The sequence below is a fragment of the Loxodonta africana genome, chromosome 10 (assembly GCF_030014295.1).
Source record: "Loxodonta africana isolate mLoxAfr1 chromosome 10, mLoxAfr1.hap2, whole genome shotgun sequence".
Classification (NCBI taxonomy): Eukaryota; Metazoa; Chordata; class Mammalia; order Proboscidea; family Elephantidae; genus Loxodonta; species Loxodonta africana.
Genome location: NC_087351.1, coordinates 110464557 through 110608735, shown reverse-complemented (window position 1 = coordinate 110608735; position 144179 = coordinate 110464557). Strand labels below are relative to the sequence as shown.

The 144179-nt window shown below is 45.0% G+C and overlaps 1 protein-coding gene across 10 annotated transcripts; it reads left to right on the top strand.

The window, feature by feature from the left end:
• The first annotated feature begins 51189 nt into the window (after positions 1 to 51189).
• WDR20 (WD repeat domain 20) lies at positions 51190 to 138595 on the top strand. Of its 10 annotated transcripts, none has more exons than XR_010323229.1 (5): positions 51329 to 51485; positions 116756 to 116807; positions 119124 to 119306; positions 131487 to 134679; positions 136916 to 137013. XR_010323229.1 is itself a non-coding variant. In XM_010588831.3 (5 exons), exons 1-5 carry the CDS (start codon positions 51439 to 51441, stop codon positions 137090 to 137092), a joined length of 1719 nt encoding a protein of 572 aa, XP_010587133.2. In that variant the 5' UTR covers positions 51329 to 51438; the 3' UTR covers positions 137093 to 138585. The 10 variants fall into 10 exon arrangements, 7 of the variants coding, with proteins under 7 accessions (XP_010587135.1, XP_064149024.1, XP_010587134.2 ...); XM_010588831.3 differs by having other exon boundaries at positions 131487 to 132746; positions 136916 to 138585; XM_023546552.2 differs by lacking the exon at positions 116756 to 116807 and having other exon boundaries at positions 51195 to 51485; positions 131487 to 132746; positions 136919 to 138583.
• Positions 138596 to 144179: the final 5584 nt, after the last annotated feature.

The following is a 144179-nucleotide window of genomic DNA, read 5'->3' as shown; positions in this document are numbered from 1 at the left end:
TTTGTTGTTATTGTAAATTGTTATTGACTTCTGATATTTAATTCCACTATGGTCAAGAAACAAACTTTGTGCGATTTGAACTCTCTTAACTTTATTGGGACTCATTTTATGGCCCAGAATATGGGCTATCTTGGTAAATGTTCTGTATACAAAATAATTATGCTGAAGGAAAGATACCAGTCATTTATAGAAAACTCTCGAAAATGCAAACTATAGTGACAAAAAGCAGACCAGTGGCTACTTTAGGGTGGGGGCAAGCAGGAGCAGGAGGGCAGGATGACAAAGGGGCAGGAGGAAACTTTTGGAGGTGATGTTATGTTCTCTACCTTGATTGTGCTGATGGTTTTGTGGGTATACACGTACGTCACAACATGTTAAATTGTACTTAAACACTTGCAGTTTATTGCATGTCAGTTATATCTCATAAAGCGGTTTTTTGTGTGTGTGTGTGTTTTAAGTTGATGTCGTTTAGCACAACCCTTGGAGAATGTTGGAGAAATGTTCAGAACCAAGGTACAATTTCATGGGAACATGCAGTGGTTCGTACTTTGCAAAGGAGAATCAGTCATTGGCGTCAGTTAAAACCCAGGTCTGGAGCCCAGCTATGGGTCCCGGCCCTGCCACCCCCTGGTTGTGTGGCCTTAAGCAAGCTGCACAACCTCTTTGTACTTTGATCTTCTCATCTCTAAAGTAGGCATGGTAAGGGTAAGAGTGTGGGGACCTGGCCCATCCTGAGTGCTGAGGAGGGACGCTGCCTTCTGTTGGGGAGAACAGGAGAAAGGGTGGCCTACACCTGCAGCCGAGGCTGCTGGGCAGCCACTGGACCATCTGAGCTTGCGCCCATCATTTGGTCTTGCAGGAGGCCAGGGAGTGATGAGCGGACACCCAGAACATTCACTGGCACAACTTCTACATTTACAGTTTAAGGACACTGATTACATGCCATGCCACCATTATTGCTATCCTTTTTCAAAATATTCCACCACCATTAACAAAAACTCAGTGCCCTAAACAAAAACTCTTTCTTCTCCCCCATAATCTTTGGTCCCCAGATATTTGCTTATTTCACGTAAGTGAGATCATATAGTATTTGTCCTTTTGTGACTGACTTATTTTGCTCAGCATGTTTTCAAGGTTCATCCATGATGTGGCCTGGGGACTTTGTTTTTCTTTATGGCTGCATCACTGGTCATTTCGATAACAAAAATATGGTGTCTTACTGTTGGCTAGCAATGTTTACTTCTTACCTATTTGCTGAAAGCCCACGTTTAGCCCAGGGAGGCAGCAAGGCCTCTGGTGGAGACGGCGTGGAAGCAGAGCCACACAAATGCGTGATGTGTAAACTAGTGGGGCTGGGAGAGGTGCTGCCTGATGGTCCCTGGGGGCTTCACTGGGGGCTGGGGGAAGGTGGGTGTTAACTGCCATCAGGGAGGGTCCCCAAGGCTTGTGACTCAATCTAGAAGGAACACCAGGAGTTGGCCAGGGGAGAGCAAGGAGGCCAGAGGTGGAAATACAAATCGAAGCTGGGGAATTCCTTCAGGGTGATGAGGATAGAACCCATGTGGGGGTAAGGAGGGCAGCCTGAGCTGAAGCAAGAAGTGGGCTGGGCCACCTCGCAGTGCTGTGGCAGGGGGCTGAGATGTGGCCGCCAAGGGTCAGCCCTGTGTCTACTCTGCCGCCCTGTGGATAGAGGACAAGGACAGGCCCAGAGACCTGAGGAGGCTGCCTCGTAGAGGTGGGGGTGGAGGAAGGGCCAACTCAGCAGGCGCCAAGGAGAGGGGGGTACAGGACAGCCCACCATCGTGTGCAGAAAGTGTCCAGAAGAGGAGGCTGAACCCACCAAATTGGAACCCCTTGGCCCCAAGGAAGCAATTAACCTTTGGCGCCATCTACTGGCCAGTTAGTTGGACTTTTTTGGGGCCTCCAATAGGAAATGGCTTTGATGTTTAGGAATTTCATTGTCTCTTCATTTACTGCGAAGGAACTAGAGAATTAGGAAAATGACAATTAGGAAAGTGAGCTCTAGTCTAGATCACCGTCATTTTTATCTCGCCCTGAGAAGTTCGTGGTAAAGCTCCTTCCAGTCGTTCACTGAGGAGGAGGAAAGCTGTCGCTGTCAGTAACCAGAGAGAGAACCCTTTCCTTGCCCACTGCCACTGAGTCAGTTCTGACTCATAGCGGCCCTATTTATAGGTATAGGACAGAGTAGAACTGCCCCATCGGGTTTCCAAGGCTGTCATCTTGACGGAAGCAGACCGCTCCATCTTTCTCCACCGGCTGGTATGTGTGAACTGCCAACTTTTCAGTTAGTAGTTGAGCGCTTAACCACTGTGCCCCCAGGGCTCCTTAGAGAACAGGAGGCAATTTTTTGAAATTAAACATATATTTTTTTATATGGAGTTTACTGAAGAAAGACTGGAGAGTAAAAAAGAAGCAAAAATTTGAATGCCGCCGAGTCTCAGGATGGAGAGGGCCAGGGGGGTGTCCAGCCCCCCCCGCACTGGCTCCTCAGCCTGAGGATCACTTTTGGGAGGTGGCAACGAGGCCACCCACTGCTGCTCACCTCTCTGTCCTGGCCAACACAAGAGCAGAGCCCCTTAGGCTGAGGCCCACCCTCATGATGCAGTCTCTTGTCTGGCCTGTGAAAGAGCAGGCTCGGCTCACCTCACAGTTACCCAGAGGAGCTGTTTATCCTCAGAGACCTCCCGGGCGTGGGTGGGTCAGAAACTGGAACTGGAGGAGGAATCAGCAGATGGCATGTCCCTGGGGGCATCCCTAGGTGTTACAAATGGTTCCTGAGCTTGGCTACTAACCAAAAGGTTGGAAGCTGAAGTCCACACAGTGGTACCTTGGAAGAAAGGCCCGGTGATCTATTTGAAAACCCTATGTAGCACAGTTCTACTGCGACATACATGGGGTCGCTGTGAGTTGGAGTCAACTTGATGGCAACTGGTTGGTTATATCTCTGGCTGGTCCAGGAGCAACAATTCCTTTCTTTCTGCCCTGAGCCAGGGGTCACTTACCTGGCAGGACACTACCCATGTGACCACTTGACCAGGTGGTGGCACCTTGGCATAGCCACCTTGCCATGAGCGGGGTGTCATTTTTGGCATTGGCTCCTGTAGGATCTTGGGCTGGGCTGGCTCTACCAGGCCCTCTATAACCTCTCACCTCCAAACCCTGCAGGAAAGGGCCCTCCCCTTCACCCCCAGCATTCTGCTATTTCATAGCTGTGAGCCTTTCCCCTCCTAGTCCTGCCTGGGAAACTCCTGCTCCGCCCTGAAGAGTAGCTCAGCATTGCCCTTCAGGACTGCCTGCCCTGCCCCAGTTCTGTCCTTGGATGAATGAGGAGTGCTTCAGGGATGACAGGCTGTCTGACGTTTGGGGCCAGGCACTTCTCTCTAAGCCTTGATTTCCTCATCTGTAAAATGGGGATTCCCCCACATGTCTCTCAGTTTGTCGTACTGTGGGGGCTTGGGTGTTGCTGTGATCCTGGAAGCTATGCCACTAGGATTCAGATACCAGCAGGGTCACCCATGGAGGACAGGTTTCAGCTGAGCTTCCAGACTAAGACAGACTAGGAAGAAGGACCCGGCAGTCTACTTCTGGAAAGCATTAGCCCGTGAAAACCTTACGAATAGCAGCTGAACATTGTCTGATATAGTGCTGGAAGATGAGCCCCCCCCAGGTTGGCAGGCGCTCAAAAGATGACCGCGGAAGAGCTGCCTCCTCAGAGTAGAGTCGACCTTAATGACGTGGATGGAGTAAAGCTTTCGGGACCTTCATTTGCTGATGTGGCACGACTCAAAATGAGAAGAAACACCTGCAAACATCCATTAATAATCCGAACATGGAATGTACGAACTATGAATCTAGGAAAATTGGAAATCATCAAAAATGAAATGGAACACATAAACATTGATATCCTAGGCATTAGTGAGCTGAAATGGACTGGTATTGGCCATTTTGAATTGGACAATCATATAGTCTACTACGCTGGGAATGACAACTCGAAGAGGAATGGTGTTGCATTCATCGTCAACAAGAAGGTTTCAAGATCTATCCTGAAGTACAACGCTGTCAGTGATAGGATAATATCCATACGCCTACAAGGAAGACCAGTTAATACGACTATTATTCAAATTTACGCACCAATCACTAGGGCCAAAGATGAAGAAATAGAAGATTTTTATCAGCTGCTGCAGTCTGAAATTGATCGAATGGGCAATCAAGATGCATTGATGATTACTGGCGATTGGAATGTGAAAGTTGGAAACAAAGAAGAAGGATCAGTAGCTGGAAAATATGGCCTTGGTGATAGAAACAATGCCAGAGACCAAATGATAGAATTTTGCAAGACCAACGACGACTTCATTGCAAATACCTTCCTTCACCAACATAAACAGTGACTATACACATGGACCTCGCCAGATGGAACACACAGAAATCAAATTGACTACATCTGTGGAAAGAGACGATGGAAAAGCTCAATATCATCAGTCAGAACAAGGCCAGGGGCTGACTGTGGAACAGACCATTAATTGCTCATATGCAAGTTCAAGCTGAAACTGAAGAAAATCAGACCAAGTCCACGAGAGCCAAAATATGACCTTGAGTATATCCCGCCTGAATTTAGAAACCATCTCAAGAATAGATTTGACGCATTGAACACTAGTGACTGAAGACCAGATGAGTTGTGGAATGACATCAAGGACATCATCCATGAAGAAAGCAAGAGGTCACTGAAAAGACAGGAAAGAAAGAAAAGACCAAGGGGGATGTCAGAGGAGACTCTGAAACTTGCTCTTGAGTGTCGAGCAGCTAAAGCAAAAGGAAGAATTCAGGAAGTAAAAGAACTGGACAGAAGATTCCAAAGAGTCTCTCGAGAAGACAAAATAAAGTATTATAATGACATGTGCTGCAAAGATCTGGAGATGGAAAACCAAAAGGGAAGAACATGCTTGGCGTTTCTCACGCTGAAAGAACTGAAGAAAAAATTCAAGCCTCAAGTTGCAACAGTGAAGGATTCCATTGGGAAAATATTAAATGATGCAGGAAGCATCAAAGAAGATGGAAGGAATACACAGTCATTATACCAAAAAGAATTAGTCAATATTCAACCATTTCAAGAGGTGGCATATGATCAGGAACCGATGGTACTGAAGGAAGAAGTCCAAGCTGCTCTGAAGGCATTGGCGAAAAACAAGGCTCCAGGAATTGATGGAATATCAATTGAGATGTTTCAACAAACAGATGCAGCGCTGGAGGTGCGCACTCGTCTATGCCAAGAAACATGGAAGACAGCTTCCTGGCCAACTGATTGGAAGAGATCCATATTTATGCCTATTCCCAAGAAAGGTGATCCAACTGAATGTGGAAATTATAGAACAATATCATTAATATCACACGCAAGCAAAATTCTGCTGAAGATCATTCAAAAACGGCTGCAGCAGTATATTGACAGGGAACTGCCAGAAATTCAGGCCGGCTTCAGAAGAGGACGTGGAACCAGGGATATCATTGCTGATGTCGGATGGATCCTGGTTGAAAGCAGAGAATACCAGAAGGATGTTTACCTGTGTTTTATTGACTATGCAAAGGCATTCGACTGTGTGGATCATAACAAACTATGGATAACACTGTGAAGAATGGGAATTCCAGGATACTTAATTGTACTCATGAGGAGCCTTTACATAGATCAAGAGGTGTGTGTCAGGGTTGTATCCTTTCACCATACCTATTCAATCTGTATGCTGAACAAATAATATGAGAAGCTGGACTATATGAAGAAGAACGGGGCATCAAGATTGGAGGAAGACTCATTAACAACCTGCGTTATGCAGATGATACAACCTTGCTTGCTGAAAGTGAAGAGGACTTGATGCACTTACTAATGAAGATCAAAGACCACAGCCTTCAGTATGGATTACACCTCAACATAAAACAAAAATCCTCACAACTGGACCAAAGAGCAACATCATGATAAACCAAGAAAAGATTAAAGTTGTCAAGGATTTCATTTTACTTGGATCCACAATCAACACCCATGGAAGCAGCAGTCAAGAAATCAAAAGACACATTGCATTGGGTAAATCTGCTGCAAAGGACCTCTTCACAGTGTTGAAGAGCAAAGATGTCACCCTGAAGACTAAGGTGCGCCTGACCTTAGCCACGGTATTTTCAATCGCATCATACGCATGTGAAAGCTGGACAATGAATAAGGAAAACCGAAGAAGAGTTGGCGCCTTTGAATTGTGGTGTTGGCGAAGAATATTGAATATACCACGGACTGCCAAAAGAACAAACAAATCTGTCTTAGGAGAAGTACAACCAGAATGCTCCTTAGAAGCAAGGATGGCGAGACTGCATCTTACATACTTTGGACATGTTGTCAGGAGGGATCAGTCCCTGGAGAAGGACATCATGCTTGGCAGAGTACAGGGTCAGGGGAAAAGAGGAAGACCCTCAACGAGGTGGATTGACACAGTGGCTGCAACAATGAGCTCAAGCATAACAACGATTGTGAGGATGGCTCAGGACCGGGCAGTGCTTCATTCTGTTGTGCATAGGGTCGCTATGAGTCAGAACCGACTCGACAGCACCTAACAACAACAACAACAAAAAATGGTGATTGGAAGGGGGCAGCTATGCCAAGTGATCTTGTAAAGCCCCTTCCAGCTCTGTCATAATGTGGTCCTCAGTCCTTGCACTCGAGAACAGATTGCCTAATGTAGACATGAATTATTAAATAGCACTGAGCAGTGACTGAGTGACTGGAAACTTCCACGCGTCGCAAACACACTATACTACCTTCTCCCGAGTTAGGGCAGACAGGCATTAAGCAAATGTTTTACTTAACTAATTGTTGTTGTTGTTGTTAGGTATCGTCAAGTCGGTTCTTATAGCGACCCTATGCACAACAGAACGAAACACTGCCGGGTCCTGAGCCATCCTTACGATCGTTGTTATGCTTGAGCTCATTGTTGCAGCCTCTGTGTCAATCCACCTCGTTGAGGGTCTTCCTCTTTTCCGCTGACCCTGTACTCTGCTAAGCATCATGTCCTTCTCCAAGGACTCATGCCTCCTAACAACATGTCCAAAGTACCTAAGACGCAGTCTCGCAACCCTTGCTTCTAAGGAGCATTCTGGTTGTACTTGAAGAATTTGACGCCTTTGAATTGTGGTGTTGGCGAAGAATATTGAATATACCATGGACTGCCAAAAGAATGAACAAATCTGTCTTAGAAGAAGTACAGCCTAACTAATCATGTCCTCATTAATGTGTTGTGGCAAATCATAAGGCTGAGTTCATAGTCCAAGTTGATACTGGATTTATAATGAGAACCAATTTTAATTTCTGAGCTAATTCACAGTGTGGCATTCTGAGCAGCACTGTAACAGCTGATAGTATGTGGCCTATAAACTCAAAACCCTCTCAACTTTGTATTTCACTTAAAAAGGAAGAAAAGTGAATACACCCCACACAAATTTCAGCCAACATTCAGCCCTGCTACCCAGATGAAAACAACGAACTAATTAAACCTGACAGATGTATGGAGAGGTTGGAGAGGAAGGACATGCTATACAAAACACAGTGGTTTTTATTCTTCCGGATGAGAAGCTGGACACTTCCGGTTTAATTCTGTTCCCCACGTGATCGCCTCCCTGCGCCCACTGCCCAGTGCTGGTTCCCAGCCTCTCCCTCGTTTTTCACAGGGATCTTGGGGGGTTCATGTCATTAATGGTATCTCTTCTCCATAATGTGATGATTTAAAAATTTCCCCTTTAAAACACAGCAGTTGGCAAGCCTCCCAAGACTTTTGGAGGGAGGAGCGTCGGAGTGACAGCTAATTCTCCCCGGATGTGTGTCTATCAGCTGAACATCTTTACCTCCTGTGATGGATTTCAATTACAAAATATTCTCTGCATACAAAGGAATATATATCGTATTTACAATGAGTCCTGGTGGTACAACGGTTCAGCGTTCGACTGCTAACCAAAAGGTTGGCAGTTTGAACTCACCCAGTGGCTCCGTGGGAGAAAGAGCTGGCAATCTGCTCCCATAGAGATTACAGCCAAGAAGACCCTATGGGGCAGTTCTACTTTGTCACAAGGGATCACTATGAGTCAGAATTGACTTGATGGCACTCAACAACAACAATGTAAATGATAGAATTAGCACCTAGGCACTGACCACCCTCATAAGAAATAGACCATTACCGGTAACGTTGAGGTGCACTCTGTTTTATCTCACAGCTGATTCTTGTTATTTGCGGTAGTTCTACAAAGTCACTGTGAACATTGAGTTAGTGAAAACGGAGCCACTGCTCCCAGGGGAAATGCAGGGTTAGGTTTCTGGGAGCCTCTAGTCACAACATGTTTATCAGCTGATCAAGACATAACCCTGTTTTATGTGTGCTTCTGTTTAAAGACACCTTACTTAATATATATTTCTTACAAATAATTATACACAGTACAGTAGTTCTTTATAAGATACTATTCGAGAAGGGTTTAACATTTCCTGACCTTGGGTAATATGACTAAGTTTCTTTGCCTTTCAACCTCACAACAATGCTGTCCGCTGCACATTTTTTCTATTGGATGTCATCTCATGAATCCACCAATTTAGCCCCTTTTCCGTCTTTTCCAGTAGCTTTGTCACACACTGTAGATGTTACTTTGGAAACCCTGGTGGCGTAGCGGTTAAGTGCTACAGCTGCTAAGCACAGGGTCAGCAGCTCAAGTCTACCAGGCGCTCCTTGAAAACTCAAGGGGCAGTTCTACTCTGTCCTATAGGGTCGCTAGGGGTAGGAAGCGACTGTACTGCAACGGGTTTGGTTTTTGTTTTTTTTTAATAGCTGTTGCTTTAGCCCTTTCCGGAGCAGCCTGATGTACAGACCGGTGAATGTCCTCTTCCTTTTTCTGGATGCCTCATGTTGTCGATTCCTTAAAACTGAACTCACTGCCAACACCGCTATAACTCACGCCTGAACGAAGCTTGTCTAACACGCGCATTTTCTCCGGAAGGCACATCGACAGCCTTCTCATGCCTGGGGACACCAGCCGGCACTTCAGTACTACAATTGGGGGCCGTTTTAAACAGCGAAACCAACAACAAAGACACAAAAATGCAAAAAATGTGGTGCTCAGTGGCCTACAAGAAGGACCAAAAGGCAGAGCGTTGCCTTTCCGACCTCAGCTGGGAGTGCACATGTCGGGTGACTCAAATTTTTGGCCACTTTACGTGTGTCTGTGAACCACTGCAAAAGTATCATAAATGTTAGTTTTGGAGTTGCACATATATATTAGTGAGCAGGGAATCCCCAAACGAGCATCTATGCAGATATGCGTACGCGCCTGTTGTTGTCCTTAGCTGCCGTTGAGTCGGTTCCAACTCAGTGACCCCATGTACCACAGAACAAAACACTGCCGTGTCCTCTGCCATGCTCACAAGCATTGTTATGCTCGAGCTCATTGTTGCAGCCACTGTGTCGATCCACTTCATTGAGGGTCTTCCTCTTTTCCGCTGACCTTCTATTTTACGGAGCATGATGTCCTTCTCCAGGGACTGATCCCTCCTGACAACATGTCCAGAGCATGTGAGACGCAGTTGTGCCATCCTTACTTCTAAGGAGCATTCTGGTTGTACATCTTCCAGACAGATCTGTTTGTTCCTTTGGCAGTCCAGGGTATATTCGATATTATTAGCCAGCACCACAGTTCAAAGGTGTCAGTTCTTCAGTCTTCCTTATTCATTGTCCAGCTTTCACATGCATGTGAGGAGACTGAAAACACCATGGATTGGCCAGGCGCAACTTAGTCTTCAAGGTGACGTCTTTGCTTTTCATGTATGCCCCTAAAAGATGTATATTTGAACTTAAATAAATGGTATCACATGTATTCTGTGACTTCGTAATTTACTTTTTTATTTTGGCTCAGTGATATTTGTGAAATTTATTCATACTGATTTGTATAACTGTAATTTATTCCTTTTCCCTACTGTATAATATTCTACTACATTACATGACTATAACTTTTCTTTTAAATCCATTCTCCTGTTGGTAAACTTTTGGCTTATTTCTAGACTTTTGCTGTTATAAACAGTGTTGCTGTAGCTGTCCTAGAAACTAGTTTCACTGGGTATAACACTTCAGTTTTAGCAGATGCAGCCAAGTTGTCTTCAAATTGGTGCTATCAGTTGACATTCCCAGCAGGGATTGAGTCCCGGTGGCTCCCCATTGTCACTGACGCTTGGCATTGTCATATTAAAATTTTTTTTTTTTTTTGCCAACTCAGTGAGAGTGAAGTGGTAGCTCATTGTGATTTTAATTCCAATTTCCTTGATTAGTATCCATATCTTTTCATGTCTTCACTGGTCATGGGTTGGAATCTCCACTCCATTTCTAGGTTGTTTGATCCTGAGAGATTATATAACCTCTGTGTGCCTCAGTTCCCTCATCTGTCACATTCCTCTGGAGAAACTGACCAGTTTGAGAGACCGACAGGCTCTGACACTGGGGAGAGTCCTCCAGTGAAATTTCTGGGACCTTGCACACAAATCACAACACTTCCAGTCAGTATTTTGGCACCTCACTCTTTTCCTCATTCAACAAATTGCCACGAGCTGGACATTGCTCTGGCTGGGGGCTGTGGGCACAGAGATGATCATAGAACAGCCAGCTACTGCTTCTCTGCTTCCCAGTGCTCACGTCTCTTCCTGCTGTTTTCTCCTCCCTCACCCCTTTGCTTTCGTGGCCACATGATATATCCATATAGACTCTTCATTGTCATAATGGTGGGGGTCTGGAAACAGCAGAGAAGAATACAAATATAGCACCTGCTGTGTTTAACTAGAGGCCAGAGAGGCACCAAGGTGCCAGGTCCAATTGACGGTGAGACATTATTTACCTTCTGTGTGCCTCAGTTTTCTCATCTGTAAAATTCCTCTGGAGAAACTGACCGACTTGAGAGATCTACAGACTCTAACGCTGAGGGATCCTCCCATGAAACTGCTGAGTTTCCAAGGCACCAAGTTCGATTTAAGGAGTCCCTGGGTGGTTCAAACTGTTAATGTGCTCGGCTGCTAATTGAAAGGCTGAAGGTTCAAGTCCACCTAGAGGTGCCTCAGAAGAAAAGTCTGGCTATCTACTTCTGAAAAAAATCAGCCATTGAAAACCCCACAGAGCACAGCTGTACTCTGACACACATGGGACTGAACTCTATGGCAAGCGTTTTTTTTTTTTTTTTTTTTTTCTTTTCCTTTTTTTAAACAGGTAAGTCTGATTCTGTCCCTCCATTGCTTAACCCCTCCCATGGCTCACCTTGACCTTAGGGTCAAGTCCAAACTCCTCAGCACAGCCTGCCCAGCCACTACTCATTTTTCCATAATCATCTCTTGCCGCTCCCACTCTACTAAGATCCAATCACTCCAAACTCCGGCCCCCTCCCACACGCTCCCTCCTGCCTGTGTCCTTTCACACTTTTCCTTAGGCTCTTCCCCACCATGAGCAGGTGCTCAAGTGTGTCTCACAAGCCACCTCTTCTGGGAGCCCAGGGAATCCTATTGCCTTCCCCTCTCATCTCCCACGGCACATTTTCATACACACGCCATAGCCTGGGTTGTGGCTGTCACATGTGCTCCTGCTCCCTCCCAGGACGCCCGGCCCCTTGGGTAGTGCTTGGGACCATAGTGAGTCCCCAGGAGATGTTAGTGCAACGAATGAAGACTGGCAGGCAGGGGATGAGCAATAAAGATGACAACACAGCTCTACCATTTTGTGGACCCTCACCAATGGCTGGTTGGATGGCCAGCTCAGTTAGAAATGTTTAGGATCATGATCTTCAGCCTTAGTCCACCTGTCATTACCACAAACAATCAAGTGGCTGTCAGTCCTCCCAGGGCTCCCTCCCTGTGCCACATGCCATCTGCATTCCAATGACTCATGCCGGATCTAGAAACATATGTCTGTCTGACACCTGGGAACACTTGGGCCTTTTTTTGGTACCAGTGAACAAGCGCTCTGCTGGGAACACAAACACAGTCTTCTGGGCTTCCAAACCAAATGGCAAGACGTGAGATTATCTGTTGGGGAAGGTAAGGCAGACCGCAGTAAGGTGCCAGAATGTCCCATGTGTGAGCAAGAAAAGTGTCTCAAGTCAAACACCACCACCACCATGACCTCCACCACCATCATCAATTCTACCACCACCACTACCATCTCCATCATCACCACCACCATCATCATCTCTACCACCACTGCTACCACCTTCACCATCAGAATCATCACCATCATCACCACCACCACCACCATCATCTCTACCACCACTACTACCATCCCCATCACCACCACCACCATCATCACCACCACCACCAATGGGGCCTTTGGTGGGCAGGATGGAAGCAGTGGAAAAGCCTACCAGTGGACTGTGGCCAGCAAGTCACCAAGATACAAACTGGCAACAGAAAGAATAACCTGGGCTTGAAGGAAGGGGTAAAAGCTCCATGGGCAGGGACTCCTTAGTTAGGCAGAAATGCATTTGACACACAGGTACGGAGCACCTGCTCTGTGCTAGGCCCTGTGGAGCACAGGGTGAACACGAACCTGCCCAGGGAGTGTATGCCCAGCTTCCTTAGACTTTCCCTGTACGTGTCATCGAGCCTCTGGTGGTGCAAACAGGTTGTGCTTGACTACTAACCTAAAAGTTGGTGTGAATTCACCCAGTGGCACCACAGTGATCTGCTTCCGTTAAGATTACAGCCAAGAAAACCCTATGGAGCAGTTCTACTTTGTAACATATGGGGTCGCCATGAACCAGAATTGGCTTAATGGCAATTTTTTTTTTTTTTTCTACCTGTCAAGGAGCCCCTGGCGGTGGCTACTAACCGAAAGGTTGGAGGCTCAAGTCCACGCAGAGACACCTCAGAAGAAAGGCCTGTTGACTTTCCAAAAAATCAGCCACTGAAAACCCTATGGAGCACAGTTCTACTCGGATACACATGAGGTCACTATGAATTGGAGTACACTTGAAGGCAACAGTTTTTCTTTAAACTGGCACCTGTCTAATGTGTTAAAACATGTGATATGCTCTCTTGCTGCTTGGAAAGTCAACTTGAGAAAGTGAACATGGATCCAAAAGGTGGACAGAGTCAGAGTCAAAGCAGGTGCTGAGAAATGTGGCATGTCTGCAGTGGTCGGGTCTCTCTCCTGGATGGGGCTGGAGGACCAGCAGCAAACTCTTGGACCTAATTCTTATTCTCCCAGGCTCGTAGCCGACTTGCGTTCTGATGCTGCAGCTGTCTCCGGAAGGGTTGCCTGCAGGTTCTCAAGTTCCAGTGGTTCTAAAGTTAGTGGTTAAGGGGGACCTGAGAACAGTCAAAATCCCCCTTGAAGAGTCCTCGGGAAGGCGGCTCTCTGGCGCTGGCAGGCTGCTTCGTTGTAGGGATGCAGAAAGGGGTTTTCTCCAACTTGGAACTCGTGTTGGCTCATCTCTGAGCACCAGATGGTTAGCTCGATTTGGGGAGCCACGTTGTATGACGACCCTGACTCTTTACTCATTGGCACAGCCGATCTCACCCCTCTCGCCCTCCCACCAGGGCACGTGGGCACGGTGGCTGAGGTCACTGCATTGTGAAATTGCTGTGTGTGTCTGTGTGGACAGTTAGCTCCATGTATAACAGATGTGTGTCCTGTCAGAAACAAGCTTGCCGCCTCTGCACTGAAGGACCTGAAGCCACACCCCTGGATTCGCTCAGGCTCTGTCACTTGTCTTGTGAGAACTTGTCCTCATCGACGAAACTGGGATAATAATATCGACTTCCTGTGGTTATTTTGGGGATGAAATGAAACATACGTCCCCCTGGCCGGAGTGGAAAACCGCCTGGTGGGGGGCGGGGCACGGGGCCTATCTGGGAGCAGGAAAGGAAGGCAGGGCCTCTGCTCTGGGGGTGCAAGGCAGGTGCGGAGGAAGGGCTGGCTCCTGGCACAGCGAGCGGCTGTGGGTCACGCCTGGAGACTGACGGCATGTGCAGGGGCAAAGAGATGGTTGGGGCCCCAGGGAGTGGGTGGGGTGTGTGGCGGAGCCCTGGTGGGGAAGGGCCCCTCACGCCCCAAGGACTCGCTGCTGGCGAGGGCCTGCCTGGCAGCCCTGAGCTGCTCCAGTGTTTCCAGCACGCTGTGCCCCTCTTCCACGATAGCCTTGGCAAAGAGGGCCCAGCCCGCCCTCCAACCTCACAGCCATTAGGGTTGCAGTGGCTGCAGAGAGGCCGCGGAGGAGGAAATGAGGCCTGCAAGAAGAGCAGCCTGGAAGACGGAGTCACCGACCAGAGTGCGGACTACCATTTCTGCCTGCCCAGCGTTATTCCTCCCCGTTCTTACAGTGTCAGCATTTCTGTTCCTTTGCTCCATGCTCCTTACCAGCCCCAACCTTGTGGCTCTGGGGGTGACCAATCACAGTACCTCATCCCCCTTACAGGGGTGGACACACGTCCAAGCGGAGCCAATCGCAGTGCTGCATCCCCCGGACACGGGATCGGTTCAGAAGAGGCCAGGCTGAAATTGGACCAATCCGAGTCCTTCCCTGGGGTTTTTCTATAGCGGAAGAGCTTGCTTTCCTCTTCAGGTTCGAGGTATTAAATGTACTAAAGTTGTCAATGTGGAGCTGCTAAGGCCATGCATCCGATGTCCATGATGCTACTAAGAGAATCAGAGAGGAGAGATGGACTGTGAAGAGCTTTCAAGATCTAGCGGCACTGAAGCCAAGCTCCTCCCTGTGTTTCCTGTGGTTTGGCCTTGGGAGCCAATAATCCTTTTTTATTTAGGCTATTATGTTGGGTCCCTGTTGCTTTCGGCCAAAGGCGCTCAAGTGTCCACCATGTAAGCATCTTCAGCGTTTCAGAAAAAACATTTTTTTCGGGGGAGGGTAGAAATCTCAAAATTAATATGAGTTTCATAAGTAGAAATCGGAGTGTCTTACAAATCGAAGAGATGGAACCTTATTCACTAGTCGGGCAGGACCCCTGGGTCACATAAGAAAAGAACCTGATTATGAATCGGGGGTGTTGGTGGTCAGTGGTAGGAACCTCACCTTCCATGTGGAGACCCACGGTTGATTCCTGGCCAGTGCTCCTCACGCACAGCCGCTATTCTTCCGGTGGAGGCTTGTGTGCTGCTTTGATGCTGAACGGGTATCAGCAGAGCTGCCAGACTAAGGCAGACTAGGAAGAAAGCCTGGTGATCTACTTTTGAAAAATCAGCCGAGGAAAACTCTATGGGTCACAATGGTCTGCTCCAAAACCGATCATGGGGATGGCATAAGACTGGGCAGTATTTTGTTCTGTTGTGCATGGGGTCGCCATGAGTTGGGGGCTGGCTCAACGGCAGCTAACAGCAACAACAAATGTTATTTACATTCAGTGGCAGACACTGTTGGTTACCTATTCAGTCTTTTCCAACAGATGCCTCCCCTAATACCTCCCACCATGAAGGCTGGAAAGCTGGTAAAAACAGTGCTTGCTTTCCCAGCTCTAAAGCAAGTCAAATGGGCCACGTGACCCAGTGCTGGCCAACGGAACATAGCAGAGGTCTGCTGCTGGTGGAGGGGGTGAAGGAAGGGCATGCCAGATGGAGGGGGTAATGGAGAGAAGCAGTGTGGTGGGGAGAGCTTGCTTCTAGAGCAAAGCTGGGAGGCATAGCACTGTGACAGGGGAGGGCTGGCTAGGGAGGCAGGGCACAGATCTGGGGGGGCCTGGTGCCTTAGGCTGGGTTCTCTAGAGAAGCAAAATCAATGAAGCATATATTTATATCTATATATATAGAGATGGATAGATAGAGTTTTATCTCAAGGAAATGGCTCATGCGGTTGTAGAGGCTGGCAAATCCTAAGTTCTTGGGTGAGGTGTCAAGCTGGAGGTTTTTCCTCACTCATGTAGCTGCAGTGAGGAAACAGGTAGTAGGCTGCTGGCTCACAGGCTGCGGAGGCCAACAAATCACAAGATCAACAGGCAATACGGCAGGTCGCTGACTCCAGTCCCAAGAACCAGAAGTCAGATGATGACGAGCCAGATGCAGAATCCAGAGCAAGCAAAAACCAGTAAGCTTTGCCGGTACGTCTGTATATATTAGATGCAAGGCACACCCCTGAGGAAACTCCCCTTATAACTGATTGGCTGATCACATCAGATCACGTCATGAAGTTGATTACATTATATCACAAGATGGAGGATGACTATGTTATTACGTAACTGCCAAATTACATCATTACGTAACTGCCAAACCACTGAGAATCATGGCCCGGCCAAGATGACACACAACCTTAACCATCACATCTGGTCTTGGAAGTGGGGAGTGTGGCCTCTAGCCTAGAGAAGACAATAGAAGGCAAAGGAAGCCATTCTGAGATTTGTGTTTTAGGTGGGTGGTGTTCGGGTTTGAGGGTCACAAGCCTGACACAGAGAGGCAATTAGAAAGCTGCTGCAATGGCCCAGGCAGAGAGCACAAGAGATCTGGAGTCTTAGTGGCAATACGTTTACAGCACATCTGTGCATTGGTGATGTCAGAGCCTGGTTTCTGCGTGGTTCCTTATACAGAAGCTGTTATGGATTACATTGTATTCCCTCCAAAAATATGTGTTGATGCTCTAACCCTAGTACTTGTGAATATGACCCTGTGTAGAAATAGAGTTTTCTTTTGTTATGTTGATGAGGTCATACCAGAGGAGGGTGGGTCCTAAACCTAATCGCCTCTGGGTGATGTCTTATAAAAAGAGCAGAATAGACACAGACACACACACAGGGGGAAGACAGATCCATATGAAGATCGCTTACAAGCCAAGCAATGCCAAGGAATGCTCGGGGTTACCAACAAAGGAAGATTTACCACTTGAACCAATGCCCTGATTTGGACTTCTGCCCTCCCAAACTGTGAGACAATAAGCTCCTGTTCTTTAAAGCTACCCACTTGTGGTATTTGTGTTACAGCAGCACTAGGGAAGTGAGACAGAATTAGACTTCTCGATCAATGATTTTTGACCTCTAGAAGCATCTGCCCACAAAACTCATTTGCCCCTGGAAGCTTTTTTTCATAGGTATGGATATCAAAATTCATTTTTTTCTTCCAAATTTTATTTATTTTATTGTTGTTGTTGAGAATATACACAGCAAAACACACCAATTCAGCAGTTTCTGCATGTACAATTTAGTGACATTGATTACATTCTTCCAGTCGTGCAACCATTCTCACCCTCTTTTTCTGAGTTGTTCCTTCCTCATTAACATAAGCTCAATGACCCCTAAGGCCCCTATCTAATCTTTTGAGTTGCTATTGTCAATTTGATTCTATTAAAAAAAAAAAAAAATGCCATCGAGTCAATTCTGACTTATAACGACCCTACAGGACAGAGCAGAACTGCCCCACAGAGCTTCCAAGGAGTGCCTGGTGGATTTGAACTGCCAACCTTTTGGTTAGCAGCCGTAGTACTTAACTACTACACCACCAGGGTTTTCTTAATCCTATATAGATAGTTCTTAAAAGAGCATAATGCTCAAGGCAGACCTGTTTTACTAGTTAAGCTAAACTATTGTTCAGTTTTAAGAAGACTTTGGGGGATATTTTTGTTTTAAGGTTTAAAGATTATATATAGCAATAGTTTCAGGGGTTTCATCCACCTTCAACGGCTCCAGAAAGTCTAGAATCCATGAGAATTTGAAATTCTGTTCTGCATTCTCCCCCTTTTGATCAGGACGCTTCTATGGAATCTTTGATCAAAATGTTCAGTAATGACAGCTGGGCACCATCCAGTTCTTCTGGTCTCATTGAAGAGGGGGCAGTTGTTCATGGAGGCAATTAGCCACACGTTCCATATCCTCCTTCTATTCCTGACTCTTTCCTCTGTTGCTCCAGGTGAATAGAGACCAACTGTTGTGCCTTGGATGGCTGCTTGCAAGCTTTTAAGACCCTGGGCACTACACAATGAAATAGGAGGAGAACAGAAGCACTAAACATGTTATTAGGCCTGTTAACTGGGATGTCCCATGAAACTTGACCCCAAACCACCAAACCAAGGAACCAAATCCCATGAGGTGTTTGGTTGTACATAAGCAGCCTCAGCAGCTACCTTTTTTTTTTTTTTTTTGGTCATTGTTGTAAATATATCTATCACACAGTTTTGCTGATTCAACTTTTTATAGGTGTACAAGTTATTAACAGCAATTACAATAATCAGCTGTGCAATTCTACCCTTAATCAATGCCATTCTTCCGTCACTATTAACCCCTCTTTTCCCTCTCCCTTCCACCCCTGGTTAAAAAAAAAAAAATCCTGTTGAGTCAATTCCAACTCATAGCAACGCTATAGGACAGAGTAGAACTGCCCTGTAGAGTTTCCAAGGAGCTCCTGGTGGATTCAAATGGCCTACCTTTCGGTTAGCAGCCATAGCTCTTAACCACTACTCCACCAAGGTTTCCCCACCCCTGGTAACCACTAATAACCTTTGTTCTCTATATATTTGCCTTTTCTTGTCTTTTTATATAAGTGAGGTCATACAATATTTGTCCTTTTATTGGCTTATTTCACTCAGCATAATGTCTTCAAGCTCCACCCATACTGTAGCATCTATCAAGACTTCATTTCTCCTACTGGTCGAGTAGTATTCCATTGTTTGTATGTACCACATTTTGTTTATCCACTCATCTGTTGATGGGCGTTTAGGTTGTTTCCACCTTTTGGTTATTGTTACTAGTGCTGCAATGAACATTGGTGTACAAGTCTCTTTTTGAGTCTATATTTTGAAGCCTTTTGGGTGTATATCTAGGAGTGAAATTGCTGGGTCATATGGTAGTTCTATTTTTAGTTTTTTGCGGAACCACCACACTGTTTTCTACAATGGCTGTACCATTTTGCATTTTCACCAGCAATGGTAAGGTTTCCAGTTTCTCCACATCCTCGTCAACATTTGTTTATTTATTTATTTTAATGTTAGCAGTTCCAGCGGGAGTGTAATGGTATCTCACTGTGGTTTGGGTTTGCATCATTCTGATGGCTAATGATGCTAAGCATCATTTCATGTGTTTGGTGGCCATTTGAATGTCCTCTTTGGTGAAGATTCACTTTGTGTGTGTGTGTTCCAATAAAACTTTATTTATAAGACCCGCTCCCCATTCTAAGTGAACAGCAGGAAGAGATTCTCTCCCTTGCCGTCCATCTATCTTTCTCTTCCCCTCCCCCTTTCTCATTTTGCTGAATTCTTACCACTCAGAAGATTCACTTTTGATTTTATTAGCTTTTGACTTTCAGGAAGCAGGAAAGTGCCACCATTTAATCAAGGACCTTTTCTTTTTTCCTGTCAGCTAGTATCAAGTAGGAAGGTTCTTTAAAAAGAAACTCTGAATATACAACCACGGATGATCATGAGACGCGAAGATGAGAAGAGAAAGGGGGGTAGTAGAAACCAGAGCCGATCCAAGCTCTCTGCTGAGCTAAGTGTTTGAGAAGATGGACAAAAAATATAGATGAAGGAAAACAGAAGTCAGAGATGGACCCTGAAAAATGACACAATCCTGAAAAATACTGTCAGGAAGGCTGCACTGTGGTTTGCCAGAAATTCTAAAGAAAACAAAAGAGGTCTTTAAAGTTATTCTTGGAGCAGGGAGAACAAAAAATGGATAGATCTGCTGCTTAGGAGATGCAACAAACTTGAGGATACTGAGAGGAGGCAGAAATGCTCAGCTTCATAGAAGAGCTTCTGTGACGTCTAACGACTTCAGGAGAGCATATGCTGGCTTCTTCTGACATGCTCGCCATGTTCAGAGGCTGGAAAGCACACTGCTGCTGTGGTGGGGTGGGGAGCGGTGAATCATTCCACATGCTCATGTTTCCATGTGGGAGGGCTTCTTTACCAACTATAGGAACGAAGGGATCCTTCACCTTAAATTATCACAAACTGGGTGGCTTGAAACAACAGACTTATTCTCTCATAGTTCTGGAGGCCAGAAGTCTGAAATCAAGGCGTCCACAGGACTTCACTCGCCTCCCCCCACCCCCTATCCTGGGAGGCTCCAGGGAAGAATCTTCCTGTAGAAAAAGCATGGCGGAGGTGTGTGACCTCCCCTAACTTCACAAGGGGGAAGAGAAACAAGAGCAACAAACCGAGGCTGATTCCTACGAAGCGGAGGTCAGGCATGCCACCACCCTCCAACCTTTTTACCAATTCTGACACCAGCTGTCCACGCCTTGGCACTCTCTACTTCTCCTCTGGGTTCGATAATTCATTGCAATGGCCACACAGAACATACTCATGTGGTTTATTAGGGAAGTAACAAGTTACAATTCAGGATGCAGATCTTCAATCAGGACAGCCTCTTCTCAGCCGTGCCCATAGGTAGACCTCTCTCTGGCCCATGGCCCCTCAGCGCTGCCTCTGCTGTGCAAGTGTTACAAAGCTCTTTAGGTCTGCCAATAAGTGCCAGGAGGTACCCCACTTCACCAGTAGGCCTTGGCCCTAAAGCACTCAGTTCTCTCACTCTGTGGGCTGGGAAGCTCACTGAGCTATCTCCTGTTTCTGCTGCCTCTGCTGCCGCCATTTCTCTGCTGCTGTTGCCTGCTGCCTTGCCATCTCCAGTGTTACAGCTCTCTCTCTGTCTCCTGGGTCTAGAAGGGTCTCAGCACAGGGATCCCAGGTCCAAAGTACATGCTCCATTCCTGTCTCTTCTTCTTGGTGGTAGTCAGGTCCCTCTCTGCTCTGGGATTGGCTCTCTTTTAAGCCTAGTGGGATGGCAAAACTGACTAATCCCTTCATTAGGGTTCCATGCACCTTATTTGCATCATTAGCAAACTGTCCAATTCCCTTGGTGGGCCACAAGCACTTTATTTGCATAGTCCCACCCAATCATTGTGTGGGAATCACAAAGGCTATGGCTAGAAGGGCCATATTAAGTAATCTACTGCATTGCATTTCCCTTGCCTTTTCCAGAAGGAGCCCTGGCTCCAGGAAGGGCCATTGTGGCACAGTGGTTAAGTGCTCAGCTGCTAACCAAAAGGTCAGTGGTTTGAACCCACCAGCTGCTCTGCAGGAGAAAGGTATAGCAGTCTGCTTCCGTAAAGATTACAGCCTTGGAAACCCTATGTGGCAGTTTTACCCCGTCCTATGGGTCACTATGAGTCAGAATTGATTTGACAGCAATGAGTTTGATTTTTTTTTTTTTTTTTGATTTGGTGGCTCTAGCATTCCTTAGCTTGTAGCAGCATCATTCCACTCTCTGCATCTGTCTTCACATGGCCCTTTCCTCTGTGTCTATGTGCCTAAGGACACTTGTCATTGGGTTTAGGGCCCACCCAGTTAATCCAGGATGATCTCATGTCAAGATCTTTATTGTAATTACATCTCCAGAGACCCTTTTTGCAAATAAGGTCACATCCCCAGGTTCTGGGGTTTGATGCTAGGACATGGGCATATCTTTTTTTGCGGCCCCCAATCAAACCATTACAGAATCGTAAACCACTTTCAGAATCTGATGAGAGTTACTGGGCCCTGAATTGGGTCAGGTTCCCGGAAGCAGAGCCTGAGACAGGGATTCTTGTACAAGTGAATCACTAAGAGAGTGCTCTCAGGAGACAGGAAGCGAGAAAAGCAGGAGAAGGCAGGGGAAAAAGCTAAGCAAGCATGGCAGCTAGGGATCCCACTAGCCACCCTGGAGCATGAGCTGCGTTATAGAACAGTTACCACCTTGAAGCAAGGGGGCTGGCCTTTGTGGCCCCACATCCGTCAGTCTACCCTTGGTGGGGAGCAGTATAGCCTCTCTGGCTAGGTGGCTCCCTTTTGGCCACAGAAAATTCATCAAATAAGGGGGCAGCAGTGAGCGTTCAGTCAATATTCACAGCAGCTGGTCAAAGGGATTTGGTTAAGGTACCCACAGCATCCACTACAGACTCTATCTAGAAAATGGTCCATAGGCACTCAGACACACACGCACACAACGCTCAATTTTGGAGATTTCACAGATTAATTCAAAGGGGGTGTGAGCAAGTCCCTTTGGCCACTGACATACAACTCTTTTCTTACCCAGTTTATCAGCTGAGAAGCAGACAGCTCAATCTCCACCAGTCCAACTCTTGTGTCTCTCATTCTGAACTCAGAGACAATATTTACTAAACCTCCTAGGACTCTAAACCCTCTCATAACAGACAGTGCTGCTCCAAGTGTGATCTGCAGGCTGCCAACTCACAAACTATAGCCTGTCTGCAAAAAGATAAGGAGCTTCTTTCATTGATACAGCCTGCTACCAACAATAATCATCTGCTGAACTAAAGAGTGTGCATAGTGATGAAGATGATTTACATCCGGGAGCAAGTCCCCATCTCCCTGCAGACGGGCACTCTGAGCACCACTGACGTAAGAAACTGCCGAGGAACCCGGGACAGCTGAAGCCAGAGGGAGACTAAGGAGAAAGGTGGGAGGGGCCCTGCTGGTGCAATGGTTAGGCACTCAGCTGCTAATTGAAAGGTCAGCCACTCAAACTGACCAGCTGCTCCGTGGGAAAAAAGACCTGGCAATCAGCTTCTGTAAAGATTACAGTCTAGGAAACCCTAGTGGGCAGTTCTACTCTGTCACATGCAGTTGCTATGAGTTGGAATCGACTCAATGGCACCCAACAACTTGAAGGGCTCTCATCTGAAATGGGGAGGTCAGAACAATAAGCACAAGTTAAAAAGGGGCAACATCGGACTCAAAATAAAGTACTGGTAACATTTATCAATGGGCAAGTGCTCAGAGCCATTATCTGTGCCTGCATTGCCAGTTTGGGTCCTGTGCCTTTGTGAGGTGGACCAGGGCAACCAAGAGTCAGTGACCTGGGGAAGCAATATCTGCTTGAGAACAGAGCAAGAGATCCGTGTGGACAAAAAAGAGAATTGAAAAGGAGAGAGGCTGGAGAAGAAGTTCTGTGGCCTGGGTGTAGGAGGGTGTTCTCGATTGGGAGTCGAGACTGGGAGTTGGCGTGTTTTGGGGAGTAGCTGCCATTCGCGGGGGGTAGATATTAACCAGAGGTAGATCTACCATGAAGCTAATCATGCATAAGCTTCAGGGTCCCTCACTAACATGGGACCAACTCACTTGCATGGACCCTTTGGAAGGTTCTGACCACGTGCTCACATAGTCATGTTGTTTAAAACTTGAACAATTAAGTGATGTAACCACAAATGTTTAAGACCACTGTCTCTGTACTATTTCCACTGTCACCTTTCCTCTTTTGGGCAGCTACATTTAGTTTGGGTTAGTGGGACAGGTTGACATGGCTCAGTCACTTCTCTGTGTAGTGAAGGTGTCGCGAGCTTGCTTAGTGAGTCAAAGGTGCAGGACCAGAGTTTCAAGGAGATGTCCGTGTGTCTGATGTGCCTGGCAACAGAAGTATGTGTGCAGCAGGGGAAAAGCAGGGTCTTGAGTGCGTGAAGCCAGGAGTGGGTTGGTGGAAAATTCTTCCAATGAGCAGAGAGTTAAATGTAAATGGAAGATTGGTTCTCATCAGTGCCTAGCCAAGACAAGGGTCTGTCAGGAAGATACTCAGTGATGCGGTGTATATAATTATGAACACATCATGTACTCTTTCTTTTGTGAGAAAAATTATGTGCAAAGAATCCACCAGAATTCTTGTGCCTGTGCATGAACCAGTAGTAAGACCACAAACAGCAAATACATCCAAGTGTGAGGTCACATGCTTTTTACACCCCAACCTACTGGAGTGCAAATTGGCATGTCTGGTGTATCTTGGAAACCCTGGTGGCGTAGTGGTTAAGTGCTATGGCTGCTAACTAAACGGTCGGCAGTTCGAATCCACCAGGCGCTCCTTGGAAACTCTATGGCGCGGTTCTACTCTGTCCTATAGAGTCGCTATGAGTTAGAATTGACTCGACGGCACTGGGTTTGCTTTGGTTTTTGGTTTGGTGTATCTTATCCTGATGAAGCCTGGCATGCAGAATTGCCCCCGAAGCAGCAAAACAGTCGCAGAAACAAGTGTTCCTGCAACAAAGCTCCGCACGTTTTTGCCAGCAACTCAATGAAAGTAGGATAAGAGCAATTTGATTCATGTGGCACAACCTAGCACTGGAGCAGTTTAAAACTCATTTGAACTGTTCTTTTGTATGTCTTAGTTTCAGATTGTGTATTCTTGCTGAATGATTGCTCAAACTAAAATTCAAATATGATGAAAAGGAGGTAACCTGGCGGAAGCAAAAAACATACACTGGAAGAAAGACGATGGGCAGAAAGTTCAACACATTAACAATTATCATTATATCGCAATGGAAACTAAAAATTCTTATGGCCAAAATCATGAAGATAAGGAAAAAAATCATGACGACCAAGAACAACAGACAACGGGAATGATGGTAGTAGAGATAAAGAAGATATGAGAATCAGGACACCCCCAGCCAGGAAACAAAAAAGCAGAATGAAGATGAAAGTGATAATAGAGAAAAACACAAGTTTGTGCATTCGCCAGGCACACACGAAAGCCAGAAGCAGCTTCGTTTTGATGAATTTGTTGACTTTGATAAATACCATACCCTTTCATTATGGCGTGTTACAATGCACAATCATAAATTTAAATTAGGCCAAATATATTTTTTAATTTCTAAAAGCTCTTCTTCTTTACTCCTAGGTTTTCGATCTGAGCAATTATGTGGGCAGTGGTGCTGCCATTTATGGAGATGCAGAGAGCTGGGGAAGAATTCTTTTTGGGGTCAAAAATCAAGAGGTTCTGTTTTTATACTTGGAAAAGGAACTGGTGGCATTATTGAATTATAGGTCGTTCATACACTGCTTACTAGTCTGTCAAACGGTGCACTAGTTTGCTTTGCATTTCAGTCTGTTGTACTATATTACTGTCTTACACCCCCACGTGGAAGACAGGGGGACGCACTGAGCAGATCCCCCTTCAAGGAAGGACTAACTGCCCAGATGCAAGGAGTGGGGAGAGAATGGCAGTCGGCCTCCAGCTGTTTCCTCCTTCAGAGTTCATCTCAGCTTTCAAGATGAAGCCATTTTCTTCAGGGGCAACTCCCAGCCGTGACTGACAAGGCATGGTGGCCAGGGGCACTCTGGGTCCCCAGCTATTTTCCCGGAGCTCCCTGATAGGCTGGGAGAGAGACTTTGCCAGGTCTGCCGTGATGATCTGCCTGCCTCCCTTTTCTCTTCACAGGTGTTATTCCTCAATAAGCCTTTTTGCACAACTAACTCTAAACATCCACTTCCTGGAGAAACCAACCAATGATACTGTCTATGAGAGAACAAAATACCTTTCAGTGTTCAGCTCTATGCCGTGTTTTATTAAGATCACATGAAAGGTTAACTTGGGGTGATGTATCAGTCAGATGTTGACACAATATTGCTGTATAACAACAATCAAGGAAGCTCAGTGGCATATGACAATCAACATTCATTTTTTGCCCACGCATATGACAGCCGCTGGGGCAGCTCTGCTTCAGGCTGTAGGTTGACAGGGCCAATCTGCCCCATTTGTCTCGTTCTGGGCCCAGGCTGAAGTTACCAGGGGGAACCTCTTTTCATGTCAGACTACCAGAGCTTAGGAGGACAAGCCCAACTTCCCATGCACAAGCCCATCTCTGCTGCCACCATCTTCACCAGCACTGACCAAAGCAAGTTGCATAGTCAAGCCCCAAATCAAGGGGCAAGGAAGAAAACTTTGAGCACCTCGAGGCCACGGCAGAAGGCTTGGATGTGTACCACCACTACAGAGAACTGATGCTTCATCTATTACAGGTGGGCTGGCATAGTACTTGTCGTAAACACAGAGTCAGCTCATACATCCATTCTGTAAGATTGTTAATACTTACCTGCAGGGTTTTCTCTGGGTTTAAGGCACAAATATGGTTATCTGACTAACTGAAGATTTCTGGGGGTGTCCTGAAGATGATTCAGGTTAAAATGTTTTCTAGATATGCAAAAGCAAAATCTAATATTACTCTATTACCAGTGTCATATAAAAGTTGAGAGTATTTCTTAGTTCATTGAACTCTGAATGACATTTTTGGTGGAATATATACTGATTCTGTCTTGCCGTTAAGCAGCTGTCTCAGGATATTGATGAGCATTCTTCTAATTGAAGATCTGATCTATGTGTAGTAGAAAAAATGTAGACCTCTAAACTCTCATCTTCTAATGTTTCAAGTATGATCTGTACACAAATTGCAAACACCTATCTTGAACTTTTGTTTTCCAAATAAATGAGAATATAAAATTTTCAGAAATTGCTATTGCTTTTATAGTTATCACAATCTAAAATTAATTTTTGAATTAATTTTTCACAGTAATATACACAGTTAAAAAAAAGTCAAATAGTTCCGAAAAGCTTATAATGAAAAATAGCAGACCCCTGCTCCACTTCTCCTCTTTCCTCTACCCTGCTACACAGAGGCAACCATTTTCAACTCTTCTAGCAGTTTCCAGATAATAGGCATATATGGCTGTCTGAGTTCTCTAGTGCTGCTATAACAGAAATACCACAAGTGGATGGGTTCAACAAACAGATATTTACTCTCTCACAGTTTAGGAGGCTAGAAGTTCAAATTCAGGGCATCAGCTCCAAGGCTTTCTTTCTCTGTCAGCTCTGGAGGAAGGTTCTTGTCATCAATCTTCTCCTGGTCTAGGAGCTTTTCTGTGCAGGGACCCTGGGTCCAAAGAATGTGCTTTTCTCCTGGCTCTTGTTTTTTGGTGGTATGAAGTACCCCTGTCTCTCTGCTCGCTTTTCTCTTTTGTATCTCAAGAGATTGACTCAAGATACAACCTAATCTTGTAGATTGTATTCTGACTCATTAACATAACTGCCTTTAACCCTGCCTCATTATCCTCATAGAGGCAGGATTTATAACACATAGGAAAATCACATCAGATGACAAAATGGTGGACAATCACACAATACTGGGAATCATGGCCTAGCCAAATTGACTCGTATTTCTGGGAGACAAAATTCAATCCATGTTCTTGTTGTTGTTGTTAGGTGCTGTTGAGTTGGTTCTGACTCATAGCGACCCTGTGTTCAGCAGAACAAAACACCGCCTGATCCTTTGCCTTCCCCACGGCCATTGTTACGCTTAAGCCCATGGTCACAGCCACTGTGTCAATCCATCTTGTAGAGGGCCTTCCTCTTTTTCACTGACCCTCTACTTTACCAAGCATGATGTCCTTCTCCAGGGACTGATCCCTCCTGATAACAAGTCCAAAGTATGTGAGACATAATCTCGCCATCTTTGCTTCTAAGGAACATTCTGGTTATGCTTCTTCCAAGACAGATTTGTTTGTACTTTTGGCAGTCTATGGCATATTAAATACTTGCCAACACCATAATTCAAAGGCATCAGTTCTTCTCTGGTCTTCTTTATGCATTGTCCAGCTTTCACATGCATATGAGGTGAATCAAAACACCATGGCCTGGGTCAGGTACACTGTCTCAAGCTGGGCTCTCTAGAGAAGCAAAACCAGTAAAGCGTATAAATATATATATACAGAGAGAGAGAGAGAGATTTATATCAAGGAAATGGCTCAAGTGGTTGTAGAGCTGTAATGTCCCAAGTCCGTAGGTCAGGATAGAGGCTTCTCCTGATGCATGTAGCCACAGGGGCTAGCGAACCCAAGATCGGCAGGTCCGAGAACAGGGCTGTTGTTCACAGGCTACGAAGATTGACAAATTCCAAAGATTGACAGGCAAGATCACAGGTAAGCTGTTAGCTCAAATCCCAAGAACCGGAGGTCAGATGAGCAGGAGTCAGCTGCAGGATTCAGGACAAGTAAAAGCCCACAAGCCTTGCCAGAGTATCCCCTTATAGTCAATGCAGGCCACACATCCAAGGAAACTCCCTTTCAACTGACTGGTTACTCACAGCAGATCCCATCATGGAGGTTATCACATAATATCAAATCTTATCATGGAAGTAATCACACCATCGTATGACTAGCAAACCACTAAGAATCATGGCTTAGCCAAGTTGACACACAACCTTAACCATATACGCACCTTAGTCTTCAATGTAACATCTTTGCTTTTTAACACTTTAAAGAGGTCTTTTGCAGCAGATTTGCCCAATGCAATGTGTCTTTTGATTTCCTGACTCCTGCTTTCATGGGTGTTGATTGTGGATCCAAGTAAAATGAAATCCTTGACCACTTCAATCTTTTCTCCATTTATCATGATGTTGCTCATTGGTCCAGTTGTGAGGATTTTTGTTTTCTTTATGTTGCGGTGTAATCCATCCTGAAGGCTGCGGTCTTTGATCTTCATTAGTAAGTGCTTCAAGTCCTCTTCACTTTCAGCAAGCAAGGTTATATCATCTGTATAAAGCAGGTTGTTAATGAGTCTTCCTCCAATTCTGATGCCCCGTTCTTCTTCATATAGTCCAGCTTCTCGGATTATTTGCTCAGCATACAGATTATCATGGATTGAATTGTGTCCCCCCAAAATATGTGTTAACTTGATTAGGCTATGATTTCCAGTATTGTGGTTGTCCTCCATTTTATGATTTTCCTAAGTGTTATAAATCATAATCTCTGCTTGTGGTTAAAGAGGATTAGGGTGGGATGTAACACCCTTGCTCAGGTCACATCCCTGATCCAATGTAAAGGAGTTTCCCTGGGGTGTGACCTGCACCACCCTTTATCTTATAAGAGATACAAGGAAACGGAAGCAAGCAGAGAGTTGGGGACCTCATATCATCAAGAAGGAAGCACCAGGAGCATAGCACATCCTTTGGAGCTGGGGTCCCTGTGCGAAGAAGCTAGTCCAGGGGAGGATTGGTGACAAGGACCTTCCTCCAGAGCTGACAGAGATAACCTACACCTGGAGGTGATGTCCTGAATTTGAGCTTCTAGCCTACTAAAAACAAAACCCAGTGCTGTCGAGTCGATTCCGACTCTTAGGATCTAGCGATGAGTCTAGCCTACTAGACTGTGAGAAAATAAATTTCTCTTTGTTAAAGCCATCCACTTGTGGTATTTCTGTTATAGCAGCACTGGATAACTAACACACAGATTGAATAAGTATGGTGAAAGGATACAATCCTGATGCACTCCTTTTCTGACTGTGAACCACGAAGAATGCCCTTGTTCTGTTCAAAAAGTGCCTCTTGATCTATGTACAGGCTTCTTGTAAGCACAATTAGGTGTTCTGGAATTCCCATTCTTCACAATGTTATCCATAATCTGTTATGATTCACACAGTCGAATGCCTTTGCATAGTCGATAATTCAACCCATAACAATGACTAATTTTCAAATTACCAATATATTGACTTCCTGTTACGACAGATGAAGATTTAACTCTCTTTTACCACCACCAGCCCCTGCTTCTGCTTCTCCATCCTCTCATTATGGTTTATCATAAATTGATCGAATCAGTGGTCAGCATTTACATTACTAGGGATATATAAGAATTGTTCAATGATGAGCCAAGAATTGTACAATTATATTTTCTTTTTCCCCAACTTTTATTCTGAGAGTTAATAACTACCTTATATTTATACTTGCATTATTATTCCTAAAGTCTCCAACAGATCTGTCAAATGCCTATCAATATTTTCAGAACATTTCAACGCAGTAGATCATCTATCGAGCCCTTGAAGCTCCTCTTCCAGCCTTGCATCCTTCTGCTAACCCAGGCCTGCTGTACATCCTGGGGAGTCATTTCATTTCTCTCTTTGGTTAGAATCCTGGTTTCCTGGATCCCCCATTCTTCTCCTTTTTGATTTAGCACCTGGTTTTGTGGAACTGCATTCTCTAGGGAACATGACAAGCACTAGACAGATGCTGGCGGGTCTGTCAGAGAGCACAGCTGTTCTGGAGAGCCATCTGGCAGTGTCAGTCATGTGAAGAGTACATGGACCCTCTGACCCAGTGATCCTGTTCCTGGGCACAAAGCCGAGGAGAGTTCTCACATGGGTACACAAGAATGTGATGTTGGGTAACTGTGGTGTGTTTGTGTATGTGTGTGTAGGAAGCCTCGGCCTTCTGTAGGTAATTTTATACGCTATCGCTTTGCTGAATTAATAGTAGTTTATAAGTTGATTCTCCTGGGTTTTCTAAATACTTGATCATACCATAAACAAATAGCAAGTTTTACTTCCTCTTTTCTAATTTTTGTATGTCTAGTTTTTTTCTTTTGTCTGCTTGCCTTGGCTGATACCTTCAGCACAATGCTAAAGATTAATGGTGACAGTGGGAATTCTTGTCTTCTCCTGACTTTAGTGAAAAACAAAAGAAAACAAAACTCCAAACCTGCTGCCATTGAGTTGATTCCGACTTACAGCAACCCTATAGGACAGAGGGTTTCCAAGGCTGTAATTCTTTTCTCAATCTTTATGGAAGCAGACTGCCACATCTTTCTCTCAAGGAGTGGCTGCTCGGTTTGAACCGCTGACCTTTCAGTTAGCCTAGAGCTTAACTACTGCACCACCAGGGCTTCTGACTTTAGTGTCCGTTGCCATTGAGTCGATTCTGACTCATACCAATCCCATAGGACAGAGTAGAGCTGCCCTATAGGGTTGGCTGGTAGATTCAAACTGCCAGCTTTCTGGTTATCAGCCGTAGCTCTTGACCACTGTGCCACCAGGGCTCCCTGACTTTAGCAGGGCTATGGAAATTACATCTCATTTATTTTAATTTTGGGTATTTTTTAAATCTTTATATTGAGGTATAATTTGCATAAACTGCTCAAATCTTAAGTGTGGAGCTTGATAAAGTTTTACATATGTACACACCAGTTTGAGATATAGAATTTTTCCAGCACCCCAGAAGGCTCCCCATGTCCCCTCCCAATCAATATCCCCCTCAAAGGTCACCAGTATTCTTATACCAATGATTACTTTTGTCTGTTTTGAACCTCATGTAAATGGAATTATACAATATGTACCCTTGTGCCTGCTATTTCATGTAACATTATGTCTGTGAGTCCACCCATACTGCTGTGTGTAGCTGTACTTATTTGGTGTTGCTATGGTAGTATTCCACAGAAGTGTATGACTATACCTCAACCCATTTAACCATTCTACCGCTGATAGACACTTGGGGTGTTTCCAGCTTGGGGGTATTATAAATAAAGTGGTTATGAACATTCTTATACACATCTTTTGATGAACATAAATAAGGTCCCTAGGTGGTACAGACAGGAGCCCTGGTGACACAGTGGTTAAAGTGCTCTGCTGCTAACTGAAAGGTTGGTGGCTCAAACCTACCAGCTGCTGCTCCACAGGAGAAAGATGTGGCAGTCTGCTTCCATGAAGACTGACAGCCTTGGAAACCCTATGAGGCAGTTCTACTCTGTCCTATAGGGTCACTATGAATTGGAATTGACTCAGTGGTAATGGGTTTGGTAATGGGTTAGGTGGTGCAAATGGTTTGCACTCAACTGCTATCCTAAAGGTTGGCAGTTCGAACTCACCCAATGGTACTGCAGAAGAAAAGGCCTGGTAATCTGTTTCTGTTAAGATTACAGCCAAGAAAATCCCATGGAGTAGTTCTACTCGATAACACATGGGGTTGCCATGAGTCAGAACTGGCTTGATGGCAACTAACGACAATACTAATTGCAGTTAGATATAAACCCCGGAGTGGAACTGTTAGGTCATAGGGAATATGTATGTTTAGTCCGTATATAAGCTTAGTTTTATTAGATATTGCTGAAAGTGACTATACCAATGTACACTTCCAATTGGTCCATTTCCTAACCAACACTTGGTTTTTCAGTCCTTTATATTTGAGGGACTCTGGTGGAAGTACAGGAATATCACTGTGGTTTTAATTTCCATTTCCCTGTTGAGTAACGGCATTGAGCACATTTTCATATCATTACTGTCCATTTGGATGTTATCTTTTGTGAAGTGTCTATTTAAGCCTTTTGCCCATTTGAACTTAGGTGGTCTTTTTCTTATTGATTTGCTCTGTGCGTTTTAAAATTTCATAGATTATATAAAATCATACTCCAAAAAATTTACATCAATTTACACTCTAACCAAAATTTGTGAAAATACTAGTTTCACCACACTCTCCACTATTGGATATTATCAAATTTTTCAATGTTTGCCAATATGACAAGGGTCAAATGATATTTCATTATTCTTATTTAATTGTTGTTATATCTTTAACTTTCTTTTTAAATTGAGAAACGATTCATAGATGCAGGTATGTTGTTGTTCTTGGGTGCCGTTGAGTCAATTCCGAGTCATAGCGACCCCATGTGACAGAACAGAACTTCCTCACAGGGTTCTCTAAGCTGTAATCTTTACAAAAGTAGGATGCCAAGTCTTGGGCAGAGCCGCTGGGTAGGTTTTAACTGTCAACCTTTTGATTAGCACCAGAGTGTTTAATCATTGTGTCACCAGGGCTCCTTCATACAGGTATATCTGTTGCTGTTGAGTCGATTCCGACTCATAGTGACCCTATACGACAGAGTGGAACTGCCCCATAGAGTTTCCGGGGATGGGCTGTTGGATTTGAACTGCCGACCTTTTGGTTAGCAGCCGTAGCACTTAACCACTATACCACCAGGGTTTCCCATACAGGTATATATACATAAAATATATATACGTTTGATTAAAAGAACAGAATAAAACCAATGCCAGTATGTCCATCACTCAGGTTAAGAAACAGAACATCATCAGCATCTTAGAAGCCCCCGTGGGCCTCTCCCCGAGGTAGCTATCATCCTGTCTTCTGTGTTACTGTTCTTTACTAGTTAGGATAGGGGATGAAGTGCTGTAATGAAGATATTCAACACTGCATTAAGAAATAGAGGAATTAACATTATTTTTTTATGAGTAGGGTGTTCCATTAAAAAGCCATCTATAAGACACCCAAAGGTCAACAATTACGGTAAACCAAAGATGAGAAGACAAGGGGGCAGAGAGTCTGGAGGACTCGAAATGGAACCACCGGAATGCAATTAAAGAGAATATGCTGACACTGTGGAAAACAGACCTAACGTCACTGAATGGTTTGTGTGGGGAAAACTGGCGGATGGAAACCTAATCGGCTGTGCAAGCATTCACTGAAAACACAATAAAATATTATTAAAAAAGAAAAGAAATTGTAGAAACAGAGTCGAAGGTGGGGTGTGACTGCAAAGGGGTGGCAAGAGGGAATTCCCTGGGGTGCTGGAATTGTTCCGCATCTTGTTAGTGGTAGTGGTTACAAGGATCTATTCATGTGTTGAAACTTTAGGACCATATACCAGAAAAAATGAATTTTACTGTGTGTAAGTTAAAAAAATAATAAATTGCTACCCCCCCCCCCAAAAAAAAAGAAATAGAGACATTTACTCCTCTCTCATACGCCAATCCTGATACGAACAGTCCAGGTTGGTGGGGCAACTCTTACTCCACGTGGTCATTCAGGGAATCTGATCCTTTATGTCTTTGTTTTCCACTGTCACCTAGGGCCCTTTTGCCATCTCTGTGGTTGAAGTTGTGTCACTGGCACTTCTGGGTGCTAGCCAGCAGGAATGGGAAAGCAATAATGGGAGTGGCACCCCAAAGCTTCAGATCCGCACCCGGAAGTGGCACATCACTTCTATTCAGGCTCCATAAGCAAGACCTAGTCACGTGGCTACACTTAACTTGGGTGGGGGTGGGGGAGGTGAGAAAGGCAGTCCATCTGGACAACCATATGCCTGGTTACAACTCTGTTACTATTGAACAAGGGGAGAATGGGTTTTGGTAGACTAGAACCATGACACAGTTGGCAGTGTCCACCACACAATTCCTTGCTTTCCTTTGTGGTTTTACCACCTTGGTGTCTATCTCTCAACAGTATCTTTCAGTAAAACCAAAACAAAACACAAAAAACCAAGTGGCAAGTACATGCCTAGCTCTGTAAGAACAGCGAAATACTGCCACTCTCCAAGGGAAGACTTCCAGGAAAATATAAACTAAACAGAGGTGCTAGGTCGTCATCTGGCTTCAGCTTCCCTAATTGTTTATAAGAGCCCCTCCTGGGTAAGGTCAGTGGGCAAGTGTGTAGAAAAGAGTTAACATAGCAGGCCTCAGACTACTATTCTTAGAAAGGTCTGCTTGCGAGGTCCTTGGCTGCTGTCTTAGTTTCTTAGTGCTGCAATAACAGAAATACCACAAATGGATGGCTTTAACAAACAGGAATTTATTTTCTTATAGTTTAGGAGGCTAGAAGTCTGAATTCAGGGCACTGGCTCAAGGGGAAGGTTTTCTCTTTTCAGCTTTTGTTCCTTGGTTGCTTGGCAATCTTCATGTGGTGTGGAATCTATCTTCCCTCATTTCTGCTTGCTCACTTCTGTAGCTAAACTGCTCCTTTTATACCTCAGAAGTGATTGGCCTAAGACACATCCTACACTAATAACGCCTCATTAATATAACAAAGAAGACCTTATTCACAAATGGGATTACATTCACAGGTATTAAAACCCATTGCCATGGAGTCAATTCTAACTCGTGGTGACCCTGTAGGATAGTGTTTCCGAGACTAATCTTTTACAGAAGCAGATTGCAACATCTTTCTCCCACGGAGCCAGTGGTGGGTTCGAACTGTCAACCTTTCAGCTAGCAGCTGAGCGCTTAAGCACTGTGCCACGAGGGCCTTCCACAGGTACAGGGGATAGGATTTACAACACATATTTTTGGCATCTGGGAATTTGGGGTTTCAACGGGGTTCCTGCCATTCCCTAAATGATGAGAGTGACTCAATGTGCCTAAACTGTGCAAACAATATGGCTTGTGCTGAGCACCTACTTTCCTTCTGGGAGTCTGGAATTTTGGGACATTCTAGATAGAAGGTATCTATAAAAAAATTTTTTTTTTTTTTTTTTTTTTTATGTGACTGGCCTCTAATAAATACCTTGAGTGCTGAGTCTCTAACAAGCTCTCCCGGAAGAAAACACTTGACATGCACTGTCACAATTCCATGCTGGAGAAATGAGTGCATTCCATGTGACTCCACCGGGAGAGGATTCTTGGAAGCTCATGCTAGGCTTCCTCTGGACATTGTCTCATTGCCTCTTCCCTTAGCTAATTTTGCTTTGTATCCTTTCACTGTAATAAACCTTAGCTGTGAGTCCTCCTAGCGTATCCCTGAACTTGGAGGTGGTCTTGGGGATCCCCACAGCAAGGTTCTGAAAGTGCCCTGGGGAACACAGGGGTCACCACAGCTGGAGCATTTGGCTGGACTGCAGTGTGGGTTCGGAATGGTGTCAGGATGAGTTGGACTTGCTGTATTTTCTGCTTCTAAGTTCATCTTGGCCTATCTCCAGCTTTGAGGAGTAGGTCAGAGCAGAGTATTTCTATACAGTGAAATGAATGTCCACAGCTAATCCAGGGTATGAAGGAGCAGCACAAGCCTCATCAGCACACGGTCCTCAAGAGCTAAGTAAGATTACCCTGGCCCGTCATATTCTCCACACACACACACAAACCTTCTCTAATTTTTGCACAGAAAGTAAAGGTTTGGGTGAGGGAAGGTTCTGGGAACCTGGTGGGGAGAGAAGGCTGGGGATCCCAGCATTCAGTATGCACCTGTTCACTTAACCCCCATGTCCAAGATAATACTCATGACCTCAATTTGACCTAGTATCTCCTGTACAGACTTCATTTTGCCTCCTCCTGAGAATAAATGTTCCGACTTCTGGTGGGATGAAGGAAGGGATCTAGGAATCTAATCGTTTCTCAACTTTTACCCATTCCTCCTTATTTTAGCCTTTCCTTCACCCCTAATTCCAACCTTCTCTGTTACTGCCAGTTCCTGAGACTTTTGAGGATTCCGTTTATAAGTCTGGTGAGCTTTCAGCTTTCCACTCTGTTGGCTTCAGACTGGGTTTTCTCAGATCTCCTGCTGGTTCCCGTTTGTCCATCGTCTATCCAACTTTCAAAATTTTGTTACTGTTGTCTCTTCTTCTGTTTTCCCCACCATTGTTTTACATCTTCTTAAAGACTCTTGTATTGTACTTAAGCAAAGTTTCAGGAGGAGTGCAATTAGATGCACGTTCAATACCTCTTAACTCAGAATCACCTTGATGTTTTAATTTGCATTTCTTTGTAAAGTTCAGCATCTTTACATATTGGCTTTATTTCTATTTTTGTGAACTGCCTATGTCCTTTGGCCATATTTATATCAGGTTGTTTATTTACTTATAAGAACTCTCTGTATATTAAGGAGATTAGTCCTTTGTCATATATGCTACATTTTTTTCCTCAAGTGGAGTCATGGATTGAATTTTGTCCCCCCAAAATATGTGTCAACTTGGGTAGGCCATGGTTCCCAGTATTGTGTGGTTGTCCTCCATTTTGTGATCTAATTACCCTCCATTTTGTGATGTGTTGTAAATCCTAACCTCTACATGTTAATGAGGCAGCGTCAATGTGGGTTGTCTTGAGTCACAGCCTTACTCAAGACATGCCCTTTATCTTACAAGAGATAAAAGGGGAGAGACGTGAGCAGAGAGGGACCTCACTACCACCAAGAAAAAAGAGCTGGGAGTGGAGTGTGTCCTTTGGACCAGGGTCCCCATGCTGAGAACCTCCTAGTCCTAGGAGAAGATTGATGCCAAGACACATGGAGATCTCCAAGGAACGCCAGGCCCACAGATGTTGAAAAGGAGACAACGACCTTCCCCCAGAGCTGACAGACAGAAAGCCTCCCTCTAGAGCTTGCACCCTGAATTCAAACTTCTAGCCTCCTAAACTATGAGAAAATAAGCTTCTGTTTGTTAAACCCGTCCACTTGTGGTATTTCTGTTATAGCAGCACTAGACAACTAAGACAGGTAGTCAATTGTTTTGTTTTTTGATATTAAAAAAAATTATGTGCTATATAGTTTCAGATTTTTATGCAGTTTCCTCAGTAGTTTTCTCTCGTGGCTTCTGGGATTTATAACATGGTTAGAAGGTCTTTCTTACTTCAAGATGATAAATACTTTTACTATGTTTATTTCAATTATTTAATAGTTTACATTTAAATCTTTGATCTTTCTGGAAATATCTTTGTGGGTAAAGAGTGGGGCTGGGATTATTTTCTTTCCAGATAATTAGCCAGTTTTTGCAACATCATTTGTTAAATAATCTTTATTCCCACTGATTTGAAATCATTGTCCATTAAAAAAAAAAAAAAAATTTCCTACCTATTAGCTCAAGTTGAAGAGGAGGAGAGGTTGAATAAAAACCAAATGCTCGTGAAACTTTTTGGCAATTCTTATAAAAGGTTATTTAATTAAAAAGCCAAAAATAGAATGGGGATTTTCTGTGGATTTCTCTTAACCATTCTCTCTCCCTGTATATCTAGGTTTACCCACAGTATGTATGGTAAGGTGCCCTGGTGGCACAGTGGTTAAGAGCTAAAGCTGCTAACCAAAAGGTCGGCAGTTCGAATTCATCAGCTGCTCCTTGGAAACCTTATGGGCAGTTCCACTCTGCCCTATAGGGTTGCTATGAGTCAAAATCAACTAGGAGGCAATGGGTTTGTTTGTTTTTATGCATGGAAAGCTGTAAAGAAAGAGATGAAAGGAAACTATTAACTAAAACATATGCATGCCAAAAATAAATGCTTTAATTACTAAGCCCAGCTTGATATCTCTAGAGATTTAGTGGTATTTATAAGAAACGACAACAAAATTACTAAATTAGGGCTGGGTAGGGGACTGCCAACTCAGAGTTTAACTTAAAATCAATGAGTAGTAAGTTAACATACAAAGATAAAATTTCCATTTATTGGGAAAACCAAACTAAAATATGTATAGGTTCAATATTATCATTCATGGTATTAGTGTTGTAAAAATTATAATAGCTGCAATTAGGAACATGAGGGAGAGTAAAATAAATAATTAAAAAAAAATTTTTTTCATACCAGCGATGATCGAGTTGGTTCTAACTCATGGCAATCCCTGGCGTGTCAGAGTGGAACTATGTACCACAGGGTTTTCTTTTTTTTTTTTTGGTGGAAACTGCAAACATTTTATTGAATTTTTCATTTCTGCTATTGAGGGCTCTTTTTTTTTGTAATTTTTTTTATCGTGCTTTAAGTGAAAGTTTACAAATCAAGTCAGTCTCTCACACAAAAACTTATAGACACCTTGCCACATGCTCCCAATTACTCTCCCCCTAATGAGACAGCCTGCTCCCTCCCTCCACTTTCTCTTTTCACGTCCTTTTCGCCAGCTTCTAACCCCCTCCACCCTCTCATCTCCCCTCCAGGCAGGAGATGCCAACATAGTCTCAAGTGTCCACCTGATCCAAGAAGCTCACTCCTCACCAGCCTCCCTCTCCATCCCATTGTCCAGTCCAATCCCTGTCTGAAAAGTTGGCTTCAGGAATGGTTCCTGTCCTGGGCCAACAGAAGGTCTGGGGACCCTGACTGCCGGGGTCCTTCTAGTCTCAGTCAGAACATTAAGTTTGGTCTTTTTATGAGAATTTGGGGTCTGCATCCCACTGGTCTCCTGCTCCCTCAGGGGTTCTCTGTTGTGTTCCCTATCAGGGCAGTCATTGGTTGTGGCCGGGCACCATCTAGTTCTTCTGGTCTCAGGCCATTCCAGTCTCTGGTTCATGTGGCCCTTTCTGTCTCTTGGGCTGGTAGTTACCTTGGTATTCTACATTCTCTTTGCTTCAGGTGGTTGGAGACCAATTGATGCATTTAGATGGCCGCTTGCTAGCATTTAAGACCCCAGATGCCACTCTCCAAAGTGGGATGCAGAATGTTTTCTTAATAGATTTTATTTTGCCAATTGACTTAGATGTCCCCTGAAGCCATCCCCAAACCCCTGCCCCTGCTTTGCTGAACTTCAAAGCATTCAGTTTATTCAGGAAACTGCTTTTGGTTTAGTCCAGTTGTGTTGACCTCCCCTGTATTGAGTGTTGTCCTTCCCTTCACCTAAAGTAGGTCTTATCTACTATCTAATCAGTAAATAACGCTCTTCTACCCTTCCTCCCTCCCCCCTCGCGTAACGACAGAAGAATGTGTTCTTCTCAGTTTAAACTATTTCTCAAGATCTTATAATAGTGGTCTTATACAATATTTGTCCTTTTGCAACTGACTAATTTCACTCAGCATAATGCCTTCCAGGTTCCTCCATGTTATAAAATGCTTCACAGATTCGTCACTGTTCTTTATCAATGCGTAGTATTCCATTGTATGAATATACCATAATTTATTTATCCATTCATACGCTGATGGACACCTTGGTTGCTTCCATCTTTTCACTATTGTAAACAGTGCTGCAATAAACATGGGTGTGCATATATCTGTTCGTGTAAAGGCTCTTATTTTGACTATCAGTTTTATAACCTGTTATCCTACTATACTGTCTTATTGTTTAAGTTTTTCAGTTGATTCTCTTAGGTTTCCCTAAGAGAATATAATCATATCTCTGCTGTTGCTAGTTATTGTCAACTGGATTCTGAGTAATGGTAACCCCATGGTGCAGAGTAGATTGCTCCATAGGGTTTTCAAGGCTGTGACCTTTTGGAAGCAGACGACCAGACCTGTCTTCTGAGGTGCCTCTGAGTGAATTTAAGCCACCAACTTTTCAGGCGGTCAATCGCTTAACCATTAGTGCCACCTAGGGACTCCAATCACATCTATAAATAATGATAATTTTATTTTGAAATTTTGCCTATTGTACTGGTTAGCCCTTCCAACACAATAATGGGATCATGAGTATAACTCAGGTCTTTTTTTACCTTAAATTTAATGTTCTTTTTTGGGTACATATTCAGTCCACCCCGTCTGTCAGTTTGTCATACTGTGGTGGCTTTCATGTTGCTGTGATGCTAAAAGCTATGCCACGGGTATTTTAAGTGCCAGCGGGGTCACCCATGGTAGACAGGTTTCAGCTGAGCTTCCAGACTACGACAGACTAGAAGAAGGACCTGGCGGTCTACTTCTGAAAAAATTAGCCAGTGAAAACCTCATGAACAGCACTAGAACATTGTCTGATACAGCGCCAGAAACGTAGCACGGCAGGGTTTGCTCTTCTCTGCCAAGAACTATGGAGGACAACTGCCTGGCCAACTGATTGGAAGAGATCCATGCTTGTGCCCATTCCAAAGAAAGGAGATCCAACAGGATGTGAAAATCATCGAACAATATCATTAATATCACACAGAGGTAAAATTTTGCTGAAGATCATTCAAAAGAGGTTGTAACAGTAGCTCGACAGGGAACTGCCAGAAAGTCAAGTCAGATTCAGAAGAGGAGTTGGAACCAGGGATATCACTGCGATGGCTGAAAGCAGAGGTTACCAGACAGATGTTTACCTGTGTTTTATTGACTATGCAAAGGCATTCGACTGTGTGGATCATAACAAATTATGGATAACATTGCAAAGAATGGGAATTCCAGAACACTTTATTGTACTCATGAGAAACCTGAACATGGACCAAGAGGCAGTCGTTCAAACAGAACAAGGTGATGCTGTGTGGTTTAAAGTCAAGAAAGGTGTGCGTCAGGGTTGTATCTTTTCACCATACCTATTCAACCTGTATGCTGAGCAAATAATCTGAGAAGGTGGACTATTTGAAGACGAATGCAGCATCAGAATTGGAGACTCATTAACAACCTGTGACATGCAGATGACACAATCTTGCTTGCTAAAAGTGAAGAGGATTTGAAGCACTTACTGACGAAGATCAATGACTACAGCCTTCAGTATAGATTACACCTCAATATAAAGAAAACCAAAATCCTCACAACTAGACCAAATAAAAATATTATGATAAACTGAGAAAAGACTGAAGTTGTCAAGGATTTCATTTTACTTGGATCCACCATCAACAACCATGGAAGCGGCAGTCAAGAAATCAAATGGTGCATTGCACTGGACAAATCTGCTGCAAAAGACCTCTTTAAAGTGTTAAAAAGCAAAAATGTCACTTTAAGGACTAAAGCCCGCCCGACCCAAGCCATGGTGTTTTCAATTGCCTGATACACATGTGATAGCTGGATGATGAATAAGGAAGACCGAAGAAGAATTGATGCCTTTGAATTATGGTGTTGGCAAAGAATACTGAATACACCATGAACTGTCAGGAGAATGAACAAGTCTGTCTTGGAAGAAGTACAGCCAGAATGCTCCTTAGAAGCAAGGATGGAGAGACTTTGTCCCACGTACTTTGGACATGTTATCAGGAGGGACCAGTCCCCAGAGAAGGACATCATGCTTGGTAGAGTAGAAGGTCAGGGAAAAAGAGGAAGACCCTCAATGAGATGGATTGACACAGTGGCTGCAACAATTAGCTCAAGCATAACAATGACTGTGAGGATGGCACAGGACCAGGCAATGTTTTGTTCTGCTGTACACAGGGTAGCTATGAGTTGGAACCAACTCGACAGCACCTAACAATAACATTCAATCCACTAAACAGCTATTGGGCATCAATTATCTATAAAGCATTGTTCTAGGTAAGAAAAGACATGGTAAAAAGAAAAAAAAAAACTGCTCAGTGTCCAAATTCATAATCTTTTCTTATTTCAATAAACACATCTAGAACCACAATAAATGTCCAGTTGAAAATGCTTATATTATTAGAACCTCTCTAGCAAATTCAATATTTTTATCCTATTGAAATATCACCTATAGAAAGATTATTCTCTAAGGACAGTGTTTTGGTTTGATTTGTTTTTGTTGTTTGTGGGGAGGAAAGTGGAATGAGGTGAGGCTAAGAGAGTGAGTGAACAATGGTTATGCTAAATAGACATTTACCTGAAAGTCAAACAAGTGGCTGACCCCACAGAAGACGCCAGAAGAGCTATCTGAAAGCACAAGTAATGTGCCTCTAAAGCAGAGTTTAACCTCAGGGGTAAGGTATGAAAGAGGAAAGCATGAATGAGCATGTTTTCAAGTACACGAAATGCAATCTTGTAGCTGACAAATCCAGTGAGATGAGACATCGATGTTATAATAAAGTGTTAACATAAGGTGCTAGAAGTCAGAGAGTGTTTCTTAAAGGAGGTGAGCTATTCATTTGGTAAATGTGTGTTGAGTACGTATTGAATGTCAGGACCCAACCTAGTCACAAAATGCTGAACAAAAAAGGGCAGAATTGCCATTCTTAAAGATCTTACAGTCCATTGGGTGAGATGCATGTTATTTAAGTAAACATACAAATATACAAGTATAATGTATATATTACCAGGAATTGTTCTAAGTGCTATGAGCGAAATAACAATGCTACAAAGATCAAAGACCACAGCCTTCAGTATGGGTTACACCTCAACATAAAGAAAACAAAAATCCTCACAACTGGACCAATGAGCAACATCATGATAAACGGAGAAAAGATTGAAGTTGTCAAGGATTTCATTTTACTTGGGTCCACAATCAATATTCATGGAAGGAGCAGTCAGGAAATCAAACAACCTATTGCACTGGGAAAATCTGCTGCAAAAGTCCTCTTTAAAGTGTTAAAAAGCAAAGATGTCACTTTGAGGACTAAGGTACGCGTGACCCAAGCCATGATTTTTTCTATTGCCTGCTATGCATGCGAAAGCTGGACAATGAATAAGAGAGACCAGAAAAGAACTGATGGCTTTCAATTATGGTGCTGGTGAAGAATATTGAATATACTGTGGACTGTCAGAAGAATGAACAAGTCTGTCTGGGAAGAAGTACAGCCAGAATGCTCCTTAGAAGCAAGGATGGTGAGACTTTGTCCCACATACTTTGGACATGTTATCAGGAGAGACCAGTCCCTGGAGAAGGACATCATGCTTGGTAAGGCAGAGGGTCAGGAAAACAGAGGAAGACCCTCAATGAGATAGACTGACACAGTGGCTGCAACAATGGACTCAAACACAGCCACGATTGTGACGATGGTGCAGGACGGGGCAGTGTCTTGTTCTGTTGTACATAGGGTCACTGTGAGTCGGAAGTGACTCGATGGCACCTAACAACAACAACATGAGAAAATAATACAGTGGTATAAATCAGATTTGAGGTGTTAGGGAAAGCCTCTCTGAGAGAGTAGCCTTAGCTAAAACCTAAGGCATGAACAGGCACAGTAAAGAGTGTATCAGGCAGAGGAAATTTTTAAGACTTAAAAGATGAGGCAGTATTCTATCTCATCCAACGACCAGAAGGGGGAAAGGGAATCTAGTTTATGCAAAGGCACGAAACACAGGTGTGACCGGTATGAGGAACTACAAGTACCAGAGCTCAGTCAGGAACCATGAGGCAAGGCAAACACCAGGAAGAGGGAAAGGAAAACAGGCAAAAATACGAGGAAGATGGAAGAGGAATAACCAAGAAACTCAATTCGGTATGTGCTGAACGTTTATTACATGCTAGCAATATACTAAAAACAAAGCAAAACAAAACAACCTGTTGTCATTAAGTTGATTCCGACTCCTAGCGACCCTACAGGACAGAGTAGAACTGCCCCATAGTGTTGCCAAGGAGCAGCTGGTGGATTCCAACTGCCGACCTACTGGTTAGCAGCCGAGCTTTAAGCACTAGGGGATGCCTACAACTTGAAAGAGTAAAAATAATGGCTCCTCTTCTCAATAAACTCATAGTCCAACTGGGTAGATAAGAGAAACATTCTCCTTCTAAGACAGTGCTGCAGAGACTATGCTTTACCCCATCTTAGACTAGATCCATCTAGTATCATAAATTGTATGTTTATTTTCTCAACCTAAAATGAAATTTTAAATGAACAAATTATTACATCTTACTGTCAAAAGTCCCCCAACTCCCACCTCACAGCAGCCCATGGTGGAAGTCATGTAGCTTTACTGGCTGCTTCTCAACGGCCCAGTGACGCTGACGAGGGCCTTAGAGAGTAACCAAGTACCTCCAATCGCATGTAAGCAACATGTTAATGTCTTCTTCACATATCGCATGCATACCAGCTCTTTTTGCAACCCCCTTTTTTCTTTCTTGTTTAAGTATCTTCGATATAAAAAGTTAGACATTGTTATTTAGGTTATTAAGCTTGAATATCTCTAAAAAGATAAAACCCACAATGTTTACTGGGCTGCTTGGATAAGTTGTCATTTTATCTCTAACTGGAGGAGCTTCACAATTAAAAACAAAGCTAGCACAAGTTTGAGCCACAAAAAGAAAGATGTCCTATTTGGGGGTTTAGTTTTAAGGTACTCTAAATAATAACTCAACTGGTTCTGTGTCTGTGAGTGACAGAACGTCAGAGTCTTACGACAACTGATTCTCTTATTCCTACATTGTTTCCTTCGTTAACATGACTTGGAACTGGCATTTCAGTCTCATCCCTAGAGATGAAAACATTAGCACATGTGAAATTATATTTCTGAGGGAGGTGGGAGACAGCTGTGGGTCTTTTAAGGCAGGGAAGACAGGGGGCAGGAGGGAGTGGGCAATAGGTAGAGGTGTTGTTTTTAATTGGAGAAAGTTCCGTTCAACAACCACCAGCACCATTGCCAAGCCCTCAGGCAGAAGTGACCACGGTTCCTGTGTGCCGCTGGCATTCTGTGCTCAGCATGTTTACACTGCACAGAAGGAGGCAATGGAGTGTGGGAGTCTCCGCAGGAGACAGGGTGAATCACTGCCAGAGCAGGGTGCCCTAGAGGAGACAGGTGGGCCTTACTACAAGAGCCGGGTGAAGAGAGTTTTGAAAAGAGATACTTTTTTGATCCTAGAAGAAAAGAGTAAGAATGGGTTCAGACAGAGATAAGAACGCAGGTGTAACTGGTGGAGGGTGAGGGAGGTTCAAGCCTTGTAGCAGAGGTCCCCAAACTTTCCTGGTTCTCAGCACCTATTGTCTCAGTAATTTTGTTAAAGGAAACACCCAAGAGTTCCATTTATTAAGTTCAAATAACCTATTTATGTCCTAACAATTTAGTAGATGTTTAAAAAATACATTGGGCACCGTACAGGATTTGCTCTCATTTTAATTTTTTTTAATAGACATACCATACAATTCACCGTTTTTAAAGTATACGATTCAATGGTTTTTAGTATACTGAGTTGCGCAACCATTACTACAATTAATTTCGGAACATTTTCATCAATCTGAAAGGAAACCTAGTACCTATTAGCAGTCACTCCCCATTCTTTTTTCCTGCTCTGCCATTTCTGGACAACCACTAATCTATTTTCTATCTCCATAGATTTGCCTATTCCAGGCATTTCACATAGATGGGATCATACAATATGTAGCACTTTGTGTCTTGCCTTCTTTCACTTGGCATAACATTCTCAAGGTTCATCTATGTTGTAGCATAATCAGAACTTCGTTCCTTTCTATGGATAGACCACATTGTGTTTATCCATGCATCAGTTGACGGACGTTTGGATTGTTTCCGCTTTTTCGCTGTTGTGAATAATGCTGCTAAGAACACTCATGCCCATGTTTTTGTGTGGACATCTCCTGGAAATACCTAGGAGTGGAATTCTTTAGGTAGGAGTATCTTTATGTTGAAGCTTGAGAAACTGCCAGACTGCTTTTCAAAGCAATGGCACCACTTTACATTTCCCCCAGCAGCAGTATCAGCTTTGGAATTTCTCCACATCTTTGACAACACTTTTTGTTATCTGTTGTTTTCATTCTAGCCATCCTGGTGGGTGTGAAGTGGTATCTCATTGAAATTTTGATTTGCATTTCCTGATGGCTAATGATGTTGAGCATCTTTTCACGTGCTTATTGGCCATTTGTATATCTTCTTGGAAAAATATCTATTCATATCCTTTGCCTATTTTTTAATTGGGTTGTCTTTTTGAGTTGTAAGAGTTCTTTATTCTAGATACAAATCCCTTATCAGATACATGATGTGCAAATATTTTCTCCCATTCTGTGAGTTGACTTTTCTAGTTTTGACTTGAAAAAGAAAAAAAATCTCTGAATTTTTTAAGTACACGTTTGGTCCACTTAAATTGCTGTTCTTTCCCTTTTTTAATGTATAGTTTTAAAATGAGTATATTTCATTATATTACTCCTAGATTTTTCTCCTTTGAGAAGACTTGAATTTAAATTTTGTTTCTGCTAATTCCTAGCTCTAGGGTAATAACTTGGGCAAGTCATTTCATTACTCTGACCTTTAGGTTTCTCATTTGTAAAAAGGGGATAATAGTTCCTACCTTATAAGGTTGTGTATGTATAAGCACTTAACACGATGCCCAGTATAGAGAAGGTGCTCACTAAATGTGATATATTTGAAGACTTTAAAAGATTTTTAAAAAGCAATTATATTTCAAGATATATGTGATACTAAGTACTGTATCTTCTTAAGGTTATTTAAGAAAGAATAAAATGCTTTGTACTCTAATGACTGCCCTGACAGGGAACAACAGAGAGCCCCGGAGGGAGCAGGAGAGCAGTGGGATGCAGACCTCAGATTTTCATAAAAAGACCAAACTTAATGTTCTGACTGAGACTAGAAGGACCCCGGCGGTCAGGGTCCCCAAACCTTCTGTTGGCCCAGGACAGGAACCATTCCCGAAGCCAACTCTTCAGACACAGATTGGACTGGACAATGGGTTGGAGAGGGATGTTGGTGAGGAGTGAGCTTCTTGGATCAGGTGGACACTTGAGACTATGTTGGCATTTCCTGCCTGGAGGGGAGATGAGAGGGCAGAAGGGGTTAGAAGCTGGCAAAATGGACATGAAAAGAAAGAGTGGAGGGAGAGAGCAGGCTGTCTCATTGGGTGAGAGTAATTGGGAGTATGTAGCAAGGTGTATATAAGTTTTTGTGTAAGAGGCTGACTTGATTTGTAAACTTTTACTTAAAGCACGATAAAAATTATTAAAAAAAAACGCTTTGTACAAAATCAATTTATATTTAAAAATATATCAAAATTTAGTAATCCTGACAGTATGTGTCATTTTTAACATTCTGCAAATTTAAGGCAGGAAGTCGGAGTGCTGTATTAAGGACACTGTATTATGTGACGTTGTTTTCAAGTGCTATAAAGGTCTTACAAGGAAGTACTGAGTTACGCTGTAATAATAGGTATGTCCAACAAGATAAATCTGAGATTGGTTACTTTACATAGTGTGTCAGTGAAGATTTCAAATGTGATTCCTAAAGACACCCCTCTCTGTTGTTTCTCTTTGTGAGGCCACTGCAGCAAAAACTTATTTTCCTTCGTTTAAAAAAAGAACATGCTTTTGAGCATCTTAATGGATTAATGTCTGAATGTGAAACACAATGATAAACAGCCTACAGTGAATATTCTATAAGTTTTTTAAGTTGCAAAAACAAAACAAAAACAAAACACTCATGACTTCTCTCCAGACGTTATTATTCAACTGCCTCCTGGACATCTGAACGCCTAAAAGACATCTCACACCCAACATGCTCAAAACTGAACTCCTAATCTTCCTTTCGAAAGTTGCTCCTCCCCAGCTGTCTCCATCTGGGTCAATGACCTTTCCATCCTCCAGCTGCTCATGTCTACCTTGGAGTCATTCTTAACGTCTCCATTTTTCCCACAAGCCACATCTGATCTGCTGGGAAATTCTACCGACTTTACCTTCAGAATATATCCAGGATTCTCTATCTTCGCTTAATCTCAACTGCTAGCACCCCTAGACCTAGCCATTTATCACCTTTGGTCTGTATTACTGGATCCTAAGTGGCCCCTGCCTTCTACTCTTGACTCTTTAAAGTCTATTCTCAAATCGGCAAACTGAGATTCTTAAACACTGCAATGGCTTCCTGGCTCACTCTGTTCCAGCTACACTGGTCTTCATGTTAGGCACACTCTTGCCTTGGGGGCCTCTACTATAGCTTTTTCCTCTGTTTTGTCTGCTCTTTCCCCAGACCTTTCCATGGTCCACTCTCTCACCTCTTCAAGTCTTTGCTGAAATGTCACTGTCTCAATGAATCTTACCTTGACCACCATATCTGAAACTGTAAACCACACAACACACCCCAATCCCTCTTACCCTAAACTGTTTCTTTTTCCTAGTACTAATCACCATACACTATTTATTTTTGCTATTGTTTATCCTCCATCTTCTCTGTGTAAGAATGTAAGCTCCATGGGCTAGAGATCTTTGTTTACTGATGCATCTCAAAGGTTAGGACAGTGAGGCACACTGTAAGCACTCAAATAAATATTTGAGGATACAAGTAATTTTAATAAGGTCTCTTTTAAACTTGAGTGTGCTTACAATCTGGTTGAAAGGCAGCATATATGTTTTAAAAGATAAATATCAATATATACAATTAGCATATGCTAATAAACACCAAAAGAACATTTTATAATATTATAAATGATATGTGAAAACTCAGAAGAGTACAACAGAAGTTTAGAGAGGTGATTCTTAGTTATTGGCAAAGGTGGTCACCTCTATGAAAATTTGATGAAAGCTGTAGACTCTGTTGATACAAAGAAACATGTACATAAAATTCTGAATATCATTGCAGGGGGTTCAAACACTCCCTGAAACCAGTCATGGACTCTGAATTAAGAATTGTTTTCAACACCAAAGGCATGGGAAAGGCTTGGTGAATATGGAGCTTAAACTAATTCTTGAAGAACAGGGTTTGAAGAAGAGTAAAGGAGAGGGAACCAGGCAAGGGAAATAGCTAAGGGCAACCACAGTACAGTTTGGTTGGAATACAGAATTTATGTGATAGGGAAGGAACAGGCTGAGAACTGCCTGGAATCTGATTTAAATCCTGAGGATATCGCAAGACACTGAAAGTTCTTGGGCAAGTGAATTGAATGCCTAAAGCAATGTTTTAAGAAAATTAATTTGGTAGTTGTTCATAGGAGTAAAGTTGAGAGAAAAAGTGAAATTAGGGAAATCATTTGCGATACCTATAATTATAGTGGTTCAAGTTTGGCGAAATGTGAACTGATAAGGTTTAGAGATTAATGAGGTTGAAGCTAAGACGATAACTCGGTGGATGAGAGTCAGCACAAAGCGGATTCTTAGAAGGCGGAGATCAAGTAGATCCCTGCTTTCCCACTCCTCCACGATTGCTGATACCAGCCGCCCCAATGGCACTCTCTCTCAGCCCCTAGCCATCTGGAGCTAGGTCAGAGCTCACAAGCTAAAAAGACAGCACCCTTGGCTTCGTTAATTCGCTGGAATAACTCACAGAAGATGTTATACTTACAACTACCGGTTTTATTATAGTAAAAAGATATAAACCATCAGGATCACCATAAGGAAGAGACGCAGGTGAGTAAGGTTCCCACCGTGGAGCTGCCGCATTTCAGACAGAAGGCCTCACCTGCCTCAGAGCCTTAGAGCTCCAGGCTTTTATTGGCTAGTCCTGCAGGTTAGGCCAAATCCGGACGCCTGAGGCTAGTTGATACTTGCCTCCAGGTGAGTCTTTTCTGGCCTGGCCAGCCCCCACTCGTCAGCACAAATTCTCCGGTATGGCCTGGAAATCCCAACTAAGGCCTCCCAATGACTCCAAGGAGTGGCTGATGGATTTGAACGGCCGACCTTTTGGTTAGCAGCTGAGCTCTTAACCACTGTATTTTAGGGATCTACTAATTAAGTAAGGACTTTACCCTAGTGCTTTTTTGCCAACATGCACAAAGGCTACAGGGTGTGTCAAGTGCATTATTACATCACTGGCAGTTTCCACTGGCATATACTTGCTTTGTAATACATGTTTATGATTTAGACTCCCCTTGAGTGGAAACCCTGGTGGTGTAGCGGTTAAGAGCTGCAGCGCTAACCAAAAGGTTGGCAGTTTGAATCCACCAGGCACTCCTTGGAAACTCTGTGGGGCAGTTCTACTCTGCCCTATAGGGTCACTATGAGTCGGAATCAACTCCACAGCAATAGGTTTTGGGTTTTTCCTTTAGAACTTACCTCCCCTGACTTTTTTTTGTGACCCTCCATATATGATTTGAACTTCAAGGAATAGTTCATTCTTGGTGTAACAAATGTTGACTTTTCTCCACATGGGAATTCCATCAGAATGTTACTGTTAGTTTTGCAGCTTTCCTATTGGAATGCAACATGCCAAGAAACCCAGGTATAAAATGGTGATTGTTTAATCTTCCTTTAACACATATGCGTGTCCTTACACATCTAAACCTAATACATGCATCCAACTATGGCTAGGGGTCGCCTAATAAACAATTTCACAGGACCCACTCAAGCCTTTTTAGAAATCAGTGACCTCATTTTTATTAAGAGCTCTTAATAAATTATCACGCAAGATAAGTGAATCTTGCATAGATTCAGACTCTTGTTCCCAAAACCATTCCCCGCCCTCCCCTCCTTTTCGCTGAACAATGCCTGCTGAAGGCGAACTAGATGGAAACAGAAGTGCCAACATGACCTACCAAAACCCACGGCCCTGCAGTCGATTCCGACTCAGGGCGACCCCATGAGTGCAGAATAGAGCTGCTCTATAGGATTCTCAAGGCTGTGACCTTCAGGAAGCAGATCGCCAGACCTGTCTTCCGAGGCTCCTCTGGGTGGGAACTCCCAACCGTTTGGTCCTGGGATGTGTTAATAGTTTGCACCCTCTCCTCCCCTTAATCATAGCCAGTGCTCATTATAGATAGGAATTAAGATATTTGACTTGCAAATCCATCATGCTGTACGTATATGCTCCCCCCTCCCCACTTACACATGCACACACACACACACACACACACAAAAAGACAGTGAAGCTAAAACCGAAATCTTTCGGTACCTTCTCAGAAACGGACTCAAGCAGTTGCAGAGGGGCTTTTGGCTCGAGGCTTCCGGGGGGCGGGTGGGCGGGCCCGGGAGAAGTGAAGCCGCCCCCTCCCACATCGGGGCGCTCCCACACCCCTCCCTAAGCAGAACACTTCGGGATCTGCTCCCCTCAGGTAGCCCCCGCGCCGACGCCGAGTCGGGCTGCAGCAAGGCGGCTCCCTCTCAGCTCCTCGGGGTGCGACCCCTCACCGCAGGGCCGGAGGCAGCTGCGGGAGACGGAGCTTCAGGCTCACCTCAGCATTCCGGCCCGGCGCAGCCTGCCCTCACCTCTTTCCTGTACTCGTACCGCGCAGCGGCGGGGGAGCGACTAGCCAGCCCACGGCCACCACCCGGCCTCACCTGGGCAGCGGCGCCCCGCCCGGCGGTCGCGCCGGGGGCGGAGCCTGTGGACGCCGGCGGCGCCCAGAGCGCCAGGTGAGCACGCCTGCGCAGTCGGACCGTAAACAAGCCCGCCCCTTCCCCTCGGCGCGGCTCCGCGGGGCCGGCTCGCGGGTGGGAGGGGCTAAGAGGAAGAGGCGGGGGGAAGCGCGAGAGCCGATGACGGCGCCTGCGCGGTGGGCGTGATCCGGGCACTTAGGGCAGGATGAACGCTGCTTTCCAAGATGGCGACGGAGGGAGGAGGGAAGGAGATGAACGAGATTAAGACTCAATTCACCACCCGGGAAGGTCTGTACAAGCTGCTGCCGCATTCGGAGTACAGCCGGCCCAACCGGGTGCCCTTCAACTCGCAGGGATCCAACCCTGTCCGGGTCTCCTTCGTAAACCTCAACGACCAGTCTGGCAACGGCGACCGCCTCTGCTTCAATGTGGGCCGGGAGCTCTACTTCTATATCTACAAGGGGGTCCGCAAGGTACCGACCCGGGCGTCACCAGGGTCCGCCAACGGCGTGGGCAGAGGCCGGGAGCAGGGCGGTGACAGCGGGAGCCGGGGTGACCGATAGGGGTGGCCGTCGCTCTTACTTTCGAGTGGGCCGGTAACTCCTCTGGGGTGTTCCTGAGGAAAGGGGGTTCGGGAGTGGGGAGGGTGGTGGCCGCGGTTTTCCGAAGGGTTGGGGGCGGTGGAGAGGGTCCGTGGGCTGCGGGGCTCCGGCTAGGAGACCCCAGAAGGAGCGGGCTGCCTCTCCTCCGGCTGGGTCCGTCAGACTCTGACATGGCCAGGGAGCGGGCCTGCGAGTCCCCGGAAGAGGTAGGGTGGCCGCCTCGTCTGCCCTGAGTGCCTCGCCTCCCGGCAGGGCTGGAAGTCGCCCTGGATTAGGGAATAGGGGCGCAGGGCGGCTTGGGAAGGTCTGTAAGGCCGAACCGGGGCTGGGAAGCGAGGACCGAGACTAGGTCAGAAGGGTCCTGCTGCCCATGAAGGGCTACTCCACCTGCTGCCGCACTGACACTTCCTAGGAGCCCCTCCTTCTGGTCCAAAAACACCCGAGGGAGGACGGCTGTCACTGTCTCCGCCGAGGGGAGCTGCTCCTGAGCGATTGTTAAAGGGCCTCGTCTTGCCACTTACAGTAGGGGGAGGACTGAATACTACAGTTGGGAGGTCGAAATGATGTTTTCGACGAACTTCGCTGGTTCAGAGGGGCTCCGTGTGAGCGTGCCCAAGTTAATCTAGTCCAACAAGTCAGACTCTGTCCCAAACAGGGAGGGATATGCTTTAAAAGCTACTTTACAAGAGCCATCCTTCTTGGCGGGCGACCTGGCGGTAATTCTGTGAAGCATGTAATCATCCTTTAAAAATATCCCTGTAAAAGCAGCAACTTATTGGAGCTTTTCTCTCATTGGCTACATAATTGTGTTCTCATTGAGGACGACTTACTTTGAGATTGTGGTTTTTGATTTGTTTCTGGGAAGAGAGAGGAAATTAATGCACCCTCAGCGTCCTAACATGGGAAAAGGTGGTAAAAATTAATTTACAAATGTTCGGTCAGTGTGAAGATAAATTGTGCATCCTGAAGAGTGAACATTCCCTAGGACTTGATATATCCAGGTCCAGTACAGTGTTTTTGCTTGGGAATAAGAACTAGGAAAGTGACAATGCTATCGAATTGTAGCAAGTTGTCTCATTCGTTCAAGGTGAAGCTTTTTTTTTTTTTTTTAGCCTTTGTGATAATAAGTGTACTTCTGTGTTTGGGATATGCTGTTAGAAGTTACTGAAAGCAAATCCCTTGACTCCCCCCCGCCCACCTTTGGAATTGGGACAGTGTGAAATAGTAGTCCAGGAGCTGAAACTTTTTACTCCTAGTCCCAACTATGTCACTGATTTACTTGTTGGGTGACCTTGGACAAGTTATTCAGCTTCTAATTGCACTTCTATAAAAAGAGAATATTGCAATGCATATGTTTTAATTAATAATATATTAACTGTAATGAACTTTTAAGATCCTGAAGCACTAGGTAGATGCAGAACATAGTTAAACTAAGCATAAAGAGTAACTGTCAAACAGGAAGCTGCTGTCTTGATATTGATACTAGGACTGGAAGGATCAGCTTTTTCCCTGGAAATAAGGTCAGCATTTTAAGTTACTGAAATTTATATAAAAATACAAAATGCTAAAAAAAACTAAATTCACTGACAGTAGCAATTACTAATGGAGACACTTTTTTTTTTTTAAAGTTTTCTTTGAAAGATTATTTCTGAAGCATTCTAATGGCAAACCCTTTTGGCCCTGGCTTGCATCATAAAAGCTGGGCTCTTGCCTGGAAGCATCCATACAAAAACAAAACAAAACCAAACAACCCCATTGCTGTCCAGATGATGCTAACTCATAGTTCCATCTCATAGTCCAACTCATAGTTCTGACTCATAGCGACCCTATAGGACAGAGTAGAACTGCCCCACAAGGTTTCCAAGGAGTGGCTGGTGGATTCAAACTGCCGTCCTTTTGGCTAGCAGCCTAAGCTCTTAACCATTGTGCCACCAGAGCTCCATCCATACAATAGTGCTCTCTTTCAGTGGACACTTTATCCGCTAAAAGAGCTTTTCAAAACTGCACCAAAAAATTATTTTAAACAAGACAAATCTTAAGCATGTAAATTGCCTTTACCTGCATAATTTATTTGAACACTTTAACTTTTTTGGTAGATTTTTGTTTTTGATGTGGTGATAACTTTGGAGAGACATTTGTATTAGATGGCAGACATTTCAAATCTAGACATTGTAATTTTTTTGTTTTTCATGAATGAGTTAGCATTTATTTGTTATTTCTGAATAGAAGTGATTGTTTTCGTGTCTCTTTATTTTCCGATTTTGAAATACAGCAAATAATTTATTCTTAATCAGAATACCAAGATTTATTTTTGGCTTTAGGAGTTATAAATCTGTTTTGGAAAGTTAGTTATTTTGACTTTTGTCTTCCATTTTTTTCTTTTAGGAACATAAAGTTTTACAATAATTATTCAGGTCATTCAGAAGTTCTAATTGGATGAATAAATTCAACTTAAATCTTCATGTAAAATAAGTGGAAAGTAGGTCTTTAAAATTTTTTTTTAAATCATGAACTGTGTGCTGCCATTCCTGAGAGGAAGAAAGCTCTGCTGGGAGAATGGAGTGATGAGAAAGTAGTCTAAAATCTAAGCAGAGGGGTGTAATGTTGGCCTGTTTTAAACATTTGCACATCAGTTTCTAGAGCTGGAAGGGACCTTAGTGCTTTTGTAGCTCCACCTCCTAAGAGAAAACCAAGACTAGAGAGGTGATGTCAAACTGTGTTACAGTTGTTTCTCACGGCAAGGAAAATGAAGCCCAGCTGACTCTAAAGATCTGTCTTAGTGAGAAGAGCATGGTTACACCTTTTGATCACAAGGATGGATATCATACATTGCAGGCATTTTAAAGTTTACCCCAGCATTTTGCTATATAGTGTCACATTTAATCCTTATAGCAATCCTGTAAGGTAGATGAAAGCATCTTTTCACAAGCCAGGAAGTTCGGAATGGGATTTCTTGTATGAGGAGATGTAGTTTGTGAATTTATTTTGCTTAAATAAAGATAGCATGGACGTTGGTTTAATTCCAACACTAATCATTTCAGTAAAGATTTGCGTGACTAATAGGAGTTATACTAGGCAAAACGATGTGGGATATTCAAAGATGCATAAAACCTTGCCTGCCCCTTTCCACAAAGAACTTTCACTTTATTAACTTTCAGACATCTTCGTAGCATACTTTGCTTTCCCTTTTTCTCACCTGGAAAGAGATTGTTTTAAGATAAAGATGCCAGAGATAGCTGGGCTTATTTGACCAACTCATATTATGGAGACCTGTTTTTACATAAATGTGAATGGCCTTCATTCAGATCTCAGTGTAAACATCACTTCCTCAGCAAATCCTTCTTTGAATTCTCTGGCTAGATCAGTTTTCCCCTATTACATGTTCTTGAAGCATCCCCACTTCACTTTCCTAGCATTTTTCTTAATTTGTAATTCTCTGTGCGACTATCTGATTATCTCCTCTATAAACAAAGCTCCCTCCGAATAGGGACCACGTGTTTCCTGCTCTTGCTGCGTCCCCAGTGCACAGCAGTGTCCAGCATAGAGTTGGCCCTTACAGTGTATTTGTTGAGAGATGGAGTTAAGGGCCTGTCCATGTCCACTTGTGTCATACTTTAGAGAGATCTTCAGAAGCAGTTCAATTTTGGGCTTCAAAGTAACGGGTATTTTTAGTAACTCACATCTTTTTAAAGATATTTCAAACTGTTGTTACTAGGTGACAAATTTAGCTTTCTTTCAATTGGGAAATCGTGTAGCAAGAGACAGTGAAGTAATGGAAAGTAATAGGATTACTTTTGATCTAATTCTGTCATGTACTGACAAACAACTTTTAAAAACGTTACTCAGAATTACTTGTATTCAAGCCCAGGAAGCTTACCTTTTTCCCCCATTCTAAGATTCCAGGCCACAAATGTATGGCCCAGAGATGCTATTGAAGCAATTGTAGAATTAGATGGCTTCTAAGGCCTTTTCAAATCTTAAGGTTGTATAATTCTCTGCTAAATAATATTTTTATGAAAGTAAATTTATTTTTCTACTCAGGAGGTGTCTTCATGTCTTGGATTCGTTGCCTGCTTCTTAAATGGTAACTGAGGGGGGTAGGATGTGTTGTGAAAGCAAGTTGAAAACATTGTGATTCCAGGTCTTTATACTAGAAAAAGCTTTGTACTCACCATCCTGGGATGAAACTGGGGCCAAAAGAGTCCATTGAGGACAGCTAGAATATTTTTAGAGCAGAGTTTTACCGGGATGGTAATGGGTTGACTTGGGAAGGAATGAGCATTCCATTACTTGAAGTATTCTCTTTTTCAAAAACCACAGGATTACCTGTTGGTGACACTGAAGGAATTTCTGGTTTGCGTGGGAGGGTGAACTAGATAGAAACCTTTTAAAGGCATTAAATATTGGACTGCTCTGGAGAAGGTCATGTTCACATCCTCCTCTCCATTTGTAATGCTCACATCTCCCTTCTTCCCGTTTATAATTTAGAAAGAGGCTTACAAGTCTATCAGATTTACTTTGAGAAATTTTGTACTTAATTTAGTAGGGGACATATGGGAATGCTGAATGAGTGGAAACCTGTATTTCTTTTCCATTAAGGGCTACTTACTTATGGACTTCTGAAATATTGATAAGATTTTGTTGACTATAGAATCTTTTCTACTGAGGGGAAAATGTTTTACTTGATCACTTAAAGCAGGCTTGAGACAGTTTCATATGGCACCTTGGTTTTCTTGACCTTGAAGAAGAGGGTGGTGATGAGATTTTGAGCAATGGCCAGAGGCTCCCAGAGTATATCAGTAACACACCTTTGAAATCCGTGAGGTAGTCATGAATGTCATTCTTTCAGCAAGTATTTTACGGAGTGGGCCTGCCAAGTACAAGGCACTGTTGTAGATGCTGGGAGTAGACAAGGTCCCTGTCCTCCAGAAACTTGTCAACTCTATTTATTATCGTTGAGTTAATCTAGTGACTTAAGTGGTATTTATTATGTTTTAGTAGAAAACTTGGGCAAGAATCAAAACATAGTTAGGATTTTGTCACTGACTGGTTTGGCTATATGCCTAAAGAACCTTATTTTAAAAAGAAATGTGGTGGTTTTTATAGTCTGATATTTGATGTCTTAGGAAATAATTTTATTTATATTTCAGTGAGGCTAGTTTGTGCAAAAATATTAAATGTGATCCTATTTGGTTATCCAGTAGAGAGCATTAAAAATAGAAATAGCTTTAATTGGGTGGGCATTCCCAGTTTTAATTTTCAAGACATTTAGAATTGTCTAAGGATATCAGTGACAAGTTACCTTATTTTCTGAACATTTGGCATATACTTTTTATAAGAGTACAAGGTATGTCTTGTTTTTTGAAAAATAGCCCTCGTTCATCAAGTGTGTGTTGACGACATGTTACATACAAGGTACTGCTGTCTTGTGGAGGATGTTGTTGTTAGTTGCTGTCGAGTGCATTCTCACTCATGGCAATCCCATGTATGCAGAGTTGAACTGCTCCGTAGTGTTTTCAAGGCTGTGTCCTTTTGGAAGCAGATAGCCAGGCCTTCCTTCTGAGGTGCCTCTGGGTGGGTTTGAACCATCAAGCTTTCAGCTAGTAGTCCGGTGCTTAACCATTTGTGCCACACTGAGATTTCTTCGTGGATAATATGAAGGTGAAGTAGGACATACTACCTTTGCCCGAAAAGTTTGTATTCTTGTACTGAGGACTCATATATAAAGTAGAAAGCGTGTACTTTGTTAGTGGCATAGGCAATACAAGTGAGAAAAAAAAAAAAAAGTTGAGTGGATTCTGACTCATGGCAACCTCTTTTGTTTTGGAGTAGAACTGTGCTCCGTCGTGTTTCCAATGGCTGATTTTTTTAAAGTAGATAATCAGGTCTTCTGAAGCGCCTCTGGGTGGCCTCAAACCGGCAGTCTCTTGGTTAGCAGCTGAGCACCGTAACCGTTTGCACCCACCATTGACTCCTCAATACCAGTATCAGGAGGAAGTAAGGAGTGAAGGTGAAGTGGAGAAGTATTTCTCTGCCCAGCAGGAGAAGAATACTGGGTTGGGTTTCAGATAGTTGATTTGCCCTAAAATGTTGGGTACAGATCATATTTTTGTAAATTTTAAGACTTGTTGCTTTGTATTTCTAATTTTGGTAATGCTTTATCTTCATTTCTGATCTTCATTTGGCAGTTGCTCTTACCTTCTCTGCCAAAATTGGTGATTGGTAAAATTGAGTAATATTTTGCAATATACATTGTCAGTTCTATTTTGTAGATATGGATTTTCTTAAAGGAGGGTGCACGGTACTAAAAACATGCCAGAAGAGTCTCTGCTACCCTTCACCTTGTTTTGTAGCAGTAGGAAAATGTGCTTGGAACTGTAGATTTTTAGAAGGAAAAAACAAGAACAATTCATTAGGAAGGAATTGATGAGGTGTTTATATTAAAAAACTTGAGAATCATTCAAGAGGAGGGAATATTGTAACATTTTCTCAATTAACCACATTGTGGCTTATCCCCATGACCGGAAGCTGTTTTTCCTTTTGTTGGTTCACAACTAGATCACTGTTCTACTATGCTTTTTTATTTCTCCCCTGCTACAGAGAAACTGGTAGAGGTGATCATTCTCTTTGTTTAAGACGTTGGTTGATCTCTGCTTCAGAGGCACTGTGTTGTCCTCAAGTTTCATTCAGTAACTACTTGAGTGGTTCTTGTGTGAAAAACAGTATATAAGACTTTGAGAAATCAAAGAAGTATGACACATAGACCTTGACCTTGAGAAGGTTATCATCTAACCAAGGAGACAAGAAACTCAGACACTCCTTTACTCTGTGAAGATTTATTGAGTGCCTGTGCTAAATCGTTGTTGAGACAGAGTGTCTGCCATCCAGGAGTTCACAGTCCAGTGGAATAATAAATGGCTTATTTATTCAGCTAACATTTATCGGGCCTGTGGACCCAAAGACAAAGAAGACATAGTTCCTGGCCTAACATGCTTACAATCTAGAGGTGAGGTGGGCAAGTAAATCAACAACGGTAGGACAGCTCATAAAAACCAGTCACAATTGAGTGCTGCCTGTTAGGTGCTGTGTACGATTGTGAAAAGGTAAATGCATAGCTCTCAACAGTTTACAAGGCCTTTTCATTTTCTCCTCAAAACAATCTTTTGGGGGGACATTTTCATTTGACAGAGAGCTTGGAATATGCTAACAGGTACTCAGGGAATATGGCATAGCCGGGTGTGACTCCAAGGCCACCAGCTGGGCCTTCTATGCAGGGTTTGTGTCAGCAGTGAAGTGCAAGCACCGAGGCCTGCCATCCTGATGTCATTCCAGAGAATAGGAGATGGCAGGCCGGACAGTAGTTAGGAAATATTTCATAGAAAAGACATTACTCAGGTACTCCAGTGCTTTCTCTTAGATGTAGGGAAATGAGCTGCACATCCCTGGTAGAATTGAAGAGGGAGATAGCAAGGTATAATAGACCATGTCATAATAATGGCCAGTGTTTACTAACTGGGCATCGTGCTAAGTGTTTTCATGCATGATGTAATTTAATCCGTGAAAATGAATACTGCTAATATCCCCATTTTATAGGTGAGAAAACTGAGGTTTATAGAGATTGAATTATTTGCATAAGGTCATAAAACTAGCATGCAGCTGTCCTGGGGTTTGAATCCAGGTCTGTTTGACCTTAGAGCTAGAGCACTTAACCAGTAAATTAGTCTGCACAGGACTAGGAGTCTCAATGGGAGCTCTGGTCTGTATTAGACCGGAACTTAGTAGTTCATTCTGTGCCCTCCTTAAAAAAAACTAGTTGCCATCAAGTTGATCCCAGCTCATGGTGATCCCACGTGTGTCAGAGTAGAAGTGTGCTCCATAGGGTTTTCCGTGGCCGAATTGAAAGTAGATCACCAGGCCTTTCTTCCGTAGTGCCTCTGGGTGGAACTGCCAGCCTGTTGGTCAGCAGCTGAATGCGTTAACCATTTGCACCACACAGGTACTCCGTGCTCTCCTTGTTGGTGTTGTGTGCTGTGGAGTCAGTTTCAACTTACAGCAACACTTGAAGACAGAGCAGAACTGCCGCATAGGGTTTCCAAGCCTGTGATCTTTACGGAAGCAGACCGCCACATTTGTTTCCTGCAGAGTGGCTGGTAGGTTCGAACCACTGACCTGTTGGTAGCCGAGTGCTTAACCGCTGTGACACCAGGGCTCTTATGCCCTTCTTCCCAAAAAAAAAAAAAAAGGCCAAACCCACTGCCGTTGAGTCAATGCCGACTGAGCAACCCCTTTATACTAGCTGTTTCCTCTGCCAGCGATGCTTACCTCCTTTATTTTAACGTTTGGTTTTAGGTCGGAACTTAAATGACATGCCCTCCAAGAGGCTTCTCTTGACCGTCAATTCAAAGGAGCTATCAGTCATTCTCAATAAAAAATCCTCTGTGAAATAGTCATCACTGGCATTTTTCATCTTTACTCATGCGTTTACAGCCAGTCTCTCCCACACTCCTTGTTGAACATAAGCTTCCTGAGAGTAAGGCCTTCCTGTCTGCTGTCTCAGTGGAGTCCCAGCTCAGCACTTAGAACGGTGCTCGGCACATCGTAGGCGGTGAAATATTTACTTGTTGGGTGAACGCATCCTGTGCTGCCTTTCTGTTTCTGTAGCGTTCTTTATTATCAGCGAGAATGAGAACTTCACGGTTTATGAAACATTTACATGGAGCTTCTCATTTGAGCTTTTTGGGGCTAAGGCCAGACACTCGTTATCGTTACTGTTCCTACTTCATCAAAGTGGGCTTGAGAGACCAGTGATAATAATTGGTAGGACTGGAATTTAGTACCCAGGACTTGTGACTCTTTGTCCAGTATTCTGTTTTAACTTGAAGCAGCCACCCCAGTAGCTCTCAGAATTGACTGGCTCATGTTTGGAGTTTTTTTAGCAGTTGCATTTGCTACATGGAGGCGTATGTTGCCCTTTGTAGGACCTTGAGCAAGTTGCTTAACCCCTCAGAGCCTTAGTTTTGCTTTTTGTAAATAGCTATGAGAGACTATCTGTCCTGACTACTTAACTTTTTTAGGATTAAGTGAGATAATTACGTAAAAGCTCTTTTAAAAAAATGGCAAAAAAAACTTGTTGCCATCAAGTCGATTCCGACTCATAGTGACTCTATAGGACAGAATAGAACTGCCCGTAGGGTTTCCAGGGAGCACCTGGTGGATTCAGACTGCCGACTCTTGGTTAGCAACCAAGCATTTAACAGCTGCGCTACTGAGGTACCATACAAATGTAAGATTTTTTTTTTTTAATAATTAGGGCAAGGAGACACCAAAGGAGCCTTGGTGGCGTGGTAGTTAAGCGCTCGGCTGCTAATCAAAAGATCAGCTGTTCAAACCCACCAGATGTGGCAGCCTGCTTCTGTAAAGATTACAGCCGTGGAAACTCCATGGGACAGTTCTACTCTTGTCCTGTAGGGCTGCTATGAATGGGAATCGACTGGATGGCAGTGGGTTTAAGGAGATACCAAAGGCTGGAATGGGCTCAGATCATTCCAGTATCTCTCACTTCTTGTGACTTGCTCTTGGAGCCCTTCTAGGGGGAGGTGAGGAGCTGGGTAGGGATGAGGAAAGCCGAGCACACCTTAGAGACCAGAGGGAGGTTACATACATGGAGGTTACCAGGAGAGCAATGTGGTGATTTGAAATGGGAGAAGAGACTCTGGGGAGAAAGGAGAGCAGGCGCAGGGATCTCAGCCTTGCCCAACCTCTGTAGGAGCTGTGTCGATGGCAACTGCGATTTTAGACATTGTTCACTTCATAGGGCTTCTCAACCGGGTGGGAGAAATACACTTTTATTTTTACTAACCTTGAACTGAAATTCATCATGTCCTTTCAATTATGATACAGGCAACAAATCACAGTAGTAACAGAACCTGTGACTTTATCACCAGTGAAAATCACAGACGTTTTCATACCACATGGTTGTTGAAGCTAATTCAGATATCATTTACACACAGTGCTACTTTCAGATTACAGTACTTAGTGGATCTGCCACTAGATCTTGTTACTGAATGTGTAGTAAAGAAACTTCTTTAAATCCTGAGGGGGGAAAATTTGTATAGTGTAACTTTATTTCAATAAAATTGGTTTCTTTTGTAATCATATGTGTCTGAAGATGTTCTTGTGAGAAGGAGTCCGCAGTGCAGAAGTTTAAGCGCCCTGATTTGGATGATGAGCCTTGGTTTACTTAGTATCTTCTGTGTGGTTGACTGGCAGGATGGGCGACCGGTTTCTCATGTCATGTTAAGTGAAACTTTTTAGTTAGCTCTGTGAAGAGGTCTCTGGTACCTGCAGTGGGTTTTCACTCAGTTAATTATCTAGAATTCTGAGTTGCCCGTGCCATGTGCTGCTTTTTCTTCCTGATCATTCTTTTCCCCTCCTGCCTTAACTAGAGGGGGGAATCCAGGAGCTGCTTCACAGGGTAGAGTGTGTTCCATTTGGTTCAGAGAGTAGGTGATTACAACGTAGTATTTGTCTCAGTTGTGATGGGAACACTGAGAGGCTTTAACAAGGTGACATTTGAACTGAATTCGAATGGGTGGGTGACTGAGGGGGGAAGGGATTCTAGACCAAGAGAACTAGAAGCCTAAGGCCTAAGGATGTGGCATTTGATGGCTCCTCCTCAGAGTGATGAGCTGCACTGTGGGGGCTGAAGCTTGTGCATGGCTTGGGAAGATAGGATTCTCTTCCCTTGTGGCGATCCTTTAAACGTTGGCTATATCCTAGCCTCTTTTAGAACTCTTAGTATGATTAAAAAGATTTCTTTAATATATTTTCTTTCCTTTGGTACTACTTCTGAGGTAATGTACCTCCCAAGCCACGCAGATTAGTGTATTATCCACCTTAAGGACTCGTGTCATAAGGTTGTATCCCTACACTTCCCCGCGTTTCTCAGTCATTTTAGCTCCTGCCTCACCCTTACTCTCCAGTGTTACTCCTGTCTTACTCGGTCATATCACTGTACAAGTAGCTGACATCTCCAGTATGCTGGTGTCTCAGATTTTTAAGCTTTCTCCACCCTGACTCAGCAGCCCCTTACCCATAGCCACACCTTAGATCTTGTCGTTACCAATGAGTGCAACCCTGCCATTATCTCCACTTTACACATCGTGTGTTCTGACCATCCCTTCTGATCTTTCTAGCTCACACTCTCGTACCCTGGCTTCATCTTTGAACCCACTGGAACTTCCACCTCACTGATCTTACCATCTTTTCCCTGTCCCTAATGTTCTCGATGCCTTCTTTTTCTTCCTTACTCAGCTTGAATTCTGTGGTTAAACATCTAACCGCTCCGGCACACACCCTCTGCCCACTGCATGTCTGTACCTCTACAGCCTCCTATAGTTGGGGAATGGCACAACCGTGCTGACGGGCCTTCTGTTACACCCATGGCCATGAACCTGCAGGGGTCACGTGGCGCTCACTCACCTCCACTCCCAGTGACAGTTTTACACCTTTCCCCTCAAACTTTCAACACCTCCTTTCCAGTCCTTATTCTTAGCTGATAACCTTACTTTTTATTTCGCCAAGCAAATTAAAGCAATCAGAAGAGAACTACAAATTCCTGTTCTTACATCTACCCAGCTCCCAGCGTGTGCTAGCGTACTCTGCCTTCCTTCCCCCTTTCTTAAGGATGTACTCGCTGTGCTTCTGTGTGAGGCCGCCTCCTCCACGTGCCCGCCAAATCCCATCTCATGTTGCCTAATCAGTGTTCTCCCCGTCTCCTATACCGTCAGCTTTTCTCTCCATACTAGATCATTCCATCGGCATACAAACATGTTATTTCTCCTTAAAAAGGGCAAGGACGAACCCTCTTTCTGGCACTTCTCAGCTAGATTTTAGAGTAGAGCTCTTCTAGGTGGGTCTGAGTTGTGGAGACCCTCAAAGTGTGGTCCACAGACCAGCGTCATCAGGACCTTTACCTGGGAGTGGGCTCGAAGTGCAGGACATCGGCCCCACCCAGACTTACTGGGTCAAAACTGCTTTCTGCGCGGACCCCAGGTAACGTAGGCACACTAAGGTATGAGAGAGCCTTCTCCAGTTCTGCTTTCCTGCCTCTTCAAACTTTACCGAGGGAAATGACTGTACCTTCCTGCCATCTGCTTCACACGTACAACTCAATGATTTTTAGTAAATTTACCGGATTGTGCAACTGTCACCACAATCCAGTTTTAGAACAGGAGGGCTTGTTTTTTAAATTTAACTGTGTGTTTTAATTATGTGAAACATTTATGGGGCTCTACCATCAGAGCTATGAAACAAGGCTATATTTAGAGAGGTCTGGCTTCCATTTCGGCCCTCCGCCCTGCTCAGCTCTCTTCCTCTCCCTGTGACCAAAAACCAGTTGCCGTCGAGTGGATTCCGACACACGCGACACCATGTGTGTCATTTTATTCATTTTTGGCTCATCCTTCCATCGTTGTAAGCACAGGATGACATTGGAGCAGAGACTTGAAGGAATTGAGGGAGCGTAGTGTATATGGGGTTTTGTATCTTTTTTTCCTGCTTAGTAAAATGTATTGGAGATCTTTCCATATTAGCAAATAGAGTGCCTCTTTACTCCTTCTTGTGATTGCTTTACACTCCATGTACTCTGTGTTGTGAATGTACCAGGATTTCTTTAGATGACTCTTGGTTGTATATATATATTTTATCGTCACACGTAATGCTGCAGTGAGTAACCTTGCATTATTACTTTAGATGGAAGCAGGCTTATCTGTAGGATAAGTTTCCAGAGGAGATACTGCTGGGCCGAAGGGTAAATGCCTTGTTTTTTGGATAGCTGTTGCCACATTCTGCCACTTGTCTGTCAGTTTGACATACTGTGGTGACTTGCCTGTTGCTGTGATGCTGGACGCTATGCCATCAATATTTCAGAGACCATCAGGGTCACCCATGGTAGGCAGGTTTCAGTGGAGCTTTCAGACTAAGACAGACTAGGAAGAAGGGCGTGACTGTTTCTAAAAACAACTGACCAGTGAAAACCATTGTATGATATAGTGCCGGAAGATGAGCCCCTTGGGTTGGGCTCAGACATAGCAACAATTGCGAGGATGGTGCAGGCCTAGGTAGTGCTTCGTTCTGTTTTGCGAGGGTCACCATGAGTCAGAACCGACTCGGCAGCACCTGACAGCATTGCTGCATTGGCCTCCACAGGAGTTGTGCTGGTTTGTTCTCCCACGTAGCTGAGAGCGCCTGTTCCACCACACCCTCACCAACAGAAGGTGCCGCCCGACTTGGCATTTCATCTGATGGGTGAGAAATGAGTGTAATTTTTGTTCGTTTTTTTCTTGTGATGAGTGAGGTTGAGCATCTTTCTGTATATGTAAGAGCCAAGTGTATTTCTTATCTGTGAATTGTCTGTTTTATATCCCTCGCCCATGTTTCTATCGGGTTTTTGGTGTCTTAATTTCTAGGAGCCTTTTATGTATTGGAAACCCTGGTGGCATAGTGGTTAAGTGCTGTGGCTGTTAACCAAGAGGTCAGCAGTTCGAATCCGCCAGGCGCTCTTTGGAAACTCTATGGGCAGTTCTACCTGTCCTGTAGGGTTGCTATGAGTCGGAATTGACTTGACGGCAGCAGGTTTGGTTCTTACATATTAGGGAGATTAGCCCTTTGTGATACATATGAGTTGTAGATTTTTTTCTTCCCAGTTTGTCATTTGTCTTCTGATTTTGCTTACGATGTATACATGTGTTAGTTTTTGTTTTTGCCATAAAGAATTTCCACATTTTTGGAGTTAAACTCACAATTTTTCTTATAACTTCTGGATTTTGAGCCACATCTTTATTATTTAAATACTAACCAGTTGCCATTTCTCCAAGATTTAAATGAGGGAAAAGATAAACGTTTTAATATTCGGAAGTTAGATTTAGCAGAACTGTTTGGGAAGTAAGAGGTGAACATTGGAATGTGCTGTAAAAGGTGTTGGTGGACTGTGGTTCATTACTGGTTTTTAGAGTTTAGCGTATCCTAGTATATTATGATGTTAGGGATGTTTTGTTTTGCAGGTAACAGGAAACCCAACTTAAGCTTAAACTTTAAAGGGGATTTATTGCCTTCTACAGCTGAAAATTCTAGCGGTAAAATGGGCTTCAGGCATGGTTTGATTGGGGCTCCAGCTCTGATTTGCTGAAATTGACTTGGTTCTGCCTTCCGCTGTGTGTCATCCTGTCTTGGGTGGCAAAACGATAGTAGAACTTCTAGGTTTCACATCTCTGTACTGCATGGACCAGAGAGAGAGCCAGTACCCAGAATGAAACTGAGTGCTCTTCTAGTTACTTTTTCAGAATAAGGAAGCCTGTTTCACAGAAGCCCCGCCAGCAAACCTCCTCTTTTGACTCAGTTGTTTCAGATTGGAATACCTGCTCATTCTTAGGGCCAAGGGGATACGCACTGGTTGACTGATTCACTGGTTCACATGTTTTGCAAGGGAGCGGCATTATCCCATATCTTCATTTGCTGTAGAGCTGGGGTGAGAATAGATACCAGAAGAGAATAGATTTATAGATGGATCCTGGGTAGGCAACTAAGAGATGCAAACTACGTTGAGGGTCTTACATTGGCTTAGGTTTTGGAGATCCAGATGTAATAGACATGCTTCCTTTCCTCGAGAGCGGAGCTCATGGTGAGGAGATGAGCCTGTGAAGCAGGGATTACAGCACACTGTCGTTGGCACATTGGTTGAGCGCGGCTTCGCCTGTGCTGTACGTTTGCATGGTTTAGAAACCTATCTTTTGCTCTTGCTGTTTGGCTGCTATGAATGTCTTTCCACCTTTTCATACAATGTTGTGGTATTTTTGTTTGGAATTTCTGTCTGCCTCACTGGAGTATGAATTGTGAGGGCAGAAACCATATCGTTTGTAACTACGCTATATCCACCACTTTGTCTATACATAATAAGCGCATTGTCTTTGTCAGATGAATGAATTGGTTGAGGTTATAGCCCTCCAGCACTAGACTGGGTAAATTAGACAATCTTTTAAAATCCTTTTCCCAAGCCAGATATGGTCAGTGTTAGTTACTGAAGCTCACAGATAATGCTTCTAGCCCCTTTTGCATTGGTTGAGAGGCCCTTAGAATTAGCCAGAGCCTCCAGTCTTGTGCTGATAGAATTCCTCTGCATTGGCCAGGTCTAGTGTCTTGGTTGCCTGGAGCTAGCTTTGTTTGGAAACTACATCTTCCTCATCCTGGTGCTCCCTTCCAGAAGAAAGCGGCTTTTCTACTGTCCCTTCTTTCTTCTTTCCACTGAATTATAGGAATTGCACAACTCCTTGCATTATTCTTTGTTTTCTCTGGATTCTGGAATAGGTGTACCTGTAGTTAGCAAGACTGATGGCAGTATTATCTCAGATAATTCAGTAATGGTGGGTGCTGTGTACAGAGCTTTCCTGATGCCACATGTGATGGTTAAGATTGTGTATGCACTTGGCTGGGCCATGATTCTTAGCGGTCTCACAGTGATGTCATCATGCAGTTTGGCAGTTATGTAATGATGTAGTCATCCTCCATTTTGTGATCTGATGTGATCATCCTCCGTTTTATGGTCTGATGTAAGCAGCCAATCAGTTGAAAAGGGAGTTTTCTTGGGGTTGTGGCCTGCCTCCAGCTTGTAAGTGGATGTTCCAGCAAGGCTCAAGCTGGCTTTGGATCCTGCATCTAGCTCATTGCCATCCGACTTCCAGTTGTTGGGACTTGAGCTGGCAGCCTGCTGTCTGACCCGATTTGCCAGTTTCCACAGCCTTGTCAGCCAGCAACCTGCCGATCCTGGGATTTGCCTGCTTCTGCAGTCCCATGGTGCAGCAGCTTGTCGTCTGACCTGCACATTCTGGGATTCGCTAACTCCCGCAGCCCCGTAGGCCAGTAGCCTGTTTTCTGATCTGCCAGTTTGGGATTTGTCAGTCCTGTGACCGTGTGAGTCAGGAGAAGCTTCCAGCCTGATGCCTGACCCACGGATTTGGGACTTGGCAGCCTCCACAGTCATGTGAACCATTTCCTTCAGATAAATCTTTTTATACTTACACGTATGTATATATACACACACGTATATGCACACACATGCTTCACTGGTTTTGCTTCTCTGAAGAATCTAAGATACCACACTAGTTTAAGTTTCCCAGAGAGCTCAGAGCAAAGGACAGGTTGAGCTAGACAGGCTTCCCAGAGACTACAGCTGGTAGACTGCAAAGTGTAACACTTAACCAGAGTGAGGCCTGTATGCCTTTCCCCCTGGCACCTCTTTGGAACCTCTGCTTAGACTCATGTTGCCTTTCTCTTTCTTCCTTCCAGTCATATACTGACTTCCGCCCACCACCGCTCATTGCAGACTCTGGCATCTTACTCAACAGTCTTCCTTTCCACTTTAGTTCCTGCCATCATCCGGGGTGTCTCATACCCATTGTATGACCCATCAAGCCCCTTGGCTCCTCAGTTTCTTGGCTTCCATGGCTGCGCTCAGTGACTCCTCTAGTCCAGCTCTGCGACCCTTTCCCATCGTCACACTCCTGTTGTTAGCTGAAATGGCTTTGGCTCCATGATCACAAATGCAAATAGAAGGTTTTTTTTTTTTTTATCCTTCTACTCCAATATGACCTTGGCATCCACTGTTAATCTCCCCAGGAATATTTCATTGGTGAAATCCATTGGATACCCTTTGGGCCACAGTTGCCTTGATCTCTCAGCAGCGTTGGATACAGTTGACCATCTTCCCTTTATTGAAACACTCCTTGTCTTGACATTTTAACTCTAATTTTCTTTCTACTTTCTGAACCACATCTCTCTGACTATTCACTACTTCGCCTCCTTTGCCAGTTCCTTCTATTCACTCTTTAAATACTGGATTTCCTTAATGACTCAGTCCTGGTCTTTTCTCTCTCATTTTAAATCTCTATCTTAAGTTATATTTCCCTTTTATTCCTAAAATTTGTTTATGCCTTTTCTCCCTCTTCCACCCTCCAAGGAAAAAAGTATTTATTGCAGTAAATTAATCCAGTGGATATGCCTGTGGAAGCACAAATCAGTTGATTGGGACAATTAAAGCTTCTGCCACATTGGCCATGTGCTCCAGCCAAGCTCCATTTCTTCATTGTCAGCTCTAGATCTTTTATCTTGCGAGTGACTTTTGCCAGGTTCTTCTGCTGCTCCTGTTGCCTTCTGCTCCTTGGACCTCTGTCTCCAATCATCGATCTGGCCATCTTGGGTTGGAACTGTGGCATTCGCCCTCCTCTGCAGAGTGTGACCTGACTAGAGGCTCTCTGGCGCTGTCATGTTCCTGCTGCTGCTTAGTCAGCTGCTGGACTCAGTCACCAACTGGAGTTTCACCCCTCATTCATATTTTTACTTTTTCTTGAACAGACCTGGAAGAGTTTGTCAGTTGAGAATTTTTTTTCCCAAAGAATCAGCTATTGTTTTTTTTTGTTTTTGTTAATCTGTTATCCTAACTTCCTTTCTCCTTTCTTTAGGTTTACTTTGCTCTCTTTCTAGCTTACTGAATTGCAAACATAAGTTTTCAGCCTTTCTTGCTTTTCAGTGATGTGTTTTGATGTTGTTAGCTGCCGTCAAGCTGGCGCCCAACCCATGGCGGCCTCATGCACAACGAAACGAAATGCTGCCCAGCCCTGCACCATCCCTATAACAGAAATACCGCAAGTGGGTGGCTTTAAGAAACAGAAGTTTATTCTCTCACAGTCTAGGAGTCTAGAAGTCCGAATTCAGGATGCCAGCTCCAGGGGAAGGCTTTCTCTGTTGGCTCTGGAGGAAGGGCCTTATTATCAATCTTCCACTAGTCCAGTTGCTTCTCAGAGCAGGGATCCCGGGTCCAAAGGATACGCTATGCTCCTGATGTTTCTTTCTTTGGTGATATGAGATCCTCCTGTCTCTTTGCTCGCTTTTCTCTTTATATCTCAAAAAAGATTGATTTCAGATGCAACCTAATCTTGTAGATTGAGTCCTGACTCAACATAACTGCTGCTAAGCCCGACTCATTAGCATCATACAGGTAGGATTTATAACACATAGGAGAATCACATCAGATGATAAAATGGTGGACAGTGACACAATACTGGGAAAATTGGACGAGTCAAGTTGACATGCATTTTTGGGGGACACAGTTCATAACAGCGACCTTTTGTACAACAGAACAAAACACTGCCCAGTTGTGCACCATCCTCACAGTCATTGCTATGCTTGAGCCTAGTGTTGTAGCCACTGTGTCAATCCATTTAGTTGAGGGTCTTCCTCTTTTTTGCTGACCCTCTGTTTTACCAAGCTTGATGTCCTTCTCCAGGGACTGGTCGCTCTTAATAACATGTCCAAGGAGCATTCTGGCTGTACTTTTTCCAAGACACATTTGTTTATTCTTCCGGCAGTCCATGGTATAGTTAGTATTCTTCGCCAACACCACAGTGTAAATACTTCAATGTTTCTTTGGTCTTCCTTATTCGTCGTCCAGCTTTAACATGCATATGAAGCAGTTGAGAATATCATGGTTTAAATCAGGTGAGGAAACCTTGGTGTCATAGTGGTTAAGAGCTATGGCTACTAACCAACAAAAGGTTGATAGTTCGAATCCGCCAGGTGCTCCTTGGAACCGTGTGGGGCAGTTCTCCCCTGCCCTATAGGATCGCTATGGGTTGGAATCCACTCGACAGCAATGGGTTTGGTTTGATTTTGGTGGATCAGGTGCACCTTAGTTCTCAAAGTGACGTCTTTGCTTTTTAACACTTTAAAAAGATCTTTTGCAGCACATTTGCCCAGGGCAGTTCGTCATTTGATTTATCACTGCTGCTTCTGTGGTCATTGTGGATCCAAGTAAAATGAAATTCTTGACAACTTCAGTCTTTTCTCCATTTTTCATGAGGTTGCTTTTTGGTCTAGTTGTGAGGATTTTTGTTTTATGCTGAGGTGTAATCCATACTGAAGGCTGTAGTTTTGGTCTTCATCAGTAAGTGCTTCAAGTCCTCTTTACCTTTAGCAGAAAAGGTTGTGTCATGTGCATATCGTAGGTTGTTAACGAATCTCCAATCCTGATGCCGTATTCTTCTTCATATAATCCAACTTCTTGGATTATTTGCTCAGCATACAGATTGAATAAGTGTGATGGAAGGATACAGCCCTGATACACACCTTTCCTGATTTTAAGCCACGCAGTATCTCTTTGTTCTATTTGAACAACTGCCTCTTGGTCTTTGTACAGGTTCTGCATGACCACAATTAACTATTCTGGGGTTCCCATTCTTCGTAGTATCGTCTGTAATTTGTTATGATCCACACAATCAAATGCTTTTGCATAGTCAGTTAAAACATGGGTAAACACCTTTATGGTATTCTCTGCTTTCAGCCAAGATCCATCTGACATCAGCAGTGATATCCCTTGTTCCATGTCCTCTTCTGAATCTGCTTTGAATTTCTGACAGTTCCCTGTTTGTGTACTGCTGCAGCTGTTTTTTAAATTATTTTTAGCAAAACTCCACTTGTCAGTGTGATATTAAAGATATTGTTTGATAACTTCCTCATTCTGTTGGATCACCTTTCTTTGGAATGAGCAAAAATATGAATCTCTATCTCTTCCAGTCGGTTGGGCAGGTAGCTGTCTTCCAAATTTCTTGGCACAGATGAGTGAATGTTTCCAGTGTAACATCCATTTGCTGATCTCAGCTGGTATTCTGTCAATTCCTGGAGCATTGTTTTTTGCCAGTGCCTTCAGTGCAGCTTGGATTTCTTCCTTCCATAGCATCAGTACTTAATCATATGCTACCTTCTGAAATGGTTGAACATTAACTAATTCTTTTTGGTATAGCGACTCTGTATATTCCTTCTATCTGCTTTTGATGCTTCCTGTGTCTTTCAGTATTTTGCCCATGAAATCCTTCAGTATTATAACCCTAGGCTTGAATTTCTTCTTAAGTTCTTTCGGTTTGAGGAATGCTGAGCGTGTTCTTCCCTTTTGGTTTTCTAACTCCAGGTGTTTGCACATGTCATTATGATACACTTCGTCTCTTTGAGCCACCCTTTGCAATCTTCTGTTCATCTCTTTTACTTCATCATTTCTTCCTCTTGCTTTAGCTACTCTACATTCAAGAGCAATTTTTGAGTCTCTTCTGACGTCCGTTTTGGTCTTGTCTTTCTTTCCTGTCTTTTTAATGACCTTTTGCTTTTTTCATGTTTGGTGTCATTGATCTCATCCCACAACTCAGCTGGTCTTTGGTCATTGGTGTTCAGTGTGTCAGATCTGTTCATGAGATGGTCCGTAAATTCAGGTGGGATATACTCAAGGTTGTATTTTCGCTCTCGTGTACTTATTTTTATTTTCTTCCACTTCAACTTGTATTTGTATATGTGCAGTTGATTGTCTGTTCCTCAGTCGGCCCCTGGTCTTGTTCTGACTGATGATATTGAGCTTCTCCATTGTCTTTTTCCACAGATGTAGTTGCTTTGATTCCTGTGTATTCCATCTGGTGAGGCCCACACATATAAAAAAAAAAAAAAAAATTTTTTTTTTTTTTTTCACGGTTTATGTTGTTGAAAAAAGGTATTTGCAGTGAAGAAGTCATCGGTCTTGCAAAATTCTATCATGTGATCTCAGGTGTCGTTTCTATCACCAAGGCCATATTTTCCAACTACTGATTCTTCTTCTTTGTTTCCAACTTTCACATTCCAGTCACCAGTGTTTATCAATTGCATGTTTGATCAATTTCAGAGTGCAGAAGTTGGTAAAAATCTTCAGTTTCTTCATCTTTGGCCTTAGTGGCTGGTATGTAAATTTGAATGAGAGTTGTATTAACTGGTCTTCTTGTGGGCATATGGATATTACCTTGTCACTGACAGCATTGTACTTCAGGATGGATCTTGAAATGTTCTTTCTGACAATGGCTGGTCCTCTTCAATTTGTCATTCCCAGCATAGTAGATCATAGGATTGTCTGATTCAAAATGGCCAGCACCAGTCCATTTCACCTCACTAATGCCTAGGATATCTGTCTTTGAGCTTTCCATTTCATTTTTGACAACATCCAATTTTCCTACATTTGTGTTTTGTACATTCCACATTCCAATCATTTTGAGTCTTCCCACATCAACAAATGAAAGTCCTGAAAACTTTACTCCATCCATATCATTACGGCTGACTCTACTTTTAGGAGGCAGCTCTTCCCCAGTTGTTTTTTGAGTGCCTTCCGACCTGAGGGGCTCATCTTCCAGCACTGTATCAGACAGCGTTCTTCTGATGTTCATAAGGTTTTCATTTGCCAATTTCTTTAGAAGTAGATCGCCGGATCCTTATTCCTAGTCTGTCAGTCTGGAAGTTCCATTGAAACTTGTCCATCATGGTGGTGGTTGTTGTTAGGTGCCGTCGAGTCGGTTCTGACTCATAGCAACCTTGTGCACAACAGAACGAAACACTGCCTGGTCCTGCAAAATCCTTACAATCGTTGTTATGCTTGTGCTCATTGTTGCAGCCACTGTGTCAATCCACCTCGTTGAGCATCTTCCTCTTCTCCACTGACCCTGTACTCTGCCAAGCGTGATGTCCTTCTCCAGGGACTGATACCTCCTGACAACATGCCCAAAGTATGTAAGATGCAGTCTTGCCATCCTTGCCTCTAAGGAGCATTTTGGCTGCACTTCTTCCAAGACAGATTTGTTCGTTCTTTTGGCAGTCCATGGTATATTCAATATTCTTCGCCAACACCACATTTCAAAGGCGTCAACTCTTCTTCGGTCTTCCTTATTCATTGTCCAGCTGTCACATGCGTATGATGTGATTGAAAATACCATGGCTTGGGTCAGGCACACCTTAATCTTCAGGGTGACATCTTTGCTCTTCAACACTTTGAAGAGGTCCTTTGCAGCACATTTGCCCAATGCAATGTGTCTTTAGATTTCTTGACTGCTGCTTCCATGGCTGTTGATTGTGGATTCAAGTAAAATGAAATCCTTGACAACTTCAGTCTTTTCTCCGTTTATCATGATGTTGCTTATTGGTCCAGTTGTGAGGATTTTTGTTTTCTTTATGTTGAGGTGTAATCCATACTGAGGGCTGTGGCCTTTGATCTTCATTAGTAAGTGCTTCAAGTCCTCTTCACTTTCAGCAAGCAAGGTTGTGTCATCTGCATAATGCAGGTTGTTAATGAGTCTTCCTCCAATCCTGATGCCCCGTTCTTCTTCATATAGTCCAGCTTCTTGGATTATTTGTTCAGCATACAGATCGAATAGGTATGGTAAAAGAATACAACCCTGATGCACACCTTTCTTGACTTTAAACCAATCAGTATCCACTTGTTTGTCCGAATAACTGCCTCTTGATCTATGTAAAGGTTCCTGATGAGCACAATTAAGTGTTCTGGAATTCCCATTCTTCGCAGTGTTATCCATAGTTTGTTATGATCCACACAGTGAAATGCCTTTGCATAGTCAATAAAACACGGGTAAACATCCTTCTGGTAGTCTCTGCTTTCAGCCAGGATCCATCTGACATCAGCAATGGTATCCCTGGTTCCACGTCCTCTTCTGAAACCAGCCTGAATTTTGGCAGTTCCCTGTCGATATACTGCTGCAGCCGTTTTTGAATGATCTTCAGCAAAATTTTGCTTGCGTGTGATATTAATGATATTGTTCTATAATTTCCACATTCAGTTGGAGCACCTTTCTTGGAAATAGGCATAAATATGAATCTCTTCCAGTCAGTTGGCCAGGAAGCTGTCTTCCATGTTTCTTGGCATAGACGAGTGAGCACCTCCAGTGCTGCATCTGTTCGTTGAAACATCTCAATTGATATTCCATCAATTCCTGGAGCCTTGTTTTTCGCCAGTTCCTTCAGAGCAGCTTGGACTTCTTCCTTCAGTACCATCGGTTCCTGATGTGCCACCTCTTGAAATGGTTGAATATCAACCGATTCTTTTTGATATAATGACTCTGTGTATTCCTTCCATCTTCTTTTGATGCTTCCTGCATCATTTAATATTTTCCCAGTGGAATCCTTCACTGTTGCAACTCGAGGCTTGAATTTTTTCTTCAGTTCTTTCAGCGTGAGAAACGCCAAGCGTGTTCTTCCCTTTTGGTTTTCCATTTCCAGCTCTTTGCACCTGTCATTACAGTACTTTATTTTGTCTTCTCGAGAGGCCCTTTGAAATCTTCTGTTCAGTTCTTTTAGTTCACGAATTCTTCCTTTTGCTTTAGCTGCTGGACGCTCAAGAGCAAGTTTCAGAGTCTCCTCTGACATCCCCCTTGGTCTTTTCTTTCTTTCCTGTCTTTTCAGTGACCTCTTGCTTTCTTCATGGAAGATGTCCTTGATGTCATTCCACAACTCGTCTGGTCTTCAGTCACTGGTGTTCAATGCGTCAAATCTATTCTTGAGATGGTTTCTAAATTCAGGTGGGGTATACTCAAGGTCATATTTGGCTCTCGTGGACTTGGTCTGATTTTCTTCAGTTTCAGCTTGAACTTGCATATGAGCAATTGATGGTCTGTTCCACAGTCGGCCCCTGACCTTGTTCCGACTGATGATATCGAGCTTTTCCATCGTCTCTTTCTATCATTTGATCTCCCGCATTGTTTCTTTCACCAAGGCCATATTTTCCAACTACCGATCATCCTTCTTTGTTTCCAACTTTCACATTCCAATTGGCAGTAATTGTCAATGCATCTTGATTGCATGTTCGATCAATTTCAGACTGCAGCAGCTGATAAAAATCTTCTATTTCTTCACCTTTGGCCGTGGTGGTTGGTGCGTAAATTTGAATAATAGTCATATTAACTGGTCTTCCTTGTAGGCGTATGGATATTATCCTATCACTGACAGTGTTGTACTTCAGGATAGATCTTGAAACCTTCTTGTTGACGATGAATGCAACACCATTCCTCTTCGAGTTGTCATTCCCAGCATAGTAGACTATATGATTGTCCAATTCAAAATGGCCAATACCAGTCCATTTCAGCTCACTAACGCCTAGGATATCGATGTTTATGTGTTCCATTTCATTTTTGATGATTTCCAATTTTCCTAGATTCATACTTCGTCCATTCCAGGTTCGGATTGTTAATGGATGTTTGGAGGTGTTTCTTCTCATTTTGAGTTGTGCCACATCAGCAAGTGAAGGTCCCAAAAGTTTTACTCCATCCACGTCATTAAGGTCGACTCTACTCTGAGGAGGCAGCTCTTCCCCAGTCATCTTTTGAGTGCCTCCCAACCTGGGGGGCTCATCTTCCAGCACTGTATCAGACAGTGTTCCGCTGCTATTCATAAGGTTTTCACTGGCTAATGCTTTTCAGAAGTAGACTGCCGCGTCCTTCTTCCTAGTCTGTCTTAGTCTGGAAGCTCAGCTGAAACCTGTGCTCCGTGGTTGACCCTGCTGGTATCTGAATACCGGTGGCATAGTTTCCAGCAACACAGTAGCGTGCAACCACCACAGTATAATTGGAGAGATGAGTGGTGGAGGTATTTGGTTAAGTGTTTTAAATGAAACAGACCCTCTCGTCTGATCTTTTTGATGTGTGTTTGCAGAGACAAGGATTTATTTGAGGAAAGGCAAGCTGTTCCACGTGCTCCATCTCTCTATCTTATTCCCCTCTCCGCCATACATGCGTCCTGTCTTAGTGTTGACAGCGTAGAGGCATGTAAGGAAGACGTGTGAGACTTGTTCAGTTTAAAAGGTTTGCTTATGAGCAGAGTCTACTGATCATTCAAATCACTAGTAAGTTTGCCATGTAGGAATTTTCTCTTAATTGATGTCATTAAAAATAAAAAAGAAAGATTTCCCGCCTTGAGGATGATGTGGCAACCCTGGTGGCGCAGTGATTAAGTGCTACAGCTGCTAACCAAGAGTTCGGTGGTTCGAATCCAGCAGGCGCTCCTTGGAAACTCTATCGGGCAGTTCTGCTCTGTCCTATAGGGTCGCTATGAGTCAAAATCAACTCAACGGCGATGGATTTAAAGATGATGTGTTATTGTTAGTTGTTATCAAGTTGATTCCTGACTCCTGGAGACCTCTTGTGCGCAGAGTAGATCTACTCCATGGGATTTTGAAGGCTGTGACCATTGGGAAGCAGATTTTCTAGGATATGTTTATTGTAGAAATTTTTGGAAATTCAAGGAAGAAAACCCCATATCCCACAGCTGTTGATTTTTTGGTGTTTTTCCTGCCAATTCTATTTGATGCTCAATTAGGTATTTTCAGCATAATTGGGACCTCTGGAATCTAGTATTGTGCCTGGCACAGTGTAGATGCTTGTTTAGAGAATGAATCCATCATCCCTAATATTCTAGTAGACAAGCATTGCTTTTTGTTGACGTAGTTGCGCTTTATATGAAAAGGTGACTCTTTTTTTAAAGGGATATATAAGATCGGTGTAAAAAAGTTGCTTGAGCTAAATACTTTGGAGTCATCTGTGACTTCTTTTTCTCAGGATTTACTTTCTGTCCTTCCGTAAAGCCTGTTGACTCTACCTTTAAATATATCCAGAGTCTAATCACTTCTCACCTCCAGCACTGCCAGCCTAGTCACTCAGCATTATGGGGTCTCCAGCTGGGCTCCCTGCTTCCACCTTTGCCTCTCACTACCTGTTCTGATAGATCCGGTTTCTCCACTGCTTTAAACTTTTCTGATGCTTTTCCGCATCGCTTAGAATAAAAGCTAAATTCTAAGTGTGAGTTGGTGCCTGCTCCCACTACACACCCAAAGTGATTTCTACCGCCGCCCCTTTACTCCCTCCATTTTGTTCCTTGAAGTGGAGCCCAGGGAGCACACTGCACTCTTGGGGCCACTGTGCCTGCCATTCCCTCTGACTAGAATCCTTTCCCCAGAGAGCCACGTGGCGGGCTCCCTTCTCCTTCAAGCTTGCCCTGACCCAAATCCTGTGATCCTGTCACCTCCTGCCCAGGAAGCCACGACCATCACCATCTCTCCTCAGCCACTTGACTCCTTTTTCCTGCTTGATTTTTCTTCATAGTCCTTATTACTTTCTGATACTCATTTGATTACTTGTGTGCTGCCCATGTCCCTCCCAAACTCTGTGAGAGGAGAGCTTTGTCTGTCTTCATTGCTGGGAAACTTCAGTGTCTAAAACAGTGCCTGGTGGGTATAGTGGAACTCAATAAATATTGGCTGAGTGGATAGTGAACTGAATTGTTTATCTCCAGTTACTTAGTAAGGAAACCTGCACTTAAGTGTTACGAGTTCTCATAGCCATCTTTTACTTTGTAAACAGGCATTGCTTTTACATGGTTCAAAATTCAGAGAGCTTGCAGTGGTTCGGTCTCTAATACACTGCCTCCTAGCCACCCCGTTTGCCTCCTCAGAAGTAATCAGTGTTAAGTTTCTTATGTGTATTTCCAGAGACCTTCTCCAGCTAGACACACAGAATCATACATTTATTCCTTCCTCCTTTAATAAACATACTACAAATTTTAACATCTGCACTGTTTGGCACCTGTTTTGTTTTTTATAAAATACAGTTTGGGGATTGTTCTTGGTCAGTGCTTCTCATTTTTTTAATGGCTGCACAGTGTTCCATTGCATGAATGTACCATTTTGTTAACCCGCCCCCTTCTGATGGACATTGAAGTTATGTCCAGGCTTTAGCTGTTACAGATGGTGTTGTGTGGTAAGTTATTTTGTCCATAGATCATTTTGCCTTGTTGCTGCCATATCTGAGGAATAAATTCCATGAATGGAATTCCAGGGTCAGAGGACATGTGCGTTTATAACTTTGACTGACATAGTGGAGACAGTTTATGCAAGTTTATACTTCGACACATTTGAGCTTTGCCAATTTGACAGATAAAAAATGGTATCACACTGCAATTTTGTGTTTCTTTTACTATGAATTAAGCATCCTTTCATATATTTAAGAGCCATTTGTATTTCTTCTTCTGCCTGTTGTCTATTTGCATCCTGTGCCCATTTTCCTGTTAGGATTTTGGTGTTTATTTTTATTGACTTGGTAGGAGCTCCCTTTTACAGAAGTTAGCCATTGGTCTGTGATGTGAGTTGCAGCTAATCTGTTTTGGTTTGCCAGGTGTTACCTGAGCTTTTGCTCATGGTAGTTTGTGCTAGGTAAAAAATTTTTTTTTAATAGGTAAACTTACTAATTTTTTTTTTTAATGGCTATGTATTTGACAGAAGAAGGGGATACTGATTGGTTTAAAGTCAGGAAAGGTGTGCGTCAGGGTTATATTCTTTCGCCGTAACTATTTAATCTGTATGCTGAACAAATAATCCAAGAAGCTGGACTATATGAAGAAGAACGGGGCATCAGGATTGGAGGAAGACTCATTAACAACCTGCGTTATGCAGATGACACAACCTTGCTTGCTGAAAGTGAAGAGGACTTGAAGCACTTACTAATGAAGATCAAAGGCCACAGCCTTCAGTATGGATTACACCTCAACATAAAGAAAACAAAAATCCTCACAACTTCACCAATGAGGAACATCATGATAAACGGAGAAAGATTGAAGTTGTCAAGGATTTCATTTTACTTGAATCCACAATCAACAGCCATGGAAGCAGCAGTCGAGAAATCAAAAGACGCATTGCATTGGGCAGATCTGCAAAGGAGCTCTTCAGTGTTGGAGAGCAAAGATGTCACCTTGAAGACTAAGGTGCTCCTGACCCAAGCCATGGTATTTTCAATCACATCATATGCATGTGAAAGCTGGACAGTGAATAAGGAAGACTGAAGAAGAGTTGACGCTTTTGAAATGTGGTGTTGGAGAAGAATATTGAATATACCATGGACTGCCAAAGAACAAACAAATCTGTCTTAGAAGAAGTACCACCAGAATGCTCCTTAGAAGCAAGGATGGGGAGACTGTGTCTCACATACTTTGGACATGTTGTCAGGAGGGATTGGTCCCTGGAGAAGAATATCATGTTTGGCAGAGTACAGGGTCAGCGGAAAAGAGGAAGACCCTCAGCGGGGTGGATTGACACGGTAGCTGCAACAATGAGCTCAAGCATAACAACGATTGTAAGGATGGCGCAGGACCGGGCGGTGTTTCGTTCTGTTGTGCATGGGGTCGCTGTGAGTCGGAACCGACTCGACAGCATCTAACAATAACAGCACAATTCTTGGTTCTCTCTGAAATGCCTTCCAGTACCTTTCTGGACGCATGTACCGTTGCCTAAATACTTGACTTCTTACATTTACAAAAATCTTGTCAGGAACTTGTAAAACTTCAGTAGTTGTCCCAGCCACCTCAGGGCTAGCTATCCCTGGACCCTGACATCCCCATTTTTACAGTATGAATTTCCACCTTCTGTGGGGTGGAGGGATGTTGAGGTCTCTGTATATGGAGTTCAGTTGTTCTGTGTGTTTTCCAAAGCTTCAGTGGGCTCCTTGTACGAGTGGGTCATGTGTATGCTCCTCTCCTTCTCTCTTCCCTTACAGCAGTGGTTTTCTTAAGTGTGGTCCCTGACCAGCAGCACCAGCACCTCCTGGGAACTTGTTGGAAATGCAGATTCCAAGGTCCTGCCCTTGACCAACTGAATCAGAAATCCTGGGGGTGGAGCTCAGCAATCCCTGTTTTAAGTAGCCGGCCAGGTGATTCTTATGCATGCTTAAGTGTGAGGCCCGCTGTCTGTAGGAGCTAATTCAGGGTTCTCCTCACAGTTAAACACTCAGCAAAAGTTTATTGCTTATAGTTTATATATTAATAGCCATTGATTAATTTGTGTATCAACATAGCTGCCATCTGTTGAACGCTATTCTGTGCTAGGTACTGAACAAGGTGCTTTCACATGCATTGTTCAATCCTCCCAAACACTTTGTAAGAGGTAGTGGTGTTCCCCCTTTATTTATAGATGAGGAAGTGAAGGCCCTGAGGAATGAAGTGAAGTGCCAAGGCTGGCAGTCAGGGAGTGGCAGTGTCAGATTTCAGCAAGGTCTGTCAGGCTCCAAAGCCCATGTTCTTTCTAGTACGGCACACTGCCTTTCATATAAGCCCTTCTTCACAAAGAACAAATGTGAGCATGTGGCTGTCATTTCGTCATCTAAATGACATACCCATGTGTCTAGATTTCCTCCATTGTATAGTTAACTCCATCCTCTAAGCCAGCAACCTTTTAGCTTTTTTTTAAATAGAAACACAGACTATTTTTCTTTTCTTAGTATTCATTTACTAGGGTCACTATGAGTCAGAACTGACTCGACAGAAATGGGTTTTATGGGATAGTGTACCGGAGACTTAAGGAGGTGAAAGAGGCCTTTGAGCTCATACTCCAACTCTGGCATTTCCACATAATAAACCATCACATTATATGGGCTACTCATAACGTTGTCTCAGAAATTAACTTGTACTTTCATCAAGGTGTAAATTGATACACTGTACAGCTCTGACCTCTGAACTTACACATTGTTTTGTAACTTTAAAAATGTTGCCACACTGAATCTAATAAAATATTCATGGGCCAGAAGAAGCCATTTTGCTGGCTTAACTTTGCGCCAGCTGTGTTGTGAAAGTGACATAAACAAGCATCAGCAGATTGAGCACTGCTGTGACTCAGGGGACAGTGTTATCTCTGGTGGAGAGGAGAGAGAGCTTGTCACTGTGGCTCGATGGGCTGCTTCTCACATCTTTGACCTCCCTCGCTTTCAGTCCCTACCTCCACCATGCATTTATACACACATTTTTGGACAGGCAACTAAATAGAAAAATTAATTTGTTTTTGAAATGCCTTGTGAGGAATCAGTTGCTCGCTTCCATGCAAATTCACTGGACTTCTTGTTTTGAATGCATTTAACAAATGTAAATGGGTGTTGTTTACTTAATAATGATAATAGCTAATACTTAAGTAGCTCTTTTAAGTTTACTTACAACCCTTTTAACCCATAAATGTATTAGGCAGGACCTGTGTCATTAGGCCTGTTTTCCTATTTTGTGGACACAGAGGTGTGGAAAGGCAAATAACCTGTCCAAGCTTACAGGGCTAGGAGTGGCAGGGCCAGATTCCACTCCGGCTGGCTCCATCGCCTGGGCCCTTAACCACTGCTCAAAGTGTAGTGTATTTTGCACCCAGAGCTTTCTCTTAACGTGTCCCTTTATGCTTTTGAAATGGTGAACTATCAAATATTTTGTTTTTTCGAGTTAGGAGATACGATTTCACACATAGAAATAATTCAGGTCCTATTAAAAAATTCAGTAATTCAGTTGTTTGTCAGGTGGAAGAAGTGAATGCTGCATTGAAGGCCAGTGGCGTTTGGAACAGGAAGGACATGCTTGTGTACTGGCATCATGGAGTCTTTCTCGAGCCTCGTCATGGACCAGGATGAGCCCTAACTAGGTCCATGTGCTGCCACACCAGTCCTTTCAGTTCCTTGAGTATGGCATTATTTTCTCATTTCCTGACCTTCAGATACGTGACTTGAGTTGAGAAGTTTGTGATGATAACACAAGCACTTGGACTTGGTGTGGACAACAGAAAAATTGGGGCACACTGCGTTATTGCGTGTCCCTTAAAATTTAAAGACAAGTCTAGTTGCAGTACTCTGTAAGGGGCGGGGGAGATCAGGTGATCACCCCGTAGTGCTGTAAAGAATTCCTTTTGGTTTGTAGTCACAGCTTCAGCTTATGGGGCATGCTGTGATCATCGGGAGCCTTACCTTTGTCATAACCCTTAAGTTCCACCAGGCTCAGCTGCTGGCCTGCCTGCCTTAGCTTTCCATATCTATGCAGGCAAGCTTAAAGCTGCTGCCTGTTTCCGCCACTCTTGTATTTGCATACCAAACTTTGCATACACCCTTGCTGGCTAGAATTTTCCTGGTGGGCAGTTGTCTGGGCTGCGGGGGGAGGGTGTTCTGCTGGCAGTGAGGAGCTTTGGGAAGAGCTATGGGAGTGGGCTTTGGCCCTAGTTGCTCAGGGCATAGCGGCTTGAGAACTTTGAAGTTCTAGTGGACCAGCAGCTCACTTCTCCCTGCCAAATAAATGTCTCCTGGAGAAGGCTGGCAGCACCATCAACTTTGCTCTGACTAAATGGGTGTCATTGGGTTTGTCCTAAGCTTAATGAGTTTTGCAGTCTCCTGTGTCTTTACCGTATGTTGTAAATAATAGAATTTTGGGTTCTGACAGCTAGTTGTTACTGTCTGATGTTGAAGGAAGACGACCACAGGTGAAAGGAAAGGAGACCGAGAAACGAGGGCTCTTTGGGTTCCCCTGGTGCTTTTCCTAGCGTTCACTGGGTGTAGTGCACTTGGAGTGAATAGGACCAGAGCACCAAGTTTAGCAGTGCTATGTATGATTTTAGGCAATTTTCTTCTTTGTTCTTAAATTTCAGTATCTTGAGAGCACACGTGACTTTCTTAAAGCTCCGCTCCAGCTGATTTTCCATCTTTCTCTCTTTCTATGAGTATGAAACTTCGGTTACTTACCCTCACGTAAGACTTTTGTATAGGTAGGCATATCATGGGATTATTCACATCGGGCAGCAAGTTGCTTCCTTAGTCCACTTTGTGAACAGCTTTGTATTTAACTCTTTAAGCTAGTAGCTGCCAGTCGTTAATGCCGCATGCAATGTGAGATAACGCACGATGAGCGCGGAGCAGAGAGCGTGGCGGCAGCAGACGTACAGTGTTGCTAAGGGCCGACTTGTGGATTGTGGTCGATTTCAGCCTACCATGTGGTAGCTTCTTATTCATTATTATTAAAGGGAGTTGGCCTGCTAACCTGTATTTAAAATGCTATACTGTCCCTCATTGAGACTGCAAATACAATACTGTCTCTATTGAGCCTAATATTTTTATTTCAGGCCTCAAGAATTTAACCTTTAAATGCTGAAATATTACAGAACCCTTAACAACATAATTCCATTGTGCAAGCCCCTTTAGCTGGGATTGTGCTTCCTAGAATCTCTAGAACAGCATAGAACTGATGATAAATTCTTATATCTGTGCCTGTGAGAAAGATGTGAATTCATATTTTAGGTCTGCGCTAGAGAAAAATAAGAAGGTAAACTTGGTACAGATTGGATATCTCAAAGAGGAAAAGTTATCTATATTCACCACTGTAGCAAATGAGGAGCACACAGCGAACTGCTTCTCAGGCTCTGGCGCTATTTGAAGAGGGGAACAATAGACCCAGCCATGGCCTCCTTATCTCTGGCCTGAGTGGTTGGATTCTTGGAAGAATTTGCCCATCCCCTCTCATCTCCAGTGACATCATTGGTGCCACCGAAGCGTGAACAGTAGACTCAAGTGGTCTCAGCTGGCATAAAATTTAGGGCTTGGCTGGTCGGAAAATATACCACCACCTGTTGGTGATCCATCATCCCTGCTCGTGAGTTTACCTTATGCGTCAGTAAGCTTCCTTTTATGGTGAGCCTTACTGTTCATCCAGGCAGAGAGTTTTCTATGACCCGGTACTAGGCCATGACATCTTTGAGACAACTTGTATGATTTTTTAAGTAGTTTTTTTTGACAGTGTTTGATTTTACTTTTTTCTATCTAAAAAAATTACACAAGTAATACATGATTATTGAAGAAAAGTTAGAAATTCAGATAGGCAAAAATAAAAATTAAGTCTTTTTTTAATGTTACCTCCCTTTTAAGGAGTCCCTGGGTGGCGCAAATGGTTAAGCGCTCGACTACTAGCCGAAAAGGTTGGTGGTTTGAACCCACCTAGAGGCGCCTCAGAAGACAGGCTTGGCAGTCTGCTTCCGAAAGGTCACAGCCTTGAAAACCCTATGGAGTGCAGTTCTGCTCTACACATGTGAAGTCGCCATGAGTCGGAATCAGCTCAATGGTAGCTAACAAAACCAACCTTTCTTTTAATAATAACAACTTTTAACATTTTGGTGAATATCTTTTCAAACTTTTTTTCTTTATGATATACATATATGAATAAATGTGTAGTCCAAATAGAATCATACATTTTTTAATTATGGACAATTTCAGCTTCCACAAAAGTAGAGAGAGTGTTACAACGAACTTCCATCTCACTATCTCGCAGCTTCAGGAGTTACCACATGGCCAGTCTCGTTCCATCTTATCCTTACTAGGTTGTTTTAAAGTAAATTATATCTTTTTCTTTGCATTTTTTGTAAGATACATGGACTGTTTTTGGTAATAACCACATTAAAAAACAAACCAAAACCAAACCCAGTGCCGTTGAGTCGATTCCGACACATAGCGACCCTGTAGGACGGAGTAGAACTGCCCCATAGAGCTTCCAAGGAGCGCCTGGCGGATTCGAACTGCCGACCCTTTAGTTAGCAGCCGTGGCACTTAACCACTACGCCACCGGGGTTTCCAATAATCCACGTTATCACACGTAAATTAACATCTGAACTCAGGCTGTGTTTAGTTTCATAAATTGTAGTTTTAGAAATAATCTTTACAATTGGTTTCTTGATTTAGACGTGTCTTTTTATTTGTTTGATTAACTTGAAATAATTACAGATTCAATGGAAGTTGCCCCCCTCCCCCCAAAAAAAGTGCAGGAAGGCTCCCTGTACCCTTCACCTAGTTTCCCCAAGTGGTGGCCACTTGCTTCACTGCCGTGCAGTGTCAGCTGGGAAATTGGCATTGGTAGCGTCCCCAGAGCTTGCTCAGATCCCACTGATTTCACATGCCGTCACTTGTGTGGGTGTAGAGGTATGTGCAGTTTTACCACATGTATAGATTCATGTGACCACTACCACGAGTAAGCGTCCTCTTACGACTAGTTTATTCAGATCTGTTTCCAAACAAGGACTACGCATTGCATTTAATCTACGCCTCTTCAGTTGCTCTTAAAAATTTTTTTTTATTTTGGTGTAATTTCGCACTGACAGAAAAGTTACAAGAATAATACACTAAGAACTCCCATATACCCATTTCCCGATCAACCAGTTGTTAATGTTTGCCCGGTTTGCCGTATCATCTGTGTGCTCACATGTCCTCGTTTTCTCACACACGCGTGCACACGCACTGCTTGGGAGTAATTTGCAGACATCATGCCCATTTATCCGTAAACGCATCACTTTCTGTCACTCAGGAACAAGAACTTTCTCTCATGTAATCATGGTAGATTTACGACAATCGGAAATGTAGCATTGATACATCACTCTTATCTGAACCACAGTCAGTTCACGTTAAAATCTCACCAGTTGTCCTAGTAGTGTCCTTCAGCAGTTGCTCTTCCCCAGGTTTGGGATCCAGCCCAGGTCCGCACACTGCAGCTGGTTGCAGTCTCTTTAGTCTCCTTCAGGCTGGATGTGCTCCCTTAGGCTTTGTTTTTATGATTTGATATTTTTTAAGAGTTTGGACCAGTTACTTTGTGGACTGTCTCTCAGTTTGGATTTGTTTGATTTTTTTTTCATGGTTAGATTCGTGTCCTGCATTTTTAGTGGAGTACCGCAGGATCGACGTGTCCTTCTCAGGGCAGTATACCAGAGGCGCATGATGTTGATTCGTCCCGATATTGGTGATGTTGACATTGATTCATGTTGGGTTTGCTAAGTTAATCCATTGTGAAGGTCCGTCTTTCACATTATAATCGATATGTGATTTGTGGGGCGTGTACACTTTGAGAGGTTGTAAATATTCCGATTCCCATCAAACCTTCACCCACTAGTTTTAGCATCCATTGGTGATTTTTTTGGCCAAATCAATTATTACTATATCATTATGATGGATATAAAATGGTGATTTTCAAACTTCGTTGTTCTTTCCACATTTATTAGGTGTTATTGTATTTTTTTATTGTATTGTAAAGGAATGCTGGTGGCGTCCCTGGTTAAGCCCTCGCCTGCTAACTGGAAGGTTAGTGACTTGAACCCAGCCAGCCACTCTGTGATTTGAACCCAGCCAGCCACTCTGTGGGAGAAAAGACCTGGTGATCCAGCCACCCTGTGGGGATCTGCTTCTGTAAAAGCTACAGCCAAGAACATCTTGTGGGGCAGTTCTGCACTGTCACGTGGGGCCACTGTGAGTCAGAATCGACCTGACATCTAGGAACAACATAAACACCACCATTCTACTGCAAGGGACAGCTTTTCTTTCTCCTCAGTTATTAATATTAGTGTGAACATAGATTCTTACTTTATTCCGTGAAAATTCTGTGATCTTGTTTTAGTGTTTAAATTGTCCTCCTTTGGCCAGTGGTAACCCCTTTGCCTCCCGTCTTTTTAGCCCCACCTCAGTAGCCTTTGATAGCTTCCCTGCTCTCTGGTCAAAAAAATACTCCAGATTCAACTGTAATGTGAAACCCCTGTCCCACACCTGGTCTGAGCGATCTCTCTAGGAGTCCTGGCTACTCCAGACGGCAAATAGTGCTTGAGGCACAGACTGGGTACCGGGGGTCCCTGTTGCCGATTGGTCTTTTCCTTGGACAGGGCTAGAAAAGGCTTTTTTTAAAGGAAAAAAATACATCATGGTTTCCTATTGATATTCCCTATTCAGAGTTTAAGATTTCAGTCTCTTCATGTGGAAGATCTTGGTTCCTAATGACATTCACATCTTTTTTGCTTCATTCCACGAAATATACAATAGTTTTCAAAATAACAATATGCTATTTTTACAAACAACATGAATACAATTTTAAGATTTCTTTGTAATTCTGTCCTCAGAATGATGTGTTTTATTTTTGCTTTTTTCACTTAATAATATAGCATGAACAGTCTTCTTTGCTAATAGGTAAACATCTTTGTTTGAAATGGCTGTGTGATATATTTATTCCATTGCCTTTTTGAAACACATAGGGTGTAAATAATGTTTTGTTATCAACAAAGCTGAGTTGATGGTCTTTGTACATATGTTTTTGCCCATTTAAACTTTTTTGTGTTTCAGGATAGGGTACAAACAGGAAAGCATGGAAGTGATAAATGTAAAGCTTACCTCATTTTCCCAGAGTAGAATCAGCTCCAGATTGAGAAAGAGCCTTCCCAGCCACCAGCAAGCCTCCCTTAGGACCCATCTCCCTCAGCCTCAGGGGTGGCCATTATCCTCACTCCCATCACCACACATTAGTTTCCCTTGGTTCTGAACTTCAGTAGAATTACCTAGTATATACATTTTTTGGCGTCTGGCTTCTCTATTGTCTCAGCTGTGCGTCCGTGTCTGTTCCCGTGTGTAGTATCCTGTGCATAGAGCACTATTTCTCTGCCTCTGTAGAAGGACGTTTGGGGTGCTCCAATATTCGGCTATTACAAATAGTTTACCCACTTTAAAAATATTTTCTGGGGATAAATCCCTAGGAGGTGAATTTGTGTTGAAAGGCGGCCACGAGGCCTGTTGACGCACTGCCTTCCTCAAAGATGGTGCCAGTTTATCCTCCCTGGTGGTCAGGTGAGGCCCGCTTCTTCACATTCTTGAGTGTGCCAGGCTATTGGCCCACATGTGAAACTGACTGCTAGGAAGTTACTAGGCCATCCCAGTGCCCGGCAGATTTCAGGTGCCTAAAACGGGTTTCTGTTTGTGTGTTTTTAATATGGTAGAAAGAACCTATTAAAAATGTTTGTGTCGCTGTTACTGAGCTGGCCTATAGGACAGCCGTTCCCTTAGAAACATCTAGATCAGTTGGGAAGATAAGGCATATATGAAAAATAACCAACAGCACCGAAGTCAGGCTAGTAGTTCCAGTGATAAACTAATGCTGTGGATCGGATGAAGGAGAGATCAAAGCTTTTTCTCATACTGCTGTTTGGAATAGGCCAGCTCTCTTTCGCCCTCGTTGACTCAAGATTACTTTCCTCAGCTGGGTGCTGGCGGAATCAGAGACTGCCTCCTTGAATTTCAGAGGCCAAACAGCATTTTGGCTTCCTGATTTAGTGGCTGGTCTCCCCTCACTGATCTGTAAGTTAATGATCTCTCATCCTCTTGCTTTCTGTTTGAAAAAACAGCAATGTCCTGGGTCCAGAATGCTGTCATTTGATGTAAAATGATCGGGATGTATCGGGCCCCTTTGGAAACTTCATCTGCTACGGATTCTGTGTTCATCGTTTCGGCCAAAGTGGATGATCGGGAAGAGGGTGACCAGTTGTGTGGTTAAACGTGCAGCGCTGAGAAGCCTTGGACAGACCACTGCCTCCCCGGGCCTCAGTTTCTCTGTGGGACCTGAAGATGCTGACTTTGCGATTGAGGATTCAGGGCATTTCTTATCTAGAATGGGAGCTTTTCAGCAGATCGTTGCTCATGTTACTCAGCAGCCTGAACTGGAAAATTCAAAAATCATCTCTGTGCTATGCCAAATATAACAAATTTATGGATCATTTAAATGTCAGAAAAACAATAGCAGAATAGTTAAGCAGCACAGGAACTGCTTGCTGCCTTGTAATGGTCTTTACTGGTGTTTGTCTGAGCACTTTCAGAAGAGCATAGAATTCCCCTGTAAAGTTTCAGGAGAACTTTACAGAACAGTTACTTGTTAAGAATTTGAAATGACTGTCCTTTACGGAAATGAAAGCATCTCGCCTTTTTCTTTCCTTGTGATGTTGGTCTCCCTCAGGAACGGGAATGCGTATGTAAGCATATTTAACAGAGGGTTTAATAAAAAATAGGTCATTTGAATATGTCAGCATTTTAATGTGATGAGACTTGCTGTTAGAACGTGTGCAAATGGAATTCATCTAATGTTTATTCATGGTTTTTCTTCAATTTGAAGAAATCAGTATTTCATTAGCCTGAACCAAGCACAGCGACAGCCATTCGTAGTGACTCTCATTGTGAGAAGACACTTAGCCTGAGCATGGAGTGGATGAGAAAATGAAGAGATCAGAAGATGCTGCAGTTTAGCTGCTTATTAAGTTCGTTTGTTTGAGCTGCTCTGCAGGCAGAGGAGTAGATTCTACATAGCCGACAGTTTGTGACAGGCCGCCCTGGGAGAACAGCCACGCGTGATGACAGCAGAAGCCTGTTATTTCAGCTGATGCTTGACTGACAGCTCTGGGCCCAGAGAGAAGATGCTGGCATGGCTCTCAGCCGGCCGCCTCCCCCCAGACCCTCCCTGGGAGGAGCTTTCCCTGTTCCTGTGAGAAGAAGCCTTTCTTTGGTGAGGAGCAAGCAGTTCAAGGGCTGTGTTGCTGTGGAAATTTTCACTGAACACATTTTGTGTATTTTGTGACTAGGCACCTCTTGTTGGGAAAGACATAAAGGTGGCGCTCCTCGCATTTAACATCGTATCACGTGCCCGTTTCTGACAGGCTGGTGGCTTGCTGGTGGCTCTGCCCCCTCTCCTCTTTGCCCTGCCCTGCCCCATCTCTCTGGCCTGGCTGCTGCCATGTACGTGGGAGGGGCCCTGGAGCAGGGGTGTCAGAGCCCCTCAGAGGGTGTTGGCAAGCGACACACCAGGGCTGTGTTTTTAGTAAAGAAGAGGGTGGTCTGTGAGCTGCGTACAACTGTGAGAGTGAAGGGGTGTGAAAGGGAGCTGCCGTGGTGTGTCAGAAAATAAGATTGGACAACACACAAATGTGTACGTATACGTTGTCCTCTGGGAAATTTAGGGCAGAAAGAAATACCCTTGTTTTTCCTTATTTTTATTTCTTTGGCGGTATAAGGATGAGAATTTTTAAAGCCCATGAGACAAACAGCACGTGAAGCACTTTATGCGCTCAGAAGGGGCAATGCTAGCTTAAACGATATGTGGGGAAAGGAGGGGAACAGACTTTTCTCAAGTACCCTTTCAGTGCTGGGGGTTTTACATAATGCCTCCGTTTTCATAAACAGCCCTGTGAGGAAAACACATTGAGAAGGCACATCTGGAGTCTGGGCCAAACTGAGCCAGGCTGGAATGTTTGATTCCGACCTCAGCACTCATAGGAACGTGGAGTCACACTGTGATAGAATTTTAAAACTAGATGCCGCCTCAGATGTCATCTTGTCAGCTTCCCACCATAGCAGCCTGGTGCAGTAGAAAGAGCCCAGGGCTGGAGCTTAGACCTCCTGGACTCTCCTATTTTTGATGAGTCAGGTTCTCAGTTTCCCCCTCTATAAGATGGGAGTGTCGATAGCACTTACTGCACAGGTTTGTAATGGGGTCCACAGAACCGATGCGGGAAGGTGCTTTGTAAACTGTAACGTGAGGTGCCAATATTTACTAATGGAGCTTGTTTGGGGCACCTGAGAAGGCAGTTGTTAGTGAGGATTTTTGTCAGCAAAAGGAGTGTATGTTTTCTGTAGGTCTCTGCAGGTTCCTGTCACTTTACTTTTTTTTCTACCCATTTTTAGAATTGGTTCCTTTCTACAGCAGATATTTCTGAAGCTTCCTGTGTGCCTGGTTCTCTGGGAGGTGTTGGAGAGAGCAGTGAATGAGAAGCTGAGTCCCTCTTCTTCTTGAAATGCTGAACTGTACAGTTGGTTGACATTGTTTTCCTAGCGGCATAATTAATCCCAAGCCTAGCTGATCTCTCATACTCGTGATATCTTTTGTTGTTGTTGGTAAGTGCTGGGCTCTTTAAAAACCGTTGATGCCAGTTACGCAGGTATTTTGGATGTGACCATTGAGCTGAAGAAACTGCAAGAAGGATGGTTTGTGTGGGTGTTTCACAGGATTAGACTGGTTTTGTTTGTACTTCAGGGCAGGTGGGCTGGACTGTCGAGCTGGCGGCTACACAGAGTCTTCCTTGAGTGTTAACCTGTTCACCTGCGTGTAATATGTCAGCAGCAAAGATGTTTGAGAATCAGTGTTTGGTATTTTTGTCATTAGACCCAGGTTATTGCCCACCGTATTGAAGAAATTTTGGTAAATAGTACATTGAGCTTTGTTTAAAAAGATCTTTTTGGTCTGAGTGGTCAGAGTCTAATTTCCGTTGTACCTAACGGGAAAGGCATCAGTGTTTCCCCAGGTTTCAACAGCGTGGCCGGTCTAGGTGCGGTCCAGCGCCATGCTGAGGGCTGGGGAGTGACCCCTGGCAAGCACCCAGAACCCCAACCCTGACTAGGTTGAAAGTCCCCCAAGAAAAACTGTGGAACAGTCTCTCTGATGTAGTTTGAGATACCGAGTCTTAAGACGGGGCCCCAGTCTCTCCCTTTCTTCCCAAGTGCGTGATCTTCTGTGGCCCTGGGAAGTGATTCCTTGGTCACTTTTGTCCCTTAGTTTGGCTGTCTGATAACGAGGTCAAGAGCGAGGATAATAGAAAGCACTACATCAGTTCTCTCCTCATTTTCAGAGTGGCGTCATGGAGACCTTTGAAGCCACTGGGGCTGCTCCAGCTATTTTTGATGAATCCATTCAGGCTGTCAGTGACTCAGCAGCCTGGCTTTTGTTGTTTTGAAAAGGAGCTGGACTTTAACAATATATGGAGTACAGTTAACATATAATAGCTGATAAACGTGGCACATAGTGATAGGAACTCCATGAGGATCAGGTGAAGGAATGACACACACAGTTGAGACAGGGAGGAAGTGGCATTTGTGCTGGGTTGTAAAGGGGGGGGAGCAGAACTTTTGTGGATATTGGCGGTAGGGGAGGTGTCCTAAGTGGAAGAAGGGACTGTTAAGTTGGGGCGAGAAGGCAAGTGTGAACAGGTGCCCTCAGAGTCTTGTGTGAGGGGAGCGGCCATCAGGCCCGTGTTGCCAGGGTCTGTGAAGGCGCTGCTCTGAGCTCACCTGTTAAGCATTGCAGAGCCGCCAGGATATATGGCTTCATGAACATTAACCTGGCACAGTGTGTGGGTTGAGTGGGATATAGGTAGAAATGGGTGGAGGGCCCCTGGTGCAGGGCCCGGGAACCTGACCTCAGCTGAGCTGTGGCACTGGGAAGGAAGGCTGGCTGCAGGCTCCAAAGCTGTCATGGGGCAGGGGATTCCATGCAGGGTTTACAGCTTTGGGGAGGGAAAGGATGGTGGAGACATTCGCAGGTGTGAACACTTAAGTGTAGGAGGCTTGGGAGGGGTAAGTGTGAGCTCCGGTGTGGACAGGGTGACCTTCCGGGCTGGCTTGGGTGTTTGGCAGCTGTTCGATATTGCCAATAAAAGGACTTTTTACTCTTCTGGCAAAAGTCTGTAGCACTGGGGTCTTTCTCCTCCTACCATCCCTCTGGGGTGATTATCTGATGGAGTGGGGAGGGAGGATGTGAAATTTACAGGAAATCAGTCTCACCTACGCCGCCCACTCCCAGACACATTTAAAATCATGTCTGAAACCATGAACTGACATACATTTTTCAAAAGAGGCCTTTCTGAGATATTTTTCATATCACATCAGATGCTTCTGGGCATCCAGGAGTATTGAGTGACAGGTTCCCACGAGAAGGGCTCAGCACACACTCACACGCCTTCCCGTGGGCTCCACTCCACTGCTGCTTGGCTGTGACGGAGACAGCTGCCATCGCCTGGCAGAGGCTTTCCTAAGGCCCTGCAGGCAGTGTGTGCAGGCCCACAGAGACTTTGTTGGGCTAAACTCTCAAAGCTGCAAGCCCCTCATCTCATTCCTGTTGGGTCAGCAGCGTTCCGGGAATACGGTCGGTAGGGATCTGGAGTGAAAGGTGTGGGCTGGAACACAGGCTTCCCTTGGCAGCCTCTTTGTGGTGCCAGGCAGAAATTCCTCACGTGGCCACAGTCCATTACTGCCAGGCTAAACCAACTGAGCGAACTCAGTGCTTCAGCAGTACTCATCATGAAAAGAATTCCAGGAGTCTTAAGGATTATAAGTCAAAGGAAAAGAGAAACATGAAATTTAAAATGTGTACTTAATGACCGAGGCTTTTGGTGGTAACCACTCTATTTCTGTAGTAAGAATTTTAAACCATCATTTAGATTTGTCCTATTAAGTTGACGACCTAATAAGCACGATAAGACACTGAGAAGTGATCTGTCATCAGGAACTCCTTATGCAGAAACTAATTAGCATATTGATAAAGTTTAATCCACCATTGAAAAAATTCAGAAGCAAATGGCTTTAATTTATTCAACAGATAACTGAGCACCTGTGACATACTGGATACTCTGCCGGGGCAGGAGAGTCAGATAGGATCTAATTCTTAAAATTTATAAGAACTTTTAATAATTGGTTCTGCTATAAATTCATCCTTTACGAAGTCAGGTAAAACCAAAAAACCAGTTGCCAGTGATACCAACTCATGGCAGCCCCATCCATATGTGTCCGATTAGAACTGCTCCACGGGGTTTTCAGTGGTTGAGTTTTTGGAACTTGATTCCCAGATCTTTCTTCCAAGATGCTGTTGGGAGGACTCGAACTGCCAACCTTTTGGTTAGCAGCCAAGTGTGTTAACTGTACCACCCAGGGACTCCAAGAAGTCAGGTAGTTGGTGACAATTAGGATGCAGCATGTAAAACAATTCCCAGAGTGTGTGTAACCTATCTGTGCAGAATCCAGCAGAAAGCTGAACAGCAGGTCCTCATTCTGTGGAACAATACAGTGGGGATAATAAAGAAGTGCTGGTTCCTTCTTGTTTTAACAAATTTTTATTGTGCTTTAAGTGAAAGTTTACAAATCGAGTCAGTCTCTCATGTAAAAATTTATGTACACCTTGCTTTGTACTCTTGGTTGCTTTCTCCCTCCACTCTCTATTTTACTGTCCATTTGGCCAGCTCCTGTCCCCTCTGCCCTCTCATCTCCCCTCCAGACAGGAGCTGCCCACATGGTCTCATGTGTCTACTTGATCCAGGAAGCTCAGTCTTCACCAGTATCATTTTCTATCCCACAGTCCAGTCCAATCCCTATCTGAAGAGCTGGCTTTGGGAATGTTCCTGTCTTGGGCTAACAGAAGGTCTGGGGACCATGACCTCTGGGTCCTTCTAGTCTCAAACCATTAAGTCTGGTCTGTGTAGGAGAATTTGGGGTCTGCATCCCACTGCTCTCCTGCTCCCTCAGGGGTTCTCTGTTGTGTTCCCTGTCAGGACAGTCATCAGTTGGTTGTAGCTAGGCACCGTCTACTTCTTCTGGTCTCAGAATGATGTAGTCTCTGGTTTATGTGGTCCCTTCTGTCTCTTGGGCTCATAATGACCATGTGTCTTTGGTGTTCTTCATTCTCCTTTGCTCCAGGTGAGTTGAGACCCATTGATGCATCTTAGATGGCTGCTTGCTAGCGTTTAAGAACCCAGACGCCACTCTCCGAAGTGGGATGCAGAATGTTTTCTTAATAGATTTAATTATGCCAATTGACTTAGATGTCCCCTGAAACCATGGTCCCCAAACCCCCGTCCCTGCTATGCTGGCCTTTGAAGCATTCAGTTTATTCAGGAAACTTCTTTGCTTTTAGTTTAGTCCAGTTGTGCTGATCTCACCTGTATTGTGTTGTCTTTCCCTTCACCTAAAGTAATTCTTATCTACTATCCCTTCTTCCTCCCTCCTTCCCCACTCTCGTAACCATCAATGAATATTTTCTTCTCTGTTTAAACTATTTTTCCAGTTATTATACTAGTGGTCTTATACAATATTTGTCTGTTTGCAACTGACTAATTTCATTCAGCATAATGCCTTCCAGATTCCTCCATGTTATGAGGTGTTTCACGGATTCATCATTGTTCTTTATCAATGCATAATATTCCATTGTGTGAATATACCACAATTTATTTATCCATTCATCTGTTGATGGGCACCTTGGTTGCTTCCGTCTTTTTGCTATTGTAAGCAGTGCTGCAGTGAACATAGGTGTGCATGTATCTGTTCGTGTAAAGGCTCTTAATTCTCTAGGATATATTCCCAGGAGTAGGATTGCTGGATCGTATGGTAATTCTATTTCTAGTTTTTTAAGGAAGCGCCAAATCGATTTCCAAAGTGGTTGCACCACTTTACATTCCAAACAGCAGTGTATAAGTGTTCAGTCTCTCTACAACCTCTCCAACATTTATTATTTTGTGTTTTTTTTGATTAATGCCGGGCTTGTTGGAGTGAGGTGGAATCTCATTGTAGTTTTGATTTGCATTTCTCTAGTGGCTCATGATCATGAACATTTCCTCATGTATCTGTTAGCTCCCTGAATGTCTTCTTTGGTGAAGTGTCTATTCATATCCTCGGCACTTTTTTTTAATTGACATATTTGTCTTTTTGCAGTTGAGTTTTTGCAGTATCGTAGATTTTAGAGATCAGATGCTGATCGGATATGTCATAGCTAGAAACTTTTTCCCAGTCTGTAGGTAGTCTTTTTACTCTTTTGGTGAAGTCTTTGGATGAGCTTAAGTGTTTGATTTTTAGGAGCTCCTGGTTATCTAGTTTTTCTTCTGCATTGTTAGTAATGTTTTCTATACTGTTTATGCCATGTATTAGGGCTCCTAACATTGTCCCTATTTTTTCTTCCATGATCTTTATCACTTTAGATTTTATATTTAGGTCTTTGATCCATTTTCAGTTAGTTTTTGTGCATGGAGTGAGGTATGGATCTTGTTTGATTTTTTTGCAGATGGATATGCAGTTATGTCAGCACCATTTGTTAAACAGACTGTCTTTTCCCCATTTAACTGACTTTGGTCCTTTGGTCTATGTATCTGTTGCTGTACCAGTACCAGGCTGTTTTGACTACTGTGGCGGTATAATAGGTTCTAAAATCAGGTAGAGTGAGGCCTCCCACCTTGTTCTTCGGTAATGCTTTACTTATCTGGGGCCTCTTTCCCTTCCATATGAAGTTGGTGATTTGTTTCTCCATCTCATTAAAAAATGTCATTGGAATTTGAATTGGAATTGCATTGTATCTACAGATCGCTTTTGGTAGAATAGACATTTTTACAATGTTTGTCTTCCTATCCCTGAGCAAGATGTGTTTTTCCACTTTCGTAGGTCTCTCTTGGTTTCTTGCAGTTATGTCTTAGTTTTCTTGTATAGGTCTTTTACATCTCTGGTAAGATTTATTCCTAAATATTTTATCTTCTTGGGGGCTACTGTACATGGTATTGATTTGATGATTTCCTCCTCGATGTTCTTTTTGTTGGTGTAGAGGAATCCAACTGATTTTTGTATGTTTACCTTGTACCCTGAAACTCTGCTGAACTCTTCTATTAGTTTCAGTAGTTTTCCTGAGGATTCTTTAGGGTTTTCTGTGTATAAGATCATGTCATCTGCAAATAGAGATACTTTTACTTCTTCCTTGCCAATCTGGATGCTCTTTATTTCTTTATCTAGCATAATTGCTCTGGCTAGGACCTCCAGCACAACGTTGAATAAGAGGGTGGTGATAAAGGGCATACTTGTCTGGTTCCTGATCTCAAGGGAAATGCTTTCAGACCTCTTCACTTAGGATGATGTTGGCGGAGGTGGGGCCAAGATGGCTGACCAGGTAGAAGCTACCTCGGATCCCTCATGCAACAAAGACTCGGAAAAACAAGTGAGTCGATCACATACATGACCATCTACGAACCCTGACCATCAGACACAGATCTAAAGAGTTGACCTGAGTGACAGAGACTGAGAACGAACAACCAAGGGGAAGCAGCGACTGTTTTCGGAGCCTGGAGCCAGCGTCCCAGTCAGGAAACCTTGGCGCCGGGCTTTGGACTGGGCGCAGGGGAGCTGAGCACGGCATCCTGAGATGGTGCAATCACGGGGCGCAGCCCCAGCCCCCTGAACTGACCTCGGGGGAAGCCCAGCCAGTGCACGCAGGCAGCGCAGCGATGCGGCTGACAGGAGGAGAAGTCACCGGGAGACAGCGACTGGCTTTGGAGCCGGGAGTACGGTGTCCCAGCTGGGGAACCTTGGCGCTGGGCTTTGGACTGGGAGCAGAGGAACTGACCCCGGCTTCTGAGACAGCGCAAGCACGGGACGTGGGCCTAACCCTCGGGGGCAATCTCTACCCAGCCAGCGCACATAGTCGACGCACCCCTCGGGAATCTCAGATAAAACAGTCATCCCAAGCAAGATAAGTAACTTTGTTTATATTCGGGGTGCTACTCTCTCCTATTTGTCTGAACCCTCCCCTCCCCTTCCCAGGAGGCTTCATTAACATTGGAATTTCCTGAGCCAGAGAGTGAACTGCTTGCGGTTTTTCTTTCTTTTTGGTCTTTTACTAACCCATTCTCCTGGCCTGAGAGAAGCAGCTACAAAAAACCCAGAGACCAAAAATCCTTCCCTAATTGGACTAAAAACACAGAACCAGCTCCAGCCAAGCATATGTGATCCACAGTCTTGGGCTTTCATCACTACAGGGAACAAGGTGGCTATTAAAATGCAAAGGCAATTCTGATAGGGATCTGACTGCAATTGTTTTAGCGGATTACTGGAAAGACAAGTTTCCCAGGTCTGATAGCTCTTCATATTCAACAGAGCCCTCACTGACCCACAACAGGGAACTGAGGCCTGAAGCTCCCCCCAGACCACCTGGCCTCCTGCCTTAGGAGTCTAAGGAGGGTGACACCTATCAATCTGTAAAGGTACTTGCATTGGGGGCCTAAGGTACAGCTGCAGAGCCCACTCACCAAGGTGCTTTAGGAATAGAGACACACCTACCTCACTGGCACTTGGGGGAAGCCTGTCAGCATCCTGCCCCCTCTGGAGTGTGAACCCCTGCTGCTACTAGAATCTGGTGCGTACAACTATCACCACTACCTCTCTAGGTGGATAGGTGACAGTCTGCTCCACACACTTGATGACCCAAAATCAGATTCTACTCAAGAATAGTGAATGGACTCAGGCTTATATATCTGGTAACAGCCCAAACCAGCTGGTAATAGGACATAAGTGAGTCAAGGGCTACAGCATTCAAGACAGCGCAATCTAGTAGCCCATCTACGTATATTGAAAGAAAACAAAACAAGATAAGGCTCAGTGAGCAAATATGGAATAAATCACTACAATATCTTAGGGATGGCTCGGAGACAGCAGTCGCTATCAAACCACATAAAGAAGCAGACCATGATTTCTTCTACAACTCCCCAAACTAAAGAATCAAAATCTTTCCCAAATGAAGATAACAATCCTGGAATTGCCAGATACAGAATATAAAAAACTAATTTACAGAATGCTTCAAGACATCAGGGATGACCTCAGAAATGAAATAAGGCAATCTACAGAAAAAGCCAAGGAACACACTGATAAAGTAGTTGAAGAACTCAAAAAGATTATTCAAGAACATAGTGGAAAAATTAATAAGCTGCGAGAATCCATAGAGAGACAGCATTCAGAAATCCAAAAGATTAACAATAAAATTACAGAATTAGACAATGCAATAGGAAGTCAGAGGAGCAGACTCGAGCAATTAGAATGTAGAGTGGGAGTTCTGGAGGACCAGGGAATTGACACCAATATAGCTGAAAAAAAATCAGATAAAAGAATTAAAAAAAATGAAGAAACTCTAAGAATCATGTGGGACTCTATCAAGAAGAATAACTTGCATGTGATTGGGGTCCCAGAACAGGGGGGGATATCAGAAAACACAGAGAGAATAGTTGAAGATCTCTCGGCAGAAAACTTCCCTGACATCATGAAAGACGAAAGGATATCTATCCAAGATGCTCATCGGACCCCATTTAAGGTTGATCCGAAAAGAAAATCACCAAGACATACTATCATCAAACTTGCCAAAACCAAAGATAAAGAGAAAATTTTAAAAGCAGCCAGGGAGAAAAGAAAGGTCTCCTACAAAGGAGAATCAATAAGAGTAAGTTCAGACTACTCAGCAGAAACCATGCAGGCGAGAAGGCAATGGGATGACATCTATAGAGCACTGAAGGAGAAAAACTGCCAGCCAAGGATCATATATCCAGCAAAACTCTCTCTGAAATATGAAGGCGAAATTAAGATATTTACAGATAAACACAAGCTTAGAGAATTTGCAAAAACCAAACCAAAGCTACAAGAAATACTAAAGGAAATTGGTCAGAAAACCAGTAATATCAGATACCAGCACAACACAAGGTCAGAGAACAGAACATCCTGGTATCAACTCAAATAGGGAAATCACAAAAACAAATTAAGATTAATTAAAAAAAAAAAAAAAACGCTCAAAACAGGGAATCATTGACGTCAATATGTAAAAGATCACAATAATCAAAAAGAGGGACTAAATACAGGTGGCATAGAACTGCCATGTGGAGAGGGATACAAGGCGATATAGGACAATACAAGTTAGGTTTTTACTTAGAAAAATAGGGGTAAATATTAAGGTAACCACAAAGAGGTATAACAACTCCACAATTCAAAATAAAAACCAAGAAAAACATAACGACTCAGCAACCATAAAGTCAAATACTATGAAAAAGAGGAACCACACAATTTACAAAGAAAAACATCTCAGCACAAAAAAGTAAGTGGAAAAATGAAATTGTCAACAACACACATAAAAGGCATCAAAATGACAGCAAAAAACACATACTTATCTATAATTACACTGAATGTAAATGGACTAAATGCACCAATAAAGAGACAGAGAGTCTCGGACTGGATAAAGAAAAACGATCCGTCTATATGCTGCCTACAAGAGACACACCTTAGACTTAGAGACACAAACAAACTAAAACTCAAAGGATGGAAAAAATATATATCAAGCAAACAATAAGCAAAAAAGGATGATGTTGGCTGTTGGCTTTGTATAAATGATCTTCTGTTCCTATTTTGCTGAGACTTTTTATCATGAATGGGTGTTGAACTTCATCAAATGCCTTTTCTGCATCAATCAATAAAATCATGTGGTTCTTTTATTTTTGTGATGGATTACATTAATTGTTTTTCTAATGTTGAACCATCCGTGCATACCTGGTATGAATCCCACTTGGTCATGGTGAATTATTTTTTTAATATGTTGTTGAATTCTATTGGCCAGAATTTTGCTGAGGATTTTTGCATCTAAGTTCATGAGGGATATAGGTCTGTAACTTTCTTTTTTTGTGGAGTTTTTATCTGGTTTTGGTATCAGGGATATATGGTGGCGTCATAGAATGAGTTTGGTAGTATTCCGTCCTTTTCTATGCTCTGTAATACGTTTAGTAGTAGTGGTGTTAACTCTTCTCTGAAAGCTTGCTAGAGCTTTGCAGTGAGGCTGTCCAGGCCAGGGCTTTTTTTTGTTGTTGGGAGTTTTTTTTTTTATTAACTTTTATTAAGCTTCAAGTGAACGTTTACAAATCCAGTCTGTCGCATGTAAGTTTACATACATCTTACTCCGTACTCCCACTTGCTCTCCCCCTATTGAGTCAGCCCTTTCAGTCTCTCCTTTCGTAACAATTTTGCCAGCTTCCCTCTCTCTCTATCTTCCCATCCCCCCTCCAGACAAGAGTTGCCAACACACTCTCAAGTGTCCATCTGATATAATTAGCTCACTCTCTCTCCCACCCGCTGACCAGTCCCTTTCATGTCTGATGAGTTGTCTTCGGGGATGGTTCCTGTCCTGTGCCGACAGAAGGTCTGGGGAGCATGGCCGCCGGGATTCCTCTAGTCTCAGTCAGACCATTAAGTCTGGTCTTTTTATGAGAATTTGGGGTCTGCATCCCACTGATCTCCCGTTCCCTTAGGAGTTCTCTGTTGTGCTCCCTGTCATGGCAGTCATCGATTGTGGCCGGGCACCAACTAGTTCTTCTGGTCTCAGGATGACGTAGGTCTCTGATTCATGTGGCCCTTTCTGTCTCTTGGGCTCTTAGTTGTCGTGTGACCTTGGTGTTCTTCATTTTCCTTTGCTCCAGGTGGGTTGAGACCAATTGCTGCATCTTAGATGGCCGCTTGTTAGCATTTAAGACCCCAGACGCCACATTTCAAAGTGGGATGCAGAATGTTTTCATAATAGAATTATTTTGCCAGTTGACTTAGAAGTCCCCTCAAACCATGTTCCCCAGACCCCCGCCCCTGCTCCGCTGACCTTTGAAGCATTCATTTTATCCCGGAAACTTCTTTGCTTTTGGTCCAGTCCAGTTGAGCTGACCTTCCATGTATTGAGTGTTGTCTTTCCCTTCACCCAGAGCAGTTCTTATCTACTGATCAATCAATAAAAAACCCTCTCCCTCCCTCCCTCCCTCCCTCCCGCTTTCGTAACCACAAAAGTATGTGTTCTTCTCAGTTTTTACTGTTTCTCAAGATCTTATAATAGTGGTCTTATACGATATTTGTCCTTTTGCCTCTGACTCATTTCGCTCAGCATAATGCCTTCCAGGTTCCTCCATGTTATGAAATGTTTCAGAGATTCGTCACTGTTCTTTATCGATGCGTAGTATTCCATTGTGTGAATATACCACAGTTTATTTACCCATTCATCCGTTGATGGACACCTTGGTTGCTTCCAGCTTTTTGCTATTGTAAACAGAGCTGCAATAAACATGGGTGTGCATATATCTGTTTGTGTGAAGGCTCTTGTATCTCTAGGGTATATTGCGAGGAGTGGGATTTCTGGGTTGTATGGTAGTTCTATTTCTAACTGTTTAAGGTAACGCCAGATAGATTTCCAAAGTGGTTGTACCATTTTACATTCCCACCAGCAGTGTATAAGAGTTCCAATCTCTCCGCAGCCTCTCCAACATTTATTATTTTGTGTTTTTTGGATTAATGCCAGCCTTGTTGGTGTGAGATGGAATCTCATCGTAGTTTTAATTTGCATTTCTCTAGTGGCTAATGATCGAGAGCATTTTCTCATGTATCTGTTGGCTGCCTGAATATCTTTTTTAGTGAAATGTGTGTTCATATCCTTTGCCCACTTCTTGATTGGGTTGTTTGTCTTTTTGTGGTTGAGTTTTGACAGAATCATGTAGATTTTAGAGATCAGGCGCTGGTCTGAGATGTCATAGCTGAAAATTCTTTCCCAGTCTGTAGGTGGTCTTTTTACTCTTTTGGTGAAGTCTTTAGATGAGCATAGATGTTTGATTTTTAGGAGTTCCCAGTTATTGGGTTTCTCTTCATCATTTTTGGTAATGTTTTGTATTCTGTTTATGCCTTGTATTTTATTTTATTTTTTATTAGGGCTCCTAGGGTTGTCCCTATTTTTTCTTCCATGATCTTTATCATTTTAGTCTTTATGTTTAGGTCTTTGATCCACTTGGAGTTAGTTTTTGTGCATGGTGTGAGGTATGGGTCCTGTTTCATTCTTTTGCAAATGGATATCCAGTTATGCCAGCACCATTTGTTAAAAGACTATCTTTTCCCCAATTAACTGACACCGGTCCTTTGTCAAATATCAGCTGCTTATACGTGGATGGATTTATATCTGGGTTCTCAATTCTGTTCCATTGGTCTATGTGCCTGTTGTTGTACCAGTACCAGGCTGTTTTGACTACTGTGGCTGTATAATAGGTTCTGAAATCAGGTAGAGTGAGGCCTCCCACTTTCTTCTTCTTTTTCAGTAATGCTTTGCTTATCCGGGGCTTCTTTCCCTTCCATATGAAATTGGTGATTTGTTTCTCTATCCCCTTAAAATATAATATTGGAATTTGGATCGGAAGTGCGTTATATGTATAGATGGCTTTTGGTAGAATTGACATTTTTACTATGTTAAGTCTTCCTATCCATGAGCAGGGTATGTTTTTCCACTTAAGTATGTCCTTTTTAATTTCTTGTAGTAGAGCTTTGTAGTTTTCTTTGTATAGGTCTTTTACATCCTTGGTAAGATTTATTCCTAAGTGTCTTATCTTCTTGGGGGCTACTGTGAATGGTATTGATTTGGTTATTTCCTCTTCGGTGTTTTTTTTGTTGATGTAGAGGAATCCAAGTGATTTTTGTATGTTTATTTTATAACCTGAGACTCTACCAAACTCTTCTATTAGTTTCAGTAGTTTTCTGCAGGATTCCTTAGGGTTTTCTGTGTATATGATCATGTCATCTGCAAATAGTGATAACTTTACTTCTTCCTTGCCAATCCGGATACCTTTTATTTCTTTGTCCAGCCTAATTGCCCTGGCTAGGACTTCCAGCACGATGTTGAATAAGAGCGGTGATAAAGGGCATCCTTGTCTGGTTCCCGTTCTCAAGGGAAATGCTTTCAGGTTCTGTCCATTTAGAGTGATATTGGCTGTTGGCTTTGCATAGATGCCCTTTATTATGTTGAGGAATTTTTCTTCAATTCCTATTTTGGTAACAGTTTTTATCATGAATGGGTGTTGGACTTTGTCAAATGCCTTTTCTGCATCAATTGATAAGATCATGTGGTTTTTATCTTTTGTTTTATTTATGTGGTGGATTACATTAATGGTTTTTCTGGTATTAAACCAGCCTTGCATACCTGGTATAAATCCCACTTGATCATGGTGAATTATTTTTTTGATGTGTTGTTGGATTCTATTGGCTAGAATTTTGTTGAGGAATTTTCCATCTATGTTCATGAGGGATATAGGTCTATAATTTTTCTTTTTTTTGTAATGTCTTTACCTGGTTTTGGTATCAGGGAGATGGTGGCTTCATAGAATGAGTTGGGTAGTATTCCGTCATTTTCTATGCTTTGGAGTACCTTTAATAGTAGTGGTGTTAACTCTTCTCTGAAAGTTTGGTAGAACTCTGCAGTGAAGCCGTCCGGGCCAGGGCTTTTTTTTGTTGGAAGTTTTTTGATTTTTTGATCTTCTAGGTTTTCAAATTTGTTAGAGTACAGTTTTTCGTAGTAATCTGAAATGATTCTTTTAATTTCATTTGGTTCTGTTGTGATGTGGTCCTTCTCGTTTCTTATTCGGGTTATTTGTTCCTTTCGTTGGGAGTTTTTTGATTACCTTTTCAATCTCTTCTTTTTTTATGAATCTATTTAGTTGTTCTACCTCTGTTTGTGTTAGTTTAGGCAGGTAGTGTGTTTCTAGGAATTCATCCATTTCTTCTATGTTCTCAAATTTGTTAGAGTACAGTTTTTCATAGTAATCTCATTTTCTTTTAATTTCAGTTGGGTCTGTTGCAATATCACCATCTCATTCTTATTCTGGTTATTTGCTTCCTCACCTGTTTTTCGTTTGTGAGTTTGGCCAGTGGTTTATCAATTTTGTTAATTTTTTCAAAGAACCAGCTTTTGATCTTGTTAACTCTGTCACTTGTTTTCCTGTTTTCTATTCCATTTAATTCTGCTCTGATTTTTATTATTTGCATTCTTCTAGTGCCTGAGGGTTTCTTTTGTTGCTCTCTTTCTCTTTGTTCAAGTTGTACTGGTAATTCTTTGATTTGGGCCCTTTCCTCTTTTTGTGTGTGTTTATTGAAATAAATTGACCTCTCAGCACTGGTTTTGCTGTCTCCCAAAGGTTCTGATAGGAAATGTTTTCATTCTCATTGGATTCTGTGAATTTCTTTATTCCATCCTTAATGTCTTTTGTGACCCAGTTGTTTTCGAACAGGGTCTTGTTCAGTTTCCAAGTGTTAGATTTCTTTTTCCTCCTTTTTCTGTTATTGAGTTCTACTTTTATGGCCTTTTGGCCAGAGAAGATGCTTTGTAATATTTTGATGTTTTCAGTTCTGCTAAGGCTTGCTTTATGATCTAATATGCGGTCTATTCTAGAGAATATTCCATGTGCACTAGAAAAGAAAGTATACTTGGTTCCTGTTGGGTGGAGTGTTCTGTATACGTCTATGAGGTCCAGTTGGTCGATTGTGGCATTTAGATCTTCCGTGTCTTTATTGAGCTGCTTTCTGGATGTCCTGTCCTTCACCGAAAGTGGTGTGTTGAAGTTTCCTACTATAATCGTGAAGCTCTCCATCTCACTTTTCAGTGCTGTTAGAGTTTATTTTATGTATCTTGCAGCCCTGTCATTGGGTGCATAAATATTTAATATGGTTATATCCTCCTAGTCTGTTGTTCCTTTAATCATTATATAGTGGCCTTCCTTGTCCTTTGTGATGGATTTAACTTTAAAGTCTATTTTTTCAGAAATTAGCACTGCTGCTCCTGTTCTTTCTTTTTTTTTTTTTTTATTCTGCTTTAAGTGAAAGTTTACAAATCAAGTCACTCTCACACACAAAAACCCATATATACCTTGCTACACACTCCCAGTTACTCTCCCCCTATTTGGACACCCCACTCTCTCCCTCTACTCTCTTTTCATGTCCGTTTTGCCAGCTGCTAACCCCTTCTACCCTCTCATCTCCCCTCCAGGCAGGAGATGCCAACACGGTCTCAAGTGTCCACCTGATCCAAGAAGCTCACTCCTCACCAGCATCCCTCTCCAACCCATTGTCCAGTCCAATCCATGTCTGAAGGGTTGGCTTCGGGAATGGTTCCTGTCCTGGGCCAACAGAAGGTCTGGGGGCCATGACCACCAGGGGTCCTTCTAGTCTCACTCAAACCATTAAGTCTGGTGTGTTTATGAGAATTTGGGGTCTGCATCCCACTGGTTTCCTGCTCCCTCAGGGGTTCTCTGTTGTGTTCCCTGTCAGGGCAGTCATCAGTTGTAGCCGGGCACCATCTAGTTCTTCTGGTCTCAGGATGATGTGGTTGCTGGTTCCTGTGGCCCTGTCTCTTGGGTTCGTAATCGCCTTGTGTCCTTGGTGTTCTTCATTCTCCTTTGATCCAGGTGGGTTGAGACCCATTGATGCATCTTAGATGGCTGTTTGCTAGTGTTTAAGACCCCAGAAGCCACTCTTCAAAGTGGGATGCAGAATGTCTTCTTAATAGATTTATGCCAATTGACTTAGATGTCCCCTGAAACCATGGTCCCCAGACCCCTGCCCCTGCTATGCTGGCCTTCGAAACATTCAGTTTATTCAGGAAACTTGTTTGCTTTTGGTTTAGTAGAGTTGTGCTGACCTCCTCTGTATTGTGTGCTGTCTTTCCCTTCACCTAAAGTAGGTCTTATCTACTATCTAATTAGTGAATATCCGGCTCTCACCCTCCCTCCCTCCCCTCTCTCGCAACCAAAAAAGAATGTGTTCTTCTCAGTTTAAACTATTTCTCAAGTTCTTATAATAGTGGTCTTATACGATACTTGTCCTTTTGCAGCCGACTCATTTCACTCAGCATAATGCGTTCCAGGTTCCTCCATATTATGAAATGTTTCACAGATTCTTCACTGTTCTTTATCGATGCATAGTATTCCATTGTGTGAATATACCATAATTTATTTATCCTTTTTTCTGTTGATGGGCACCTTGGTTGCTTCCATCTTTTTGCTATTGTAAACAGTGCTGCAGTAAACGTGGGTGTGCATGTATCTGTTCATGTAAAAGCTCTTATTTCTCTAGGATATATTCCAAGGAGTGGGATTGCTGGATCCTTTGGTAGTTCTATTTCTAGCTTTTTAAGGAAGCGCCAAATCAATTTCCAAAGTGGTCGTACCATTTTACATTCCCACCAGCCCTGTATAAGTGTTCCGATCTCTCCACAGCCTCTCCAACATTTATTATTATGTGTTTTTTGGGTTAATGCCAGCCTTGTTGAAGTGAGATGAAATCTCATTGTAGTTTTGATCTGCATTTCTCTAATGGCTAATGATCGTGAACATTTCCTCATGTATCTTTTTGCTACCTGAATGTCTTCTTTAGCGAAGTGTCTATTCATATCTTTTGCCCATTTTTTAATTGGGTTATTTGTCTTTTTGCAGTTGAGTTTTTGCAGTTATCATGTAGATTTTAGAGATCAGGTTCTGATCAGAAATGTCATAGGTAAAAACTTTTTCCCAGTCTGTAGGTAGTCTTTTTACTCTTTTGGTGAAGTCCTTGGATGAGCATAGGTGTTTGATTTTTAGGAGCTCCCAGTTATCTAGTTTTTCTTCTACGTTCTTTATAATGTATTGTATACTGTTTATGCCATGTATTAGGGCTCCTAACGTTGTCCCTATTTTTTGTTCCATGATCTTTATCGTTTTAGGTTTGATATTTAGGTCTTTGATCCATTTTGAGTTAGTTTTTGTGCATGGAGTGAGGTATGGGTCTTGTTCCATTTTTTTGCAGATGGATATCCACTTACGCCAGCACCATTTGTAAACAGACTGTCTTTTCCCCAGTTAACTGTTTTGGGGCCTTTGTCCAATATCAACTGCTCATATGTGGATGAATTTATGTCTGGATTCTCAATTCTGGTACATGGGTCCATGTATCTGTTGTTGTACCAGTACCAGGCTGTTGTGACTACTGTGGCAGTATAATAGGTTCTAAAATCAGTTAAAGTAAGGCCTCCCACTTTGTTCTTCTTTTTCAGTAATGCCTTATTTATCCGGGGCCTCTTTCCCTTCCATATGAAATTGGTGATTTGTTTCCCTATCTCCTTAAAGAACGTCGTTGGGATTTGGATCGGAATTGCATTAAATGTATAGATCGCCTTTGGTAGAATAGACATTTTTATAATGTTAAGTCTTCCTATCCACGAGCAAGGTATGTTCTTCCACTTATTAGGTCTCTTTTGGTTTATTGCAGAAGTGTACTGTAGTTTTCTTTGTATAAGTCTTTTACATCTCTGGTAAGATTTATTCCTAAGTATTTTATCTTCTTGGGGGCTGCCGTAAATGGCATTGATTTGGTTATTTCCTCTTTGATGTTATTTTTGTTGGTGTAGAGGAATCCAACTGATTTTTGTATGTTTATCTTGTATCCCGATACTCTGCTGAACTCTTCTATTAGTTTCTGTAGTTTTCTGGAGGATTCCTTAGGGTTTTCTGTGTATAAGAAGATCATTTCATCTGCAAATAGAGATACTTTTACTTCTTCCCTGCCAGTCTGGATGCCCGTTTTTTCTTTATTTAGCCTAATTGCTCTGGCTAAGACTCCCAGTACAATGTTGAATAAGAGTGGTGATAAAGGTCATCCTTGGCTGGTTCCCGATCTCAGTGGGAATGTCTTTAGGCTCTCTCCATTTAGGGTGATGTTGGCTGTTGACTTTGTATAGATGCCCTTCATTATGTTGAGAATTTTCCTTCCATTCCTATTTTGCTGAGAGTTTTTATCATGCATGCGTGTTGAACTTTGTCAAATGCCTTTTCTCCATCAGTTGATAAAATCATGTGATTCTTTTCTTTTGCTTTGTTTATGTGGTGGATTACATTAATTGTTTTTTAATGTTGAACCATCCCTGCATACCTGGTATGAATCTCACTTAGTCATGGTGAATTATTTTTTTGATATGTTGTTGAATTCTATTGGCTAGAATTTTGTTGAGGATTTTTGCATCTACATTCATGAGGGATATAGGTCTATAATTTTCTTTTCTTGTGGTGTCTTTACCTGGTTTTGGTATCAGGGATATGGTGGCTTCATAGAATGAGTTTGGTAGTATTCCGTCCTTTTCTATGCTCTGAAATACCTTTAGTAGTAGTGGTGTTAACTCTTCTGTGAAAGTTTGGTAGAACTCTGCGTTGAAGCCGTTAGAACCAGGGCTTTTTTTTTGTTGGGAGTTTTTTGATTACCTTTCCAATCTCTTCTTTTGTTATGGGTCTATTTAGTTGTTCTACCTCTGTTTGTGTTAGTTTAGGTAGGTAGTGTGTTCCTAGGAATTCATCCGTTTCTTCTGGGTTTTCAAATTTGTTGGAGTATAGTTTTTCATAGTAATCTGATATGATTCTTTCAATTTCAGTTGTAGTATTCCCGATCTCATTTCTTATTCGGGTTATTTGCTTCCTCTCCTGTTTTTCTTTTGTCAGTTTGGCCAGTGGTTTGTCAATTTTGTTGATTTTTTGAAAAACCAGCTTTTGGTCTTGTTAATTCTTCCAATTATTTTTCTGTTTTCTATTTCATTTAGTTCAGCTCTAATTTTTATAATTTGTTGTCTTCTGGTGCCTGTGGGTTTCTTTTGTTGCTTGCTTTCTATTTGTTCAAGTTGTAGGGATATTTTTTTGATTTTGGCCCTTTCTTCTTTTTGGATGTGTGCATTTATTGATATAAATTGGCCTCTGAGCACCGCTTTTGCTGTGTCCCAAAGGTTCTGATAGGAAGTGTTTTCATTCTCATTGGATTCTCTGAATTTCTTTATTCCCTCCTTAATGTCTTCTGTTGCTCTTTTTTGATTATTGTGTACTTGATATATTTTTTCCATCTTTTGAGTTTTAGTTTGTGTCTAACTCTAACGTGTGTCTCTTGTAGGCAGCATATAGACAGATCGTGTTTCCTTGTACATTTTGCCACTGTCTGTCTCTTTATTGGTGCATTTAGTCCTTTTACATTCAGTGTAATTATAGATAGGTATGAGTTTAGTGCTGTCATTTTGATGTGTTTTTGTGTGTGCTGTTGACAGTTTCTTTTTCCCTCTTAATTTTTATGCTGAGTTGTTTGTCTTTATGTATTGTCTTTCCCTCTTATTCATTGTTGTTGAGTTTGTTTTTGCTGAGTAAGTATTTTTTTTTCTTGTATTTTATTTTGATGGGTAGGGTGGTTAGTCTCCTTTGTGGTTACCTTATTATTTACCCCTGTTTTTTTAAGTTTAAACCTAACTTATATTTCTTTATATCACCTTGTCTTCCTCTCTATATAAAAGATCTATGACTGCATTTCTTAGTCCCTCTTTATTGTTCTAATGTTGTCTTCTTTTATATAATAACATTGCTGTTTCCCTATTGTCAGTGTTTTTTTATCTTGATTTGTTTTTGTGATTTCCCTGTCTGGGTTGACATCTGATTGCTGTCTCCTGTGTTCTAGTCTTAGGTTGATACCTGATATTATTGATATTCTAACCAAAGAATTCCCCTTAGTATTTCTTGTATTTTTGGTTTGGTTTTTACGAATTCCCTAAACTTTGTTTACTTGGAAATGTTCTAATTTCACCTTCATATTTGAGAGACAGTTTTGCTGGATATGTGAGTCTTGGCTGGCAATTTTTTTCCTTCAGTGCTTTGTATAAGTCATCACATTTTCTTGCCTGCCTGGTTTGTGCCAAGTAGTCCGAGCTTATTCTTTTTTTTTTTTTTAAATAATTTTTATTGTGCTTTAAGTGAAAGTTTATAAATCAAGTCAGTCTTTCACACAAAAACTTATGTACACCTTGGTATATACTCCCGATTACTCTCCCCCCCAATGAGACAGCCCGCTCTCTCCCTCCGCTCTCTCTTTTCGTGTCCATTTCGCCAGCTTCTAACCCCCTGTGCCCTCTCATCTCCCCTCCAGGCAGGAGATGCCAACATAGTCTCAAGTGTCCACCTGATCCAAGAAGCTCACTCCTCACCAGCATCCCTCCCCAACCCATTGTCCAGTCCAATCCATGTCTGAAGGGTTGGCTTCGGGAATGGTTCCTGTCCTGGGCCAACAGAAGGTTTGGGGGCCATGACCACCGGGGCCCTTATAGTCCCAGTCAGACCATTAAGTCTGGTGTGTTTATGAGAATTTGGGGTCTGCATCCCACTGGTTTCCTGCTCCCTCAGGGATTCTCTGTTGTGCTCCCTGTCAGGGCAGTCATAGGTTGTAGCCGGGCACCATCTAGTTCTTCTGGTCTCAGGATGATGTAGTCTCTGGTTCATGTGGTCCTTTCTGTCTCTTGGGCTCATAATTACCTTGTGTCCTTGGTGTTCTTCATTCTCCTTTGATCTAGGTGGGTTGAGACCAATTGATGCATCTTAAATGGCTACTGCTTGCTAGCGTTTTAAGACCCCAGACACCACCGTTCAATGCAGAATGTTTTCTTAATAGATTTAATTATGCCAATTGACTTAGATGTCCCCTGAAAGCATGGTCTCCAAACCCCCATCCCTGCTATGCTGGCCTTTGAAGTATTCAGTTTATTCAGGAAACTTGTTTGCTTTTGGTTTAGTAGAGTTGTGCTTACCTCCCATGTATTGTGTGCTGTCTTTCCCTTCACCTAAAGTAGTTCTTATCTAGTATCTAATTAGTGAATACTCCTCTCCCAACCTCTCTCCCTCCCCCCTCTCGTAACCACAAAAGAATGTTTTCTTCTCAGTTTAAACTATTTCTCAAGTTCTTGTAATAGTGGTCTTATACAATATTTGTCTTTTCGCCTCTGACTAATTTCACTCAGCATAATGCGTTCCAGGTTTGTCCATGTTATGAAATGTTTCACAGATTCCTCACTGTTCTTTATCGATGCTTAGGATTCCATTGTGTGAACATACCAAATTTATTCATCCATTCCTCTGTTGATGGGCACCTTGGTTGCTTCCATCTCTTTGGTGTTGTAAACAGTGCTGCAGTAAACATGGGTGTGGATATATTTGTTTGTGTGAAGGCTCTTATTTCTCTAGGATATATTCCAAGGAGCGGGATTGTTGGATCATATGGTATTTCTATTTCTAGCTTTTTTGGGAAGCGCCAAATCGATTTCCAAAGTGATTGTACCATTTGACATTCCCACCAGCAGTGTGTAAGTGTTCCAATCTCTCCACAGCCTCTCCCAACATTTATTATTTTGTGTTTTTTGGGTTAATGCCAGCCTTGTTGGAATGAGATGAAATCTCATTGTAGTTTTGATCTGAATTTCTCTAATGGCTCATAATTGTGAACATTTCCTTATGTATCTGTTAGCTACCTGAATGTCTTCTTTAGTGAAGAGTCTATTCATATCTTTTGCCCATTTTTCAATTGGGTTATTTGTCTTTTTGCAGTTGAGTTTTTGCAGTATCATATAGATTTTAGAGATCAGGTGCTGACTGGAAATGTCATAGCTAAAAACCTTTTCCCAGTCTGTAGGTAGTCTTTATTCTTTTGGTGAAGTCTTTGGATGAACATAGGTGTTTGATTTTTAGGAGTTCCCCGTTATCTAGTTTCAAGCTTATTCTTATTGACTCTCCTTTGTCGGTGACTTTTCATTTATCTCCACCTGCTCTTAAAATTCTCTCTTTATCTTTGGTTTTGGCAAGTTTGTAATATGTCTTGGTGTCTTTCTTTTAGAATCTACCTTATGTGGAATTCAGTGAGCATCTTGGATAGATACCTTCCGATCTTTCACAATATCAAGGAAGTTTTCTGCCAATTAATCTTCAACAATTCTCTCTGTATTTTCTGTTGTCCCTCCCTGTTCTCGTACTCCAGTCACTCATAGGTTATTTTTCTTTATAGAGTGCCACATAATTCTTAAGGTTTCTTCATTTTTTAAAATTCTTTTATCTGAATTTTCATCAAATATATTGGTTCCAAGTGTTTTTTCTTCAATCTCTCCAGTTCTGCCTTCCACTTGCTCTGTTCTGCTCCTCTGGCTTTCTATTGAGTTGTCTAATTTTGTAATTTTATTGTTAATCTTCTGAATTTCTGATTGCTTTCTCTGGATTCTTGCAGCTTATTAAAATTTTCATTATGTTCTTGAATAACCTTTTTAATTTCTTCAACTACTTTATCTGTATGTTCCTTGGCTTGTTGTGTGTATTGCCTGATCTCCTTCCTAATTTCGTTCCTGATGTCTTGAAGAATTCTGTATATTAGTCTCTTGAATTCTGCATCCGGTAATTCCACGAAGGCACCTTCATCCAGAAGACCTGTTGAATCCTTTGTTTTGAGAGCTTGTTGAAGCGATCATGGTCTGTTTCTTTATGTGACTTGATATTGACCGTTGTCTCCGTGCCATCTGTAAGTTATTGTATTAGTTTATTTTATGTTTTCCTAGTGTATCCTCACATTTTGCTTTGTTTTGATATGCCCAAATGGGTTGCTTGAGTGAGCTAGCTTAATTATTTTCACTTTTGGAGCTCTAATATCTGGTCCCCAGATGGCTAGAGGTGTTATCAGGTATATCAGTCTAGGAGTCCTTTCAATTTTCTTGTATGAATTCAGTTCCAGTGTCCAGGTAGCTGATCATCAAGTGTGTGGTATAGGCTCTGTCGTACAGTCTTAGAGGGGCAGGGGTGATTGGTGTAGGTATCGGTATCTGATTGCAGCAGACGGTCATGCTCTGAACAAGGTAGGGGGGTGAGAACCATCCCCCAAATATCTGTGAGGAAAGCACGTCCCTGTTCTGGAGCGTACAGGTGGGTGGGTTCTGCAGACAGGCCGTGGGCACCCAATGCTTTTGTTGGTAAGGACTGGGAGGTACCAGTTATCCCTGGACCCCTGTCACAGGTGGCTGGGTGACCTGAGTGGAGCCACCAGTCCTTATGCAACTGATGTGGGTATGTGAGGACCCTATATCAAACACCCACATCTTCACTGCACAGCTGAAACAGTTGTAGTCTGCCAACACGGGCTTGTTCTCCTGGTATAGGCCCACACATGTCCATGTAGGGGGGAAAAGTGTTCAATGTCCCCAGACTGCTTATGCCTGGACAGGAGCCCCTTCTGTCCTTAGCTTTCTTGGTTAGTGGAGCTGGCAGATTATCTTTTCCCCCAATTGTGAATTGATTCCTACTCCAGGGCCGGGAGGATGGCTCAGGGCGCTCAACACAGCGTTTCTCGGGCCGAGGGAAATCAACAGCCACCGAAGCCGGCTTGAGGGCTGCGGGGGCAGTAAAATATTTGCAAGTACTTAGCTTTTGCCGAGAGCGCCGTTATTCTCTGGTTCTGGAGGTGTGAGTAGGCTATGCGGCTGGCTGCTTCGGCCTGTGGAAAGTGTGGTCAAACGCTAGTATTAGCCCACCACCGCCTCTCCCGGGCATCGTGCTTGAGGGATCCCAGTGATTCAGGTCCGGCAACTCCTCTCCACGTCTCCCTCCCTCTGCCACTCATTCCGTTTTGTAACTTTGCCTTTGTTTGTTGTGCAGGGCTACTTAAAAAAAAAAAAACTAGCTTGTCATAAATACAATCGTTTCTCTTGTTTTTTAGGGTCTTTGTTGTAAGAGGGATCGCCAGAAGCATCTGGCTGTTCTGCCATGTTGGCCCCACCCACAGAAGTTCTGTTTCTTAAAGGAGTTTTTATTGTGATTTTAAAATTGTGATTATAATTTCATTGTAATTGATGACAGTAGACATAAAACAATTCTGTAATCATGTAAGTGATTAAATACTCAGTGTTGTGGAACAACGAAATACTTGAGAACGGAGAAAAAGGAGAGCCTAATTTTTAAGGAGGATAGTGTGTAAAGCTCCCTGAGGTGGCGGGATGGGCACTGGTGCACAGGCTTCCTGGGAGGGGGGAGAGGAGCCCACCACCAACGGAGGCCATGGTGAGGCCAGGCGGGCTGCCGGTGGGATTACAGCTCAGGACAGCGAAGGGGCAGGGTACGGGGTGGGTAGTGGTGTGGAGCACTGGCTCCCAGTCCAGTTCCAGCTTCCTCACAGGGAAAGGGTGGATACCCCAAGTGCATGCTCTGAAGGGTGACTGACACGAGGGGGTGAGGGTGAGGTTCCCGGCACGCAGAATGTGCTCGGTAGATGGCCGTGAGATTGCTGCCATGTGGGATGGGCTAAACCTGGAAGACCTGCCTGCTAGATGTGGCTTCATAGTTTTTGATGTGATGGAAATTAGTAGCCCGCGGAAACATTTTAGTCAGAGATGGGATGTGACGGAGATGAATTAATCATGGTAGCTGCCATTTGAGTGCTTTGTACCCGTTATCTGCAGTCCTCCCCTGTCCCCAGGCTCAGACTGGGGAAAATAAATACCTGCCCAAGGCAGGGTTTGAACCTAGCCTGCCTGGTTCCAGAGTCTGGGCTCTTTTTCCTCCTACCAGACACCTCTCCTTAGAAGTTACCTGTCAGGGGCAGATAAGCCTGTGAGGGAGAGGAGTAGCGGGCCCAGGTTGTGGCTACTACTACCAAAAAGGATGTGAGTTCAGAGTATGTGTTGACACGTCCCCCCACACCTGCCCCCAAAAAACAAAGGAGGAGGAGAAAATCAGACAGTGACGAGTCAATGGAAAAAGAGAGAGAACTTGGTGATGGCAGCGTGTGTCAGAGGCAGTCCTGTGGAGCCTGGCTTTCCACCCCCTTGGCGGGGGAGGGGCCTCCAGAAAGCTCAGGCACCAACAGAAGCTCATTGGAGCCCAGAGTTTTCCAGAAATACAGTTCCACAGGGGCAGACACCTAGCAGTCACTCAGGCGTCACAGTGGTTCTCCCTCCGCATAGGGGGAAAGGTACCTGGCCGGACTTTTGCTGTCATATGGTTAGTTGGTTATATGGTGTGGTCAGTGCCATTGGGACTGGGGAGGGAGAGGTGACCTGAGGTAAGAGGTAGCCCGTGTGTTCCTCGGGCCTGCCTACCCTTGTGTCTTCTAGGAGAGTGCTTCCCACACTAGTGGGAGGACCTATTAAAAAAAACTGTCCACTCTCTGGACATTGTAAAATAAAAAATGAAACTGAAAAAGACATGCAGAATACAAGCTCTATTTTTCTTTTTAGTAGATTCAACAGATAGAAGATTATTGTTTCAGATTGCCATGGAAGTTTCTAAATGCTTATTTTTTATTTCTGTTCTTAATTTGACCACAGAATACCAATAAATAAATAACACCCAAACCCACTGCCATTGAGTCGATTCCGACTCATAGTGACCCTATTGGACAGAGTGGAACTGCCCCATAGAGTTTCCCAGGAGTGCCTGGCAGATTCGAACTGCCAGCCCTTTGGTTAGCAGCCATAGGACTTAACCACTATGTTGCCAGGGTTTCCGACCACAGAATGGTAACAGGCTATTCATGGACTGACACGCTTTGAGTAGCAGTGATCTAGGAAGGAAGTTTGGTAATAAGCAAATGAGTAAACAGGATGTTTGTGGACTGTTTACCTGATTGAAGAGTAAAAATAATCTTTCAGCTGACATTTAAAATACTTTCGCTGTGCATTTACATGTAATCTAATTATGGATGACATCTTTTCAGTGAAGTTCCATATTGGGGGCAAGGCTGTAAAAGAAATACACCAAAGACAGGCTAATGTAGCTACTTACTGTCAAGGACCCATGAATGGAACGGAACTGGGGGCAGTAATTGGAAAAATTGGCACTTTGGCTTACCCTGCTGTTTCTGAGAAACCTTATGTGTTCTTTTGCTCATTTAATTTATATAGTAGTATGTTTTCTCTGTTCACTTCCCCTTGCCTTTGAATTGATTTTTATATTTAAGTGTATACTTTTTAGATATACCCTTTTAGGGGAAAATTCCCTGAACATTTTTTTTTTTAAAGTCTGAAGAGTTGTGTATGCTGATATCCTGATCATGTGTCGGTTTAATTATTCATATTTCAAACTTGATTTTTGTCTCTAGCTACTAGTTTTATCTTATTTTACATTTTTCAATTATTGTTACTTTGCTGGAATAGTCCTTGCTCTGAGATGATTTATGTTGTTCCCTGAGCCTAGACTCCTCTTTCCAAGGCTTCAGGACCCAGCTCAGGAGCCGCCTCCCTCAGACTGTCTGTTGGCGGGGAGCCTCCTTTCCCGGGCTTCCACAGACCCCTCACTCTCAGGCCTCTGCTGAGCACTTGGCTGGGACAGCACCTACTCGTCCCATCCTCCAGGCCTTTTCCCCCTTGGTCCGAAGTCAGGAACCCCTGTTGTTTTGTGTAGAACTTTATATGACACCTTTCAAGACTCTTTCATGTATATGTTCTCTTATTTCATCCTCCAGACAATCCCGTGAGGTTGGTAGAACAGAGGTTCTCATCTCCATTTTAACTGAGGTGAGGCTGGGAGAGTGTCCGCATGGCATGTACCCGTGTCCCTTTGCCCTGGGGCTTCCAGAATAGCGCCGTTACTCAGGTTCAGACTTCCACACACTCAGGTTTGCGTTTGCTCAAAGACGCCTGTAACTTCGGGGTTCTTTTGTCTACTCAGTATTTATATTTCTTATTTGAAATCAAACATTAGAATACTCAGTACAATGTCACAGGCCTCTTTGGAGGAAAGAACTCTCCAGAACCTAATGAAGGGGTCAGTGGAGAACTGGAGCGGTGAATGGTGGCACAGCGGCCTGAGTGGAGGTCTGAAGGACCGGATGAGCACAGTTAGCTCTCTCCACCTGCGACTTTCACACAAGAGTGGGGGTGGGTGGGCTTCCCTTACTTCAACACTAACAGCCCAGCATATTGGGATTGCACAGAACATTTCTCATGAAGAGAAGAATGCCTTAAAATTGTGGTGGTGGTGGTGGTGGAGGAGGGGATGGGGGTGTTGAAAACCATGTTTTGCCAGAGTGAGAAAACATTTATTTGCTTTTGACTTTGGGATGTGTGTGGTGTGTGTGTGTGTGTGTGTGTATGCATGTGTATGGGAGGTGTGCGTGTATGGGGGAGTGTGGGGTGTGTATGTATGTGGCGTGTGTGTGTATGCATGTGTATGCGAGGTGTGCATGTAGCATGTATGGGGGAGTGTGGGGGGTGTGTGTATGGGGGTGTGTGTGGGTGTGGGTATGCATGTGTATGGGAGGTGTGCGTGTATGGGGGAGTGTGGGGGTGTGTGTATGGGTGTGTGGGTGTGTGGTATGCATGTGTATGGGAGGTGTGCGTGTATGGGGGAGTGTGGGGGGGTGTGTGTATGTATGGGGGTGTGTGTGTGGGTATGCATGTGTATGGGAGGTGTGCGTGTATCGGGGAGTGTGGGGGGTGTGTGTGGGGGTGTGCGTGTGTGTGTGTGGGTATGCATGTGTATGGGAGGTATGTGCGTATGGGGGAGTGTGGGGGGTGTGGGTGTGTGTACGCATGTGTATGGGAGGTGTGCTTGTATGGGGGAGTGTGGGGGGTGTGTGTGTACGGGGGGTGCATGTGGGTGTGCGTGTGGGTATGCATGCATATGGGAGGTGTGCGTGTATGGGGGAGTGTGGGGGTGTGTGTGGGTGTGCGTGTGTGGGTATGCATGTGTATGGGAGGTGTGCGTGTATGGGGGAGTGTGGGGTGTGTGTGTGTATGGGATGTGCGTGTGGGTGTGCATGTGTATGGGAGGTGTGCGTGTATGGGTGTGCATGTGTATGGGGGAGTATGTGTGTGTGGGTATGCATGTGTATGGGAGGTGTGCGTGTATGGGTGTGCATGTGTATGGGCGAGTATGTATGGGGTGTGTGGGTGTGCGTGTGTGGGTGTGCATGTGTATGGGAGGTGTGTGTGTGTGTTTCCTTCATTCCCTTTATGTTCAAACGAGCCTGGGCTCAGAATCCAGTCCTGCCACTTACTGGGTAGGTATGTGACCTTGGCCGAGTTAAATATTTAACTTCCCTAAACTTGTTTTTTCATCTGTAAGATGGGGAAAATATTTCCCACTTTGAAGGATTATTGTAAGGATTAAAGATGAGGCGTGTAAAGCACTTTGATTGTGGACTCAGTGAGAGTTGCCTGAAAGCTGATAGAGAAGGGGTCTGTGACCCAGGCAGGGAGGAGCCTGCTCAGGGTTGGCTACAGCAGGGGTTCTCAGCCAGGAGCCTGCATCAGCATCACCTGGAGGGCTTGTTCAGTGAGGATTTCCGGGCCCCACCCCAGAGTTCCCGGTTTTGTTTGCCTGTTTGCCGTGGGGTGGGGCTTGAGAATTTCCATTTCCAAGTTGCCAGGTGATACTGCTGCTGGTCTGGGGACCACACTTTGAGAACCACTGGGCTGCAGGTAATTAATTCACCAGTGGGCATTTAGGTGCTGCAGATATATTGGAAAGCTGAGTTTTTACGTGGCCAGGATTAGAAAATGCTTGAAAATGCATTTCGCAAAATCCTACATTGAGTATTTCAAGGATTTTCACTCCTGAAATTCAGGAGTCTTTGCTACAGATATTTGAAGGAGAATAAAATAGGTTGTGAAAGTAACAGTTTTAAACATATTTTGGATAGTCTGATATCTAATTAGCAAATGTATGTGAAAGTTTATAAAATGCTAGATGAATATTAAGTCACAACTGAAAAACTTAAGTAACTTCGTTTTTAAGATGAAACATCATAATGGAGATAACATAGTGTAACTTAGACTTTTCATCTCAATGTGCTGTTTACCGTATGTATTTTTCTCTCTCTCCTCCAGGCTGCTGACTTGAGTAAACCAATAGATAAAAGGATTTACAAAGGAACACAGCCTACTTGTCATGACTTCAACCACCTAACAGCCACAGCAGAAAGTGTCTCTCTCCTAGTGGGCTTTTCCGCAGGCCAAGTCCAGCTTATAGACCCAGTCAAAAAAGAAACTAGCAAACTATTTAATGAGGAAGTAAGTAGCACCCTGTCTTAGCTGTTAAGCATCCCTTTAAAGAATTGATCCGTTCCTACCAAGGGTGGTGGGCCTTCTGTTACACTGTGAGCTAAGCCCCTTTTTACTGGCTCAGCCGTCCTACCTAGTATTACCCGCGTGTAAATGTGCTAGTTAATTTGCTGACCTTCACCTGTCCTCCCTGGTGTTTCTGTTTTGTGCATTTTTATGGAGCATGCCCAGGTGTCTATAGCATGTGCTTTAAGCTCTTGTACTGTGGAGTGGAGAGAGGGATGAGACTATGACTTGGTGTATATAATTTAAATAAGAAGTTACAGAATTCCAGACTTTGTTCACATCACCAGAAAATTTCTTGCAGATTCAGGACCTTCATGACATTTCCTCAAGCTGCTTAAGTGGTAGCTAAAGCTTTTGTGTGTGTGTTTGATAGGCATTTGGCTAAGGAGTAGTTGTCTGGCTCTGGAAAATATTTACTGTAAAATCACCTTTGACATAGTTAGAAATCCTGCCACTTAAAATAGGATAACATGACATAGCAATTGCCAGTGTTGTATGTACCGGGGTTTCTAGTGTCTTCTCTTTCATTCTGGAAGGTGCCTGAGATATCTGAGCTATCTGTTCAGGAACATGTTGGGACTCATAAACGTGGCAGATAGAAGTTGCCAGATAGGTTGTACTTGAAAAAGCCATTGGAACAGGTTTTCAGCCCCAAATATTGCCATCACATATTTGGTGTTCTTCCTCCTCTTTGTTTCAGTGTGACTTTCTTACTAGCTGCAGATGGGAAAGACAAGGTAGGCTTGCAGAGGAAGAAGCCCTGGGTTCCAGTCTCTACTTGTGACCTCAACCCTTATCTGACAAGGGGCAGGTCCTGTGGGCACCCTCTCTCAGAAAGGAACCGACGCTTTGATATTGTTGTACGGTTTTCACATTGAGAACTTGGAACAGAAGGACATTATAGGTTCTGTTTTTTAAAAGAAATAATTTTGTTTGGGGAAGAATATTCACCCTGAACAATTTCAGTTAAAACTCTGGTTCCCCTGCAGCCTCTATGGTGTATACCGCCCATGCATATCCAGTGTCCACCCAGGGGGGCTCCTGGTTGACTGGCCAGCGGATGTGATGAGATCTTCTGAAACATGTCATCTCCTTTCCTAGTTTCATCCGGGTTGACTGGAAACAAACCTTGCCATCTGGATTGACAAGTTGTAGAGGAAAAGTATTTAACCCCATTTCAATTAAAAAAAAAGTCTTAAGCAGAAAATACTCTGTTTACTTATGTTTTGTGGTGCAGTGGTTAGAGCTCCAGCGAGCTATGGCTGCTAACCAAAAGATTGGCTGTTTGAATCCACCAGCCGCTCCTTGGAAACCCTACGGGGCAGTTCTGTCTACTCTGTCCTGTAGGGTTGCTATGCGTCAAAATCGACTCGATGGCAACGGGTTTGGTTTTTTGGTTTTATTAACATCCTCTGAGGAAATGGTTTCTAAGAAGCTCGGTCGGTTTTTTTCCCCCTCTTTGGGTGGAAGGGGGGAGGGGCCCGAAAGCAGCCCTGTGGGCACTGCTACCAGAGCCTGCACATTCGGAATCAGTGTAGGGTTTTGTTTGTGTTTAGGCAGGTGAAGAATGATGGAGGGGGAGGGGCCGGAACCACGTGAAGGCCTGCTGGCAAACAAGATCCGGAGGCTGCTCTGGCCCCGATGGCACTGGCACGGAGTGCCACTTGGAGAACAAGGAGAGGTTTGTGTAGTCCTCAGTGGGGGGGCCGGGGGTAGAGCTGCAAGAGCACTCAGGCTGCAGCAGCAGACCCACCCCGTCCTCTGGGGGACTTTGAGCTGCAGGCGAGAAGGTAGCTCCTCATTCTTCCTGACTCAAGCATGACTTACACTCTTCTTATGTTTTATTTGAAAAGTGGTTGGTCGCAGTGCTCGGACTGTGTATGGTTTAATACCGGCTTGGCATGTACAGGTTGAGGCTGAAACCAGTTGCCCTTCACAGTAAGGAAATTCTTTGACTGTGTGCATAATGCTTATATCCGAGGATGATCAGACTGTCCAGAGCAGAGGTCATCGAGATTTGCTTCTCAGAGAGTGCCAGGAGTGACTTTGCACTAGTGTGAGATTAGAGGTTTCACAGTGCTCTTACTTACATCCTCTACCCGAGAGGGACACGGTAGGGTGGGCCGCTGTCCCTATTTTACAGATGAGGAAATGGTCAAAGAGAAGATCAGATCAGGTCGCAAGTTAGTGGTAGGAGTGGAACCGGAAATGGGTTCCACACACCCTTCCTGGTCCTTGGCTGCCAGTGCCCCCATGGCAGGGCTGCTGGATCGATCCTGGCCTTGCCAGGAGCTCTCAGGGTGGTTAGGACTGACAGCTGGAGTACTGCTGCCGTAGAGATGTGAGCACAGTGCCAAGGGCTGTGTGTTAAGTGTGATCTTCAGTGTGTTTCAAGTATCGTATAATAAAAACAAAAGATAAGTCCTATAGGGAAAGTCAGAGAAGGCTTCCAGACGGTGACATTTGATCTGGGTATTGAAGGGTGCACAGGAGTCAGAAGAGGGTAAGAAAGGCTTCCAGAGCTGGAGAAGACAGCTTGGTGTGTGACTTGGTGTGGCTGAATCATAGAGCATGGGGTCCAAGCGGCAAGAGGCAAAGCTGAAAAGAAATGGGAACCACATTGTAAAAGCCCTTTCGTGTCCTGTGAAGAATTTTGAATCTGACACTGGAGGCTGTGGGGACCTCTGGGCTTCTACTCAAGGGAGTGACAGGATCACGTGTGTTCTTTAGAACTCTTGTCAGCACTTGTGGAAGGTGGATCAGAATGAACACCAGTGAGGAGGCTCTAGTAACTGTCCAGGTGAGAGCTGAGGGCGTGGACTAGCATTGTGGCTGTTCTTTTATTCACTCAGCAGACCCTGACCCCCGACCCAGAGCCCACACTGAGTCTACAGCAGTGAATAAAACCTCCTGTCCCACCGTCCAGGAAAGGAGGCAGGTATAAGTCCCAATGCCCCACACACAGGCACTCTTAGAACCTTGAATAGTGATGGAAGAGGAGAGAGTGGTCCTGAGACAGACACACACACACACACAAGGAAACACAGACACACAGACAGACAGACAGACACACACACACGTCTTCCCTTTTAAGCTGAGCCTCGCCTGAGAAGGAGGCCAGCCAGATAGGAGGTGGAGGTAGAACTTCTGCAGAGGGGGCAGTAGTTGAAGGCCCCGGGGACTGAGAGGAAGACAGTGGATCTGGTGGTGGGACGTGAGGGGCTTGAAGTTGGGGGCAGATATTTCAGGGCTTGTCTTCTGGCCTAAGTATAGATTTATCTGTCGCCTCAGCCATGGGTCCTGCAGCCTCAGCCGTGGATCCTGTAGCCTCAGCAGTGGGTCCTGCAGCCTCAGCCGTGGGTGCTGTAGCCTCAACCATGGGTCCTGGAGCCACACCCATATAGTCTCAGCCATGGGTCCTGCAGCCTCAGGCATGGGTCCTGCAGCCTCAGCCTCACTGCTTTTTGGAGACTGAATTGGAGAGAGGTGTCAGTGACTCAGGTTTCTGGCCATCACCTCCAGCACTGGGTAGACCTGGGGAAGGAGCAGAGGTTCCTTTTGGTACTCCCTAAGTTCAGAAGGACCATAAAACAGCCACATGGAGGAGGTTGGATGTGCAGATCTGAAGCTGAACACTGGAGATAAAAACGTGGGAGTTGTTAGCTTATAAATAAGGCCCCTAGGTGGTGCAAATAGTTTGCATTCGACTGCTAACTTAAGGGTTGGTGAGTCGAACCCACTGGGCAGTACTGTGGAAGGAAAGGCTGAGTGATCTGCTTTTGTTAAGGTTACAGCAAAGAAAACCCTGTGGAGCAGTTCTGCCCCGTAACACACGGGGTCACCATGAGTTGGAATCGACTGGATGGCAGCTAACAATAACAGCATATAAACAGCCATTGAATTCCTGAGGTTAAACTGTCTGTGGAGAAAGTATAGTAAGAGAAGATTCTATCCCAGGATGCTGGCCATCCCATCGTATCACATCCAAAGGCACTTTTAGAACGATCAGTAAATCACCATGACGCTTCCAGATATACAGCCTAGTGGTTTAGAACCTAGGCTCAGAGTGAGTCAGAACCTGAGCCAGCACACCTGGTGTCGAGCTCCAGCCCTGCCACTTCCTGCTTGCAGGGCCTGGTCTGCTCCTGAACCTCTCCTCCTGGCTTGTGCAGTGGATGAGAACAGTGCCCACCTGAAAGGTTCGTGGGGAGGTGAGAAGATGCCATTTGAGCAGAGTGCTTAGCCAGGGCCTGGGGGGGAAGCCCTGCTCAGTGCCCAGTAAAGTGCAAGGTAGAGGAGAAACCCAGAGGTTCTTTGTTTTCTAGGGGTTGGAAGCAAGGCTTTCTTGGGAGGTGAGATACCACCAGCTCTGAAGGGTAATTAGACGTTTCCAGGACAAGACGGTGAGAGCAGGGCAGCCCTGGCAGAGAGGCACGGGAGGAAGGCAGAAGCGTGGGGCTGCTCACCGTGTGTCTCTGCCTTGCTGTCGTAGAGCCCTTCTCTCAGACACCTGAGTTGCACACATGGGCGCAGGTGCACACATAATGGTAATTACTCCCGCCTTTGCCTCCTTCTGGTGCCTGGTACGTGAACAGATAATAAATGCTCTGATGGAAGGATGGGATGGAATTTAAATTCCAGAAATCCACTTAAGATTAAGGATAGATGAAAATTTCCCATTTTGGAATCAGAGATGATTTTCTTATTAATTAAAAAGTAAAAATGCTTGTTTATAGAAAAATAGCAAAATAGAGAAGACCGAAGAAGATGGGAAACGTCACCTGTAGATGGCACTGCTCACTGTTGACCTTCATCATCTTTTGAAGTTGTTTACTGAGGCAAGGCTGTCAGGGTCGTGCCCTCTACGGGAGGCACCTGTAGACTGTGCCACCCCAGAGTCTGGTCCTGGTGGTTCACTTTATCAGCAGAAGGGCGCCCTGCTTCCTGGGCCTGTGCCGTGCCAGTTGCAGCCCAGGAGGAGATAGAAACCCCTGGCCCTATCCGCCTTGGATGTGGGCCCGAGTAGGCAGTGATACCCCAGCTCCCCAGCCTCTGCTTACTCTAAGCTGTTAAAGCAGACTGGAAGTTTCTGTTTGTAGCATCAGGTCCCGGGCATGCTATGCCCTTGAAAACGTCTCACGGGCCTTTATGCAGAGTGTTTGGGCACGCAGTCTATCCGATGAGCTCCAGACCATGGAACTGCCTGGAAAGGAGTGTCACGGCTCTGCCGCACCCGCAGGGGCGAGGAGTTATCCAGAGATAGTGCCCGTGTGACGCTGCTGCACTTAGTTGTGCGCATCTTTGTAGACATTTCCATGATTTCAGAGTTAGTGCCATAGAATAGCCACTCTTAAGGATTTTCGAGTGTGTTTTCATTGTTGGTTAACATGTAAAACTTATAAAGAACTTACCTTGGCTTCTTCCGTTGCTGCCGTGTGGTGAGACCCCACTGCTCTCGGCTTGCTCCTGTCACAGGTGGTAGTGCTGGGGAGAACGCACTGGCTGGCTTCTGGCTCCTGGGCACGTTTAGATCCCTTCTACTGAAGCCCATGGGAGGAGGAGATGGCCCTGGGCCCTTGGGTGGTGTAGACGGGCACTCGTGCCAGCTGCAGCCCCTCCTCTGCCCAGGGCCCTCAGCAGTAGGGGAGTTGGGCCAGGCTCCACCGTGGAGTATTCTGCCTCTGTAACTGCGAACGGGAGAGCAGCCGTGTGCATCTCCATAGTGTTGTGGTGTTGCTTTTTTTAATCAAAGGAAGGAAATGAACACAGAATGATCTCCTTCAAGTTTTCACAGTGGCAGAAATGACGCCTCAACCTGGGGCCATGGCTTCGAAATAGCCTTCCTCAATGCTTCCTCTGGGAAGAGGCCGCCCTCTCCGCGTCCGCCTCACACGAGCCGTCTATGCTGTGGCCACGTTAGGACTTTGTCGCCAGCTGCCGTGGTTTTGAGTTGTTTGTTTTGGTGTTTTTTGTTAGCAGGTAATACCTGGCTTGCCAAATGCATATCCGTCCCCTGAAAACATTTTTCCTGCTTGCCGTGCTGAGAGTAGTGAAAAGAAGGAAAGTTAAATGCTTTCAAAAGCGTAAGTTAAAACTAGTTGCTTTAGCAATGGCGCTTCAGCGTGGTTACAGGTTTATTTTTATTCTTGTTTCCTTTTAACATGTAGTATATTTAGAAAATGTTAATGCTGTTAGGTCAGGTAGGGTTTTGCGGCTGTTTTGTTTGATTTTTTTTTCACTGGGTTCCTACCCTGAACTCAGTTTGTTTGGTGTTTGGAATTAGAAACGTGGGGGAGGTCCCTGTGTGAACAGGGAGATGAAATAAACCTTTACCGCCCACACGCGCCGCTTCACCCAAGTGCTGTGGTGAAGCATACACAGGAATGTCGCATTGATAGGTTTGTTTTTTTTTTTTTTTTAAACAAAAGTAATTATTAGAATTGGCTTTGGAGCACTTTCTAATTGGACTCTGTGAAGGTGCGCCCTGTGGCCCTGCCGGGGGCCTCACTGAAAGCTGGTTCGGAGCCGTCCCTTTGTTTGCTCCCCAGCTGCTTTCTCTCCCTCCCTCTTTCCCTCTCCCCTGACACCTGCCCCACCTGGGGGAGCCGCCCAGGATTCCGCTCTTCTCTTCCCTTCCACCCACCTGGCAGCCTGCAGCTTTATTGAGATTGAGGACAGGTACATGGAAGAGTTATCCTCCCCTGCCTGTTGGCCTGTCCCCTCAGCTTCCAGGGAGCAGAGGGCCTGTCACAGGACGCAGGGGCTGGGAGACTCCCTGGGCACCAGCTCCTTCCTCCTTCCCGCTCTCTGCTCGTGGGACTTCCAGGTGCTCTCTCTGGTCTGCCTTCTGCTCTGCTGGCTTTTCTCCCGCTCTTTGTAGGTGGGTTTTCCCCAGAGTTTCAAACTTCCCTCACCTCTTTGTGCCATCTTGTCCTGTGGATGCCGCCTTAGGATGTCACAGATGTGATTTTCCTGGTCTCCGCTGGTCGTTTGCGTGAGCTCCAGAGCGGTACTTCTAGCTGGGTCATTTGCATGAGCTCCAGAGTGGTACTTCTAGCTGCTGGCTCACCAAGGAGGTGGCCCAGGGTGGTGCACATTGTTAAGCACTGAACAACTAATGGAAAAGTTGGCTTTTCGAACCTACCCAGAGGCACCTCGGAAGAAAGGTCTGGAGATCTACTTCTGAAAGGTCTCAGCCTTGAAAACCAAAACCCTGTGGAGCACAGTTCTACTCTGCAACATATTGGGTCGTCATGAGTCAAAATCGACTTAATGGCAACTAGTTTGGTACTGGTACTCGATAAGGACCCTCGGATTTCTCCCCCAGAATAGCCCCCACCCCGCTCAGTCTTCTCCGTCTCTCAACAGGCCAGCACCACCGTCTCCCCGGTCACTCAAGCTCACAGCCTCAACCCCCGCAACCCCCTGCCGAATGTGTGGTTAGTCCTCTCCTGGGGCCTCTCCTGTCTGTAGGAGCCCTTTGTCCAGGGCTGGGACAATTGTTATAGCCTCCTAACTGGTTCTCCCACTGCACCCACCTTCCACCTGTCCACGGCCAAGGGATCCCATGCCGTTGTGTCGCCTCTCTTTTCAGAAGCGGCCTGCGTGCCACAGCACGGCCAGTAGGGACAGAATGCAAAACACGTACGCAAGTGTACATTTTCTAGTGGTTGCAGTAAAAAGGTGGAAAAATTAATTTGAATAATGATCCAGTATACCCCACATATTATCATGTCAACATATCATCAGTCTGACTAATGAGATGTGTCGCTTCTCTTTTCGCACTGAGTCTTGGAGATCCAGTGTGTGTTTGATGCTCACAGCACATCTCCCCCAGACTGGTCACATTTCCCCCTCTCGGTGGCTTCTTGTACCTCAGGGGCTGCAAGGTCAGAGCCCAACTCCTCTGCCTGGGACTTGCAGCCTTGCGGCCCAGCTCACGTTCCCAGACTTGCTTCCCTGCGCTTGCCAGGTGTTCCCCGAAACCCACCGCCGTGTCCCGGGCCCTCCCCAGCTTTCTGTCCTGAGCCTCTGCTGGCCACCCTGCTGCAGTCTCCCCCAGTATGCCTACCCACTTACCCTACCACCTCTCTGCAGCCACCCAGCCGCACCTCTGTTCAGGAGCCCCTCCGGGACACTGGCTTGCCGGGGGCGTTTCTCGTCCTCATCCAGATCAAGGCTGCATTGTTACTGGAGAATTCAAGCCCAAGGGAAAATCTGTTACTTAACATCGACCCCTTTAAGGGTCCTTTCTTTTTTTTTAACCAACCATTTTCTAGAACAAGATATACTGGACCCTTGTGTACGGAATCTGGGCTGCATAATTTTTATTCTTTTCATTTATTGAGTAAAATGCTCCAGGTATCTGTTTCTTAATTCCAAAGAAAACCTAAGATGCTTTCTCTTCTCTTCTTCTTTGTTAAACCAAATGATAACCCAGGGCAGTTAGAGGTGAGTGACTACCGCCTGCCCTGGGTGCTTCTCCTCCCTAGGGGCTTCCCACCCTGGACTGGGGTCTGAGCTAGGCTGGCGCTTTTACCTGCCCTCTGCCTGCGAGGGGCTGTGTTAGGCTGTCAAAGCTGGTTGAGGTTTGGCTGTGCCTTAGAAGATGGCATACTCGCTTGGGGGCTGATGGACCTAAATTCACTTTCCATTTTGCCCTTAGCAGTGTGACCACATCCGCCCCTGTCTCTTCCACGCACACTGGCCTCTCTGCCGTTCCTCTTCATGCTGGGCTGCCTCGCCTCAGGGCCTTGGCGGTATCTTCCCTGTGCTGGGAACACTCTTTCCCACGTGGCCTCTGGGCCTGCTCTCTGCTGGCCTACAGGTCTCTGCTCAGCTGTCACCCCCACCAGAGAAAGGGGCCTTTCTCTGCATCATTCATGAGGCAGTTACTACCCTCCCCCCACTCCCCACTCCCACCCAAACCCAGCAGCACTTTCTGTCTTCTCTCCTGGCTTGTTTTTTCTCCAAAGCACATAATGTCATCGAATCTTCTACATTTCACTTCCTTTCTTTCCACTTGAATGTAAATTCCGTGCAGGAAGTGTTCCTGTTGTTTATTTATTGCAATCTCAGTGCCTGGCACATGGTATACACGGAGTGAGTGAATGAATGAATGGGTGAATGGGCTTTCAGCCAGGTTTCTGGAAGTCTCTGAGCCTGTTTCCTTGTGGCTGATGCGGCACTGACACCCCCCTTCCTGTCGGGGAACAGGCAGGCTTCCGTTGCTGCCAGCAATATCTGTAACAACTGTGAATGTCATCTCTACCCTTTATCCCCGTGAGAATGCATCAGCAGATGGAAGTGTGCACACTGACATGCCCCAAGGTGACATTGCTGCCTGGTTTGTAATGGCCAGAGATTGGGGCTGACAAGCGCCCGTCCCTGGGGACTTTAAAGTCAGGCGTGGCGTGCCTGCATTCCCTGCGGCTGTAGGGAAGAGCGGGGCTCCCTCTGTACTGGAAAGACCTGCGACGTGTGTGACTGAACGAGAGCACAGTGGAGACAGCTGCACAGCCTGCTTCCTTTTGTGTAGAAAAAGGGCCAGATAGCGCTGCGTTCATACTTGGCTCGTACTTGGCTCGTATCTGCACGAATACGCTCCAGGGAGCTGAACCAGGAAGTAGAGACAGTGATGGGGAGGGCAGGGCCTGGAGTGTCAGTGAGGGGCTTGAGTGAGACTGAGTGACTTACCTATCAAAGTGACCTTCCCTGGCGGGGTCATCGAGGACTCCGGAGCGGATGTGTGAAGCTGCCACCAGACTGCTGCTGTTGTGGTGCTCACGGAGGCTGACGGCTACCCGTACCTGCACATGCCTGGCCAGGCCCAGGCGCCCCGGCAGACTCAGACGTTTCCCCGCCCTCGCCTGCGCACCGTCTGACAGGTGCTTAGGACAGCCGAGGTCCCCTTACTGCTTAAACTGATAGCCCTGATTCCAGGTGCTGGCGTTTGACAGTGTCTGGTTGGGACAGTGGTCTCAAGGCAGCGTTTCAGTGCCCGAGTCGGGTTTATGGTGTCTGTCATCGCAGTGACGTTTATCTTGGTACCTTCCAGCTGCAGAGCAGTACTGTTTTCACTTGACGCTGGTACAGTTGTCAAGTTCTGATGGAATTGCGTTTGTCGTGTTTGTGTTTTTTTTTAAGCCAAAAATAAAATTTACTCCTAACCATACTGCTAGAAATCCTTAGAACTTTATGCACATGATAAATACAGTAACATCGTTAGCGCAGAGATGGTCTGGGATAGTCGGGTCCTAGTGAAATGCACGGCCCGGGAACCAAGAGCCATGGGCCTTGGGTAAGGCAGCAGGCGGCTCTCAAGCTCTGAGTTAGTTTTTGCAGGCTGGCTGAATTAGGCCACTGATGCGGGGGAGCTATGGGGCCCAGACACTGGCCTGTGCAGGTGTGCCAGGGGTGGCCCGGGCCCAGAGGGCCCAGCAAAGGTGTAAACATGGGGCCAGGCAGAGCTCCATGGCGGGGCAGGGAAGGGGCTGGAGCCTTAGTCCCTCCATCAGCACGATCCCTGCGCCAGTCCCGCGCCTACCTGCCCCAGCGCTGGTCGGCCCCGTAAACGATCTCTGTAATCGCTTGCAGAAGAAACAACGCGGGTCTGATGGCGAACCCACCAGAGGAGTGCTGGGTGTTTAGCTGTTGGCATTAACATACGTGGGTGCTTTTCTAGGTAGGTCACTAGGCAGGAAAGGAAAGAAGCAGGGGATGAAAATGTTGGCCCTGTCCTCAAGACTGGCTTGCCACATGCCTGTTAACAAGCCATGCTGTCCTGTGGCTGTGACACTCGGAGTGGTAAGCAGCCACACTGCTGCTGAGTACCCTTTGCCTAACCCCCTGTCCCCATGCTCCTTGGGCCCCATATACTGTCTGGCTCAGGCCTGCCCTGCCAGGCCTCCCAGTGCTTCCTGGGCCGGGTTGTTTTGTTAGTGGCCTCTGAGGTCCACCTTCCTGCGACAGCTCACAGGGCTCAGCAATTCATTCTTCTTCAGACCTTTTAAAGTCAAGTTCCTAATCTCTGTGAGGGCGTGGTGTGCATGGCAGGCAGCAGCAGAGCTGTCTAGAGGAGCGGAGTCACGCAGCTGGTGCTGGCGTCCTTGGAGACTCACGTTAAGGGACCAAAAAGCCAGGGGACGTGGTTTGAGTTCATCAAGGTTCCTCCCGGCTCCCGAGGGACAGTTATGGGGTGATGGCGCAGTGGAGAGAATTTCCAGGAAGAACCTGGGCCCCTTGGCAACTTCTGGATGGTTTCTGGTGATGTGATTTTGAGAATAGGCGTTGGGAGGGGACACATTGTGGAGGCGCTGAGCCGCGACCTCACAAGGAGCCGGTAATAGCACAGCGTGCATGCTGGGCCTTTGGGTGGTTTTGCTTTTTTGCCTTTTGCTTTTAAAGGCAGTCGTTCTGATCTCGGCCTGTTGGGTAGAACATTTGGGTCAGTGAACCAAAATTGGCACGGAGGAGAGCAATAGTGATTAGGCACAGGCTTCTGAATTAATTGCTCATTTCTCTAAACACCACCTTGTTCCAAAGAGGAATTTGAGGAAATGCTTATAACGATACACCCAGGACAGTGCACAAGAGTGAGGCGGCTCAAGGACCCAGGCTGAGTTTGAGCTGGGGGAGTGTGCTCTGAAGTCCTGTGTGCTCTGCTGGCAGTGGGCTCTCACCTGGCTCCCTGCCCTGAGTAGCCAAAGCCCAAGAGAGGCAGAGAGAGCGCACCCAGCACACAGACAGAGGAGCTGTGAGGCGTAGCTGTGCGTGAGTCCTCTAGGGGACCCCATGTGCAGTGCAGTGAGACCCACACACAGACGTTCCCACTGTAAAGTATCCCAGCAGCTGGTGCAGTGCCTGGCACATAGCAGGCTCTCAGCAAGTCCTCCCTCAGCGAAGTGGCCTGACACCCAAGTGCAGTTCTAGAAAGTAAAAAAAAAAGAAAGTAAGCAAGGCCAAAATGCTCTTCGCTGGTGTGGCTGACCACAGGATAAAGTGTGGAGTGCCCGGAGGACGGACCCTTCCCTTCTCACCAAGAAGCAGACCTGTTTTCTTGCTGGAAAAGTAGAACTTTACAACTTCTCAATTGTGATAACTTGTTCTCCTTTGTCTTCACAGAGACTAATAGACAAGTCACGAGTAACCTGTGTCAAGTGGGTGCCCGGCTCAGAAAGCCTTTTCCTAGTAGCTCACTCGAGTGGGAGTATGTACTTGTATAATGTGGAGCACACTTGTGGCACCACAGCCCCCCACTACCAGCTCCTGAAGCAAGGGGAGAGCTTTGCTGTGCATACGTGCAAGAGCAAGTCCACGCGGAACCCTCTCCTCAAGTGGACAGTGGGCGAGGGGGCCCTCAACGAGTTTGCCTTCTCCCCAGACGGCAAGTTCTTGGCATGCGTGAGCCAGGACGGATTTCTGCGGGTGTTTAACTTTGACTCAGTGGAGCTGCATGGCACCATGAAGAGCTACTTTGGGGGCCTGCTGTGTGTGTGCTGGAGCCCAGACGGCAAGTACATAGTGACGGGCGGGGAGGATGACCTGGTGACGGTCTGGTCTTTTGTAGACTGCCGTGTAATTGCAAGAGGCCACGGGCACAAATCCTGGGTCAGCGTGGTGGCTTTTGACCCCTATACCACTAGTGTAGAAGAAAGCGACCCTATGGAGTTTAGTGGCAGTGATGAGGACTTCCAAGACCTTCTTCATTTTGGCCGAGACCGAGCAAATAGCACACAGTCTAGGCTATCCAAACGGAACTCTACAGAGAGTCGCCCTGTGAGCGTGACGTATCGGTTTGGCTCAGTGGGCCAGGACACACAGCTCTGTTTATGGGACCTGACGGAAGACATCCTTTTCCCCCACCAGCCCCTCTCAAGAGCAAGGACACACACAAATGTCATGAACGCCACGAGTCCCCCTGCTGGCAGCAATGGGAACAGCGTCACGACACCTGGGAACTCCGTGCCCCCTCCTCTCCCGCGGTCCAACAGCCTCCCCCACTCAGCAGTCTCCAATGCTGGCAGCAAAAGCAGTGTCATGGACGGGGCCATTGCTTCTGGGGTCAGCAAGTTTGCCACCCTCTCGCTGCATGACCGGAAGGAAAGGCACCACGACAAAGACCACAAACGCAACCATAGCGTGGGACACGTTTCTAGCAAGAGCAGCGACAGACTGAACCTAGTTACCAAAACCAAGACGGACCCCGCTAAGACTCTGGGCACGCCTCTGTGTCCTCGAATGGAGGAGGTGCCCTTGTTAGAGCCGCTGATTTGTAAAAAGATAGCACACGAGAGGCTGACTGTGTTAATCTTTCTGGAAGACTGTATAGTCACTGCTTGTCAGGAGGGATTTATTTGCACGTGGGGAAGGCCTGGGAAAGGGGTAAGTTTTAATCCTTAATGCTGCGCAATCTAGACCTCCACTAGGTAGTGATCTCCCCTTGCGGGCGGGCGGGGTGTACGATGAATGGGAATGACACTTTTCTTGATGTAAATCGAAATGCATCAGAGCCATAACTTTGGATACTGCATGCCACGTAATTCTGAATCATTTGATAATTCACCGTAGAGCGTTTTAAACAAAATATAATCAAACTAATTGCCAGCCAAGCCAGCCATTCTCCTGGGAGTATATAGAGTCCCACAATTAGTGCTCCTGTATTAGAGTATTCCAATTTAGGAAAATCATGGCAGTGTGGAGAGACAAGGACTTAAAATGCTAAAATTAAAATTTCTGCTTTACCTGGACCCTTTCTGCTCACCTACCCAGTTAGACCGTTGTGCACCTGACCAGAGGTGATCAGTACGGGTGGCCGTTCAGTGCCGTTCATCGTCCCGTTTTTTATCTGAGTCATACGTTGTTTAGGAATCTATGAAATTTAACTCGAGGAGCGAAGCATCCAGCAGGGTTGATTGACATTATTTTTACATTGTTCTGGCAATCCACAGAAAGAGAAGAGCCTTAATTTTTAAAACCCATTTTAGTCATTTTATGACAATTAAAATTGTTTAATAAACATCTTTTTTCAAAGAAGCAGTTTGTAGCACTTTGATTGAGATTCTGACTGGGTCTGTGCGCTCAGGCAGCCACGCTGCTCGGAGCCTGAGTGGCGAGCGCCAGCTGCGGGTGAGGACGCCAGCAGCTGCGGTCAGAAGCCTCTCGCCACAGAAGCCGAGATCTTTTCTGTCTGATGGGCTTTGCTTATGTTTTTTTCCAACAAGAGAAAAGGAGGTTTTCTTGTGTTTTGTTTTTTGGTCAGAAAGGCGCAGGGCTTCAGGCTTTGAGCAGACCCCTCGCTTGGTTTTTAGGAGACTGTTGTACTCCCGCCGGCCTCAGCACACTCCCCAATGTGGGCCTGCTGGGCCCTGTGTCCCCCCAGAGGAGGCATTCCCAGGGCAGGGTCCCCTCTGCTTATGACTGGGTGGCCGTCGTGACTCCAGGCCACCTCCTGAGACACTGGCTCGGGGCTCCGTCCTCACTCAGTGGCTCCCACCCGCCCCGGGCCTCTCTTCCCCCCTCGGGACCTGGCGCAGCCTGTGGCCGGGACCCCGCGCCCGCTCCGGGCGATGCTGCAGTGTTGATTGTGACTCCCGTGTACCTACGGCTGCGCCCGGAACCTCCCTTCAAATCCCGGTTTTCATATGGATGAGATGGTTCTCTGAGCTATATATTTTATGTCAAGAGGGTAATTATCTTATTTGTTAACTTATTTGGGGCATTTAGGTTTGTTTTTCTGTTTTGCACACCTTTGTAATTAAATATAGAGATAATGATAATTTATGCTGGTTTGAGTAGTGAATGTGATTCAGAAAACTGAAAACCTGGAGACTTTTCTCCCCGCTGCGTGCGGACACTGTGCGCTCACCCTGCCGCCCTCACAGGAGGCCGGCCAGGCTCTTCCAGGCCTGCGTCCTGCACAGACCCACAGACCCATGACCGTCCCACCCGGTGGCCATGGTCTCTCTGGCCCTGGGACAGACGGCGGGCATCCTCCCGTGTGAACACCTGGCCGCCTTCATGGGCATTCGTCTCTCTGTGTTTACCCAGTGCTGAGCCGCTGCCTGTGGGGTGGGGTGCCTTCGCTTCCTGAGCAGCAGGGCCCTTTGTTCCGAAATGGTAGCTGGCCTCACGGGAACTGAAGACGGGGTAGATGAGCCACCCTGTCCCACGTGCAATTTCAGGCACCTCCGTGGCTGTACAAGTTCTGTTTCAGGTGCTTCTGAAGCACCGAGTGTGCAGTTTCAGAATCCTGGACTTGGTGTGGGCCGGGTGGGGGGCGGCGACGGCAGGGCTGAGTGGTGCGTGGTGACGACAGGTAAGTGGGCTCAGGGTGAAGGTACCGGGACCTCCCCCGCAGAGTGTGTTGCTTGTTGGCAAGATGGCTTCAGGCGGTCTTACCCGTCTGGCTGACACCTGAGTGACTGGGTCCTCCCTCCTCCCCCCCACTTCCACATGCTCAGTGCAGGGGAGGAGCGAAGGAAGGATGGCTGGGGACCCCTGCAGGTGATCCACTGGGGTGTTGGTCAAGTGGGAATGGCGGGGGCGGGGGCGGGGGCGGGGCGGGGAGTATTGTTTCCTTAAAAAAACAAGCTCTGAAGGGTGCTTTTTAACAGAAACCTGTGTGTGTATCTCCACCCCCCTCCCCAGGTTAAAACCAAGGTAACACTTTGGGTTTGGGGGTTTAGTCGCAATTTCTGTTCTCCCTTTTCTCTGTCTGCCTGGGGCTGCGTCCCCTCCCCGGTCCCTGACTTCCCTGGCTGGGTGCCGGCTCGCCCTGGTCAGCATGGCCGCCCTCGAGGCTCCGTGGCAGCGCCTCACCTGCGGCCCCTGACTCTGCCCTTCCTTTGACAGCCACAGACCTCTCCCCCTCCCACCAGGAGGACAGACCGCGCCACTGTGTTCTCCACGACCACAGCTAAGGTTGCGGCACCTTGAGGACAAAGGGCACTGGGGAACGGTCTAGTGGGGCTCCTCCTGGCTCCCTCCCTCCAGTGTTCTTCTGAGTCGAATTCCCGCAGACCTGGGAAGGGAAGGGAGGGGGTGGCGGGGTCCCGAACTCAGATTTGTGAGGTGCGGCGCCGTGCTGCCTCCACTCAGCCACTACAGGAAACGGGGAGAGCATGTTTGTACTTTGTCACCAAACTTAGAACTTCCTCATTGAGATTTTTCCAAGTTCTTCAGCTCAGCATTATCATGAGCAGCCTAAGGTCTGGGATCAGGCAAGGAGGAGGTTGGGGGTGGTGCCCAGTCAGCACTGCCTCTCCCTTCACTGGCAAGTGCAGGTGACCAGCACAGACAGAAAAAAATGAGGCACAGAGTGACATAGGAGTCAGTCGGGCTCCCCACCCGTGTGCCAGGCCTGACATCGCTCGTGGAAACCGAGCCAGCACTGGCGACACTTTCACATGCCCTCCTCTGGCTTGCTCTGTTAGACTTCCCAGTCCTCTCAGAAGGCAGGCTTGCTGCGCCTTTGGTGAGGCAGCTTCGGGACACTGGCCGCCCCCACCCCGACAACTTCCCTGAGACCTCGCTCTTCCTCAGGGCCCGGGGAGCGAGAAACCCCTCTGAGAGGTGGGGAGGGTCCTTGGGAAAACCGTGCCTTCTTGTGGAAGTCCGTATAAAAGGGGGGTAGACAGGTGCTTCAGAAGTAATCAGTAACTCTGGAAGAAACTCGGGGGGTGTATTTAAATAAGTAGCGGTAAAGAATCTTAATTTTGTCTTTTGTCCTGATCGACCTTTGTAGCATTTTGAAATGGGGCGGGGAGGGGGGGAATCTGAAAGTCCGCTCCTGTGAGCCCTTGGCTTGGGACTAAGAATAAATACTGCCTTAATTTTTTTTTTTTTATAATACAAAAATGGAGGGAGTGGAAAACACGAAGCTATGACAGCAGTCATCCCTAAGACATTCAGAAATTATGAAAATAAAATGTGATGAAACTTTGCCACTGTTTTTGTACATGTACACAGATCCCCCTGGAACTCAATTTTTTTTTTTTCGCTGTTTGACTTAATACCAAGTCCTGCTGGCAGATAGCCCGCCAGCCTCCCTCCACTTCCCGTGGGGCAATTTTGAATTTTGAAGAAATTGTAAATTACTAAATTTGTGCAGACATTGGTGAAGCTGTTTTCTCAGATCCCTGCCCGTGTGTAGTCTCCGTAGCCTCTCACCTGGAGAAGAGGTAACGCTTTTCTATTGAGCAAGCTCAGGGTGTGAGGAAGAGAGCGCCAAAGGCTCCAAGAGGCTGGAGCAGGGTCCTGTGGGGACCCACACGCCGCGTTTTTGTACCTTCCCAGTGGAAGCCGCAGGCACACATGTGGTGCCCCTGCACATGTGGGCATGGCGGAGGTCACCCGTCGTACACTGCGCTGCCCCCTTTCAGCCTGGTGCAGGGGGCACAGTTGGCCTTTGTGTGTTGGGCTGTGGTGGGTGTGCCCATCTGGGGTGCCCCTCCCAGCACGTGTGGTGGGCCAATAAACAACTGAGGTGTCAATGCCCGTTGGTGTGGGTTACAAAGGTGAAAGCTGACATGTCTTCCACCTTGTCGGCACAGCAGGGGACCATCGGCAAGGCCCTTCCTGGTCCTGGCACACCCTCACCCCTGGGGGTTGAAGCGGCTGAAAGAGCGCCACCTGGCGGGCAGGGGCAGCCAAGTCCACACTCTCCACTTGAAAGCACCTGTGTTCAGCTGTTCCCTTCGCGACTCAGACCCCAAGGTGAAGACAGATGAAAACGCCCCCTGGGGAGGACACGGCGCCCTGGTCTCAGCTGCTCACTCATCGCCGCTTGGGCTCCATGAACCGTGTGTGGCCACTAAATTGCTGTCTCGATTTAAAAGTGTAAAAACAAAACCCCCTGCATTTTTTATGATCTCTGTATACCCGCATTTGTTAAAGGTGGTGATGTTAGACGACGCTGTACAGAGCTGTGTGAACACTTACCTTCCCTGGAAATCAAAAGCTGTATTTCCTTCTCCACATTCTCATCTAATGTCTTGACGACTTGAATAAATTTCATGAAGAGCCTTCCTAACATGGAATATTGGTAAATTACGGTCTTAAGCGTTATAGTAATCACCGAAGCTTTGATACCAGTATTGTTATTTTATAATTTTAAGAAAATCATGTTTCTGTCCTCACAGCTTTTCTTTTAGCTGGTCACTTGTCACTGTTACAGCTAAAGAAACTCACTAAACACTTGACGTTATGAAGAATTTTGGGATTGTCCTCTGTATACTGACATCAAATAAAAATATGTGAATGAATTGCAAATGTAGATAATTTTTAATAGACACTTTGACATCTAAGCTTTAAAAAAAATCTCAGTGAACCAAAAAAGAAAAGCTTTTCAATGCTGTAGAATGAAAGGCCTTGTTAATGTTGACAGAACCTGTAGCTGCAGGCGTTTCCACGTGTGCTTACCAATCCCGTTTCTCTTGGCAAGACGTTGTCAGAGGAGACATGTCTTCTGAGTGTCTGCGGCCTGGTTGCTGTGTGCCTCGTCAGTGCCGGTTCCTGGGAGGACTGCTAGCTGCATCCTGCTGGCAGTGTGGGTTCTGCCCAGTGGGACCTGTGCACAAGGGCCCGGGGCTGCTCAGTGAGCAGGGACAGTGCAGACACTAGGAGCAGGGCAGGGGACAGTCCCACTGATGGTGTCCTGCTGTGAGATGCTGTCCCCTCCCTTCTCCAATCCCAAGGGCTTCAGGCAGGAATTCAGGGCCAAACCCGCAAGGCCCACCACAAGTGGTGACAGGTGAGGGTGTGGGCCCACACACTTATCTCCTGTCGGGTCCTCGGGCCCAGTTAACTTTGATTTCCCTGCTGTTTCCTGGGATGCAGGGCCCGGCACCTGGCCTAGTAAGGCCTCTGGGACAGTCTGGCTGTCTTCCCCAGGGGGGCAGCTTTGGTCCTACTGTCTTCCCACCCTTACTGCCAGAGGGGGACCGTGGAACCTCTATGCTGCCCGAGTGGGGGCTTCAGGGCCTCTGTGTTGCCCGAGTGGGGGCCACAGAGCCTCTTTGCTGCCCAAGTGGGGGTCTTGGGGCCTCCGTGCTGCCCGAGTGGGGGTCTCGGAGCCTCCGTGCTGAGTCCCCTCTTCCTGCCACCTACCTGGAGAGGCCAGAGCAGTGCAGATAGAGTCAGCCCCAGAGGCAGTCGCTGGGACCTCCCACCACAAGTGCAGTGCTTTTTCATCTGAGCATTGAGTAGATCTTAGGCCCAAAAGGTTTCCAGGTTGATAGTTTTTTTTTTTTTTTTTTTCTTTAATAACATTTCGATCTTTTAAAATGAGCCAGCTTGGACCACGAAGAAACACACAGCACTTACCCCCGTGTGGCGGGTGCAGGAGGGGTGATCAGGCCCAAGCCCGGGCATATTCCTTTAAAGAGGGACAGGTTGACCACCCCCGCATTGGTGGCCTCTGAAGCCAGCTCTCTTTAGGCTGGGGCCGGCGGGGGTGCTACCCCAGGAGCAGCTCCAGTGTCCTCAGGGAGACCCAGCGGAGGGAGTCCTGTCTTCCACACACCAGGGGTGTCAGAGGCAGGCAGGCGGCCACACGGGGCAGGGCCTGACAGTCATGGGTGGGCACTTTATTTGGGTCTCGGGGAGCCCTCAGCTGGTTGTGCCTTGTTTGTCGTCTTCCCAGATGTCTGAGGGGAGCATGGTGGTCTTCTCTGGGTGGCTTTTCTCCAGATGCCAGGTTGAGTGGCCTCTTGGGGGGAAATGTGCCCCTTCAGGATGGCTTGTTGCGGGGGGGGAGTGTCAAGCCTGGCATAAGGACATGGAGCTGGCCCTCTGGAGCCGAGGCCCCAGGCCCCACCGTGGACAAGTGAGTTGCGGGTGTGGAGGCACGGCCTGCCTCTCCACACCCTGTGCTAGGACAGGCTGGGCGCCCTCCGCTTTCTAAAACCTTGGCTCCTGTGGCCTCACATTCTTTAGACTCAGCGGTGGCCCCTCTGTCAAGGTTTCCTTGGGTTGTTTAACACAGTGGGTTGCGAGGTGCAAGTCATGCGATTCTTGGGTTGAGCAGTTAAGATAGCGTATCCAGTACTGGCAATGTGCTTGGGAGAAGCCACCCTGATGCTACTTGTCATCGTTTCTGTGCCCCCTAGAAGGGCCTCACTGTGCAGTGCTACTCAGCTAGTGGTCTCCACAGGAGACCAGACGATGTCGGTGGAGCACTTGGCTCAGCGCCCGGAGACAGGGCCCTTAGGGAGGATGCCGACGGCCAGATCAGAGCTCTGGGCCGGTGCTGTCCAACGGCTGGTGGAGCAGAGGCCAACCGTCCCCTCCTAGACTAGCCTGCCCCAGGTGACCCCTGTGGGTGGCGCCTCCAAGCCCCTGCCCCCCAGGCCGTGCTCCTTGTGGCTGAAGAGCCTCAAGTGCAGGCTCTGCATTTTACTGGTCAATTCCAGAGAGCTGCAGGTGGACCTGTCTGCAGGAAACCTGTTACGTGGCCCATTTGTGGGGTGGCATGGGGTCAGATGACCAGAAGAGGGCTTTGAGAACACCATTGGTCATCCAGAACTCTTCCCTGAGGTTCTGTGATGATCTCAGACATTTACAGGCCAGTCAGAGGGAGCTGGGGCCAGAGTTGCGCCTCCCTCTGAGAACCAGGAACCCATCAGTTAGGACCGCAGGGCAAGCCCTTCCCTAACGAGAGCCTTTGCTCGTCATCAAGGGCCACTGTCGCCTCAGAGTCCACACCTTACGCACCTCCACAGGGCGGCAGGAGGGACAGATTCCCTCCCTTGTGTGGTGGTGGTGGTCTGTAAACTGAAATGTGACTTCCTGGATGAGCTTGGGAAGTGAGGTTTCATTCTCTTAGTGCTGTAAATTATCATTAAACGCATTTTCACTGCATTTTCAAATGAAATCTCCAGCACGAATCAGAAGGCAAGCCCCTGGCTTGCTATGTGCCAGGTTCCTGCGATAGCACCGTTCCCGGAATAGGCTCCTCTGTGGGCCACAGGAAACCCTGGCGGTGTAGTGGTTAAGTGCTGCAGCTGCTAACCAAAGGTCGGCAGTTCAGATCCACAGGTGCTCCTTGGAAACGCTATGAGACAGTTCTGCCCTGTCCTGTAGGGTTGCTATGAGTCGGAATTGACTCGAAGGCAACAGGTTTGGGTTTTTTCGGTTTTGGGGGCCACAGGACCTGTTAGGACCCCAATTCCCTGCTGGGCAGCTCTTGCCTGGCTGGTCCCATGACCCTTAGTCACCATCTGCCTGCTTTCTGGTGGACGGAGGAGCCGTTCCTACATGTTGCTGAAGATAGTGGGGAACTTGAGTGCCCACTCGCCAAGGACTCTCCTCTACTGGGGGTCTGCCCTGTGCTCCCTTCTCCCCGAGAAAGTCACCTGCAGGGTACAGGGTCACCGGGGAAGGAGTGGGCAGCACCAGCACTAACGACACTCCCTCAGCCAGGGCCAGCCGTGTGCCCAACTGGCCCCCAGGACTGAGTCGGGGGACCGTGGACCTCGACATCTGTTCACTTCCTGGAGAGGGTTCCCTTTGGCCTGAAGAACAGTTGAAATCTCAGGAAAATGACCACTCAAAAGAAAACAATGTAAGATGTCACCTTCTTTTAGCCTGGCCTTCAGTCTAAGCGTGATCAGGTGATAGAACACACACCCTCACGGGGCTCCATCACAGGGGTCCACGCACCTCCAGAAGCGCATGCAGACCTTTCACCCAGGAGCACAGTTGGGGGCTGACTTTGGCGTGGGGGAGGGCTTGCGCCCTGCTTGTCGGAGTGCTGTTCGTCCTCGGTGCTGCCCTGCCCTCCTCTCGGTGTCTCCAACCACTGCCAAGGACCTCCCAACCACTGCCAAGGACCTCCCACCCACAGGTACCATAGGACACAGGGACCCAAGGTGGGCTTCTGCACCCGCGGTCTCTGCAGCAACGGGCTCAGGTCCCGTGGGCTGCAGGCTGCACCCTGCTGGTCTTTGGGCCTCCCCTTTCTGCTGACTCCCTTAGACAGCCAGCTCCGCTCCCCTCTGCTCCAGCACGGGTGCCACCAGGGCACCTTGGGCTGAACGCCCAGGCCTCTCATAGTGGTTCACCAACAGCGGGCCTGACACCCCAGGCTGCTTCCTGATACCAAGGCTATACCCAAGGGTGGGGACACCTTGGTGTCAACCCTGGGGGCTGGGTGCAGAGATGTGCCTGGCTGCATGGGGACCCATTCTCTGGGCTAACCCACTAAGCAGAAGGCCCAACTCCCTGACCTTCAGCAGTTGACGTTTTATGTGAGCGAGGAGCCGGGATCCGAGGGAAGGATGGGCTTGAGGGTGGCTGGCTGGCTGATCACATGACCTTTAAGATCTCTTGAACCCAGTCCTTCTGGGCACCAGGACAAAGGCAGTGGCTGAAGCCGGGGGGCACCTTGTCACCTTCCTGCTGTGGATTTGCTGCCGTGACCCTTCCTTCCTTCCGAGTCACTCCAGCCTCCTGGGGAACACATGATTGGGAAGCAGGCCTTTCCCTCCAGACTTGCTGGTCTTCACCCTGCAGAGCCTGTCAGGGAGAGGCTGTCAGGCGGCTTTGTCCCCACCGTCCTCCTCCTCCAGCCACAGGCCTTCCATCATGCACTGCTCCCTCACTCAGGCAGAAGAACCACGGGCTGCCCTCCACGCCAAGCCCAGGTGGCACTGTGCTCACAGGAGCGTGCCTCTGAGGGCTGGGCAGGCCAGAGCTGCCATCTCCAGCCAGCCAGCGGAACCTGCTGTTGGTTTGGGCTAGAAGTCTGCGCCTTCTCAGTAGTGACCCCCGGGTCTCACAGACTCTGAGCAGGGGCAGCGGCTGTCCATGTGCTTCCTGACCTCGTCTGGAGAAATCGATTTCCATTCCTGGTAAGATACCAACTGCAGACGAAGGACCACTGTGAGTGAGGCAGCTATCTGCTGCCGCCCCCAGCCAGGTGTGGTCAGATGTCGCTCTTGTTGGTATCTGCTGCGAGTGCAGTGTGTGAAGAATGCAGTGTTCGCTTAAACAACACTCAGCAGCTGAAGCGCCTTCCAGAAGAGCTTCAGGATCCTGTGTGTTCGTGCAGTGGAGAGTGTGCCCCTTCAGGTTGGCACTATTGTAACCTTCAAGTCACTCTTAATAAAGAATGCCAAACTCTGGTGTGACAATGCCACGCCAGGGGCGAGTGCAGAGAAATACGAGCACTCTGCTGGGTCCAGGTGAAGACCTCGGGTGTGTCCGTGCCAAGCGCCCCTGCCCCTCCCCCAGCCTTGCAGCCAGAGTCACTCTGAAGGGACAGCGGCTGCCTCCTCTGACCGGCCAGGATTGGCTCCAACAGCCCCTCCCAAGTCCTGCCACAGCCGGGCGGCCGGACAGGCCTGCAGGCCGGGCTTTGGAGCCCCCTGCCCCTGCGTGCCCCCCACCTCAGGCTGCTGGGCCCTGTACCCAGGAGCAAAGCCAGATAGGTGCTACCACACCCCCGACAGGAGGAGGCGAAAACCCCCAGGAAGTGCTGTCTTTGGAGGCTGACCCTTGGCTGTGGGGCCAGGTATATGTCTACAGCCACATGACTCAGGTTGCCCACACACCCCTCCGCCCGGGTCTGTACCCAGCGGGTCGATGCTCCGGACACAGCCTCCCGAGGCCCGAGCGTTGGACGGCCCCACACCCAAGCAGGGGCTGACTTCAGGGGATTCCGCTGAGCTGGGAATGGAGTGATCTGGATAGGAGTCAAGTAAATGAAAGCCAGGATTTTTTAAACACTGGCTTCCAAACCCTGATTTTGATCCTGAGAAACTGCTGGAAAAGGATGTGTGATGTGGCTTTCTCCCACGCGTAGTTTTGCTGGATTGATGTAAACTGCTTTATTTGCAGGGTTTGTTGTCATCCCAAAACCAGGCCAGTTCTCCAGGTGGGACTGTAATGTAGCGGCCCCACTGCTTCTGCAAACTCGCCGGCGCCACGAGAGGTGGATGGAGCCGGAGCTGCTCTCCAGCCGAGGCCCAGGACAGGCCTGGAACCCCATGCAGACCTGGAACCCAGGACGGACCCAGAACCCAGGACGGACTCAGAGCCCTGCACAGACCCGGAACCCAGGACAGACCCAGAGCCCTGCACGGACCAGTGCCCCGCGCACACCTGGAATCGCAGGGCGGCCGTGGTCTGAGCACTCATCTGCTTGCCCAAAGACGTCATTTCCATGTTTAAATCACTCTTTTGGGGCTGCAGTAAAAAGTAAGACATGAGGTTTTCTGGCTTTTTACTCTAAAATGTAATTAAATCATATATATATACACACACGCGTGTGCACACACATAGTGTAAAATAAAATGTTTCTCCGACAAGCAGTCCCCCATTACCGTCCTGTTGTAAGTAGTCCTTCGCTCTGTTTTTGCACTGATTTTTTACACCTTAGGAGTTTGGAAGACAACCTGAAACACACTCATAAAGTTATTTCTTTCTGATTTAAATATGTCATTCAGGAAGACAAATGCTGCAATCAAAGATTTTTAAAAATTGTTTGCACTTAAAATAGTTCAATGCTGACAGATGACTTTGAATATGGGTGCAGGGGACTCCTGGCTCCACCGAGGAGACACCCTTTTTATCTGCTAACATTTATTTTAATACTGTTGTTTTCAAAGCAGTCGGCTCCGTATTCTATGATGTGATTCTGAGATCAGGGGAAATGCTTCCTTCAATGGTAATTTTCATCACTAAGAGTAGTATTTCTAATTCGCGAAAAAATATTAAAACTTGACTATCGCACGTTTATCATCTGTTAACTGGCTTGGGTTTTAATCTTTTGTGGAACGAAATGTTTGGAATTATTTCCTGGCTACATTCCTCGGA

Coding starts and splice junctions, on each gene's coding strand:
- WDR20 (XM_023546551.2), top strand. CDS start 51,237: ATGGCGACGGAGGGAGGAGGGAAGGAGATGAACGAGATTAAGACTCAA. Junction 51,486..119,123: donor TCTACAAGGGGGTCCGCAAG/GTACCGACCCGG, acceptor TCTCTCCTCCAG/GCTGCTGACTTGAGTAAACC. Junction 119,307..131,486: donor GCAAACTATTTAATGAGGAA/GTAAGTAGCACC, acceptor TTGTCTTCACAG/AGACTAATAGACAAGTCACG.